At 39.4% G+C, this 144,179-nt stretch overlaps 9 protein-coding genes across 18 annotated transcripts; 4 read left to right on the forward strand and 5 right to left on the reverse strand.

Annotated features, from left to right (window-relative positions):
* Nucleotides 1-246: 246 nt before the first annotated feature.
* On the reverse strand, nucleotides 247-29,167 carry Wdr81 (WD repeat domain 81). Its single transcript, XM_034975047.2, has 19 exons — nucleotides 28,890-29,167; nucleotides 27,922-28,813; nucleotides 27,050-27,209; nucleotides 25,947-26,106; nucleotides 22,435-22,559; nucleotides 21,705-21,883; nucleotides 18,829-21,327; nucleotides 18,168-18,343; nucleotides 16,200-16,387; nucleotides 14,480-14,555; nucleotides 14,039-14,212; nucleotides 13,582-13,742; nucleotides 12,174-12,440; nucleotides 11,306-11,513; nucleotides 10,376-10,531; nucleotides 9,420-9,554; nucleotides 9,025-9,174; nucleotides 2,143-2,249; nucleotides 247-934 (listed from the first exon to the last, which is right to left on the reverse strand). Exons 1-19 carry the CDS (start codon nucleotides 29,094-29,096, stop codon nucleotides 703-705), a joined length of 6,252 nt encoding a protein of 2,083 aa, XP_034830938.1. The 5' UTR covers nucleotides 29,097-29,167; the 3' UTR covers nucleotides 247-702.
* An 843-nt stretch (nucleotides 29,168-30,010) lies between these two features.
* r-l (rudimentary-like) lies at nucleotides 30,011-34,078 on the reverse strand. Its single transcript, XM_034975045.2, has 4 exons — nucleotides 33,792-34,078; nucleotides 33,018-33,492; nucleotides 31,799-32,268; nucleotides 30,011-30,600 (listed from the first exon to the last, which is right to left on the reverse strand). The coding sequence occupies exons 1-4, from the start codon at nucleotides 33,936-33,938 to the stop codon at nucleotides 30,268-30,270; spliced, it is 1,425 nt and encodes a 474-aa protein (XP_034830936.1). The 5' UTR covers nucleotides 33,939-34,078; the 3' UTR covers nucleotides 30,011-30,267.
* Nucleotides 34,079-34,883: 805 nt separating this feature from the next.
* LOC117987958 (zinc finger protein 484-like) lies at nucleotides 34,884-75,551 on the forward strand. Its single transcript, XM_069502684.1, has 12 exons — nucleotides 34,884-35,187; nucleotides 35,384-35,498; nucleotides 35,851-36,049; nucleotides 37,452-37,618; nucleotides 38,545-38,738; nucleotides 42,890-43,076; nucleotides 69,655-69,782; nucleotides 69,887-70,046; nucleotides 70,258-70,412; nucleotides 71,595-71,775; nucleotides 72,148-72,299; nucleotides 72,913-75,551. The coding sequence occupies exons 2-12, from the start codon at nucleotides 35,474-35,476 to the stop codon at nucleotides 73,045-73,047; spliced, it is 1,683 nt and encodes a 560-aa protein (XP_069358785.1). The 5' UTR covers nucleotides 34,884-35,187; nucleotides 35,384-35,473; the 3' UTR covers nucleotides 73,048-75,551.
* LOC117987959 (uncharacterized) lies at nucleotides 75,537-84,279 on the reverse strand. Of its 3 annotated transcripts, none has more exons than XM_034975044.2 (10): nucleotides 84,038-84,279; nucleotides 82,863-83,154; nucleotides 82,051-82,245; nucleotides 81,575-81,718; nucleotides 80,879-81,072; nucleotides 80,209-80,404; nucleotides 79,590-79,686; nucleotides 78,943-79,136; nucleotides 78,125-78,228; nucleotides 75,537-77,836 (listed from the first exon to the last, which is right to left on the reverse strand). In XM_034975044.2, the coding sequence occupies exons 2-10, from the start codon at nucleotides 83,140-83,142 to the stop codon at nucleotides 77,801-77,803; spliced, it is 1,440 nt and encodes a 479-aa protein (XP_034830935.1). In that variant the 5' UTR covers nucleotides 83,143-83,154; nucleotides 84,038-84,279; the 3' UTR covers nucleotides 75,537-77,800. The 3 variants fall into 3 exon arrangements, with proteins under 3 accessions (XP_034830935.1, XP_069358797.1, XP_069358798.1); XM_069502696.1 differs by lacking the exon at nucleotides 84,038-84,279 and adding an exon at nucleotides 83,309-83,934; XM_069502697.1 differs by lacking the exon at nucleotides 84,038-84,279 and adding an exon at nucleotides 83,438-83,933.
* A 921-nt stretch (nucleotides 84,280-85,200) lies between these two features.
* On the reverse strand, nucleotides 85,201-108,243 carry LOC117987956 (uncharacterized). 8 transcript variants are annotated; one of them, XR_011237428.1, is made up of 16 exons: nucleotides 108,087-108,243; nucleotides 105,378-105,516; nucleotides 102,498-102,627; nucleotides 100,739-100,846; nucleotides 99,868-99,951; nucleotides 98,822-98,842; nucleotides 97,716-97,819; nucleotides 97,081-97,203; nucleotides 95,597-95,695; nucleotides 94,955-95,132; nucleotides 93,981-94,209; nucleotides 93,429-93,595; nucleotides 92,853-93,025; nucleotides 92,326-92,529; nucleotides 89,879-92,049; nucleotides 85,201-89,428 (listed from the first exon to the last, which is right to left on the reverse strand). XR_011237428.1 is itself a non-coding variant. In XM_034975035.2 (15 exons), exons 1-14 carry the CDS (start codon nucleotides 107,796-107,798, stop codon nucleotides 92,353-92,355), a joined length of 1,761 nt encoding a protein of 586 aa, XP_034830926.1. In that variant the 5' UTR covers nucleotides 107,799-108,032; the 3' UTR covers nucleotides 85,201-92,049; nucleotides 92,326-92,352. The 8 variants fall into 8 exon arrangements, 1 of the variants encoding a protein (XP_034830926.1); XR_011237427.1 differs by lacking the exon at nucleotides 108,087-108,243 and adding an exon at nucleotides 107,770-108,032 and having other exon boundaries at nucleotides 94,955-95,099; XR_011237425.1 differs by lacking the exon at nucleotides 108,087-108,243 and adding an exon at nucleotides 107,770-108,032.
* A 199-nt stretch (nucleotides 108,244-108,442) lies between these two features.
* LOC117987961 (uncharacterized) lies at nucleotides 108,443-109,150 on the reverse strand. Its single transcript, XM_034975046.2, has 2 exons — nucleotides 108,934-109,150; nucleotides 108,443-108,837 (listed from the first exon to the last, which is right to left on the reverse strand). Exons 1-2 carry the CDS (start codon nucleotides 109,020-109,022, stop codon nucleotides 108,537-108,539), a joined length of 390 nt encoding a protein of 129 aa, XP_034830937.1. The 5' UTR covers nucleotides 109,023-109,150; the 3' UTR covers nucleotides 108,443-108,536.
* Nucleotides 109,084-111,882, forward strand: LOC117987840 (uncharacterized). Its single transcript, XM_034974906.2, has 4 exons — nucleotides 109,084-109,464; nucleotides 109,820-109,896; nucleotides 110,443-110,626; nucleotides 111,096-111,882. Exons 2-4 carry the CDS (start codon nucleotides 109,826-109,828, stop codon nucleotides 111,471-111,473), a joined length of 633 nt encoding a protein of 210 aa, XP_034830797.2. The 5' UTR covers nucleotides 109,084-109,464; nucleotides 109,820-109,825; the 3' UTR covers nucleotides 111,474-111,882.
* Nucleotides 111,883-129,372: 17,490 nt separating this feature from the next.
* On the forward strand, nucleotides 129,373-131,336 carry LOC117987954 (actin, cytoplasmic A3a). The gene is made up of 2 exons (XM_034975031.2): nucleotides 129,373-129,508; nucleotides 129,961-131,336. The coding sequence occupies exon 2, from the start codon at nucleotides 129,972-129,974 to the stop codon at nucleotides 131,100-131,102; it is 1,131 nt and encodes a 376-aa protein (XP_034830922.1). The 5' UTR covers nucleotides 129,373-129,508; nucleotides 129,961-129,971; the 3' UTR covers nucleotides 131,103-131,336.
* LOC117987955 (actin, cytoplasmic A3a-like) lies at nucleotides 129,448-134,676 on the forward strand. Its single transcript, XM_034975034.2, has 2 exons — nucleotides 129,448-129,508; nucleotides 133,443-134,676. The coding sequence occupies exon 2, from the start codon at nucleotides 133,454-133,456 to the stop codon at nucleotides 134,453-134,455; it is 1,002 nt and encodes a 333-aa protein (XP_034830925.1). The 5' UTR covers nucleotides 129,448-129,508; nucleotides 133,443-133,453; the 3' UTR covers nucleotides 134,456-134,676.
* Nucleotides 134,677-144,179: the final 9,503 nt, after the last annotated feature.

A 144,179-nucleotide genomic window follows, 5' to 3' on the forward strand; every position in this document is an offset into this window, starting at 1 on the left:
CAAGCAGCTTGATCAAACAAAACAAATCTACGTGTTTTACGTCAAGCTGCTTGACCGTCTCGGAACCTCTTTTTTTTTAAATAAAAATGGCGAGCAAACGTGCAGGCGGGAGTACTCTTACGGAGTAACTTATAACTTGATGGCCAGGGTATGCTTGGTCTTTCTGCGTCTAAACTTTATTGTTCGGAATAGTGGTTCTGTACTTTTAGTTCAATAGTTTAATTCCACGGGGTCAACCTAATCAGCAAAACAAACTTATAGTTCCATTATCACTACCCAATAACAGTAACCTATTAAGCGGCAACACCGACATACAAGTAAGAACTCCTTTGAACGTATCCGATCGTAGCTTAGTACTGGAGAACGAGACCTCCTGGTCCAAAGATGTGTGGACTCCTATACGGTGCCCGATATTAGTTCATCGACACGGACAGACAGTGTGTATTTCTATTGCTGCTATAACAACGAATAATTCAAAACCAAAATGGCGAGTTTCAAAATGGCCGCCGTGGAAATTTAAAAAGTACATAGTGTAATATTTTCTACGATGGTACGGGTTCGACCGGTTTTCTTACCATCACAACGATTTGGCATTCTGCATACGGTTTTACGTTTTTTGTGACATTTTGGGTATTTGGCGTTCTGCGTCTAAACGTTATTGTTCGGAATAGTCATCCAATATATTTGATGGGGTCAACCTAATCAGCAAAGCAAACTTATAGTTCCATTATCACTACCCAATAACAGTAACCTATTAAGCGGCAACACCGACATACAAGTAAGGACTCCTTTGAACGTATCCGATCGTAGCTTAGTACTGGAGAACGAGGCCTCCTGGTCCAAAGAAGTGTGGACTCCTATACGGTTGTTCGTAGTTCCGGATATCAGTTCGTTGTAATACACGGACAGACAATGGACGGGTTCGGTGCTTCCTCTGTGCGAAATAATGTAATAGAAAAAAACATTAGTTGAAGTAACACTTCTTTGACGTTGAGACAGATCTTCTATAATATAAAAATGAATCACAAACCCTCTAACAAATAAACCTAGAATAGCGGTGGAATAGTTATACTCTGTTTTGTCTTTCTCTGTCATCAGTAATTTGACAATTGAAGGAAAAAGACAAAACAGAGTATAACTATTCCACCGCTATTCCAGGTTTATTTGTTAGAGGGTAAATGTGTTGCTCATCGCAAATCTCGAGAACCGCTGAACCGATTTCGCTAATTCTTTTTCTATAATATTCCTTGAAGTACGAGGATGGTTCTTACGGAGAGAAAAATTTAACCTCCCCCTCAATTTTCTAAACTCCACCCGAGCGAAGCCGGGGCGTGTCAGCTAGTATTACAATAAATCTAAATCTAAATATATAAAAGGAAAAAGTGACTGACTGACTGATCTATCAACGCACAGCTCAAACCACTGGAAGGAGTGGGTTGAAATTGGACATACAGATAGCTATTATGACGTAGGCATCCGCTAAGAAGGGATTTTTGAATATTCAACCCCTAAGGGAGTAAAATAGGGGGTTGAAACTTATGCAGTCCAAGCGGACGAAGTCGCGAGCATCAGCTAGTAAAATATAAAAAGAAAGTCCTAAGTCATCAACGCCTAGACCAAACCCTTGGACCTAGAAAGCTGAAATTTTCGGTTTCCCTTAGTAATGGGGATAACGATTATAAGGCCGGATTTTTCGAAATTGCTACGGGATAGACGTTACTGAAAATGAGTCATAGTGAGTAAATAATAGGGCTTTTAATAACACCTCAATATAAGATGGCGGCTTAAAACAGCTGTTCTGTTTGGCGACCACTTTAAATAGACTAACATAAATACAAAACTTCTATAGCTAAGTTATAAAAAATGGCATCGATTAGAATTTGATAAATATAGACCGAACCAAATTTATTTACTTTATTTAATTAGTACACCCCTTCCGCTTTCTTTAATTTGTATAATATCCTCTACCCTAAGGTTGCTTGGAAGAGATCGCTATTTTAGCGATAAGGCCGCCTATTGTACATGCTATCTATGTTATGTTTCTATTGTTCTGGTTTTGGTGTACAATAAAGCATATTTTACTTTGCTTACTTTTACCGAAGAAAATTTCAATTCAAAAAGTATTGATTAAAAAATACTCACTTGAGATGCGCAATCAGTTCTCCGTCGTCAACGCTCCATAGCGCGGTCACCTGGTCCAAGCCCGAGCTCAGAACTCTGTGGTCGTCCACTGCCGCTAGCCGTAATACCTGCGCAATAGTACAAGCATAAAGCAAGGCGAGACGTTTATCTACTCGAGCCGAAGGCAAGGGCAGATATTTAAGTCGAGGATAAAATGGATTTTATGACCGAGTTATACACTCTGCTTTTCACTTCAATTGAGAGGAAAATTAAATGAAACAATGCGACCGCGACCTGCAATCTCATACTTCACCTCTTCTGGTCATTATGTATTAATGCTTTAGCCATACATCGAATAATCACCCACTGAGCAGGTACAAGGTCAGAGGCCTTTTAACAAAACGCCAAATATGTAGACTGATATATCACCCACTGCGCAAGTTTGGTCGGAGACCTTTTAACGTGACACATCCAACTGTAGCTTAGGTACATGAATAAAGTATCAGGAGAGCATAGGAGCATAGGAGGCACTATAGATCCATATAACACTTGTGCCCAAGAGCTTAAAGGTATGATTCCGAACCACGCTGCACGCAGCAGCGCTGCCGCAACAGTGCTGTCACCAGCTGTCACAGTCCTGTCGCGGCACTATACTGGTCCCCATACAATCTCTATAAGCTTATATGACATTACATTCCGAGCTAGGCAGCAATGTCGCGGCAGCAATGTAGCGGAACATTGCTGCCTAGCTCGGAATATAATGTCATATAAGCTAATAGAGATTGTATGGGGACCAGTAGTGCCGCGACAGGACTGTGACAGCTGGTGACAGCACTGTTGCGGCAGCGCTGCTGCGTGCAGCGTGGTTCGGAATTATACCTTAAAAAGCCCTTTTAGTCCGTTCACAATGGATATAGAACTTTACGAGCATTAGAAGTGAGTGTTTAACTCGGGACTCGAGTATATCGCCGCTCCATCCTTCGAATAACGTTCTCCCGCTCACCACCTACACAAACATAGGTACCTCTCCATCGTGCGCCTTCCAGACGGCCTTGGGCGCGCCGGAGCGTGTGTCCAAGGCTGCCAGCAGGCCGCTGGAGAGCCCCACGCAGACCCACGCGCCGCCCGGACTCACGCACATACAACGAATGAACGACGTTCCCCCGCTCACCACCTACACAAACATAGCTACCTCTCCATCGTGCGCCTTCCAGACGGCCTTGGGCGCGCCGGAGCGTGTGTCCAAGGCTGCCAGCAGGCCGCTGGAGAGCCCCACGCAGACCCACGCGCCGCCCGGACTCACGCACATACAACGAATGAACGACGTTCCCCCGCTCACCACCTACACAAACATAGGTACCTCTCCATCGTGCGCCTTCCAGACGGCCTTGGGCGCGCCGGAGCGTGTGTCCAAGGCTGCCAGCAGGCCGCTGGAGAGCCCCACGCAGACCCACGCGCCGCCCGGACTCACGCACATACAACGAATGAACGACGTTCCCCGCTCACCACCTACACAAACATAGGTACCTCTCCATCGTGCGCCTTCCAGACGGCCTTGGGCGCGCCGGAGCGTGTGTCCAAGGCTGCCAGCAGGCCGCTGGAGAGCCCCACGCAGACCCACGCGCCCCCCGGACTCACGCACATACAACGAATGAACGACGTTCCCCCGCTCACCACCTACACAAACATAGCTACCTCTCCATCGTGCGCCTTCCAGACGGCCTTGGGCGCGCCGGAGCGTGTGTCCAAGGCTGCCAGCAGGCCGCTGGAGAGCCCCACGCAGACCCACGCGCCGCCCGGACTCACGCACATACAACGAATGAACGACGTTCCCCCGCTCACCACCTACACAAACATAGCTACCTCTCCATCGTGCGCCTTCCAGACGGCCTTGGGCGCGCCGGAGCGTGTGTCCAAGGCTGCCAGCAGGCCGCTGGAGAGCCCCACGCAGACCCACGCGCCCCCCGGACTCACGCACATACAACGAATGAACGACGTTCCCCCGCTCACCACCTACACAAACATAGGTACCTCTCCATCGTGCGCCTTCCAGACGGCCTTGGGCGCGCCGGAGCGTGTGTCCAAGGCTGCCAGCAGGCCGCTGGAGAGCCCCACGCAGACCCACGCGCCGCCCGGACTCACGCACATACAACGAATGAACGACGTTCCCCCGCTCACCACCTACACAAACATAGCTACCTCTCCATCGTGCGCCTTCCAGACGGCCTTGGGCGCGCCGGAGCGTGTGTCCAAGGCTGCCAGCAGGCCGCTGGAGAGCCCCACGCAGACCCACGCGCCGCCCGGACTCACGCACATACAACGAATGAACGACGTTCCTCCGCTCACCACCTACACAAACATAGGTACCTCTCCATCGTGCGCCTTCCAGACGGCCTTGGGCGCGCCGGAGCGTGTGTCCAAGGCTGCCAGCAGGCCGCTGGAGAGCCCCACGCAGACCCACGCGCCGCCCGGACTCACGCACATACAACGAATGAACGACGTTCCCCCGCTCACCACCTACACAAACATAGCTACCTCTCCATCGTGCGCCTTCCAGACGGCCTTGGGCGCGCCGGAGCGTGTGTCCAAGGCTGCCAGCAGGCCGCTGGAGAGCCCCACGCAGACCCACGCGCCCCCCGGACTCACGCACATACAACGAATGAACGACGTTCCCCCGCTCACCACCTACACAAACATAGCTACCTCTCCATCGTGCGCCTTCCAGACGGCCTTGGGCGCGCCGGAGCGTGTGTCCAAGGCTGCCAGCAGGCCGCTGGAGAGCCCCACGCAGACCCACGCGCCGCCCGGACTCACGCACATACAACGAATGAACGACGTTCCTCCGCTCACCACCTACACACACATAGCTACCTCTCCATCGTGCGCCTTCCAGACGGCCTTGGGCGCGCCGGAGCGTGTGTCCAAGGCTGCCAGCAGGCCGCTGGAGAGCCCCACGCAGACCCACGCGCCGCCCGGACTCACGCACATACAACGAATGAACGACGTTCCCCCGCTCACCACCTACACAAACATAGGTACCTCTCCATCGTGCGCCTTCCAGACGGCCTTGGGCGCGCCGGAGCGTGTGTCCAAGGCTGCCAGCAGGCCGCTGGAGAGCCCCACGCAGACCCACGCGCCGCCCGGACTCACGCACATACAACGAATGAACGACGCTCCCCCGCTCACCACCTACACAAACATAGGTACCTCTCCATCGTGCGCCTTCCAGACGGCCTTGGGCGCGCCGGAGCGTGTGTCCAAGGCTGCCAGCAGGCCGCTGGAGAGCCCCACGCAGACCCACGCGCCGCCCGGACTCACGCACATACAACGAATGAACGACGTTCCCCCGCTCACCACCTACACAAACATAGGTACCTCTCCATCGTGCGCCTTCCAGACGGCCTTGGGCGCGCCGGAGCGTGTGTCCAAGGCTGCCAGCAGGCCGCTGGAGAGCCCCACGCAGACCCACGCGCCCCCCGGACTCACGCACATACAACGAATGAACGACGTTCCCCCGCTCACCACCTACACAAACATAGGTACCTCTCCATCGTGCGCCTTCCAGACGGCCTTGGGCGCGCCGGAGCGTGTGTCCAAGGCTGCCAGCAGGCCGCTGGAGAGCCCCACGCAGACCCACGCGCCGCCCGGACTCACGCACATACAACGAATGAACGACGTTCCCCCGCTCACCACCTACACAAACATAGCTACCTCTCCATCGTGCGCCTTCCAGACGGCCTTGGGCGCGCCGGAGCGTGTGTCCAAGGCTGCCAGCAGGCCGCTGGAGAGCCCTACGCAGACCCACGCGCCGCCCGGACTCACGCACATACAACGAATGAACGACGTTCCCCCGCTCACCACCTACACAAACATAGGTACCTCTCCATCGTGCGCCTTCCAGACGGCCTTGGGCGCGCCGGAGCGTGTGTCCAAGGCTGCCAGCAGGCCGCTGGAGAGCCCCACGCAGACCCACGCGCCGCCCGGACTCACGCACATACAACGAATGAACGACGTTCCCCCGCTCACCACCTACACAAACATAGGTACCTCTCCATCGTGCGCCTTCCAGACGGCCTTGGGCGCGCCGGAGCGTGTGTCCAAGGCTGCCAGCAGGCCGCTGGAGAGCCCCACGCAGACCCACGCGCCCCCCGGACTCACGCACATACAACGAATGAACGACGTTCCCCCGCTCACCACCTACACAAACATAGCTACCTCTCCATCGTGCGCCTTCCAGACGGCCTTGGGCGCGCCGGAGCGTGTGTCCAAGGCTGCCAGCAGGCCGCTGGAGAGCCCCACGCAGACCCACGCGCCGCCCGGACTCACGCACATACAACGAATGAACGACGCTCCCCCGCTCACCACCTACACAAACATAGCTACCTCTCCATCGTGCGCCTTCCAGACGGCCTTGGGCGCGCCGGAGCGTGTGTCCAAGGCTGCCAGCAGGCCGCTGGAGAGCCCCACGCAGACCCACGCGCCGCCCGGACTCACGCACATACAACGAATGAACGACGTTCCCCCGCTCACCACCTACACAAACATAGCTACCTCTCCATCGTGCGCCTTCCAGACGGCCTTGGGCGCGCCGGAGCGTGTGTCCAAGGCTGCCAGCAGGCCGCTGGAGAGCCCCACGCAGACCCACGCGCCCCCCGGACTCACGCACATACAACGAATGAACGACGTTCCCCCGCTCACCACCTACACACACATAGCTACCTCTCCATCGTGCGCCTTCCAGACGGCCTTGGGCGCGCCGGAGCGTGTGTCCAAGGCTGCCAGCAGGCCGCTGGAGAGCCCCACGCAGACCCACGCGCCGCCCGGACTCACGCACATACAACGAATGAACGACGTTCCCCCGCTCACCACCTACACAAACATAGGTACCTCTCCATCGTGCGCCTTCCAGACGGCCTTGGGCGCGCCGGAGCGTGTGTCCAAGGCTGCCAGCAGGCCGCTGGAGAGCCCCACGCAGACCCACGCGCCCCCCGGACTCACGCACATACAACGAATGAACGACGTTCCCCCGCTCACCACCTACACAAACATAGGTACCTCTCCATCGTGCGCCTTCCAGACGGCCTTGGGCGCGCCGGAGCGTGTGTCCAAGGCTGCCAGCAGGCCGCTGGAGAGCCCCACGCAGACCCACGCGCCGCCCGGACTCACGCACATACAACGAATGAACGACGTTCCTCCGCTCACCACCTACACACACATAGCTACCTCTCCATCGTGCGCCTTCCAGACGGCCTTGGGCGCGCCGGAGCGTGTGTCCAAGGCTGCCAGCAGGCCGCTGGAGAGCCCCACGCAGACCCACGCGCCGCCCGGACTCACGCACATACAACGAATGAACGACGTTCCCCCGCTCACCACCTACACAAACATAGCTACCTCTCCATCGTGCGCCTTCCAGACGGCCTTGGGCGCGCCGGAGCGTGTGTCCAAGGCTGCCAGCAGGCCGCTGGAGAGCCCCACGCAGACCCACGCGCCGCCCGGACTCACGCACATACAACGAATGAACGACGTTCCTCCGCTCACCACCTACACACACATAGCTACCTCTCCATCGTGCGCCTTCCAGACGGCCTTGGGCGCGCCGGAGCGTGTGTCCAAGGCTGCCAGCAGGCCGCTGGAGAGCCCCACGCAGACCCACGCGCCGCCCGGACTCACGCACATACAACGAATGAACGACGTTCCTCCGCTCACCACCTACACACACATAGCTACCTCTCCATCGTGCGCCTTCCAGACGGCCTTGGGCGCGCCGGAGCGTGTGTCCAAGGCTGCCAGCAGGCCGCTGGAGAGCCCCACGCAGACCCACGCGCCGCCCGGACTCACGCACATACAACGAATGAACGACGTTCCCCCGCTCACCACCTACACACACATAGCTACCTCTCCATCGTGCGCCTTCCAGACGGCCTTGGGCGCGCCGGAGCGTGTGTCCAAGGCTGCCAGCAGGCCGCTGGAGAGCCCCACGCAGACCCACGCGCCGCCCGGACTCACGCACATACAACGAATGAACGACGTTCCCCCGCTCACCACCTACACACACATAGCTACCTCTCCATCGTGCGCCTTCCAGACGGCCTTGGGCGCGCCGGAGCGTGTGTCCAAGGCTGCCAGCAGGCCGCTGGAGAGCCCCACGCAGACCCACGCGCCGCCCGGACTCACGCACATACAACGAATGAACGACGTTCCTCCGCTCACCACCTACACACACATAGCTACCTCTCCATCGTGCGCCTTCCAGACGGCCTTGGGCGCGCCGGAGCGTGTGTCCAAGGCTGCCAGCAGGCCGCTGGAGAGCCCCACGCAGACCCACGCGCCGCCCGGACTCACGCACATACAACGAATGAACGACGTTCCCCCGCTCACCACCTACACAAACATAGCTACCTCTCCATCGTGCGCCTTCCAGACGGCCTTGGGCGCGCCGGAGCGTGTGTCCAAGGCTGCCAGCAGGCCGCTGGAGAGCCCCACGCAGACCCACGCGCCGCCCGGACTCACGCACATACAACGAATGAACGACGTTCCTCCGCTCACCACCTACACACACATAGCTACCTCTCCATCGTGCGCCTTCCAGACGGCCTTGGGCGCGCCGGAGCGTGTGTCCAAGGCTGCCAGCAGGCCGCTGGAGAGCCCCACGCAGACCCACGCGCCGCCCGGACTCACGCACATACAACGAATGAACGACGTTCCTCCGCTCACCACCTACACACACATAGCTACCTCTCCATCGTGCGCCTTCCAGACGGCCTTGGGCGCGCCGGAGCGTGTGTCCAAGGCTGCCAGCAGGCCGCTGGAGAGCCCCACGCAGACCCACGCGCCGCCCGGACTCACGCACATACAACGAATGAACGACGTTCCTCCGCTCACCACCTACACACACATAGCTACCTCTCCATCGTGCGCCTTCCAGACGGCCTTGGGCGCGCCGGAGCGTGTGTCCAAGGCTGCCAGCAGGCCGCTGGAGAGCCCCACGCAGACCCACGCGCCGCCCGGACTCACGCACATACAACGAATGAACGACGTTCCTCCGCTCACCACCTACACAAACATAACCTATGTGGTATCTATAGGTAAGTACGCGACAGGTCGACATGACAATCGGGGTATGAGGCGGGGGGAAACAACGAACACCCGCACATCACCCGCGCCGGGTAAGCGCGCGTTCCCTCCCCGATCCCCGCGTACTATAGGTAAGTGACTATAGACCATTCTATCTTTATTTGGACTTGAAAATAATTATTTGTTTCGTACATAAACTCACTCAACCGTATTATATAACATACCTTAAGCTCGTGCGAAGAATTCGGCGCCCGCGCATCAATAATCCTCAGCGTAGCGTCAGTGGTGGCGGCGACGATCACGCAAGACGGGCCGGGCAATGTCCGTACTATGCTTACAGGCGATTTCATGTTGTCTAGCTACAAAAATATTCAACATGAAAACAACAGGACCTGCAAATAGTGGCATGTGGTCAAGAAAAAGCAACCTAGAAGAAAATTGTACATTCTTTCTCAAAGAATATAAATTAATGATTTTAAGCTTATTTCGTGGTTTAACGACATATTTTAATGTATATAACGGGTACATACCACGATTAATTTTATTTTTGTCTGTCGATATTTCAACCCAATGGTCGTGGTCACACCGCAGTCCCGAAATTGGGTTGAAATATCGACAAACAAAAATAAAAAATAATCGTGGTATGTACCCGTTATATACATTAAAAAGAATATAAATGTTCACTGCTGATCACTGGTAAAATCGGAGGAAAGAGATCCGACCAGATTAGAGAAGCGGTAGACACACCCGTCTGCAATGCCTTCCGTACGGCCTCCAACAGGGAAAAATGGCGCAACATCGAGAAGGTGATATCTCGAGGAAGGCACGATCCTCAAAATTGAGGGACCGACGCGAGAAGAAAGATAAATGTTCAACCAATTTTATAGACGAGTTTTCAAACAAACAGCCTAGGCTCAGCACTAAATCATTTTAAACCTATAACTTTACTAGCTGACGCCCGCGACATTAAGTTACGATTTAGGTTTTAAAAATCCCGAGGGAACTCTTTGATTTTCCGGTATAAAAATTAGCGTATGTCACTCTCCATGCCCTTAACAACATGCTTTTTTGCATACCCATGCAAAAAATCACGTCAACTCGATGCTCCGTTGAAGGACAAACCAACAAACATAAACACTTTCGCATTTATAATATGGGTAGTGAATAGTGATATACTTACTTGTGACACCACACTCTCCATGAAAGGGTCCCAGATGTGAACTACAGAGTCAGTGGAGACGGCCAAACGAAGCGACTCTAAGAACGTCAGAGACAGTACGCCTTTCTTGTGGCCCGTGTATGTCCAGTTGCATTGTGTGGTAGCATTGCCATCGCCCTTAAAAAAGAAGATTCGAATATACTACTACGAATACGGACAACAGACGGAAACGTTTAAGTGCGAAAACCAGCCCAGAGTAAGAAGATACTACTACGAATACGGACAACAGACGGAAACGTTTAAGTGCGGAAACCAGCCCAGAGTAAGAAGATACTACTACGAATACGGACAACAGACGGAAACGTTTAAGTGCGGAAACCAGCCCAGAGTAAGAAGATACTACTACGAATACGGACAACAGACGGAAACGTTTAAGTGCGAAAACCAGCCCAGAGTAAGAAGATACTACTACGAATACGGACAACAGACGGAAACGTTTAAGTGCGGAAACCAGCCCAGAGTAAGAAGATACTACTACGAATACGGACAACAGACGGAAACGTTTAAGTGCGGAAACCAGCCCAGAATAAGAAGATACTACTACGAATACGGACAACAGACGGAAACGTTTAAGTGCGGAAACCAGCCCAGAGTAAGAAGATACTTCTACAAATGTCTTTAAACCACATGGTTTAAAGACATTTGTATATATTTTGACATTTGTATTTGTGTATTTTGACCGCGTACTGTACATACAGTACGCGGTCAAAAGTGATGTACATCGGTAACTGGATTTTTCAATTAGTTTACATTTTATGAAAACTTTGAACTTGTTGAGAGACATCTCCAATATGTTTTCTGGAAGCTTATTATTGGCCATTATGGAATGGGAAACACCAAATAATTCACTAAAAATCTTGTGGATTTACAAAATTTCGATCAAAAGCTTACCTGATTCCTTAATGACCATAGCTTCACGGTCTTATCCTTGGAACCGCTCATGAAACTGTTCTCATTGTCGAGACAGTGTATGGACTTGACGCAGTGCGTGTGTCCTGCGAAGGTCTGCAATTTGATTTGCTTGAGGTTGAACCGCGTGTGTTTGTCTGCTCGCCCGATCTCGTGCTCCCAGTAAATGAGCCAATCGCCGCGGAGATGGCTAGAGAACAAACAACAAAACAATGGGGCAATTCTAGTCTTGCAGGGAAGATCTAGTGAGAAATATTCTTGTTACTGCATTTCGCATGCGAACCGGCGTTATTTCAATTTAAACAATTTGACAGGATGAAGGAAAAAACCTGTTTCCTTCGACTTTTTAACTTCCATGACCTAGATAATCACCGCAGTGTAGATAATTGAGGGATATCTGAAAAACTTGAAAAAGCATTGCCACTCCTATCACCAGATAGCAAATTTTTTAGGGTTTCGTACCTCAAAAGGAAAAACGGAACCCTTATCCTTTCGTTGTCTGTCTGTCTATCTGTCTGTCTGTTTGTCAAGAAACCTACAGGATACTTCCCGTTGACTTAGAATCATGAAATTTGGCAGTTAGGTCTTATAGCAGACATTCGGGGAAAAATCTGAAAACCGTGAATTTAAAATGTGTTCATGAACAAATAATTAGTATTTAAACTTTCAAAGTATGATGACTATATCAAGTGGGGTATCATATCATACATTCTAAAACAGATTTTTATTTATTTTTATGCATAATAATTTTTGTTTTATCGGGCAAAATGTCGAAAAAATGTTTGCAGTACGGAACGCTCGGTGCGCGAGTTTGACTCGCATTTGGCCGGTTTTTTTCTCTTATACTTACCGATCGCTTTTAATGCCAGCGTCCATCTTATACGCCACCACGTCGAAGCCGTCCACCTGTCCGCCGCTGCCCGAACAAGCGTCGCTCGACACATCTATCCTGTTGCCCACTAAGGTGACGTTGGAACCGAAGCTATTGGAGTTGGACAGATGGTCAGCCGCTGGGTCAGGTTTGGACGGAATGATGTCTATAGTTCGTCTGCTGAGAGGTTCATCGCTTAGGGACGATTGGAAACGCTTGTCTTGGCGCGTTATGTGGAGTGGAGAGCTGGAATAATCGTGTTCATTAGGTTATACAAATGATGAAAACTTTTTTTATGTGTACCGAGTAACAGTACCAGTAAAAAAATTTTACAAAAAAAATAAAAACCGACTTCGTTACACAAACACTAAAAATTGAAAAATAATTTAATTTATTACCGATTATATTATGTATACAAGAGTTAATATAGTTCCATAATAATACTTTTTGGTGCCGGTGCCAATTAGCTTTAGCTGCGCGAATCGTCTAGACTTCATATTTTTATGGGACTCCACAATGTCACCTCATTGGCACCGACCCCAAAAAATATTATTATGGAACTATATTAACTCTTGTATACATAATATAATCGGTAATAAATTAAATTATTTTTCAATTTTTAGTGTTTGTGTAACGAAGTCGGTTTTTATTTTTTTTGTAAAAAAATTTTATTTCACAATTTTTAGTGGCCCCATGGAATTATGCTATGACTGGTTAAAAATCTACTGTTTACTAAGCTATTACACTGATCGCGAGCAATTTACTCTTATCCGTTGAGGAGTTCCAGTATCTATCTTCGAAGATGTTCATCAGATCTTCACCAAATTGAAATGGGACCAACTTTGAAGTATACCCTTTCAAACAAAAAAAGAATTATCAAAATCGGTCTAGGCGTTTTCGAGTAATCGGGGAACATACACGACGAATTGAGAACCTCCTCCTTTTTTTGAAGTCGGTTAAAAAAAGATAAGCACTGAACAGGGAAGTATTTTTCTTTATAAAAGATCTCTACCAGTTACCCTTGGCAGTGGGAAAGGTTGTAAAGGTAAGTAAACTATGAATTTTTAAAAAAAAATGTTATATAATTTTAGCTTTGCAATTTTTTTTGATGCCAATCGCTTCCGATTCGTATACGTGGAATCATGTATATCCATGGATAGTAATGTCAACTATAATTCGCGACAGGGCGACATGGCACTCGGGGTATGAGACGGTGATGTGCGGGTGTGCGGGCGTCCCCACCCTAATTGCTATGTCGACCTGTTGCGTACTATACATTGATAACGACTTTAATAATGCCTTGCGGTCTAATGGTAGAAAAGTGAGGAAAGAATCAGGTGAAAAGTCTTTGCGCACTTCTTCTATACATACTGTAAATAAAATTCACCTGATCATATGCGTCTGTCTATACTTGGAACAGAGTGATCGTATAGTTTCGCTGTTCTTCAGGCATCGCTCCAGCGTGTCGGTGCCGATGAACTTGGCGAACGTCGTGTAAGACCGGTACGCTAGCTCCTCGTCGAACACCATTAGCAGTTCCTCTTGCACCTGTCAAAAACATTTTAATGAACTGCTAAAACGAACTATAATAAACTAAAATAATGCTAAAACGAACAATCAGACTATGGCCACCGCCAAAGAAATCACAACAGTAACCAATGGGCTTTCACGTGATTTCTTTTAACCAACATTTTTGTCGTACTCAATGCTAATGACCAGTTTTGTTTGAAATATTATTGAGAAAGCACTTTTATAATACGGACAACCACACTCACAATTTTAGATGTAAAATGTAAATAAATGAAGATAAAGACTTTGAAATTGAAACTATAAAATGAACTTACGGTCAACGTGGTGACGTCACATCTGTCGTTGAAAGATGGAGGCGTGCACGCTAGTTCGGGCAAGTCGGAACGCACGACTCTACCGTCCTTTATCGCCCATTCTGCCGTACTACCGTCGCGACAGATTTCCAAAAATCCCTCTAATTTTGAATCCGCGGAATCCTGCTCGGAAGACTGAAAAAGAGAAGGTAGTTTTGAAAAACTTTTTTTAAGATATATAATATGGTAGCCGGCAGGAAATATCCTCGACCGAGCATCCACCTTTAGATAGAGAGTTCGGCTTCGTAGAGCGTTGTCTCTGTCACTCATACCTATGTGAAGTTTTGTCGGTCTGAACGACACAGACAACGCTTTACGAAACCGCTATCTCTTTCCAAAGGTCGATGTACAATATTTTCTGTCGGGTACATGTAAACTAAGGTTTTGTAACTCTCGATGTACCTTGTCAACATTATTTTCGTCCTGTTTTGGCCAGTTATCCGTTTTACCCGTTGCTTTGTCGAATGCTAAGAAAAACCTGAAAGAGAACTTTAATTAAGTTAATAGTCATAATAGTCCTAAAAATACTTTTTTAGTGCTTAAGGTAAGATTGGAGTAAGTATAGTACAGTACGCGGCCGAAAGTAATGTACATCGGCCTTTAGAATGACATTTCGGCTTTGTAGATCGTTATCTCTGTCACTCATACCAATATGACATGTTTTGTTGGACTCAACGACAGGGACAGCGCTCTACAAATCTACTTTCTCCTTGTAAAGGTCGATGTACATTACTTTCGGCCGCGTACTGTACTATCCATACTAATATTATAAATACGAAAGTGTGTCTGTCTGTCTGTCTGCTAGCTTTTCACAGCTCAACCGTTCAACCGATTTTAACGAAATTTGGTAAAGAGGTAGCTTGCAACCCGGGGAAGGACATAGGCTACTTTTTATCCCGGAAAATTTAAGAGTTCCCACAGGAATTTTAAAAACCTAAATCCACGCGTACGAAGTCGCGGGCATCAGCTAGTAACGTATAAATTACGCCGATGTACCTGCGCAGAATTCTTATTTTCGAATGGCGCGAGAAAATTTACAGCCAATCATAGCACGCGTCCGTCCACTATTGGTTGTTGCTCGCGCCATGTTTAGCACGCGCGGATTACGAGCAAGATAGCACGAGTCTCTGTTCTTGTGTTTAAAATAATAATAAATAATAAAATAAAATCATTTATTTTACCAGATACAAAATCATATTTTTGTTAGTATTGACACGTAGGTACCTTAAAACTAATTATTAAATCTTAACGTCAAGCAATAAGGTTTATATTCCATTGGTGTATATTCGGTTTTATTCAGGTAAGGTTGCGCTTTTCGGCGCAAACTTACCTGAATAAAACCGAATTTTGCCGAAGCTACTTTATAAAAATGGTAGTGCTGTAGTTAAGTTAGTTTTACTAAGCTGACTTTGGTCGCGATTACAGCTGTAAGTTTTACTCACGTAAGTTGCTTACTTAATTAATTGACAACAAACTTACTTTAATTCTTAAATAAAATACTTAAGAGAGGGTTTACATTAGTAAAGGAGTATGCCCATGGACAGTACTCTCACAAGAAGCATTGTACCTTAATTTTTTTATATATTTATTAAAGCTAAAATAAATACATAATTTCTCATTAAGTTTCATGAATATTTGTTTTAGGATTTAAAAAATCTAAAACTGACTGTTTTATTAAGCCTAAAAAGACCCTTTTTTACTTTCTCGCTGAACCTTTTTTTTTTTTTTTTCGTTCGGGGAGAAGGAAAATCCTCTTGGATGCCTCCGGCATGCCCGACTCCACAATGGCCTACGGACTAAAAACTTCCTCCGCCCCTCCGCTCTATCTTTCAGGTAAAACCTTTGCATTGCATCTGAAAGATGGCTCTCGCTGAACCTAACATCACAATATTGTCATTTTTTATGGTTAATGTTTCTGAAATGCAGAAACCATTTTCGTTATTTTTTTCTACAAATATTCTGATGATGTCATTCAATAGATAGAATTTGAATGGTGACACAAAAATCTTGAAGACAGTACATTTGTTCATACTTGAATGGGCATTGTCTTTTGTCGTAAGTTAATCATGTAAGCTTCTTACGTGAGTAGAACTTACAGGTGTACCCGCGGACTTTTTTATACCTTTGTAGAGCGGGCACACACAAGTGTTTCCTGGTCATCTCGGGCCCGATGCGCACGGCTACCACGTGCAACGCGTCTAGCAGCTTACGAGCGAGCGCACACCGCGCGGGCGCGCCGCTCGGGTACGCGCACCGAGTTGTGGACGCCAAGCGAAGCGCCGGTTGTAGGATTGTTTTTAAAAATGTATCCTTAAAAAATAAAATATGATTAAGGGTGAGATCTATAGAGCGCACTCTGACTTTGCTTAGACTTAAGACAGAGTTAAAACGAGACAGAGCTATATCTCTCACATAAATCTGTCTCGTTTTAACTCAATCTTAAGTCTGAGCAAAGTCAAAGTGCGCTCAAAAATCTCAGCCTTAGTGTACTGCATCTGAAAGAACACGTGAACAAAATGTCTGTATAATCCAGAAAGTATAAGATGTGTCAATTCTTAATTCGAGAATATAATAACCAAAATACACACGTTCATTTAATTAATCCTTTTTAAAAGAATCGGCCACAAAAAGTACCTAGTAATAATGTAGAGGCGATATACGACCTTCATGGAATGTGTCACGTGTGGTTGGCCGCAAAGAGAATATAACATTTACGTGGCTGGCTGGCTGGCTGGACATAATATTAGAATAGGCTACTTGACTCATATCTAATTTCGTCCAATAAATGATTATTTATTATAGTATTTTGCTTAAGACAACGAAATATATCAATAACAATTATTAAAAACGCAGGATGGATATATAAATCCAATTTAAAAAAATACAGTTTTTATTTTTATTTGAAACTCAGGAAACGCTGTCAGCCATGATGTGACGTCATTAAATATGTAAACAAACAAATGTCATCCCTATTGACTAACGTAGTATCCATATATATAAAATTTCAAGTCCTCCTGACTAACTTATATATCAACGCACAGCCTAAACATCTAAACAGCTGGTCCTAGATACATGAAATTTGGTGGGTGTGTTCTTTGTAGGTAAAGAGAAGGTATCCACTAGGAAAGGATTTTTTGAAATTCCACCTCTGAGTGGGTTAAATGGGGGTTTGAAATTTATGAAGTCCACGCGGGCGAAGTCACGAGCATAAGCTAGTTTTTATATATTTCTAAAAACTCATAGTAAACGTAAAAAATTATCGTTTTCTCTTTATAAATTGAATAAGTTATTAAGTAAGACTTACAACAAAGTGATCTTTGCAAAAATAAATTTGGGTTGCAGTCGTTAGTGATATAGGATCCCTTTAAGCAAGTCTTCGCGTATTACGTATATTTATTTCACTGGGCACTCTAATCCACAACTTTCCTGTGGTCTTTATCGATGCGTTTTTACATTCTCGGATGATACAATAACGATAATTACTATATTTTTCATGTAAACTAGTATAGAAGTCATGTTTATTAAACTTTGGTAGGTTATGCTGTTGTTTACAAATGCATGACGTCAGAGCACAGATAATCTATCGGCCAAACATGGCCGACAGTGTTTTCACCTGTCTAAGAAAAATATATTTTTAAATGAAAGTTTTACGGTTTTTAGGGGGCAAAAAAATATAGTGTTAATTTTTTTGATCTAATAGGACAAATATTAACCATTTAAGACCTACTTAAAAAAAGTGTCAACTAGCCTATTTGGAACCAATTCAAAAGTCCGCTAGTTCTTTGGAAGGCGAGAATAATTCATTCCCTGCTGAGGTCTAGATGACCTCAGTAGACGACAGAAAAAGAAAGAAAAGACATTTATTTACCAAACTGTGCCACACATCACATCTTAAAACTAAGAGCTGGTTAGTCCGGCGCTTCTTCCACCTGAGCATAAGCCCAACGCGCTTCAAGCAAAAGAAGCGCTGGAACAAACTGTGTGGACAGATTTCCAGTTTCATTATGTAATTAGAATCTCAATAAGACCTGGCAGTTTTGTGCAATGTTTTTAATTCGAGTCACCCACGGTCACAATAAAAATGACCTACCTGCAATTGCTCCATAACTTTGGCATCCGACATAAAGGGCAGAAGGTATTTGATGAGCTGCAAGCACGCCACCACCCCGCCCTCTAGCGGCGCGGACAGGCGACGTCGACACGACGCTATTAGCTCACCCATGTGAGGGAGGTATTGGAATATTATTAGCTGCTCGCCGTACATCGCTGGAAACGAGGCTTTAGTTTACAAAGTCAGTTGGTCATACACTAGAAATGAAACTTTAGATAACGAAGTCAGCTAAATAGACAAGATCCATGTAGTATCACGAAATGAGTGTTTTTGAGTTAACACGCTTTTGACACTGGTTGCGTTCACGCATACGAGTTATTTTGTGTGAAAAATCATCTTGGGGTTGGGAGGACTTGAGGTTAACTGTCAATTTAGAGCTTTGCAAAATATTCAAAGTCCAAGAAAAAAATGGCAAATTTTGTTTACCATAAATGCAGACACCACAGAAATTAAAACCATTAAAACTGTCTTCAGCAATTGTTGGTTTTGAAATTTGCCAAATCCTAAACAGTTTAAAGAAAATTGTAAACTTTTAAGAAAATTAAAATTACCTTATTTATATCAGAGATACACAAGGCGCAGATCAAATAAACAAATTCAAAGATAAGGAAACACATAGTACAAAGTTAAAATTACTTACCTACAATAGAAGTGAGGCACTTGATAACCTTCATCGCGTTTTTGTCGCCCACAACTTTACTGTTAACTATAGATATCTCGTCGAATTCGTCCTTTTCATCTCCCTCCCATGACGCTAAATTTTCTTTCCCGATATAACACAGAGTTAGCATCTTCAGCAAATTCCTTGTGATGTATCTACACGTCAGCACTGGACCCAATCTATGAGCCAACCAAATCAGGCTCTCAGAACTCATATCTGATATTTTATATCCACTTTTATCGTTACACGGTTGGTCAAGATCTTCTTCCTTTATTTGGAACTCCACTGTTTTGTTTTCAGCATTTCTACCTAGATCTAAACTTTTAATTTGTCGTATAGGTTCTCCATTCTTTGATTCAACAATATTGCCTTCGGAGTTTGACACTTCATGAGCGAAATGAAAGTAGCTGGTAAACATAGGTTTTGGTATATCAATAGTTGGAGACATCGCTTTATTAGAATCAGGTACCTCTTGATTTTCGTCTTTAATGATAACTACACTAGTTTCTTTCGAATTTGGTGACGAAAAGTTTGTAAAAAATCTTGAGTTACCTGGAGAGATATAATCCGCTGCTGGGGAAGGAGTTTGTAGAGTGTTAGACTCTTTGATCATAGTGTTTGAATCTACTGATCCTGATGGTGATTTGCTTCGGCTACTACAACTAGGATTTCTATCCTTATCGTTTTCAAAATGAAATAACTCATTTTCGCTTCTGTTATCCTGGTCCTTATCTTTTATTATTTCATTTACTTCTGACATACTTTTATCAATGTTTGGGGTTATGACATGTTCAGAACCGTAAGACGTATCCGGTGAGAAGATATCAGATGTTGACGTTAAGGCATTTTTAAGATTATCGTCAGAATATCTCGGTTTCTTGTTTAATATTGCACGGTTGTGGCACAAGTGACCAGGAGATCCACTTTCTGATGTCGCATCTTTGTAACCACCAACAGCTTCTACCAAATGTTGGGTGAAATTGTCTAAGAAACATTGAAGACCCAACCTAACCATCAGTTGAAGAAGGAATATGTGATGGTAGAGTTTCACATACTTCTGTTTGTTAGCTAACCCTGCGTTCGTGATAGCATCGACATCGGTCAGTTTATGCTCTGATTTGTCATAAACATAATCGTCATCTTCGTAGAGATTTAATATGTGCCTCAAAAGTTTATTATTTGTCTCAGCAGGGCCCAGCACTTTACTGATTGTATCAAACAAATGCCAAGCGGCCAGGACTGACGTATCTTTGTTTTCCAGTAGTTTTATATAATGTTGCAAGAATATATCAAGGATATTAAATTGGTTATCGTTGGTGATTTGATTTAATAGTACTCCCAAATGGGTGATACACGCTTGTATCTTTCCTTCGGCAATTTTTTGTGTGAAATACAGCTTGGTTTTGTCGACGTTTTCGTATTTCTCGCATTGAGTTCCGTCACATTCGTATGTGTACAAAATGTGTAACTCATTTCCAGTAAGATCGTATTCGTGTAAGGTGCTTAAAAGGTTGTATAAAAGGTTAAAACTTTGAGGGAAAGGTATTAAATGCTGCATTATTAAAGGTTGCAGTAACTGGTATGGAGTGGGCGGCGGTAATCCCTTTTCGGTAACAACTATTCTTTTTCTGAAATCTTCTGCACTGAGAGCCAGTTCATTGTTAGAACTCAATATGGGCGGTTTAACGTTTAAAAGAAGGCACGCGATATAGCTCGCACATTTTGGCATGGAATTAATGTTATACTTCAGTATCGTGCGACAGCTATTGTATCTTTCTACAAAATTTTCGTTAGCTAATCTTAATGGACGCATGTAGGTGTGAAGGAATATTTCGACGATAAGGCACCCAATAACCAACATATCCTGTCGTCTACTTTCAGTGACGAACTGTTTATAAATGGCTGCATCTGTCGTGTATCTAGGATTGAACATTCTGTTCTTGCGCTCCTTTAACACGGTTTCCAAATTATTGTCCTGGCTGATTTTTTTCAAATACCCCTGATCGTAGGACGCCAAGAACATGTGATTAGTGAAAGCGGTCTCTTCAACTGCATCTTTAGATCGGGTAGTTTCATTTTCCTTTGATTCTTGTTGGACGGGACAGAGATTTAAAGTAATATTATCTTTATGTTTGGCGTTATCTTCGGCGCTGCTGAAGAAGCATTTCGTTCGGAAATTGTCCAAAGTCTCCAAAGCTTGTATTGTGGCTGCAGGGTTGTATTCTTTGGGTAGATATATCACTCCTTTGCCGAGTTCTGACCGTTGTACTCTGTAATGCCTTGAGTGGGACGATGCCCTACTTTCGATGCTGGAAACATCTTCCTCTTGGCTTTTACAAAGAGATCGAGCTCTGGTACTGCTTTTGTGTCGACGCGTTCTTTGGGACGGGACGTGTAATCTAGATATATGTTGGGGAAGGCTGCTGGACTCTTCTTCTTCGTCAGATATGTCATCTGAGCTTTCGCGGACGTACCTTTCTGAAAATTCAAAAATATCACAACTGCTTTTATTGGCCATAGTTAATGTTAAGCTGCAGATTCAGGTAATATCAGAAATAAAATATGATTCATATCATTTTTCCAAAGACCTGAAGGTGGAAAAACCGATTGACGTTGGGGTACCAAGGTGCTAGAATGGCGACTAGGCACCGGAAAGCGCAGCGTTGACAGACTCTTCACTAGGTGGACAAACGACATCAAACGAGTCGCAGGGAGTCGCTGGATTCAGGCGATGTAGGATCGCGGTGTTTGAAAGTCCCTACACGAGACATGTCTAGCAGTGAACGTCTATCGGTTGACGTTGATGACGATGAAAAGGTTTTTAGGATATTAATAGAACAAATAAAAATGTTTACTGGCATCTCTAGGGGCGGTCCACCGTAGTCTGGGAGGCGCGGGCGGCGGCAACCGCATGCGTCTCGGCGGGTGCGGTGCGGTCAGCAACTGTACGGTCGCTCCCCGTCTAGTATGATTGTGCCCGTCTACCAGAGATAGGCAGACGTTCTTTGCCTTCACTGCCGCTGAACCAGAGAGCCTACGAAATAAAGACTAAATAAAATAGTTAATAATTTTATCTTACCTCGTTTTAATAGAATGTTAAACAGCACTAAAACCACTACTAGCAGGTCAGGGGCACTTTACTTTTTAGGTATTAAAGCTACAAGACAACTTCTAAGTAAATATAGCGGTAGGTTATAAAGCGCTGTGCGACCTGAATTGCCCTTTATTGTGTCGTAGCAAGAGTTGCTATTTATTTAAATGATTTTGCGGAGTGAACCTTTGTAGAGGTGCAACCTCTACCATCATCATCTGTTCCTGTACTATTCTGAGCTACTACCCCAGAACTGCCGATAGATAGCGCTAATTGATATAGGTAAATGTATATTGTAAAATTGTTTTTTTGTCGCTCGTTGTATTTTAACATTGTACTATAAGATTTATATTTATGAACTCGGATTTTTCTCCACTTTCATTTGATATCTCGACAGGATAGAAAAGAAATATCAGAGACCCCTACTTTTTTGGATGTAACATCTGTCATACTGACTTCGTTCATACGAACCGAGCAAGTGGGAGAAAACTTACTTGTAACCAAATGTGATATCAATCCAATGGTGAAGATTTTCTGACACATAAGTGCTTTCTAGAGCCTCTCTGTGCTTCGTTATGAAGTCTTCCACGCAAGTCGCCCAGGACGGAATACCTAAATCCTGAAATACAATATTTTTTAAATGGTGAGTTTGAACAAGTATACAATGAACCATAAACTTAATCTACTATAATCCGCTGAAACAGGTCGAATCTGTATGGTGCAACATGCAGCATGCGAAATGCACCACCCGCCCTCCGACTGCTAAACATGCAGGAAAAAGCAGTCAACTTTGACTAACTTTGAATGACTTTGCGACTGTGGATTGTAAGGTCTACATCTCCTGAGGATGCTCCGGTGTCGGGGCGAAACGTGCGCCGAGTGTGTTTTGGGATTTGTGTGGTTCTGCGTCGTGGTGGTGCGTATTGCTTGCCTGGTGGCTGCTTTTTCCTGCATGTTTAGCAGTGGAAGGGCGGGCCGTGCATTTCGCATGCTGCATGTTGCACCATACAGATTCAACCTGTTTCAGCGCATTATAGCAAATTAAGCTTTTGGTTCATTGTATATCATGGATTTCCGCAAAGTAACGCCTGCTTCTATACAAAATTTGAACCAGTCCAATATGTTTCGTATGAGGTTTACATCTCACTAACATTGATAGAATTCAATGACGAAACAATAACAGGGTTCAGGTGGAAACAAACTATCGGACGTGTCCGTAAGCCGCGACTGACAGCCGTGGTAGATAGGTGTGCAGTGCACAGTCGTTTAGGCCGCGACTCATCCAAACGTTTTCGGCTGACAGAAACATCGAGCGGGTCAGAATTCTATGGAACGTCCGAGCGCTCAAGGACAGCCCACATTGTATCCGCTGCTTGCGTCCGATAGTTTGCACAGCTCAGTGTACACCTAAAGGTTAATACCTAAGTCGCTGTCAGCCGTGCCAGTCGGCCGCGTCCGATAATAATATTTGTTTCCGCCTTGTTGAGATGTACAATTTTAAGATGACTACAAGTCCCTCTCGATTTTTAGGGTTCCGTACCTCAAAAGGAAAAACGGAACCCTTATAGGATCACTTTGTTGTCTGTCTGACTGTCTGTCTGTCTGTCTGTCTGTCAAGAAACCTACAGGGTACTTGCCGTTGACCTAGAATCATGAAATTTGGCAGGTAGGTAGATCTTATAGCTGACATTTGGAGAAAAATGTGAAAACCATAAATTTAGTCTTAGATCCACAAAAAAAATTAAATTGTGGTCATGAACTAATAATTAGTATTTTCAACTTTCGAAGTGAGATAACTATATCAAGTGGGGTATCATATGAAAGGTCTTCACCTGTACATTCTAAAACAGATTTTTATTTATTTTTATGCATCATAGTTTTTGAATTATCGTGCAAAATGTCGAAAAAATACGAGTGTAGTACGGAACCCTCATTGCGCGAGCCTGACTCGCACTTGGCCGGTTTTTTGACGATTGAATCTCGTGATCAAACAAAATCAAGTAAATGTGTAAGCAATAGACGATCGATTTTTTGTCGATTGCCACTATGAATCGTTTTTGTGTCACAAGTATCTAATGTGATTTTAACCTTGATATTTATAGATTGTTAACATTCGACAGTTACGATCGATAAAATCGAGTAAATCTGTACTAACTTACAGTGAGTCATATAGGTATATTACTTAGTATTGATGTAAAATTATCGTACAAATTTGCACTGGCAAAACATAATTGTATTTTTCCTTGAAGCCATACAATATGAGATAGGGGCTATCGAGTATCGAATGTCAAATACGGCGCTACAAGCGTATCAACTTCTTTTACAATAAAAACTGGTCTTCTAATTGGAATTATTATTCACGCTTCAGTAATAGGTATCTTGGGCCTACGCTCGAAACTTTTCGAGTTTTTTGTGTGAAACGAATTTACTCAGGGATCCTATTTAGATTGTAAATAAAAATAACCCATCTGCGTCATCTTTTCAAAATCCATAGGGTCACCGCTTTTGCTAATACCTACAGTACGCGGCCGAAAGTAATGTACATCGGCCTTTAGAATGAAATTTCGGCTTTGTAGAGCGTTATCTCTGTCACTCATACCTATATATTGTGACGTTTTGTCTGTCTCAACGACATGAGACAGTGCTCTACAAATTTGTTATCTCTTTCTAAAGGTCGATGTACACTACTTTCGGCCGCGTACTGTAGGTATTAGTAAAAGACGTGATACCCTAGTGGTTAAGACGTCATTTGTAGGGTCGGCGGGGTATCGATCCCAGGCACGCACCTCTAACTTTTCTAAGTTGTGGTTTTAAGCTTAATATCACTTGCTATGACGGTGAAGGAAAACGTGAGGAAACTTGCATGTCAGAGTTCTCCATAATGTTCTCAAAGGTGTGTGAAGTCTGCCACCCTGCACTTGGCCAATATGAACAATGGCCAAGCCATTCTCATTCTGAGAGGATTCCCTTGCTCGGTAGTGAGCCAGCGAAGGGTTTATGATGATGATGTATTAGCAGACAGATTATTTTCCGAATGTACTACTAAATAACTTAGAAACACAATATGGAATGGCTATTCAGTTACTTTTTTCAGGCGGATAACTACCTAATTTGAGGCATTCATCGAAGGCTGTCTAGCGAGACGGTGGTTTCACGGAATTTGTTTAAATATTCGTAATTAGATAGTTAACGTTAACATTACGGAAATTACTGGACAAGTAACATGAGGCAGCCAGCTCAAAAGTATCAAGAAACGCATTAAATGGAGAGAAAGTTATGTTTGTAGACCAAAGCCCATTTTTACGTAGTTTAAGTAATTTTACAATACTTACTGCGATTTTATTTTTCTAAATCTGTAGTTAATTAAACTGCAAACCTATCACAAGTTACAGTTATTAATTTTTAAACTTACTAGACGCCTTAACACAAGTGTCTAAAACAACTGTACCAAGTATTCACGCGCGTTTTTATCCGATTGATCGGATAAAAAATGCGCGAACGCATCGATGATGAACGCACGAACACAAACATTAATTTCTATAATCCATACTAATATTATAAATGCGATAGTTTGTCTGTCTATCTGTCTGTCTGCCTCTCTGTCCGTCTGCTAGCCTTTCACGGCCCATCCGTTCAATCGATTTTTAAAGAAATTCGGTAGAGTTAGCTTACGGAAGGACATGGGGCTACTTTTTATCCCGGAAAATCAAGAGTTAATAATAAATGTTGTCGCACTTGCGGTTGCCGCCTTTTTGAACGGAAGTCACGTGACAACTGTCGGGAAAGTATTTGCGAACGCGATCGAAGCATTATCTCGGAAAACGATCTTTGGAATGACCTGCGAGAGTTTCGCACTTTTGGCACTTTTGGCTCAGATGATAGGAGCGTGCAGACGTGTTATATCAATTTATATATATCAATTAATTCATTTGTATGGTTAGGTTATTTTACTTCTGGTATGTTTATATATTTATCGATAGAGTCGTGATATCAAATCAGCACTCACAGGCAAATCTTCGTGTATACTTTTGAACACAGTAGGGTCGGTATAGAACTCCGGCACGCACTCGTCGGGCGTCCACTCCTGCATGCGTTGTATCGATGCGGGGTACTCTGCAGGCACCCATTTGTTGCGCACATATTTACAGAGGGTGTCCTTTGGAGTCCTGCGAAAAAAACATCTTCAGAAAATGATCCAAGAGTAACACATATTTCATAAAACAGCATTATTGTACAGAAGTTTTTTGTCGAAATAGGTAGGTATATGGGAACGGTTTTCATGCTCGGGGCTCAACTGTGGGGCGATTCCGTAAGACCTGCATCAATCATTATTACAATCTCAATTGTTGTGATTGGTTGAATTTGTGCTATTCTTGTTACAACAATGCATTGTAGCCAATAGTGAGCGAGCGTCAACCAATCAGAGGTGATTGCGATCGTGACATTGTAGCTGTCATTCTACCGCAATCGCGCACTAGGTATATGACTGTAGCATATTATCTTGAAAATAAATGTAGTAGGTAGGTTACTTTTACTCTGTGAAACCAAAACCATAGGTTACCTACTAAATCATACAAAAGGTACAAACAGCATATTCAAAGAATCTAAGGCTTGCATGTGTTATCATACGAAATTCGGTCGAGCGAACACGTATACGAAAAGGCACGAACGATCCCGACCCCTCAAATACTATGGGAGTGCTTAGGCTTACACTGGATGCGAGTTAATCGTACGTAAGACCTTACATCGTTAGTACTGCCATAGTACCAACTTGAAGGAATCGTTCGTGACTTTTCGTACGATCGAATTTCGGATAAAAATGAAGGAGGAGGAGAAGGAGGAAAAAAGTTATCGGACGCGGCTGACCGTCGCGACTTATACGATTCTGGATAATAAAATGCACACTGAACTGTGTAATCTATCGGACGTAAGTAGCGGAGGTAACCTTGAACGCTCGGACGTCCGATAGATATCTCGCAAGCTGCGTCCCTGTTCAGGAGACCCGCGGTAGTGCAGGGCACTTGGCTCCGCCAGTCCCTAACGACAGAACACACCTATCTGTCAACTGCGTCCCGTAGATTGTTTCCGCCTTAAAAGTCCATTCCTTACCTGCGTGCCAAGTAAACGTAACATGTGATGTCAGATAATGCGTCCGTAACGTGATGCGGGATCTGGCCGTTAGTACTCATGACGTCATAGGTCATGTCCAGCTGACGATCGCCCTTGTTCAGACGATACTTAGACTTGGTCAAATCACGCCAATTGCGACCTGCGGAAATTATACCAATTCCTGGAAGCTGTTTATTATTCGAGTCTAAAGTCTAAACCTAAAAATAATGGCAGTACGAGTATCTTATAATCACTACCCCTATTATAAATGTGTGTTTGTTTGTTGGTTTGTTACAATACAATAATGTATTATTCCTAAGTGACATCACTACCCATATTATAAATGTGAAAGTGTGTTTGTTTGTTGGTTTGTCCCTCAATCACGTCGCAACAGAGCAACGGATCGACGTGATTTTTTGCATGGGTATAGTTTAAGATCTGGACAGTGACATAGGGTACTTTTATCCCGGAAAATCAAAGAGTTCCCACAGGATTTTTAAAAACCTAAATCCACGCGGACGAAGTCGCGGGCATCAGCTAGTAGGTTATATTTTATTTCAAAAAAAATTGAGATTTCTACGAAAATTGTAATGAGCTACCCATGCGAAGCTGGGGTGGGACGCTAGTCAGTCATAAAATCACTACTAGAATTGTTGATGCGAAAGTGTTTGTTTGTCAATTTGTCCTTCAATCAAACTGCAATTTACAGATCAATGTGATTGTTTTTATGGATATGATTAAAGATTAGGAGAATGATTTAGCCTGCTTTTTAACCCAGATTTTTTTTAAAGATTCTTAAAGATCTCAATCCATGCAGATAGTTATATATATATATATACAAGTCTCAACTAAGTAATAAGAAGTAATCTTACCACATCTGGAACTGAAATCAGTGACCCACGGAACCATAAAATGTGACTGAGGATCATGGGTGGATCTACCAGCAAGGACATTCAAATGTAGCAAATAATCCAAGTTAGATATCCGTCCTTTCACCCAGAGCATACATAACTTCTCCAGCTGTACTGCATCACTGCGCCAACACCATTCCTCACCTGTTCTAGGTGTATTTTGATTGTGAATTGGTTGATTTTGATTCGTACTCTGTTTACTACGATTCTGTTCACATATCAACGACGGATCCAGACAATGTATGTTGTTTACTATCGGTGGTATTATTTGCAGCCACAAATCCTCCGACAAATATATATCTCGTAGAGTTAAAGTTCCCAAACTAAGGCCTCGGTCACACAAAGCTTTAGCAACATTCAACAATTGATAAACAATGAGTAAACCTCTAGCATAAGTCTTATCTATTAAATGTGGACTGAAGTTAAGGCAATCTAGTAAATTATTCTCGTAATGTCCCCTGTACACTACAAAATAGTTATTGTCACTCTCTAAAACGTACATAGCTGCTAATAAATTGGCATGGGTATCGTATGACTTAGACACCTGCTTGCCAGTAACATCTTTGTACTCAGTAAATTTGCCATCAGACCTTATTCTAATTATATTACAGCCGTACAATCTTATTAGAACTTCTGTTAATAGCTGATCGTGTTCTAAAAGGTTCACTATGGTACTTTCCTTGTTGCTATCGTTTTGACAGTATTTCTTATAAGATTCCTTCCATAAGTTCCGTTGATTGCTTTGTGATACATACTGGAGTAATTGCGAGAACGTAAGAGGCGTTTCTGCATTCGTTTCATTTAATTTATATCGAGGCAAAGGTAAAACTTTCGATGTCTTTTTATCTAGCACCTAAAACAAACACTGTAAATAAATACTAGTTACTGTAATAAATATGCGATAATATACCGTTAGGACACCGTCATACCCTAATAAATATCTTTTTCCACGGATAAGGTACACTTTCACCTGGTTGCAAAGTAAAATCCAAGTTATTTACACAGTTATCAATTTCAACGTTTTTCAACCACTTCCTTAACCAAGTGTTGTGGACGACGACCGCGAACACTGTCGGTGATGAAGTCACAAAAATATTTTTACTGTTTATGTTTAGTTCTTTAGATATTTTATCCATTTCTCGTTTTGGTTTCTTTGTTTTGTTTTTTTTATTTCGAGACTCGAGTCGAGGTTATTTTTTGGACATGACATTTTTTGTGACAGATCGATTTAATAATGTTGTCAACATTATAATTTTATCTCCCACGTCTGCGTTTTCCATAAATTCAGAATATATAATATTTTTCGTTTAATAAATTTCTGATTATAGAATAAAATATTTTTAAATAGCTAAAATATTCAATTTTATCTATACAAAAGGAAAAGCTGATTATCAACTGTCTATCAACGCACAGCTCAAACTACTAGTTATATGGATCGGGTTATCTGGCAAGCAGATAGTTAACTAGATATTATAAGTTAGCCATCCGCTTAGAAAAGATTTTTGAAAATCAACCCCTAAGGGAGTAAAATAGGGGGTTGAAATTTGTCTAGTCCACGCAGACGACCACGCAGTGGTGGGCATAAGCTAGTGTATAATTAAACTTTTAGCATGCTGATAATATTTTCTACTCTTAGTGATATTAGAAAACTAAAAATGTAACAATTTTAACTATTATGAAATACCTGTTTCATATTATGTAGTAGTTTTGAATCTATACATAATTTTAATTTTGGATTGTGGATTTTATCGTTTTCTGTACCTCGTTAGTTACCCTTGATCTCGGGATTTTTCTTAAAGCTGGCAATACTGTTAACTTTTTTAATAACTGATTACGCTCTGAATTCTTGCTCTTTTGAAATTGATTTTAATTAACAATAATTATTTAGGTATTACAAGCTACATTGTTATTAATTAATTAACAAATATTGTAATTATTAATTAATAACAAAAAAAAAAAAAATTTACCTAGTTAGTCTTATTCCATTATGGAGAACTTACAAAGGTAAATTGACCACAATGGAATATTCCTTAGTATAAATTTAAAATGCTTGTTTAAATTTAATTTCTTTTATTTTAAAATATAAAAATAAACTTCTTTACGTTGAACTGGAATGTATATTAATATTTCTGTAGCAAACAGGGGGACAGTCTTAGCACCTTTTTATTTAATAAATTCTGATAAACACTTGATAAAAGCTTCTTAAACTATACAAAAACATCTCAAAAAAGCTAACTTCTCTTCAATCTCTTATTACTAGAATGTAAAGCAAAAATAATGTGAATACAAAACATGAAACATAATTCTTCATTCAATTTTGCCTGAAATTCTTTTAATATAACACTTCCACAGAGTATCTTTATAAACAACAGCTTGTAGCTCTGGATTCTTGGCTGCTACAATACCCCTTCCTACTACAATGACGTCAGCACCATTTTCTAGTACCACTTTTTCTGGGGTATTATATACTTGACCAAGTTCATCTTTCGAACTTTCCAGTTGAACGCCTGGTGTTAGTTGGATGAGGCCGGGGTCCTTGAATGTGGTTCTATTTTGACAAACAAATCCCGTTATCAATTCTGGGTATTTGGCTGCCATTTTTACTGTTGCTTCAGTGTAGTCTGGAGTGATGAGGTTTCCCTGAAAATTAAAAAATAATCATCATCTGTTCATGTTTTGCAAAGGTAGTTAAAGAAATCCAATTAGAAGACAATGGCACTGATTCTGAGCACAACCTAATTTTAGAGTATTCGCATACTGTTCTTACTAATGTAATATAAAAAGGACAGACGCAGTTTGACAGTTTAAAATTTTATTTTTAGATTGTAAAACCCGTGATTTTAGCGCACAGTCGCGAGCCTACTGTTTAAATTTGTAGCGTGCACTAAAATTTAGTCTTTGAATGCAAAGTTCATGGTCTGTCCCTTTTTAGCATTGTTAAAAAGAAAAGGATGGAGATACTCTAAATTTAGTTTAGAGAAAAACAATGGAATCAGTGCCACTGTTATATTACAAAGTTTGGACAAGAGTAGGTGACGCCAAACTCCTTGAGTGCTGATAAGTTCGCTTACACACAAAATATTATACAAAGTCTTTAACAGTGATGAATATAGGCAGAGCGAATGTGGAATGTGCAGTTTTATGCTTTGTTCCCACTTTCTGCTGATATTTGTTGATGCTAATGCAATGCAACTCATCACCACTTTAAACCATTCAAAAAGTTTGGTATCACCAGTGGCGTGCAGGTCATAGAGGCATAAATGCACTGCTTACCCCAGTTGAATAGCTCAATGCATATTTTTCATAATGACCTGCCAGTAAACAGGCTCCTACTTAACTAGTGCCTACCCTGGCTTTAAACCCTGTGCACGCCACTGGGTATCACCTATACCATAAATTTAAAAAAGCTGTGATAGCCTAGTCGTTAGGATGTCTGCATTCTAATCGGACGTCAGGGGTTCAATCCCGGGCATGCATTTTCGAAGTTATGTGCGTTTTAAGTAATTAAATATCACTTGCTTTAATAGTGAAGGAAAACATTGTGAGGAAACCTGCATGCCTGAGAGTTATCCATTATGTTCTCACAGGTGTGTGAAGCCTACCAATCTGCACATGGCCAGCGTGGTAGACTATGGCCAAAACCCTTCTCACTCTGAGAGACCCGTGTTTTATAGTGAGCCGGCGATGGGTTGATCATGATGATGATGATACCATAAATTCAGCCCATGGGAATTGTGATGATCACAATGTAATAATCATTTGATGCTGAGGTTCCTACTTTCCTAGCAATTATATCCATTATACTTTACAACATACAAGTTAATAAAAATAACCATACCTCACTACTCATTTCAGCCAACAGAAAAACTCCTTTATTGACATCTTTTGCTGAACCACTTACAGCTTTCAATATGCCTTCACCTGGCAAAGAATGTACGGTCACACAATCAGCCCATTCACCAACTTTATATAACCCTTTAGAATACTGCAATGCCACTGTATTGCCAATATCTGCATACTTTCTATCTTCTAATATTAGGAAGTTATATTTTTGAGCCAATTGTCTTAGTTGAACTATAAAGTTGTCTGTATAATCTTCTATGATGTCAATATGTGTTTTGACTAAACATACATGTTCACCGACTTTGCCTAATAAATCCAGTATTTTAGTTGACGAAGTGAGGTCTACGGATATGCATAGGTTTGTTTTCTTTGTAGCCATGATGGTGAAGAGTTGTTTTGCTATCAAATTTGATGTTAGCTCTGCTCTTTTTTCATAAGGAAGAGATGCTCTGTCTATCTCAGGAACTGAAAGTTAAAACAACACATAAATAAAGTATTTGATTGTGATGTTTTATAATTTTCACCTTTTCACTAGGTACTTTAAGCAACAGTACTACCTTACAACTTCAATTCAATTTATTGTTTTTCAACAGATATAAAAATTCAGCCCAATCTAAATATAATAACAGCTAATATATGAGGAGCTGGTGAACAAAACTGTGTACAGTACGCGGCCGAAAGTAATGTACATCAACCTTTAGAAGGAGATAGCAAATTTGTAAAGCACTGTCTCCGTCGTTGAGACCGACAAAACGTCATATAGGTATGAATGACAGAGACAACGCTCTACAAAGCCGAAATGTCATTCTAAAGACCAATGTACATTACTTTCGGCCGCATACTGTAGTTACTCTTTTGATCAAAATAACTTTTTTTAATCTGGGCGGTTTTGGCCTACCGAATATAAATCTAAACTCATTTCTAAGCAAAAGAGCCTCAAACTGTACTGCAATTGTATCCAAAGTTCAAGATTTCAATCATTGAATACAAACTTCAACTCATTTCCAAGCAAAACAGCCTAAAACTGTGCTAAAATTGGGGCCAGAGTTCATAGTTTCGGCAAAAATGGTATATTTGCAGTAAAGTTTTAACAGTTACCATTCAGTTTTTTGCTCCTTCTGTAAATTTTTATTTCATGCAATTACACCATTTTGTTTGCCAGCTCCTCTTATGAAATCTGAAGTACATTATAAGCCATAACAGTTAACACTAACCTACTACAGGTGCTTGAACATCCTTCAAATAACTAATCACATCAGCTCCCATCTGTTTACTTATCTTATTATTCTTCACAAGTATATTGATCAATTCAGTCATAGTGAACAATGATTTAATCTGTACTTTGTTCCCTTCTAGATTCTGCCTTCCACCCTGTTCCCTATCCAATATTATAACTGCATTTTCAACGTTTAAACCCTCTTTTTTCAAGTCGGTAACCGTCTCCATAACACTGGAACCAGAGGTTATAACATCTTCAATAATAAGGCACGTCTCTCCTTGTTTATAATGCCCTTCTATCGCTTTCTTAGTTCCGTATGACTTGGTTTCTTTGCGCCGCATCAACATGGATTTCTTGGTTTTAACGCTCAATAGAGTGGCGATAGGTAAAGCGGTATATGGCACACCGCAAACATGGTCGTATTTACTGTCTTTGATCGCGTAATGATACAGTAAATCGGATATCAATTCCTGGAGAGGGAAACAAATATTTGTGGTGTCAGCTAATGAAGTTATATTATTATTATAATTTTATATTCACAACAGGTGGATAGATGAAATCAAACTTGCAGGGAGTCAATGAATACAAGCGCCACAAAGCTCTACAGGAGACCCATATACTTTTTGTTCTTTTATGTCGAGCTGTGGTCATTAATCAGTTGACGATAAGCGATAACGACTCCACAACGTTCTAAAAGGTAAACATAACCTAAAAATTGTGCAGTGGTGAAATTGATATTCCATCACATAATAAATACAATAATCCTTACCATGACGTCCGGATAGCTCACTATAACCCTCAGGTCGAAGTAAACAGGTGTTTTTATTCCACTTTTGGTCATGAAATCACCAAATTTTATCGCATCTATTCGATACAAACTCAGAGCCAATTCTTCTAATTTATGATTTATATCCATCTCTAGTTCTGTTTTTCTTTAAAAATATTATTTAACTTCTTTTCTTTTGTTTTAATATTGTATCTAAATTATTTAAATAAAATAATCGAAAAATATCATAACATAAAGATTTAATACCTCAAAAAATTAAGTTGTCTAAATATGAATGATAGAATGAACGAAACTTGAAATGTTACTTGTCATGTGTCAATTTGACAACTATGAACGAATGATATTTCTATCGTTTTGAAATCCTTGCACGATGATAAACTAATGGTGCGTATACACGGTTCGTCACCCGCTGAAGTGATGGAAGGATAAACATAGTACGACAAGGATCTTTTGGCACTCGAATGACATTGACAGGGGACGTGGTTGTAGATCAAATGCTCCCAGCAAATTAAATCTCCTCAATTTTAGAGAATATGTTGAAAATGTCAAAATACCCTAATATAGTGGCACGTTATAAGTCCCGCAAATTGTTATTGCGCTGGAACCATGTCTCATTAACATCGAAATGACGTCATTTTGACGTCAACCGAAATAAAAATATACCATCAGCTCGAAACTTCAGTCTAGTGCTGACGTTACTAAAATGGCAACCACGCGCATTAGCAATTTGCGGAATTTATACCAAAAGCTTACTTGAAAGTTCCAATAAAAATTTAAACCCAGACTAGTTTAATAGGTAGTGATCTGTGACTAAACATGAACAGTTTAAAAAAGAGATTCAAGATAAGTCAAAAACTAGAGGCATGATATTTTACACTTGTACATTTTGTACACTTTCAATACAAGATTTTTTTTATAAATACTTGTGGCCGTCTAAATATTTCTTTATTTCAATTTTTGAACGGAATCTACTCCAGCAGGAATGAATGAAAATTTGGAACTGTCATGTGTCATCATCATCAACCATCACTCATTCATTCAATTTCAATCACAAAATTATTTTCAAATTGAATTTGAGGGAGCGCCGGGCGAATGACGTTTTTCCACTGTGCGTTTTTGTTTTGTTAGCTTATTAAAGTGTGATTAAACAAGGACTTTTCTATCACCTAATTTATAACCATAGTTGAAATATGCGCGTGATGTGAAAACGACGTTGCTAAGACATTTTCAACACATGAAATTGACTCTTTGTGAACTTTTTCGCGCGTAAAAACTAAGTGTACAAGTGTAAAAATATCAAGAAAACTTTCGCTTTATAAATTGTGCCAATAATCATAGAAATGTCTGTGCTAGTGAAGCTGGTTTGTTTAGAATTCAGGTAGATTTTGAATCGATGTCGTGGCAAAATTTAGCCCACCCTCCTAAACCGACTAAAGTGGGGTCCCCCGCCCTCCGTAGGGGTAGTAAGGGTAGACAAAGGGTAGTCACCCTATTCGGAGGGGAGCCTTTGGCGGTTGCGAACGGTAGGGGAAGGGATTTGCTATTTCAACTTCTTTTTTTTTACTTCAATAAAGCGCCGCGCAAGTGTGGGAAACTGTGACCTCGTAATTTTTTCGTATCTGTTTTGAGAAAGTTTTAATACTTATTTCAAATAAGTTACTTCGATGTCCCTGGAAGATCAACTAGAAGGTAATGGACATTTTAAATCATTGAAGAAATAAATTTGTACAGTCAAATAAAAGTTACAAGTACTTACTACTTAAATGTTTTTAATTTTAAATTACTTAATAGGTAAGTACTTGCTTAAATCCAATAATTGAAAGTAGTTAGAAATTATGTTAATCATTTCACTATAACTAATAGTTACCCACTTTCCAGAGAAGCTGGAAGAAATTTCTATTAAAGAGATAAGCTTCACCTTTGTTTGTTAGAAAATTACAAAAGTAACAGAAATAAATAAGTAAATAGTAAAAAAAACATATGTATTTGGTAATTGGTACTAAATAGTTTCTATAATAAAAGTCTATGTTTTTTATACTAGATTCAGACTCCATGGAGTTGATGTTAAAAAAGGCCTTAATAGCGAAGGGAAAGTTGGCAACCATAACCACCAAGGAGGGAGTGAAACAGTTCACATGTATGGAATGTTCTGCATGTTATGATGAAAAGGAGAAGCTAGAGTTGCATCTCTACTCACATTACCATACATACAGATACCTGTGTGTTGTATGTGGCACTGGGTAAGTATTATTTGATACCTACTCCCTGATGCCTGTGACTTTTTAGGGATCCATGTCTCCAGAGAAATAAAGGAACCCTTATAGGATCACCTCGTTGTCTGTCTGTCTATCAAGACCTGTCAAGGGAATCAAATGTATAAGGTACTTCTTGTTGACCTAGAATTTTGAAATTTGGTAAGTTGCAATATCTTTTAGCACAAGTACCTGAAGGAAAAATCTGAAAACTGTGAATTTGTGGTAATATCCCCAAAAAATAAAAAGTTATTTCGTATATGATGGTGTATGAGAGTCCAACTGGCACTTGACCGGTTTTTATTCTTGCTTATAATATTTAGTTAAGATGAAGAATGGTAGTGCTGCAGAGAAGTATCCTTAAATTTGATTAATTGTAATGTTAATGACAGAACAGCAGTACACTACTAAAATTCCAATCTAGCCTATCAGTGAAGCTCATCATCATCATCATCATCAACCGATAGACGTCCACTGCTGGACATAGGTCTCTTGTAGGGACTTCCACACGCCTGAAGTCAGCGGCTCCCTGGGACTCGTCTGATGTCGTCCGTCCAGCTAGTGGGGGGGTCTTCCAACACTGCGTCTTCCGGTACGAGGTCGCCATTCCAGCACCTTGGGACTCCAATGTCTATCGGTTGTAGGAACTATGTGCCCTGCCCATTGCCACTTCAGCTTCGCAACCTGTTAAACTATGTTGAGTGAAGCTAATCCATACTAATATTATAAAGGAGAGAGTGTGTCTGTCTCTTTGTCTGCTAGCTTTTCACGGCTCAACCGTTCAACCGATTTTAACGAAATTTGGTGCAGAGATAGTTTGCATCCCGGGGAGGGACATAGGTTTCTTTTTATCCCGGAAAATTGAAGAGTTCCCACAGGATTTTCAAAAACCTAAATCCATGCAGGTAGTCGCGGGTATCATCTAGTCTAGTCTAAATATATAAAAGGAAAAGGTGACTGACTGACTGACTGACTGACTGACTGACTGACTGACTGACTGACTGACTGACTGACTGACTGACTGACTGACTGACTGACTGACTGACTAAATGATTGATCTATCAATGCACAGCTCAAACTACTGGACAGATCAGGCTGAAATTTGGCATGCAGATTTGCTATTATGACATAGGCATTCGGTAAGAAAGGATTTTTGAAAATTCAACCCCTGAGGGGGTGAAATAGGGGTTTGAAATTTGTGTAGTCCACGCGGACGAAGTCGCGAGCCTAAGCTAGTAAGTAATATTATGTTAATCTAATCTTATACATGATCTTATATATACATATGTATATGTACCTAAGAATCGGTCCAAAGAATTTAGTTTATACTTAACAGTTTTTATTGGAAGAAACTTTGTTCTTGTGTTCTTGACAAGAAATTTTGTTTTAGTCTAAAACGCAAAGAGCATCTAGATAGACACATGCAGGAGCATACAGAATACCGTCCTCACATCTGCCCGGACTGTGGCAAGGCTTTCAAGAGGAAGGAGCACCTCAACATACATAGCTCAATACATAAAGGAGACAAGGCACTGTGCTGCTCACTTTGTGATAGGAGTAAGTTGCTTCCATTATTAAAACTGCTTTACGATACCTACCTACTTAATATGTTTGGATTAGTAAATCAAACACATGAGTTCACCATTAGAATATGTATTCACTGAGGAGTGCCAACATGAACTCCAACTCGTATGCAGAAACGGAAACTTGTTTACGCGTACATATTTTATTTTAAAACTACCTACATTATGTTCATAATATGCACAATGTACCTAGAATATTAGACTAAGTAGCTACTAACGACAGAGGAATGTGCAGTGCTCAGACAAGCCGCCAAGCCCTTACGAGCACGAAGAAACCAATAATGTGGTTTTTTTTTTGTGTAGAAATAAATAAATAAATAAAAAATAAATAATACTAAGACTGTCATACACTTTCGCAATCTACCCACTTACATTAACTTTATTCATCCAACAAAGAGAAGTAGGTACCTACTACCTACTCTAAACACAAACTATAATACTTTTCGCCGTCCCTACTGTATGCATAACACTACTATACTAATATTATAAATGCCAAAGTTTGTCTGTCTGTCTGTCTGCTTGCTTTTCAGGACCCATCCGTTCAACCGATTTTGATGGAATTTGGTACAGAGATATCTTGTATCCCGGGGAAAGACATAGGCTACTTTTTGTCCCGGAAATGTAAAGAGTTCCCACAGGATTTTTAAAAACCTAAATTCACGCGGACGAAGTCGCGGGCATCATCTAGTTGTCTTATAAGATAACAAATCTATTACCATTTAAGTTTAATCAATTGTAGTTATATTATGTACTTTATTACTTTCTAAGTTCCAGGCAAAAGTTAAGTTTGTCTGTCCTTTTCTTATTACATTGGTAAGAAAAAGATGTGAATACACTAAATTTTAGTTTCACTTAGAATCAGCACCATTAGTTGGTTTAATTTGGTTCTCTCCCTACCAGCATTTTACCGGAAGGATCACCTTCAGAAGCACCTTCAAACGCACAACAAGTACATCCTCCAGTACATGGACCAGAACAACATCTCCCTCAACGAACCGGAGATGGACATCAAGCAGGAGATGGAGGACTTTGACGACATCCAGCCCATCATCACCAACGTGCAAAGTGGGGTCCATTGTGACGCATCCATGGAGGTAAGTGTATCATAATCTCTCTACCAGCATTCTATCGGAAGGATCACCTTCAGAAGCACCTTCAAACGCACAACAAGTTCATCCTCCAGTACATGGACCAGAACAACATCTCCCTCACCGAACCGAATGAATTTTTTTATTCTCGTGTACCCCAGTGTGGGGTATCGTTGAATAGGTCTTTTAAATATACTGTGGGTTTGCGAACATCATTTTTCGATTTCTAGATCCGTTTGTAAAATATGACGTTTTAAAGTGTAAATTTTTATTAGAGTCAAGTGCCCCCTCCCCCCATCAGCCAAATAGTAGTGTAATATAGGAACGTGAAAAAATTCACAGCAGTAGTATATATAATCAATTTTAAAGGAAAACTATCATGGCCAAGTAGGGTTCACAGGTTAAGGAGTTATATCTGTTTTTCGAGGATTGTGACTACGGAACCCTACACTGCGCGTGGCCCGCCACGCACTTGGCTGGTTTTCCTTTTGAGGTACGGAACCCTAAAAACTACTTGATGGAGTCTGAACTCACAACAAGCCTCAAATAAATCCTCATCACATCTTCATCAAAGTATGTACATACAACTCTATTCTTAGATTGTTCTTAAATCCGCTTATCATTATTAAGGATATTTGAAAGTGACTTTCAAACAATGTCATGGCCTTTTAGTGTTGATTGGTTGACGAATATAATCTACTCAATCTACTTACTTTATTCTTAGGGCTCCGTACACGAAGGGCGCCAATGAGATGTTATTGGCGCCCTTATTAAGAATCTGATATCGTTCCGCCTGTCTCCGTATGTTTATCAGCGGGCTGTACGTATCTCATATACCAGAATAGGTAGAGTTGAAAATTTCACAACGGTACGGAACCCTTCGTGTGCGAGGCCGACGCACACTTGACAGGTTTTTTTTAAACGAATATTAGCCATGTTAAATGACTAATATTCCCTTTACCTCTCCAACTAAGCGTCAAGCTTGTGCTTGGAGTAAAGAAAGAAAGAAAGAAAGAAAAGACGTTTATTTATACCATTGTGCCACACATCACAACTTAAAGCTAAGAGCTGGTTATTCCTGGTTAGAGTAGGTACGACAATAGTTCAACGGGCGGGTTTGAACCGTCGAATATTTCGGTTTTCAGTCCACTCCTTTACCGGTTAAGCTATTGAGGCTCTAAATTCTCATTATAGTCGACACTACACAAGATTTTAGCAACCTAGTACTAAGCTGCAGATATAGACTATTGTTCTATTGTGTTCTATAATTGTAGAAATTAGCGTATCAACATATTATTATCATTGTTATGAAAGACAGGAAATAGGTACCTCGGGCAGTTCCTTTCGTGACGCTATTGTCGTCATTCTGCTTATCATCTCACTATCAACTGACAAACGTCAACTGCTGGACAAAGGTCTCTTATAGGGACTTCCACACGCCACGGTCTTGCGCCGCTTGAATCCACCGGCATGTGCTATAAGACCTACCTACCTGCCAAATTTCATGATTCTAGAATATAGATCAACGGGAACTATAGGTTTTTTTTGACAGACCCGACAGACAGACAGACAGACAACGAAATGATCCTATAAGGGTTTCATTTTTTCCTTTTGAGGTACGAAACCTTAAAAATGCGTGTTTCACAATTATTGAAAATTCAACCCCTGAGAATTAAAATAAGGAATGAAAGTTTTTGGCATTTGGGCTTTTGGTCATTAAAGAAGTGTTTCAAGGCTTTATGAAAACACGCCATCGCCGATTTTTCAAAATTCCAGCAAGCAAAGCCGGGCGGATCAACTAGCACCGTATGAAGTATAATCCTTCTAATTGTAAATGTACCCTTCCTGTTTTATCCTCCGTAAGGTTTTTTCTGGACCTTTTTATCCTGATTCGACTGGAATATGTGGAGAATTCAACCCGAACACGGGTCGGACCAAAATGGTTCCAAAGGGGGAAAGGGGGAAGACCCACCCTATCCCCTCGAGCTAGAGAAGCCTGCTGACATAGTTACCAGGTTTATATAGAATATCATACCGGCAAAGGTTTATATTATACCTAAAGGGCTTTACTTGTACATTCTAAAACAGATTTTTATTTATATTTTAAGCATTTTGTTTTTGATTTGTCGTGCGAAATGTCGAAAAAATACGATTGTAATACGGAACCCTCGCACTTGGCCGTTTTTTTAAAAGAATATTAGCCACGTTAATTATGACTAATATTCTCCTTTCCCCTCCAACTAATACGTAAACTATACGAGTAGGTACGATAATAGTGCAACGGATGGTTTGAACTACCGACTTTTCAGAATTCAGTCCGCTCCTGTCTAACCGTTGACCTATTGACCGTTGAGGCTTAAATTTACTTTCATCAAACACGTTTCCCCCAAATGACTTCTTGGGTTCTAAGACCCAAAATTTTAAGTGTTAGGTAGGTAAGATTGAATTTTGTTTATAAAGGGCTCTCGACTTCAGCGTAACTAAATTATTCGTATTTTGAGTAGGTAGTACGTGGGTAGATAGGTATTTCTCCCCCAGATGCTTCCCCCCTTCGTGCCTCGGTGAGCACGCTAAGTCTTCAATACCGGTTATTATAACTAATACGACCTGTTCTACACACGGTTTAAGTATACTGTCCAATACAGGTTGTAACCAGAACGCTAGCAAAAAATAAGCGTTATTGTTATACTACCTAAACACAATCCAATACCATTTGATTCATTTTGCAGTTTTAGTGATTTACTATTTTTCAAACCCGCAATGTTTAGCGTGCAAAACTCGGGTCACGACTCCGAGTGGCCTACTTACGCAACGTTCGTCGACCTCCAACGTCAGTCCGATGTTTTTTTTGTAATATATATTATCGTAAACTTTTACAAAATTATAGGATTTTTTGTGGTATATTATATCAGTTATTATCAGTACATCACCTGTCTACTTTTTTTTGCCAGCGTTCTGGTTACACCCTGTACATGTGGGAGGCCAGAATTGAATGCAGTTCTCATTAAGTACATCTAAGATGCAAGATTATGTAATACAGTCATACAAAATTAATTCCCTTTTGTCTGACTGGTAGGCGTTTCGGTGTAAACATAAGGACTTGGCAATTAGGTCAAAACGTAGGGTCTAGACTGTAAAAACTTAGGTTTCCCGCCATGTTTCTTAAGGTCTTCGTTACAACAGCCTGAAATATATCAAAAAAAGTAAGTTTGATATCCTGGATATCCATAACAAGACGCAAAAAAATTAAAAACTCGATTGCCCTGCCAAAAAACGAACTAAACGGTAACACATTTAATTTTTTTTCAAAAAAAATATTTAAGCCAGTGTAACTCGGGATGATTCTGAAATTCTGATGATATACCTATACAACCAAATCTGTTCAGGCATTTGAAAGTTATAATGGAACTAGCTTATGCTCGCGACACGTCCGCGTGAACTACAAAAATTTAAAACCTCTATTTCACCCCCTTAAGGGTTGAATTTTTAAAAATCCTTTCTTAGCGGATGCCTACGTCATAATAGCTATATGCATGCCAAACTTCAGCCCGATCCGTCCAGCAGTTTGAGCTGTGCGTTGGTAGATCAGGCAGTCAGTCAGTCAGTCACCTTTTCCTTTTATATATTTAGATAAAGAAACTCACATACCTACATATGTATACTTACATGAACGAGGACGGACGAAGGAGTGTAATATATACAATACTAGCTGATGCCCGCGACTTCGTCCGCGTGGAGTTAGGTTTTTGAAAATCCCGTGGGAACTCTTTGATTTTCCTGGTAAAAGTAGCTTATGCCGCTCTCCAGGTCTTTATCTATACCCATGTAAAAAATCACGTCGATCCGTTGCACCGTTGCAAAGTGATTGAAGGACAAACCAACAAACAAACACACTTTCCCATTTATAATAAGGGTACTAATTACACTCCTTTTTTGTGGGATTGTGTTGAAAAGAGCTTAGTTTTTTTTTTAAATCTTTATTTTTAAAGGGCTTTTATACACTATGTACATGACATCCCTATCGTATCTTATAATATAGATTAACTTAATTAACATATTACTAAAATCAAATTTTATATGCCTAATATTCTACCTAACTTAAGTTACCTAAAAATGTGTACTACATTCGAATCTCTTAAGGCTGTTTTATCTTCCAGATGGATGAAAGAAATGACTCCTCAACGGACTACTCCCAGGATTTTCCCAAGGATCTCGGGGTGTTCGACAGTTCGAGACCGCACATGTGCACCGAATGTGGTAAAAGTTACAAGAGGAAAGACCACCTCAAGATACACAGCTGGACGCATAAAAAGAAGGAGGTCATATGCGGGCAGTGCGGGAAAGGTGAGTCATCTTTCTCTGTCCTACGTGTTAGTCGTGTAATGGTACACTAACATGGGCAAATATTTAAGCAATTCTTCCTCGGCAACACATATGGATTGCAGTGGAAAGTTACACGTATATATATATATACTAGCGACCCGCCCCGGCTTTGCATGGGTGCAACGTAGATACTAATGTGGTGTCATTGAGGTGTCATTGCCTCGGAAACTCTCAAATGAGAGGATTTTTTCCGACCTAATTCACATTACTTCAATTTCTCTAGGGATCTCTAATTTTTTGAGAATTAAACTATAGCTATAAACCTTCCTCTTGAATTACTCTATCTATTGGTGAAAACCGCATTAAAATCCGTTGCGTAGTTTAAAAGATCTACGCGTTCATACATACATACAGACGCGGGAAGCGACTTTATTTTATACTAGCTGATCCCCGCGGCTTCGCCCGCGTAGATTTAGGTTTTTAAAGATCCCGTATAGCCTATGTCACTCAGGAATAATGTAGCTTTCTACTGGTGAAAGAATTTTTAAAATCGGTTCAGTAGTTCTAAAGATTACCCCCTACAAACAAACTTAACGACATTACCTCTTTATATAATATTACACCTTGTGTCCGAAAAACCCAAATATCTTACGGAACCCTATTTTTTTCCAAAATAAAATATAGCCTATGTTACTCGTGGATAATGTAGCTTTCGAATGGTGAAAGAATTTTTAAAATCGGTCCAGTAGTTTTTGAGCCTATTCAGTACAAACAAACAAACATACAAACAAAGTTTTCCTCTTTATAATATTAGTGTAGACTATGTAGAGAAGTAGCTCAGATATAGCCATAAGGTCGTAAGCTCACCTCGCCTGCCTGACCGTTCCCCCCATTAGGCGAGAGGCAGCGTTGCGCAAACCGGTATCAGACCCACTACTTACCTACGAGTTACGAACAAGGTCGCAAACGTTCTGCTATTCGTTTCACTTTAACATTATACTTTGATAATGTTACAATATTACAAAAAACTTATCTAATTGCCGTACAAATCATGCCTACGTGAAATGGTGCCAAGAAGGCTGCATTTCCGCGCTGGACAGCCAGGCTGGTCCTCTTTTTAAAAGATTAAAAAAACTATGCTCATACTTAATTTATTACTACTATGTAACTACAATTTTGGTACATGAAAAATAAAAATAAAATAAATAAATAAATACCTATACTATACTGAGTACCTAGGTACGAACCTATACTAAGTAGGTACGAGTAGTATTTACCACCTACTAACTGTACACAAGTAGTAACTATGTAGGTTAATAATTAAACCGGCCTTTAATTTTATTTAATTTTTATAATAGTTAGCTACCAGAAGCTTTTTCCCGCGATTTATTTATCAAAATTCTTTCTTATGCTCCGGCTACATTAACGGGAAATACAGTTGATAAACGCGTTAATGGTTGTTAACCGTAGGTGTATCCACGACCTAATGCGATAATTTTACAAAGGCAGTTTACATTACCGTTTGGCTTTAGACGATTTTAACCCCAATCCATTAGACATTAACCGTTCTAGTGTGGCCAGTCACTTTTCGCGTTGATTATCGGCGGAATAAACGCGATAATTATGGCTTTGTTGGGCATTGACGTTAACCTTAATGTGGCTCGAGCATTAGTGGGAGCTCATAGACAAAATCTACATGCAAGATATTAGGTTTCTAGACCTATCTATTTGAACTTTACTTTGATATGACTATTAACTCAGTTTCTACTTTTATATAATTTAGATATGTAACTATACGATAAGATAAACGGGCCTGATCCCGATCTTTACCATTTCCCAACGATAATACCCACCCTTACATAGTTTGTCCTTCGCTTCGTAGATATCACAAAAAACTCCCCTCCCCAAACTCGACAAAGGGGCAGAATCCTTAGCCCGCCTCGAGACATTTTTCTGGGAGAGACGTACAAAAAACTTTGTCTCAAAAACTCGCGCAAAAAAAGCTTACTAAAAATAAAGGCACCCAGTATTAGATTTTTTTTTCTTTCTAACCTTCGTTTGCCCGCGTCTTTGTATCCTTTTGGTATTTAACGACACGATCGCAAAGTGATGGTGACGCGCACCATCTATATCTATATCTTACCAGCTGATGCCCGCGACTTCGTCCGCGTGGAATTTGGTTTTTAAAAAATCCTGTGGGAACCCTTTGATTTTCCAGGATAAAAAGTAGCCTATGTCACTCTCCATTTATTTATCTATACTCGTACCCATGCAAAAAATCACGTTAATCCGTTTCACCGTTGCGACGTGATTAAAGGACAAACCAACAAACAAACACACTTTCGTATTTATAATAAGAGTACTCATATACCACTCACTAACTGATTGATTAATCACGAAATCTAAGGAACTATAAAGCTTTAAAACTTTAAAAGAAGTTAGGTTCTTTCTAGGACGTAGGTGTCAGCTAAGAAACGGTTTTTCTCCCCCTAAGAGGCCGAAAGGGGGTCGAAGGTTGTATGAAAGTCCCTCAGAACAAATACCTGGAAAGTCCTATGTTTTTGAAGTTAGATGCGTGAAAATCGACAGGGTGGTAAAATAGGGGCGAAAATTTTGTATAGAAAAGTTTTAATTATCGTTATTTTAACTTGAAACTTGAAACGTAGGTTCTTTCTAGGGGGAAAGGATCTTACGAAAATCCCCCCCTAAGAGGGTGAAATGGGGTGGAAGGTTATATGAAAGTCCTATTGTTTTCGGCAATCAGCTTACAAGCTTTAAATAATAAAAACCTGTATAAATTATTTGGAAAGTACCCCCTTAAGGGTGGTAAAATAAAATAGGGGATGAAAGTTTGTAAGGGAAATTTTTAGGGTTCCGTACCACTAAAGGAAAAACGGAACCCTTATAGGATCACTTTGTTGTCTGTCTGTCTGTCAAGAAACCTACAGGGTACTTCCCGTTGACCTAGAATCATGAAATTTGGCAGGTAGGTAGATCTTATAGCTGACATTCGGGGAAAAATCTGAAAACCGTGAATTTGTGGTTACACCACACAAAAAGAATTAAATTGTGGTCATGAACTAATAATTAGTATTTTAAATTTTCGAAGTAATATAACTATATCAAGTGGGGTATCATATGAAAGGTCTTCACGTGTGCATTCTAAAACAGATTTTTATTTATTTTTATGTATCAGTTTTTGAATTATCCTGCAAAATGTCGAAAAAATACGACTGTATTACGGAACCCTCGTTGCGCGAGCCTGACTCGCACTTGGCCGGTTTTTAATAATAATAAATAAATAAATAAATAAATATTGCTAACTTGTGGAAGGTACAAGTTTGCAATAACAGGTACATACTTATGTGCCCATAAAACGAAAATCAGTGTTGCATTACAAACCGGTATTCGAACCCGCGACATACACGCAAGGCCGCGACTCTTGCGCAGTGAGGATCAATTGGGTAACTTTGCTAAAAGTCAAAATGTCACTGTACAATTTTGTTACTAAATACGGTATTTGACAACTAGTCAAATCAGTAACTTTTTATCAAACGTCAAAACGCGCGCTTAGTATGCGAGATTCTATGAAATACCGGTGCGTGACGTCACAATCATTTGACGTGCTTTTTTTAGTTTAATCAATATTTTAAAATGGTTATTACACTTAAAACCAACAAAGGACGTGGATTTTATGTATTTTAGAAGACCCTCTATTTAATAATCACTGAGAAATAATCTATTTTGATGAAGTACATCAAAAATAAATTATTAGTCAAATACCCAATTCTGAAAGTTTATAGCAGTAATAGAAATAGTGTGGAAATTCCAACTCTGCGTTCGGTTCATGAGACGGACGGACAGCAGAGGCTAAGGAATGATTGCTTCATTGTGTGGCGTCCGTGTTGATGAGACACGGACGCCACACAGTTAAGCATATAAAATGTTCGTGATGTTTCGCGCCTCGTACGTGGCACAGCTCGCGCTCGCCACGTGTTAGCATAAATCATCCCTTAGTCCGTTGGAACTTTCGGGTACGGAATCCTAAAAATGATTATTTATCGAACATTCAAAACAACAAACAAATGATTATTTCCGTAGACTTCGTTCGTCCAAAGTTTCATATTTTCATAACCCTCGTTAAATACTATCTGTACAATAAGTAACGGTCGGGGCAGAAGACCTATAGTAATACAAATTCCAAGGTTCAGGCTGGTATCCGTAGGCCCCCCTTCCCCCTTATCCTTTGATCTCCCAAGGGATGACATTTCAGAATACCTCTTCCATAATACCATACTTACCTACTGGGTGGGTCGAGAGAAGGTCTCTAAAGGAATTTAGCGTCCTTTCACGTTTAAAGGTTAGGTACGTATAAATGTTTATACTTACGAACTATACCGTTACTTACAAGTTACGTCCAACAGCCTCTATGTAGTACTACGTGTTAGACACTTCCGCGGCATTCTTAAAAATAAATTGCAGCTTGCATGCAACCTGCAACTCGTTTTTGCTTACAACATAATGTCCAATTTTGACAGCCTCATAGACGATTTTTGTATGAAATAGCCCTTATTTTTTGTATGGTATACGCGCTTACGCGCCATTTTAGCTTCTTGAGGCTCCAACGTCTATCGGTTTTTTCGAACGCGTGAATAGCTAGAGTTATAAATAAAAGCTTCATACAATTTGCATGTTACAGAATTTTGCGGGAAAAACCACGCGCTAAAATATCGCAGTACGGGCTTGCCTAGGCCCACGAGTCAACAGGCCGGGCCCATCCCTTCCATACGACCTAGATATCGACCTACGCCTAGCCGGCTGCTCATAACTAGCTAGGCCCCTCCGGGCACACTTTAACGATCACAGTTCCGACATGGCCAATGGTTCTTTTGATACTGCAAAGTACAAACTAAGCTTGTTGATGGAAAGCGATGCCTAAGCTCCTTTGACTGCTCTACACAAAGTAAACTAACTTCTGAAACCTATAATATAACTTTATTAGCGTATACGCTAAACAACGCTAAAAAAAGAATGTGCCTAATGCATTGTTTAGTGGTCTAAACCATCTTTGCATTATTGCCTTTCTAATGAAACTGATTTGGGGTCCATCGGTTGGATGGTTTCAAAGCCTATAACGGACACAGGTAGAAACATTTTTTTGTGTTTTGTACATACAATAGATAGGGAAGGACATGAGACCCCACCCTTTATTATCCCCAACAAAACCGGCCAAGTGCGAGTCAGACTCGCGCACCGAGGGTTCCGTATTCCAGTCGTATTTTTTCGACATTTTGTACGATAAATCAAAAACATAATCTCTATATTATATAAAATATGCATGCAATCACACACTCCCACTTACACACACACACACATACACACGCACACTCACACACGCATACACACACACAAGCATACACACACTCTTGTAATTTTATTATTGTATATACCTACATTTATTCTAAATCTATTCTGTTAAAATAGTTTTAATTATAATTTTAAGTAATCTCTTTTGGCCTTCTGTTATACCTAGATTTAAATTTAAATAATAATTATGTATTTACGCTGTTGATTACTTTCAAATACACAAAAAAAAAAAAAAATGAATCGCTGAATGTGTTGCTGATCGCAAATCTTGAGAACAGCTGAACCGATTTCGCAAATTCTTTTTTCATAATATTCCTTGAAGTACGAGGATGATTCTTACGGAGGGAAAAATTTAAATCGACTGTTAGGCGGTACGAAGTTCGCCGGGGCAGCTAGTTATGCATAAAAATAAATAAAAATCTGTTTTAGAATGTACAAGTAAATCCCTTTCATATGATACCCCACTTGGTCTTAGTTATCTAATTTTGAAAATTGAAAATACCAATATTTGTTCATGAACGCATTTTAATTTATTTTTCTGTGATGTAACCACAAATTCACGGTTTTCGGATTTATGCCTTTACCTACCTACCAAACATGATTCCAGGTCAACGGGAAGTACCCTATAGGTTTTCTTGACAGACAGACAGATAACAAAGTGATCCTATAAGCGTTCCGTTTTTCCTTATGAGGTATGGAACCCTAAAAATAAAAAAACACAGTCTAATCAAAGGTTTTCAACCTCCTCCTTTTTTTGAAGTCGGTTAAAAAGTAGACTTTGGCACTCTCTAGGTCTTTAACTCATATAGGTAGTATTTTTCAGGACAAAAAGTAGCCTATGTCCATCCCCGGAATGCAGGCTTCCGTTAACGTCGGTAAAACGGATATGGGCCGTGAAAATCTAGCAGACAAACAGACAATATAGACAGACACACTTTAGCATCTATACTAATATTATAATTGCGAAAGTGTGTCTGTCTGTCTGCTAGCTTTTCACGGTTCAAACGTTTAACCGATTTTGATGAAATTTGGTAAGTACAGAGGTAGCTTACATCCCGGGGACGGACAAGGGCTACTTTTTATCCCGGAAAATTAAAGAGTTCCCATGGGATTTAAAAAAACCGTAATCCACGCGGACGAAGTCGGGGGCGTCATCTAGTTTATAATATTATTGAGTATACCCTTAGTAGTAGGAATATCCTTCGCTATTTTTGAAATCGGTTAATATTAAACCTCGTCCGTTAAAAAAGTCCCCCACCTTCTAACCGTCAACTTGAAATCCCCCTAATATAAAAATAAATTCAATCCAAGCCCTCGATCGACCCAGCCGGTCCCCTCCATTTTCCCCCACGCTGTGAGCTGCGACCCATGGGGATCGCCACAAAGTAGGGGAGGGCCTGCGAAGGTCGCCTGCTCGCCTGCTCGCTAGATATTTGAGCTGACGACCAAAATACGAGCGACTTGTATTTTATATCAATTATGTTGAACTAGCTGATGCCCGCGACTTTGCGTGGATTTAGATTATCAAAAATATTAAAAATATTTTTAAATACTATTTGGAGATGTGATTATATTATATTTTGTGTAGATGCCAAAACTGTACCTATATATATATATTTGCCAAATAAATATTTTTTTTTATTCAATTAAACTTTTACAAGTACTTTTGAATCGTCAAATGCATCTACCACTGGTTCTGAACGCCTTTCCTACCGAGAAGAACCAGCAAGAAATTCGGCGTTTGCTCTTTTCAAGGGTTTGATATACAATATTATGCCATATATGAAAAAGTAATTGCAGCCCCGCGCATTGCTGGAACGAGCTGCAGGTCAAATTCACGCTCTTTCATCATTTACATAAACTTCGATTGTGTAATATGCTTTTTTCAGGATCATACTTTTAGTATTTTTTTAAACTTATCTTAAACTGCTTTGATACTGTGATCTTTTTTGAGTATTAATTATTTATTGTAATAAAACGAATCTAAACAATTAAACATAAAAATTACAGATCGAAAATATATCATTTAAACCACCGAACGAGGCAGGGTGCCCAGAACGCTGACAGCGTTACCTCATTGAATGGCCAGACTAATATGCTGACCGAGGTAGCTGCCAGCCCTCCGGTACTACTGTGATATTATTTTATAGTTACTAGCAGTTGCCCACGACCCCGTCCGCGCAAAATTTCTGGTCTCTCATGAGATTAGAAATTTTCCCGCTGCAAAAGGGCTCATTTTACCTACTCACTCAGTTTCATTAAGGCACGGAACCCGGAATACATAAATGTCGATTTTCATTCTTACTTGAGACTTTCATATAACCTTTCAACTCCTATTTCACCCTCTTAGGAGTGGAGTTTCGCAAAATCTTTTCTTAGCTGAGAATTACTTACCTACCTAGACCTACCCCCTAAAAAGAACCTACCTTTCACAAGTTAGAAATCATTAAAACTTTTCCTTACAAACTTTCATCCCCTATTTTACCACCCTTAAGGGGATTTTCCCTACCTAAGTATCGATTTTCACGTCTGTAACTTCAAAACGTAGGACTTTCATATAACCTTCCACCCCTATTTCGCCCTCTTAGGGGAGATTTTCTGAAAACCGTTTCTTAGCTGACGCCTACGTCTTATAATGATCTAGATGATGCCCGTGACTTCGTCCGCGTGGATTTAGGTTTTTAAAAATCCCGTGGGAACTCTTTAATTTTCCGGGATCAAAAGTAGCCTATGTCTTTCCCCGGGGTGCAAGCTATCTCGGTACCAAATTTCATCAAAATCGGTTAAACGGGTGAGCCGTGAAAAGCTAGCAGACAGACAGACACACTTTCGCATTTATAATATTAAGTATGGATATGGATTAACAAATTTCAAGCTAACAATAACAATAATTAAAACTTTCCCATACAAACTTTCAACCCCTATTTTACCACTTGGCTGCATGTCTGCTGTCATGCTGGAGGAGCGGAGCGGAGCTGTGCTAATATTAACCAATAGGAATGCATAAAACACCCGCTCCGCCTCAGTGGACAAAGATTTGCGGACTAGTTTAGAAAATCATACATTTTTAACGCGGAGCGGGGCCACGCAGAGCAGAAACATAGAAAGAAAGAAAGAAAGAAAATGCATTTATTTGTTGTTGGTGTCACAGATAAAAACAAAGTACAAATGTAACATTTTCATCTGTGTCACCACCCCAAATGGGTGTACAGTTCAGCATAATGTCTTGCATCATATGCGTTGACACACATAAGATGCAGGACGCTGATTTTCAGCTGTTTTAGCATTAGTTTTAGTTTTCATAGTGTAAGGGTGGTAAATTGGGCGGAATAGAAATATACCCGGATACGGAATAATCTACCACCTTACAAAGATTAGAGGAAAAAAAAAATAATTTTAATTTACTTTACTTGATCTATCTACCTAGTAAAGAATAGAAGCTAGCCGTCGACTCCCTTGTAATGCATATGAGGTGTTATAAATGAAATTTGCTAGATGTTAGGCAAAATTGTTTTTAATGTAACTTTTACCGGGGTCGCTTAATACAGAATGATGGCTAATAATGCTTAGTTATTCTAGCTTAATGCCAAGACTTAATTTAGATACATTAGAATGACTTAGGTAGATAGTACATAAGATCTATGTTTTAAATTTAAGATGCCATTGGCATGGAATAGACAATGACACAGTAAAATTCATAAAATTGTTTCAAAATAAAAGCTCAGTAGAAAAGACAGGGTTCTTACTGTACACATACACTAAGAAGGTTCACTAAACTGTTGCAGGATACAAACATTTTGCTTACTTGTAGGTGCGAAGACTGCAAGGTAGCTGGACGGCATCGGCCAAGATCCAAAACTCAATTTATTTGATTCTTCACAACCGAAATGTTTCATTACAAAGATTTTCACCAAGTCTTATCCATAGAAATTAAGTTGCCAACGTGAATGTGCAAAAGAAATAAATACGAAAACGGAAAACTAAAACGTAAAACGTAAACGTAAAATCGTAAAATTAAAAACGTAAACGTAAACGTAAACGTAAAATACGAAAAACGTAATCCCTATTGAACTCCTGGCCACCAATGGTTTTCAGAAGTCCACCCACAACCCATTATCCTCATTTATTTGGGAAGATAAAATAACTGGAACATAACTGATGAAACATCGAAATACGTTAGGATGACTAAATTTAACTATTGTATTTTCCCAGGCGAAGCCATGGGCGAAAAGGAATGAGATTTTCCTGGAACGAAAAAAATTCGTCTTCACATGTTGACTCCAGGAAAATTCTAAATCTCAGCAATCGGTGTTGCCAGACGCAACCCGAGTGTGGCCGCTCTAGTTAGTTTGATCATAAAGCCAATTCATTTTTGAATATTTGCGGAACCTAAGGATATATTATAAGAACCGTTTTGTTAATGACTTAACAATAAACAAATGATATTATGGTTTTATTTAATTATTTTGTTTTATTTTTACGACAATTGACAACGAAGCAAACGCCATCTATTGTGGCTCGAATGAACTCTGAACATCGACCCACGCGTAGTTCTGCACCTTGATGCTAGGTGGCACCAACATACTTTGAACAAAATAGATTTTAATTAAAAGCGAGACGCCAGTTAGTAGTTCAAAATTTACAACGTCACAATACTTCCCCTCCTACGAAAAGGTTCAACAGGTTGAACCACGCTGCCCTCAGCGTCATCCAACAACTACTAACAATTTGCCTGTAACAAACAAACAAAAAAAAAAACACAGAAGTTACGCGTGAACGCACTTCTACTACTAACAAGGAAAATTGTCTAACAAAATAAATATACTGAAAACAGTGTAAGGTTTTATACATTATACTTAACTACACAACCCTAACTTCTAAAAAGAATATATACAAAAAACTTCATGGTGTCTAAGACACTTGAGTGGAAACATCTTGGCATCATTCTTCAGCTGACTGATAGAATGCGTCTAGGCCTACGGTGGTTCACTCTTTTAAACTACCATCGTAATATTTGTTACTCAACAAATACGGAAAATCTGGTTGTGAACGGGTCCATCTGATATGGCAACCGTTCTCTATCCCATTCGGAAAAATAAAACCGAATCAAAATCGGAATATGAGAAAAAAAACGAAATAACTCTCCTAGAAAATAGATCTCGGAACAGAATCGGAAAAATAACAGAAATGATCCATTATCTAGAAGGAAAACGAAAACAAAACACAAAACCCCCCCCTTTTCGTTATCCCCAAAGTACGATATTTGCATTTTTACTTTCTCAACCGGTTGGTCTACCACAAGCATTCCAATCATCACATATTCATCCCTACATACATCCACTACATTCCTCCTCAACTGAACCATGGTAATGTAACTGTTAACTCAGAACATCACTACACTCATACAAATTCCTAATTGAATATTGATAACTTAAATATTCAAACAGTTTAGACCAAACTAAGTAATGGCAAATATCTACTTCTTAATATCCTTAATATGCCAAGTGCCTATTGGGTGGTTGTCAGCTACTCTAACTAGTTCGTAAACCAAAGGTGACAAAACCTTGACAACCCTGCACTTTTCATACTTAGGTGCCAGCTTAGCTGCGAAAAAATTTGTAGCGTCGCTTTGTGGATAGGTCTTTTTCCACACTATATCCCCAACAGAATAGCTTGCAGACCTACGCCTTAAGTTGTAATGCGTTGCATACTCTGCATGAGCCTGAAACAAATTTCTCCTAACCTGACCAAATATGTCCTCCAAAGTTCCAAACTTTCCTGCGTATTCCTCCCTTGGAATTCCGGCCTCGTACTCCTTATCCGTGTCCTTATAGAAGGAACCATTTAAGACCGGTTCTCTAGCGTGGACAAGGAAGAACGGGGAGAATCCAGTGGATTCATTAACCGCACTGTTTATGGCGAACTGGACCTTGTACAGGTTTTCGTCCCAGGACCTGTGGTTATCTTTCACAAAAGCGGCTACAGCAGTCATAACAACCTTATTGTACCTCTCAACAAGGTTAACTTGCGGAGTGTACAGTGGTGTGTAGTGTAATTTCGGAATATTATAACGCTTAATGAGATTACGGAATTCAGATCCTGTAAATTGGGACCCATTGTCCACAATCACAGTCTCTGGAACACTATGGTTCAAAAATACAAAATTCTCTAGCGCTTTAACAACAGCGGCACCTGTGGCACGCCGTAACGGAAACAACATTGTATATTTCGAAAAACAACACGTCACCACAAAAAGAAATGTAAATCCTGATTTAGACCTAGGCAAAGGTCCGACTAAATCAGCCGAAATGACCTGAAAAGGTCTCTCGCAGACTTTAGGCTTCCCAAGCAGACCTGGAGTGGCTGATGTCGTGTGTTTATACGCAGAGCAAGTATCACAATTCTTAACGTACTCAACCACGTCCTTATACATACCACGCCAAAAATATCTGAGGGATAATCTGCGATGAGTTTTGAACACACCAAAATGACCTGCAGTTGCATCTGCATGGTTTTGTTGCATAATTCTAAGGATGTCGTTCTTGTGGACTACCTCTTTCCAGTCGAACTCACTGAGAAGCTGGTATTTACATTTACTGTAACGATATAGTTTATCGTTCAAAATACAAAAATTCGGAAAATTTGCTGGATTGATTTTACAGCCATTAAATGTTTTGTCATACCAGTCATCTACCAAAACTTGTTGACTAGAGTTATCATCACGATCACCAACTACATCTACGTGTATGAGTCTCGACAAGGTATCCGGAACTACATTATCACAACCCTTCCTATGTTCGATAACAAAATTATACTGTGATAATCTACAACCCCATCTGGCGAGTCGTCCTGAGGGATTTTCTAAATTTAAGAACCACTTTAGGGATGCATGGTCTGTGATAATTGTGACTGGCTTGGAACCAAAATAAGCCTGAAATTTCTCCACTGCAAAAATCACAGCTAGAGCCTCGCGTTCCGTCGCGCTGTAATTCCTTTCGTTTTTATTTAGGCTCCTACTGACATACGCAATGGGATGATCGCAACCATCGGTTTCTTGCGTTAGCATACCGCCAACACCATATGCAGAAGCATCACAATGTATTTTGAATGGTTTTTCAAAATTCGGTACCGCAAGAACAGGTGCGGTTACCAACGCATTCTTCAATGTATTAAATGCTACCTCTGCCTGTTCGCTCCACTCAAATTTAGGTGCGTTCTTTCCTTTACTCGTTAGTCTATTGAGTGGTGCAGCGATGGTTGAAAAATTCCTAATAAAGCGCCTGTACCAAGAACAAGTGCCTAGGAAAATCTTTACCTCCTGTGCAGTTTTTGGGGTCGGAAAGTTCAAAACTGCGGCAACTTTTCCAGGATCTGTGCGTAAACCAAATTCATCCACTATATACCCTAAATATTTCAAAGAGTTTCGAAAAAATTACATTTATCAAAATTTATGGATAGTTGAGCCATTTTTAGTTTATCCAGAACTCTGTTTAATAAAATTAAATGGGTTTCAAAATCAGCAGAACAAATAACAATATCATCTATATAACAAAATACTATTCCATTTTCAATATCACTACAAAAATTTTGATTAAATAACTGGTCCATTAACCTCTGCTGTCGTGCTGGTGCACCGCATAGGCCAAACGGCATGACTTTAAATTTGAATAACCCTCTACCAGGAACTGTAAAACTGGTTTTTTCCTGAGAGTCGTTAGCTAATGGAATTTGCCAGAAACTTGAACTTAAATCAATCGATGATAAAAACCTTGCCTCTTTCAAGCTATCTAGAATTTGTGGAATGTACGGTATTGAGTATGAATCCCCCTTTGTCACTGAATTTAATTTCCTGCAATCTAGGCAAAATCTCCAGTCTCCATTTGCCTTTTTCACTAAAATTGCTGGGTTATTCCAAGGGCTTTCACTCGGAGTAACTACGTCCATTTCCAGCATCCTATCTAACTCTTTACTTAAAGCTTCCTTCTTTTCGGGAGAAAGTGGATATTGTTTTATTTTTATTGGCAAGGCATCACCGGTGTCAATAACATGTTCAATTAATTTTGTTCTACCCAATCCAATTTTCTCTGAAGAAATATCTAAAAATTTATTTACTACAGACTGGGCTAATTCTTTCTGTTGAGATGATAAGTTTTCAAAAGAAGTGATGGTATGAATTTGTTTATTATCAATCGCACAAATATTGTAAAATTGAGAAGGTGCCTTAATTAATTCTAAATTATCAAAAATGCCAGGGGCTAACTGAAATGTTTTCCAAAAGTCACAGCCAAAAATAACATCCGCTATTATAGAGGGTACTACAAAAAATTTTATTATGTGAGTTACGGAATTATAAGTAATCGGAATAAACATATAACCCATGCAATCAAGTTTGTCTCCATTTGCCACTGAAAATGTGGTATCAATACTGCTATGCAATTTATAACCGAATCTCAAAAAAACCTTGTGCGCCTGGTTACCCAAAATTGACGCGCAAGCACCGGAATCTAGTAAACCTGTAATCTCAAAACCGTCAACAAAAACCTTTAAATGTGGCCTAAAGTCTCGTTTATCCACTGAATACAGAACTGTGTCAGGTAAAAGGGATGTTTTGTTGTTAATGACCAAGTTCTTTACTTGTGTCTCTGCACAGTTCTTACTAATTAGTTTTTTGAATTTTTGTCCGGAGCGGGTTTACTAGTCGCCTTTTTACTACAACTTGGACATGTCTTTACTGTAAAGTTCTGACGTCCACACGAAAAACATCTAATAAATTTCGGAACTGTCCTGCAAAATTTAAAGGAATGGTTACCCTTGCCGCACTTGTAACATAGTTGTTTATTTGTTTTCGAAAAATCAGTGCCTTTACTTGTATCAACCTTAGGTGCAGGTGTGACTGAAAGTGTGTTTATCTGTTTTGTCACTTGTTTGTAAGCAAACTCTGAACTTAAAGTTGCCTTACTGTTAGTAGGCTCAGAAAATAAGGCGGAACGCTGCCTCGCAGCCTCTAGTTTGCGACACTTTTCCTTCAACATTGCGACAGACTTAATGTCAACAAGAGCTAATTGTTCTGAGTAAAAAGGGCGAATATTATGTAATAAAATTTGTAACTTTTGTTCTTCGGAAAGTGGTGTTGACAACCTTGAAAACATGCAAAACATTACAGCGAAATAGATAGACACAGGTTCTTCAGAGCCTTGTGTTCTTGCTCGAATTTCACCTAGCAACCTGTAGTCATAATCTACTGCATCAAATTCCTCTAAAAATAAAGTTCTCAATTCTGACCAAGACGAAACTTGACATTTGTTGCCTCTGTACCATAACAATGCTCGGCCTGTAAAAAGATGAAATGCAGAAACAAATAATTTTCCATCTGAAACGCCATAAGATCTTTTATATTCCTCAACGCGTTCGATGAAACTGCGCGGATCACCCTGTCCGTTGAAATTTAACTTCCACTTGGCAACATTTTTATCACCAGTGCAGTCAACGGCGGTACTCTCGGAATCCAGTGATTCGTCGTGAGACGACTCATTGTCAGCATCTAATCTGGAAATCAAACTCTGCAACTTTGTATGTAATTCACTCTTCCTACTTATTAAGCTGAGTTCGGAACACTGTATTCTCAAAATTCTAAAGTACAAATGTGAAGCTAAAGCTTTAGACCTACAGAGGGCATGTCTATCTTTAGTGTCAGAACACTTTTTTAATAAATCTTCTAAGTCTTGAAGTTTTTTAGTAATAACCCCTAACTCACTTTCAGAAGTGAAATCCGTCTCTAAAATTGATTCAGAAGGAATTTCCTGAATTAATTGTTTTAACTGTTTCTTTAAACCTAGCACTGTAGGTGCTGGAGTTTCGGAACGAATGGATACCTCATAACACAATTCGTCCTTCAAAAGTGAATGAAACTGGGCAAAAGTCTGTTCCATTGTGTTAAGTCAAAACACATTTAACAAAATATCGAGCTTGTGTAACTGTCTATGTTTAGCCTTATACAAATTGGTTAAACACAAACACAAAAGAAGTTATTTAAACTATTAAATATACACAAGCAAAATACACAACAAAAACAATATTCTTAAGTCTATCCTAACTATTTTATCAATTATGTTCCTATTCCAAAATATTGTTAATAATACAAGCACATATTATTACTATAGTAAACAAAATATAACAAAATAAACTTCCCAAAATTGAATAAATGATTGTAAGGTGCAGTATCACCTTTATGAGTACACAGTGTGTTACAACCTTTACAATTACAAAAGTAAACAGGCAACAAAGTTGCAATGAACTCTGAATAGCATATTATCTTTCAAAAAAAACAAAGAGATTGTGCAATGGTTTGATGGCTGTTACTTTACACTTTTAACACATAACCTAAAATACAACAAAATCTGTTTCTAAATGTCACTTTAAACTACCAGCATTCAATTAAACTTAACATGTTTTGTGTGTGAAGTAGCTTTTATCATAACCTTAACACAGCTCTAAACAAAATTTCAACAAAATAATGAAGTATCAAGTCACTGAAAAAAAATTGTTCATAACTTCCTACTTGAACTTAATGTAATCTCTGAATATAGTTTATATATTTAGTTTCACAAGTTGTAACTCTTAGTATTTATAAATGTATGTGTGTAACTAGTTAACAGGACATAGCGTTTCAAAACTTTAATTATACTAAGTTACCGGAATTTTCAAACATAAGATGTACTTACTATTGAAAGCAATACCCAACAACAACTCAGTTAAGCAATGTTTATTACTAAACTGAAGGCAAACATTCACTTATACACCTCCAAGGTAAGTCAAATAACATAATTGAACGGCATAAGCACCATTTATAATGTGTTAATTAAATAAGAAAAAAAAACCATTGTTGGACTATACTCAGAAAATTACTTAAACTATCAAACAAAATTTCTAACTATTAGTTATTATTTAGTTAGTTAACCATAAAAACAGCTTAGTGCTCTTTGCAATGTGTCACTACTTAGAAAATTGTACAATCAGCGGAGTACATTTCATAAAATTCACAAAATTTCTCAAAATATACTGAAATAACTATATAAAAAAAAACGTTCGGGCGCCATTTGTAAGGGTGGTAAATTGGGCGGAATAGAAATATACCCGGATACGGAATAATCTACCACCTTACAAAGATTAGAGGAAAAAAAAAATAATTTTAATTTACTTTACTTGATCTATCTACCTAGTAAAGAATAGAAGCTAGCCGTCGACTCCCTTGTAATGCATATGAGGTGTTATAAATGAAATTTGCTAGATGTTAGGCAAAATTGTTTTTAATGTAACTTTTACCGGGGTCGCTTAATACAGAATGATGGCTAATAATGCTTAGTTATTCTAGCTTAATGCCAAGACTTAATTTAGATACATTAGAATGACTTAGGTAGATAGTACATAAGATCTATGTTTTAAATTTAAGATGCCATTGGCATGGAATAGACAATGACACAGTAAAATTCATAAAATTGTTTCAAAATAAAAGCTCAGTAGAAAAGACAGGGTTCTTACTGTACACATACACTAAGAAGGTTCACTAAACTGTTGCAGGATACAAACATTTTGCTTACTTGTAGGTGCGAAGACTGCAAGGTAGCTGGACGGCATCGGCCAAGATCCAAAACTCAATTTATTTGATTCTTCACAACCGAAATGTTTCATTACAAAGATTTTCACCAAGTCTTATCCATAGAAATTAAGTTGCCAACGTGAATGTGCAAAAGAAATAAATACGAAAACGGAAAACTAAAACGTAAAACGTAAACGTAAAATCGTAAAATTAAAAACGTAAACGTAAACGTAAACGTAAAATACGAAAAACGTAATCCCTATTGAACTCCTGGCCACCAATGGTTTTCAGAAGTCCACCCACAACCCATTATCCTCATTTATTTGGGAAGATAAAATAACTGGAACATAACTGATGAAACATCGAAATACGTTAGGATGACTAAATTTAACTATTGTATTTTCCCAGGCGAAGCCATGGGCGAAAAGGAATGAGATTTTCCTGGAACGAAAAAAATTCGTCTTCACATGTTGACTCCAGGAAAATTCTAAATCTCAGCAATCGGTGTTGCCAGACGCAACCCGAGTGTGGCCGCTCTAGTTAGTTTGATCATAAAGCCAATTCATTTTTGAATATTTGCGGAACCTAAGGATATATTATAAGAACCGTTTTGTTAATGACTTAACAATAAACAAATGATATTATGGTTTTATTTAATTATTTTGTTTTATTTTTACGACAATTGACAACGAAGCAAACGCCATCTATTGTGGCTCGAATGAACTCTGAACATCGACCCACGCGTAGTTCTGCACCTTGATGCTAGGTGGCACCAACATACTTTGAACAAAATAGATTTTAATTAAAAGCGAGACGCCAGTTAGTAGTTCAAAATTTACAACGTCACAATAGTGAGGCAGAGCGGGGAAGCGGAGCGCGAAACTAATTGCCCGCCGCCAGTCACTCAAATGACTAGTCGCGTGCTCGCAACCTAGCTCCGCTTATGGAAATATACAGTCCGCAACTCCGCTCCGCATCTTTTTCGCTCTCCTCCGCTACCTAGCTTCGCACCAGTGGACAGGCAGCCTTCAGGGGACTTCCAAAATAACTTATACATTTTGAAGCATCACTACTACGTAACTTTATTGCCAACTGGTAGGCAGCGCCGCCCACTTTGGGGAGCCCTGTTTAGATTTTACGTTTTAATTACATATTTTTCTTTTTATATTTTTGGCTGAAATTGGACAGGTGATTTTTAGTCCAAATTAATCCAATCCCACATTTTAGCGATCCCACAACTCTGACTAATGTAAAAAAATAAGATTTATAACGAGTAAGTAGCAAAAAAATGGGACTCAACAAAAACCCACCCTTCACTCCTTATAATAATAAATGCATACATATACTTAATATTGTAATGAAAAAAAAATTACCTGTCCAAAGGCTTTGTACCCTTGGAGGGTTTGAATTTGAAAAAGTTGTTTTTAGAAATTGATGTTCCCAGAAATGCGGCTTTCAAATCAAAAATAGGGGAAAGGATGGCAAAACGGACCGTGAACGAGTTTTGAAATCAATATCAGATATTTTAATGTAACTATAGTATGCGACCGGTCGAGATGGCAATCGGGGTATGAGGTGGGGGGACACCCGGATACCCGCACGTCACCCGCGCTATCCCGTACCGGGTTAATGCGGGGCTGTGCGAGTGTGCGGGGCGTCCCCACCCCGATTACCATCTAGACCTGTCGCGTACTATATCTTGAAATGTTAGGAGCAGTTTTATCATAGACTAGCTTATACACGCGACTTCATCCGCGTGGACTACACTAAATAAGTATCTACACTATCTATTTAAGTAATCTGTAAAAAATTGTAATCCTATTTGGCCTTATTTTCAGTCTGTTATTATGTAAAATTATATTGTATATATCGCTGTTGATTGCAAAAAATAAATAAAATAAAATAAATTCAAACCCCTATTTTCAGAAATCCTTTCTTAGCAATGTCCATGTCATAATAGCTATCTGTACCCGTAGTAAATGCATATTCTACTTGTTTCTTTTCGTGTAAAAGTATATAAGGCGTTCTGAAGCTTGTCCTAGCGTACGACAAATGTGTATACCTAGCTCAAGGGGTGCCACCTTTCGGATTATTCCCCCCTTTTACCGCTCAACGGTAAACGCAGTTGGGGCATCCAAAGAGTTCGTTAGTGTTCCCACGTCCCCTACATCAAATAAGAATAACATATTCCTGCCTTTTTAGGGTTCCGTACCCGAAGGGTGCCAACGGGACTCTATTACTAAGCCTCTGCGTCCATCCGTCTGTCTGTCTGTCAGCGGGCTGTCCTCCGTATCTCGTAATTATGTGAGAATGTGTATTTTTATTGCCGCTATAACAACAAATAATAAACCTCCACAAAAAATAAACCTTAGAGCCTCAATAGCTCAACCGGTAAAGGAGTGGACTGAAAACCGAAAGGTCGACGGTTCAAACCCCACCCGTTGCACTATTGTCGTACCTACTCCTAGCACAAGCCTGACGCTTAGTTGGAGAGATAATATTCCCCATATTAGTCATTTAACATGGCTAAAAATCCTTTAAAAAAATTCAAAATGGCCGCCATGAAAATTAAAAAGTGTTATATCTTGTACAATGGTACGGAACCTTTCGTGTGCGAGTCCAACTCGCACTTGATCGATTTTTTTTATCTAAAAACCTGACTAGGCTATGCTCGGGTGGAATTTCTGAAAAGAGATTTTTTGAGTCTCAAGTCTCACTATCCAAATGTGGCACACACCGCCAGAAAAATGATCGTCAAAAGAACTTTACTTTACTAAAGGCTGAAATATAATTCACATAGCAACAAAGCTACCCTAAGCTCATATTCATGTACCAGGGGCTGGGGGTTGTACAATGGGGGGTGGATAATATGCCAAGACCCTTTCGACCGAGGTTCGACCCTTTCACGGTTTAGTTATTGTAGAACATGTGTACGGCTCCGAACGTTCAATTATCGACTGCCAAGAAGGGTTCTTACTTCTTGTATGTTAAAAGGGAATATTTATTTATTTATGCCATAATTTAAAAATAAAAGCTTTTAAAAAATATACGCATCTGACTAAGAACTTTTCGGATTCGGTTCGGTCTTGCGCAGTATAAGTCCCGCAAATTGCTAATGCGCGTGGATGCCATTTTAGTGACGCCAGCACTAGACTGAAGTTTCGAGCTGATAGTATATTTTTACTTAAATATACGTCAATGACGTCATGTCGATGTTAATGATACATGGTTCCGGCGCAATAGCAATTTGCGGGACTTATAAAATGGAACAGAATTTGAGTTACGTAGCTTTAGTTTGCTAAGCTAAGCTGCTGATAGCCTAGTAGTTAGCACGTCCACCTACTAATCGGAGCTCGGGGGTTCGATCTCGGGCACGCACCTCTAACTTTTGATTCATTTCTGCAATCAGCTGTTAGCAGGGTTTTCACAGTGGAGTCTTAAAAAAGTCCTCAACCCCTCATAATTATATCCCACGGGTATCAGGCTACGAGGCTCATTATTATTTTTTTAAATTTACACATATGCATCGGTCCTAGTTACCACCCTATCGCCAAGGCCGTGCCGCCAAGCGAATTAGCTTGAACCAAAAGAGGCATGGATTTAATAAAAACTGCCATACCCCTTTCAGGTTATCCCGCTATTATCTTAGACTGCATCATCACTTACCACTAGGTAAGATTGCAGTCATGGGCTAACAGCTTGTCTCTGAATAAATAAATAAATCCTAATCTCAGCTTGCCGGGATGTACATTGTACATTATCATCAGTACAGTTAGTATAAGATTTCATAGTTTTAAAAATACCAAAGTCGAAATCGACTGTTTCCATACATCTACAGGCAGCGACACAGCGGAAATATTGCGAACTAAAGATGATCGAGTGTTTGCGAGTATAGCTTTCAACTTTACGATACCAATTACCACATAACTACGTCACCATCGAGAATGGTTTGCGTTTACCTACACCAATACCAATATCGAGTAATTTGGCAGTACGAGTCCTAAGTTTGACGTCCTAAAACTAGTAAATGACGTCATTTTCGCTTATGGATACGAGTCGATAGTCGAATTGTAACTCACCAAAAAATACTCGGTGAGAGAAGCGTGAAAGCTTATTGATAATTAAACAAAATGATGAAATTTAATAAGTGAAGTGCCTTAATTTGCCCACGGAGGCAAGGAGAATGTTTGGGAAGGTAGTCAAAGCTAACCGTCGTGATTGTGTAACTTAAATTTGGTTCAGCGGCGTAATTTGTGATGTGCGCAGTGTATCGGTCAAAGAAACAGGTTCTCACATAGCCCAAACCCTCCAGCAAGTTGAAGTGACAGTGAACAATCCATGCATGTCGTACTGGGTTGAGCATCCGTCAAAGAAACAGGTTCTCACATAGCCCAAACCCCCCCGTAAGTTGAAGTGGCAGTGAACAATCCTTGCCTGTCGTACTGGGTTGAGCATCCGTCAAAGAAACAGGTTCTCACATAGTCGAAACCCCCCAGCAAGTTGAAGTGGCAGTGAACAATCCATGCCTGTCGTACTGGGTTGAGCATCCGTCAAAGAAACAGGTTCTCACATAGTCGAAACCCCCCAACAAGTTGAAGTGGCAGTGAACAATCCATGCCTGTCGTACTGGGTTGAGCATCCGTCAAAGAAACAGGTTCTCACATAGTCGAAACCCCCCAACAAGTTGAAGTGGCAGTGAACAATCCATGCCTGTCGTACTGGGTTGAGCATCCGTCAAAGAAACAGGTTCTCACATAGTCGAAACCCCCCAGCAAGTTGAAGTGGCAGTGAACAATCCATGCCTGTCGTACTTGGTTGAGCATCCGTCAAAGAAACAGGTTCTCACATAGTCGAAACCACCCAGCAAGTTGAAGTGGCAGTGAACAATCCATGCCTGCGTTCCTACTGAGTTGAGATTTGGTACCACAGCATACCTACAAGTACCTAGTGGGGTACCGACCGATGGACCGTTCATATTATAGAGTAGGTACCTAACGTGAAGTGGCTGAATGAGGATGCCTCAAGACTGGATGTAGAAGACAGACATCCACAGGCTAAAATGATAGATAATGATAATAGTGCATCTCGGATGAATCATTTTGTGCAGCGATGACTGGATGTAGAAGACAGACATCCACAGGCTAAAATGATAGATAATGATAATAGTGCATCTCGGATGAATCATTTTGTGCAGCGATGACTGGATGTAGAAGACAGACATCCACAGGCTAAAATGATAGATAATGATAATAGTGCATCTCGGATGAATCATTTTGTGCAGCGATAGCCATCCATACATATAGCTCGCAGAATGCATTTACTTGTAGCGTTGTAAGATCGATCACAAAGAGTATGTCACACCTTGATCATTGAGGCAAAGGTAAGATATGCACAATTTATTACCTACCTATACCTAGGTACCTAATACCTACATAATATTATTCTAAGCCTTATGGGTAGGTACATCAAACGTGTGGCTCAAATTTCCTACTAAGTAGGTGCCTACTTACATTAATTTATGATTCAATTATACATATAAGTTGGTACCTACATCTGATAAAATCAACCCATTTTTTCACCAGAATAGAAACCTAGGTAGGTACCTACCTACCAGGTATATTAAGAAACATACATACAATAACAGAAAATACCTACCTACTACCTACCATTACTTGCATCCATTCACAAACAAGAAAGTAGGTACTTAATTTATCTATATATAAAAAAGGAAAAGCTGACTGACTGATCTATCTAATTGAAATTTGTGTAGTCCTCGCGGACAAAATCGCGGGCACAATCTAGTATAGAAGGGTATAAGTTAGTAAAATTTTGTATGAAATGGACCTACCTACCAAATTTAGCTAGCTTATTATATTAAGTATTTTTCTAAAATAAATTATTATTTTCAGGTTGCAGATCATCTATGGTACCTAACCTATACTTACCAGATTATGTTGCCTATCTTCCAGCTACCTAAGCTAGGGCCACTAGAACCTAACTTAATTCAAGAGTCAAGACTGCAACTAACCTGGGGGTCATCAGACTTGTAGAATACCTATATAATTTGAACTGTTTATGATGTACCTACTTAAATACACCTTATGAATTTTACAGCTGATGTAAAATACTTATACGCATACCTATATATTACTACTTATAGTATTTAATTTAAATTTAAACAAAAGAATTTAATTTGTTTTATTTCATCCTAAAAAAAGTAAGTTTTCAGATGATACTAATAATAGTTAAAAAGTATTCTGGAATTTGCCTGCCTGGATATTTCCGGGAATCTATGATCAAAACTAAATTAAAATGACAGGTTTATGTGTATTGCTGTTCCTTTCATAAGCTCCCTGCACTGCAGAAAAGGATAGCAATACATTTAGACCTCGTCTAACAGAATTAGCCACACTGTCCCCAACTGTTTGTGCACCAAGTCTCATCAAAATCGGTTCTACACTTCAAAGATTAGCTCACAATTTTTTTAATTATGAGCTTATTGAGAACGTAACAGGCAATTCTCAATTTTGTTTATTTGTATGAACATTTTGAAACGTGCAGCCTTGATGGGGGTAGCTGAGGTAAAAGGGAGGGGAGGGAAATCATTCCCTTGGAAGGAGTGATTTTCCGCCGGGGATGTATACTTTTTTAAATGATTTTTAATTTTGATAAAATTGTCATTGACTTAAAACAGCCTCGGTAGGGGGCGGCGGGGTAAGTCAACCCCTTCACTCCTTCAGCCAGAGACTCACTCACGTTTTGTATGGATGAATCCAGAGACTCCGGAACGTCCCTATCTCCTCTTCTTTTCTCCATCAAGGCGGCAAGTCTCAAAAGCTAGCCCGTTGTATGTAGGTATGAATTTAAATGCCTATAAAAGAATCTTATGGCATGACTAGCTATAAAAACACTATGTTCATAATAGAAAAGCAGAGACAAAAAACATTTTATTTACTATTAAATTTTTATATTGTTATAAAACTGTAGTTTGTTGCGCAGTGTTACTGCACTTAGATGACTTATGAGGATTCTGTAGAGTGTAGTCTTGATGCAGCAAAATCAACTTGCATTCTTCTAACAAAGTGGATTAGGCAGGTGGTGTGGTCATTCACAGGCTGTTAACATAACGTAACTAACTGGTCCACAGTTATCACTGAAAAAATAGAAATTATTGATCTTTAATTTTTTAAATTGCTAATTAGACAAGAACTATTCTTCTTATTTTACTATCTATCTTAATGAGGTCTAAGTTTTATTTATAATATTAATTAATAAGTAGATGATGCCCGTGACTTTATCCGCGCTGATTTAAAGGGTAAAAGTAGCCTATCTCCTTCTCCAGCATGTAACAAAGCTCCACACTAAATAATTTATACTCGCAACTTCATTTATCTTGTGGGAACTGTTCGATTTTCAGAGCCTAGTTTATTTAAAAATAGGCTATATCCATCCCCAGGATGAAAGATCTTTGTACCTTTTGTCAAAATTGGTTGAACGGATGAGCTGTAAAAAGCCAGCAGATAGATAGACAGATAACCTTTATACATACACTAAAATACAGCTCAAACTCAAGGTCCCGAACTTAATTACATGTCTTAAACAAAGAAAACTGAATTGATTATTAAAGAGTTGCCTTTCTGTAATAGATTACCTAGATGTTTTATTGCAACTTTAACTTCAGTGTACCACAAGATTATGTCTAAAATGTGTTGTCATTTATCAAGCGGTCAGTAGTCAAAACTGTTCTAACAAATATAATTATTAATGATGGCTCAGCCCTTTTTGAACTCATTTAATGCTAGGTACCTAGTAGACAGTAATTATTTAAGTAGGTAGGTACATATGAAGTTATGTTATGATTTAACTATACTCTTCAAACCTGGCCACTTGTCTATGTGTCCAAATTCAGATCAAGAGATTTGTATTACCTAGTAATTAGTACATTATGTGAGCGTGATCCGAAGAGAGAGAGTAAACTTACTTAAGGTCGTCAGTCCAGCGGGTTGGAGGTCGTCCCACACTGCGCTTGCTGATACGCGGTCTCCACTTCAGAACACGTCTGCCCCATCGGTTCTGCGGCAGACGTGGCCTGCCCACTGCCAGTACAGATTTCTAATTCGTTGGGCTATGTCAGTCACTCTGGTCATCCAACGGATTTCGTTGTTACGGATTTTGTCCCTCAGAGTTACCCAACATAGCCCGCTAAGCGACTTTGAACTTGTGGACAAGGCCAACTGTCAGTGTCCACGTTTCAGCACCATACGTCATCACAGGTAGGACACATTCATTAAAGACTTTCGTCTTTAGGCTTTGGGGTATCGACGAATTGAAGACTTGACGCAATTTTCCAAATGCTGCCCAGCCCAGCTTATTTTTCTGTCAGCTTCCTTGTCGAAGTTGTTTCTACAAAGTTGTATTACGTACAATAATATATACCTAATAATCAGTAAAACTTCAGTTTTCTAGTTAAAACTAAAGCGATTGTTCCGTTTGTTTCAGTCTCAACTCTCAGTTTCAGTTATGATAAAAGGTTATGTTGGTTTCGTTGGTTTGTTTTGATTTATTTTTTTACTGACAATGACAGAGTAACAGACTAGAAAGCGGTAACTTTTTTTTTAATCTGATGAAAATTTGGCTCTGGACACAAGTTTCTTGAGGTTTTTAGTGATCTTAGACAAATTACCATAGACACACACACCATAGACTAAGTGGTGGACTGTCACTTGTTTGTCATTGTCACGCTGTCAATCTGTCATTGTCAATCTGTCAAAAACGTCAATAAACGAAATAATAAATGCCAAACTCAACAAAATGGCAGCGTATATCTGTCCCCCTTTTTTTGCGAACGTGTAAGAGAGACAAATTGTGGCGAGAGTTGGACCATCACGTTTACTATTTCTTTTACTCGATGAGTCCAATACTGACTGTTATGGCCAACTCATACTGCCGGACAATACGTAAACATTGACCGTGAGGAGTAAACGAAACGATAAACGATAAATGCATTGTTCAATCTTGTACTAACTGTACAGCTAACACCTTTTACAAACGTAACGGATTAGCTAGAAAGCAAATAGCTTTCTAGAAGTGACCTAACTCCGAGCACGGGATTACTGTGCTGTTAACCTAAAAGCTCAATCAGACTCACGGAGTGAGCGCTTAGCATTCTAGGGGGAGGATTAAAGGGAGGGGGCGTACAAAGGACCAAGTGTATCCGGTTATGCGGGTCACAATAGACACGATAGATATATCGACCACTGTGAAGCCCGCGATTTCATCCGCTTGGGTGTAGGTATTTAAAAGTCCTGTGGGAACTCTTTAGTTTTCCGGGATAAATACCAACCTATTATCACTCTTCACGTCTTTAAATATATCCATGTAAAATAATCACTTCATCCGTTGCTCAGTTGTGGCGTGATAAACTAACTGACAAACACGCTTTCGCATTTAGTGATTGAGATACCTGTAAGACTGTATGTACCTACCTATTTCAATATTTTTGATAATAAAATCTCTCTGCATCGATTTTAACCTGTCCCGTATTATCGTTGATTTACGTATTGTACATTTATATGGAGCGCGCTACGAATAAACTCCTCTTAAGATGTTGGTATTCATTAGCACTTTTGTTCGCAGCATTCCATACGGAGGATCAAATGATGGTACATGTGAATCTAGTCCACATTCGCTCGCACGAGGCGGGCAGCGAAGGCATCTCTCAGCTCAAAGCTCTGCTGGGAGACCAGATCGACGTTGAAGTTGTGGTAAGTCATACCGAATAAGTTCACTTGTCCCTGCCTGACTTTAAAATACGTTGAAAAACAAAACGGTATTAAAGTCAGATTTTAAACAGTATTTAACTCGACAGACACCCATGCCCATCCTAATACCGAAGAAGTCGGACGAGAGCAGACCGCACGAGTGTCCGATTTGTCACCGCAAGTTCAAGAGGAAACAGCACTTGAAAGTGCACGCCAATGTCCACCTCAAGCAGCCGCACGCCATCTGGTGCGCCCGATGTAATGAAGGTATGTGCATTTCAATCGAGAGGATGGCTTTAAGCGAGCAAGTATGTGGAACAAGAAAAATTTCAACTCTACCTATTATGGTTCACTAGATACAGCCAGCTGACAAACAAACGGACGGACTGTGGAGGCTTAGTAATATGAGCCCGTTTATACCCTTCGGGTGCGGAACCCTAAAAATCTTCTTTTATTAACATTATGTTTACCGTTCCAGGGTTCACAACCAATGAGCAGTTCGAGATACATAGTTGCCAGTGGGTAAACAACGACACCAGCGAGAACGGCGAAAACGGCGACTACGAAGAGGCGCAACAGAGTCCACCGCCGCCAGACGCCAAGAAAGAAAATAATCCCATTGAATTTGTCGAGGTAAATATAATAACTAGAAGAATTAACAATTGGGTATTTGACTCCAATTTTTTTATTACTTTGCTATATACTAGGATAAAAATAGTGACGTAAACTGAAAAAACTAATTAAATCGATCAAATAACAAAAAAGTTATAAGCATTTAAATATTTCTGATTAGACAGAGATAGCGATATAGCATTTTGACGTCACACCTTACTAATGCCATAGTAGCTTCGTGCGGTTTCATACAAATTTTCGTTTTGCGAGAAAGGGATAGAAGACCCTCCCACTCCAAAATTAAAATGCCTGTAACTTTGTAAATCTTTGTTGGATTTTAATATTTTTTTCAGCGTACGTTGACTATTTTTATCCTAGTTTATAATAGAGTAATAATATTTATCAAATTCAAAAGTGGGAAAATACCCAATTTCGTTGTTGTTTTTCAGATTTATCAGATATAGTCGATGTGTATCCACTATATTTCTTCTTTTACATTTGTACTCTCTTGTACACAATCTCTAAACTAAACTAAATTAACAGGTCTAAATCTAGTGCTATCCTTTTCCGCAAGCAACATTATGAAAGGGATAGCAATAGATACAGACGTGCCATTTTAGTTTAGTTTAGAGATTGTCTACAAAGGAATTAGCCCCATTGATCCACTATATCCTATTTTGATTGTACCTATCTGTAAGAAATTTGATGTTTATAAATTCACTACACTGATTACATATATTTTAACAATTTCTGCGCTAAATAGACTATTTTACCTTTACTTTTGCTGATGTCTGAAATTTCTAACTTTTAGTGGTGCGGATATAGCGATCTCTTTGTCATAATCGTGTTTCAAAAATCAATTATGAAACTTATGAAATCATTTTCTTTGTGCTAATCTGGTGTCTGTTTGTCAAAATGCTTTTTAGGCTTTTATTCATTTGGTTGTTATTTGGTTTTCATGCTATGTATATCTAAAATAGCTGATGCCCGCGACTTCGTCCGCGTGGTTATATTTTTTTTTTAAATCCCGTGGGAACTTTTTGATTTTCCGGGATAAAATCTATCTCCATTCTAAATTTCAGCCAAATCTGTCCAGTAGTTTTTGCGTGAAAGAGTAACAAACAGACAAACACAAACTTTCTCCTTTATAATATTAAGTGTGAAGTGTGATTTGTTAATTCATCTGGGAATGTATTCCTTTAGGTGGTCGTAGATGAGCCAACATCTGATATATCAGTGGAATCGGAAGCCCACATACCCACGCCGCGCCGCGTGTTTGTGTGCAAGTTCTGTTCCAAGCCCTTCAAGCGGAAAGACCACTACAAGATACATCTACATGTCCACACCGGCATCAAGTCCTGCTTCTGTCCCGACTGTGGGAAAGGTGAGTGCTGTATTATGTAGGGCATATTCATTTGTAGATCATTAATATATAGCAGGAATAAAATGAGCCCGTTAAGTATTCCCTGAACAAATCCTATGACTTTTTTGGGAGTGCGTCATTTTATTCCACTAATATTATATGCAAGCTGTATATTGTGTGCAAGTTTATATGTTTGCAATTCAATCTCATTCATCTCAAATGATATCATTTCAGTTTTTTATTAAAATAAAATTAGGCAAGCAATATTTAAAATTTCCAAATCAGGTGTGACAGACGGACAGACCCATGTTTTTTTACCCAACTACGGCGAAGCCCAAAGGAGGTTATATGTTTACAATTGTTGTTGCAGTACCCTAAACTTTTGTTTTGCAGGTTTCTACCGCAAAGACCACCTGCAGAAGCACATGATAGTGCACGCGAAGTTCAAGACGCGCCCGCGGCCGCGCAAGGAGATCCCCGACCTCTTCCCCATCAACATGCTGAAAACACCCAGAAACGATGTCAAACCCGAGATCACTATACGAGTAAGTTACGCATTCCACCACGCAATACGTTTCTTACACCATCGGGTAATGCTCCGTAGTATCGTTAGCGCGATTACGGATCTATGGTTAAAGATTGAAGACCCTATGGCGTATGTTACTTCGTCGCATCGTACGATTGTTGTAGAATGCTAGAGTTTGATTAGCGTCGCCGTCATCTAAAGGGCTTCCGATACGGTCAAGCTGCTTGACGGTCGCATCAAGCTTGAACAAACAAACGGCACTTTTCTCATATCTCGAACACTGCCCGAACGTCGTGTCAAGCAAAAATTTAAAATCACATCAATCACCGTCAAACACGTAAATGCTCGACTCAAGCATTAAGCAAAACGTATTGTAAACGGTCTCTGTAGCTCTTTATGCTAGCGACTTCGTCCGCGTGGGTACAAATTTCAAACCCTTATTTCACCCTCTTGTTGAATTTTGAAAAACCTTTCTTAGCGGACGCCTTCGTCATAATAGCTATCTGCATGCCAAATTTCAGCCCGATCCGTCCAGTAGTTTGAGCTGTGTTGATAGATCAGTCAGTCAGTCACCTTTCCCTTTTTTATATTTAGATGTGGAGAATACAGCTTCAATAATTGACTTATTGCAGGCGCCGTCCAACGCGAAGCTCCGCGTCCCGTTGCAGATCAAGGTGCCCTACCAAATGGTGATGTCTCTGGGCAGCGGCGAGCGAACCGTCACCGTCGACCCGCAGGCCGCACACCAGCAGGGAATTATGCAGTAATAACTTTCAGTCGCAGCATGTACTAGAGATTTACCATACCACCACAGGTTGCAATATGACTAAAATCGGTTCCAACTTCCATCCACGTTCGACATCTCCATATCAATTTGACAAATTAAAACTATTTCTAAAAAATGTATCCTGTAGATTGGTTCGAAAGTTAAACTTCCCGGAGAGTATTGCTACTGTCCAGAAAAGTAAGTATGGAATTTCATTTCTGGACAGTAGGTATTAGTACAGCGATCCAGGAAAGTAGGTTTGAATTTGGAATAAAGTCTGTTCCTCACAATTATTTACTGTTCAGAAATGTTACTATGCTAAATTTGAATTTGGAATAATTTTTCTTCTTAATATCTTGTATATTTTTAATATTCTTTTATTTTTTAATCTGAAATAGTTTGAATTCGGAACTCTACGAATTGTGTTTTCAGCGCTCGACTCACAACACGGCACGGTTATCAGTATTGGGTTTTTTACAGCTAGGCTGTAGCGTCATTCGGAGCAAAAGTTTAATGAATTTTTTGGTCTTTATATTAAAAGGCTCGAATTGACTGTTCGTTTTAAATTATTTATTAAAAATAAGTTACCTACTAAATAAAATGAGTTCAAGTGAGGATAGTATGGAATTTAATTGCACACCTAATTTGAGAGGAGGCTGAATTAGCAAAATACATAGAAGGTACATATATACCTATTACCTATATACTTTTTTAAATAAATTACTAGTTTCTTTTTTTAGAAAAGCACTATACATGCCTCGACCGGGAGTGCCTTTCTGGCCTCGTGTTATAGACGTCCTCGCCAAGGCTCGGCCGTCTAACTCACACTCGACCTGAAAAAGCTTACTTCCCGGTCTCGTGCAGTAATGCACTATTGTTCGCGATAGGTCGCGCCAAGGCAATTTTCTAGTGAGATGACATCACGTACCTGGTAATCGATATCGATGTATTTTTTTTGGTACGATTTACGGTAAATGATCACCCACCTTATTTAAAGTAATTAATTTTGTAAACAAAAATACATTAATTATTAATCTTATTCCGTTACGAATCCGGGTAAAATATTCTTGACTAGCTTATGCTCGCGACTTCGTCCGCGTGGACTAAACAAATTTCAAACCCCTATTTCACCTCCTTAGGGGTTGAATTTTCAAAAATCCTTTCTTAGCGGATGCCTACGTCATAATAGCTATCTGCATGCCAAATTTCAGCCCGATCCGTCCAGTAGTAAGGGCTGTGCGTTGATAGATCAGTCAGTCAGTCAGTCAGTCACCTTTTCCTTTTATATATTAAAGATTACCAGTATTAATCTTATTTCGTAGCTGGTTACGAAAAAATAGTTGCCAACGTGGATGGAACTGAAAAACCACTCGCGGACATGGTTATCGACCCGAGCTAAGACACTAAAGGGTGTGCGAGCGAGAACACTTTCATCGCAGCATGTTAGAAACTTGCAATGCTGGGTCCAAATGAAATTGATAGTTATATTAATTATTATGATCTCCTAGTGTTTATGATAATAATTATTATTTAACTTAATATAATAATTGTGTTTGAAATTTGTACATATCTTAGAACAAAAGTAAGGTTTTAATATATTAAGAATTTTACGATTATCATAAAATATATTTCTCATTACTTTAATAATGTCAACGATTTTATAGTAGGTAGTTAGCTAAAATTGGTGAGGCCTGTTTCACATTTTCGTGTAGAAAATCCTTTTTTAAGCGAAATCTACTTACGGCGATTACGCGCCTACTCCTAGCACAAGCTTTTCGCTTAGTTGGAGGGAAAAGGAGAACATTAGTTATATTTAAGACGGTTAATATTCTTTAAATGAAAAACCGGCCACGTGCGAGTCAGGCTCGCGCAATGAGGGTTCCGTACTGCAGTCGTATTTTTTTGACATTTTGCACGATAATTCAAAAACTATGATGCATAAAAATAAATAAAAATCTGTTTTAGAATGTACAGGTGAAGACCTTTCATATGATACCCCACTTGATATAGTTATCTCACTTTGAAAGTTGAAAATACTAATTATTAGTTCATGACCACAATTTAATTTTTTTGTGTGATCTAACCCTAAATTCACGGTTTTCAGATTTTTCCCTAAATGTCAGCTATAAGATCTACCTACCTGCCAAATTTCATGATTCTAGGTCAACGGGAAGTACCCTGTAGGTTTATTGACAGACAGACAGACAACAAAGTGATCCTATAAGGGTTCCGTTTTTCCTTTCGAGGTACGGAACCCTAAAAAGACCGATGTACATTATTTTCTGCCATGTACTGTATTTGATATTATTACAAAGAAAATCGTGAAACATGGCCTCAAATTTCGAGATTTTGTAAATACATAATAGGTGCCATGCAATTGTACCAAAAAATTTATCTGTTTTTTATCTTCGAAGTTCCTCTTGTCTCTGCGCGATTCTTGTGATCTTATTTGTAAGTTCAAAAGTGTAACATAAAGTACAAAATAAAATGTTTTGCACCGATTTTCTCAAATGTTTTATTTAATTTCAATTTTCTCTTAATAAACAAAGCTTAGAGTAAGGAAGCACCTAGGTTTTCTATTGCATAATGTATTTTACAAAAAATATTGGAGGAAACAAATTATTTGGACGATGCAATCGACAGACTAAATATTATACCAAGTGTTTGCACGCATCAGTCAAAAGTGTGGTTTACCATACCAAACCGTGCTATTGATGACAGTTTTATAGTCCGTACAAAATGACTCTTCACGCGCCATTTTAACTCTAGGTCAACTGTCATGTCAAAAGTACGATTTACGAACTAAAATCGTACGTTTGACATGAAATTTGACACAAAGTTAAAATGGCGCGTGAGGAGTATAATTTTCTAGTGCCCAAACACACAAAGCGGGCGCAGATAAGCGAGAGGCGATTGTTGCGAAAACAATCGAATAATTGAACGATCGATAATGACGTTCGATTTATTCGTCTTCACAAAAACAATGCAATGAAAATCGACATTGATAAATGTGGTGCGCACGGTCTGGAACGAATAAATCGAAATCAATTAGCAGAAATAATGTACATGTGCCTTCTATAATATTAGTTTTTATTAAACTATGTATTTAAAATAGGTATACTGCGCAATTGCATTCGATTTTCGATTTATTCATCCCTGACCCGCGCGCTATGTTACGCGCTGTGTTGTGTACCTACCAATTGAATAATAGAAAATAATCGATTGTTTTTCGATTGTTTAATTGTTATTAGAATGAATCGTCCGGGTGCGCTTTTTCAAACATAATGATGAACACATCAATCGAATCGGGACGTGCTTGTGTTGCGTGTGTTTGGGCACTTAACCGTAAAGGTGCGTCTAATAACGTAATAACATTGTTTAAATATGGGATTTTGTACATTTTTCAATAAAATAGGCACATGTTATACAGTGTGGATGTCTTATGCCACAAAACTTATTATATTAGTCTGGACACCTTATTTTTTTAATTTTTTCCGTGATCATATTACCTATACATGGAGTTTGTTGGATTTGGATGCAACAGATTTAGAATTTATTTCTAGAACTCTTATCTCAATAATTACTCTAATCTGCATTTTTCACCTAGTGTATAAATAAACTACTACCATTAATAAGTAGGTATTCAATAACATTTTTCACAATTAAATTGTGATTTAAGTATGTACCTATACCTTAAACAGTTTTGTGTTAAACAAAGTAAGTACATACTCTAAACATTTTGTACTTCCTCATATTATAATTAATTAATATTTCCTAATTAAAAAATAACGAAGTTTTATTAATATTCCCTAAAAATTAAATAAAAGTACATTAAGTAAATAATATTTTCTAACTCTAATAATTTAATTTTTTAATAATAATAAATCTTACAAAAAACCCATCACAGACTAAATTTTAAAAACAATAAAATAAATCTATACTTTTACAAAATTTTATTATTAACATTATCACATTTTAAATTTATGCTTCCGTCGATGATAGCGATATATTATGTACAAACGCGAATCTATTTTTACATAAGTACCTAATTATTCTTCTATTAAAAATTTTGAAGCTTTCCTATCTGTAGATATTTAATAGATTTGTATCAGAATTCAACAAGATAGTGAAAATATTAATATAAAAACTGGAAAACATGATCTAACTTGTTTTAAAGTTGTCTAATGTAAAAAAAAGTACGCGACGTTCAAAAAATTCCACTGCTCTAAAAATACGAAGCTACAAAAATGTAGTTTTTTTTTTACAATATGTGCACCACGTCTATTTAGTTAAAATTTTCGAGCAACAAATTATCGTAACAAAATTTCGCATCCCACTTCTGAAATTTTCATATGAAAAATATTTGGCATATCATGGAAAATTTAGGTGGGGCGCAAAATTTTACGCGTTCTTAGTGTCCAACCGAACCTTCGGCTTCGCCCAAAAACTCACCTTACGAACGAACTTTTACGAGCGCGAGAGCATAATGGAAGAGGACATTATTTCGAAGTATTAAAGTTCTACTAGACAACTACATAAAAGGGGTATTAAAAGTCTTTAATTTCGGCTTTGGACAGAAATCTACCTTCGGTCGGACACTGATTAAATACTGATGCCATTGATTTAGCCAAAAATAAAATTAAGGGCAATAACACACCATGAAAACATTTTTCCTTAATTTAAGGGTAGACCTACTGTCAAAAAACGTCTTTAGCGGCTGCGATAAGTGTCAGCAAGTCGTTCTTTTCATCGGGTCAAGATGGTTCCAAAGCTGGGGCCGGGACAGTTTGCTGAAAACATAAAATAAAATTAATTATAAAAATAATAAAAAGCTACACGACACGACAAGGCTCTCTTGGCACTTGAATGACATTGACGGGGGGCGCTGTTGGACATCAAAGGCTTAGAATATTCAAACAAGAACAAAGGGGACACTTTACAGCAACGTTAGTTCCGATTTTCACCACGCGCCAAGATAGCCTTGTCGCGCTGTACCTGGTAAGTTTTTTTTAGGTTTTAATATTTGTTCCTTGATGCAAACTACTTATTAGCTAGATACTTCCTGAAATTAAAAATACCTGTGAAAGCGGTGGGGTGTCGGACTGCTGGGACATTTCTGCTTTGACTCTCCGCGCGATGTGCGACCGTGTGTGCTTGCGCAAATGATCCTTTCGGTAGAAGCCTGCAACAGAAAAAACTCTAAACTGGCTGAACTTTAGATAATAGTCTCGATCGTCTTCTAACTTCTAAGTACCTACTCGGCTGCTCTATTAGCTATGCGGAATAGATTCATAATGGAAACAAACAATAACTAGTTATTCCATGCTGAAAGAAACTTGCTCAACAGCATCCTCGTCAATGCGACTTGCCTTTGTTTCTAATTGCTTATTAAAGAAATCTAAAAAGGTAAAATATCCATCATAACAATGTAGCCTTCGCAGACCTGGGCGCGTTTGGAACCCTCAGCTTTAGTTTTAAGTACCTACGTATTAATTATCATCACTATATCATATCATCTTACAAATAAAAATTTATGACAATCAGGAAGCGTTTACCAATTCTGCCAATTTAACCAATTCTGAATAAATAATTTGAATTTGAGTTAGAATAACTTGATGGCCCTACTACCATGGCGTACCGTATAGAGAACTCACCTTTCCCACCCTTAAACTGTAGGTACTCTATCATCAGAAGAGGGAGCTAAAATCGAGGGCAGTTAAAAATTAAAGTTTGGCACCTATGTTTTACGGAACTTCGTACCTACTGGCTTTTCGGGACTTCTCAAAATTTGGAGACCTGAAACAAACAGCTTTATAGCTGTTGTGTCTCCAAACTTTGAAGGTCTCCCGAAGACCCTTCCTTAGTTGTGCTGATTGTTCTGTTATATCCAACTCACCTTTCCCACACTCGTTGCATATGTGTCGCTTCTCGCCCGAGTGTATGATGAAGTGCAGGGTGAGCTGCTCCTTGCGCTTGAAGGCCTTGAGGCAGACGGAGCAAACGTGCGGCCGCTCAGGGTTGTGCGACTGCTTGTGTCGCGTCAGATGGTCTTTGCGCTTGAGGGCCGCGTTGCAGATGTCGCAGATAAATCTGAAGGGTTTAAAAAGATCTCAGCTGTCATGTAAAGTTTAAATGAACTACAATCAAACATCAACGTAAAACCCCAAGGACGAAAAGATAGGAAGGATACTGTGCTTCTGGAACTACCCTTCTTGTCACTTGTTATTTGTAAAGTAAGTACCTACTTGTAAGACTACAACTTTGAAAAGATGGTAAGCATACAGTTTGGAATGTAACGGCGGAGTTATACCGAAAGTTGATTAATTATTAATTTGAGTAAGTATCATAATAACGAGGTGTTGTAGGCGGTGGGATTTGGAACTAACACATTAAAATCCTTTGAACGGCTACAAAGAACTCGCTCTTCATTAACCGACTTCCAAAAAGGAGGCGAAAAAAGGTAAGTAACTAGGTACGTTCCACATCTTGTAGTTACTTTATGTTTTGCTGGGTGTAGAAATGAAGACTAAAAGAATAACATACCTCCTCTCCATGGTGTGCCCTACGAGATGTTGGTCGAGGAGTCCTCGCTCAGGATACGCCATATGACATTCTGGACAACAGTAGAGCGTGCTTCCATCTGCAATTTGTAAATCATAAATCAAAAGAAATGAAAACATTTTCTACTGTGATGAGAGAAGTAGTAGTAGTATATAGTAGGTTTTACTTTATTTAACAACGCATTACAGTTCATTTCTCTGGAATCATGACCCTTGGGCCAGTACCTTCCCAACACAGAGAATTCAACCTCAAGAGCCTACGCATATAGGTACAAGGTTTCGCATGAAAACAAAATCATAAATTGTTGGCGTGGGACAGGGGAGAATGCTTTGTTGTGATTGGTGGACTCAAAAGTCACGTTATCAAGACAACATGCGGAATGAGGGTACCGAACAGCCGTGGGCCGAGTTTTATGCTAAGGAACTGCCTAAGCATGGCGATCGGGGGTGTCCGGCTATTAGGCGTCTATAGGTGGTGGTCTGTGCTTCCCAAACATGGAATATGAATAGTAAATAAGTAATAGTAAGTAAGCTTGCCTAATAAAAAATAAGATACCTAGATAGCGCTCAAATACTAGATATAGTAGGTACTTAAATCTTACCCAATGCAGTCGTCAGTCTAATTTCCCCCGGCTTCGGTCTCGGTTTCTTCTCTTTGAGCACTTTCTTTTTCTTTTTCTTCTTGGGCACGGCGGCGATGGTGTTCACGTTGGCAGTGGTGTTGATTGTGTTGTTCGGGGCCGGGTTCACGATCGTCGCTGTCTGTACCACCACGCTGTTCACTACGTTTGTTGGAACCTAGAAGAGCACATTCAAGTATGCGAACGTAAACCGTTTACCGGTAGGTATAGGTTGTCCTATTTCACGAAGACCGTTTTGCCATGTTTGTGTGAGTGCAGTGAACACGTATTGTTATAATTAGTGTGCGTGGCACTCAGTCTCGACCGCGACGCAAGTCACAAATCCGTTAACGTTTATTGGTATTGCCCGTTCACTATAACTTGACGCCTAACTTTATGTTAGCACCATTGCTTTGTTTCCTTTATTTCTTACAGCTTAGGGTTTATTATTGTGTGATTTGCAACGTTGCTAACATAAAAGTTATAATGAACGGACAGTACAACTAAGAATGAGCGGTCATCATGAAATATAAGTACCTACTAATAAGTTTACAGACTTGTTTAATTTAATCCTTTACAAGTTAGCTCTTGACTAGTGGTAAGACTTACAGACTTAACCAAAAACGTATTATTACTATCTTTATGGACTTACCGAAGTCAAAGTAGACATCGGTGGCAAGGAGTTGGTTGCCATAGTAACTATAGTGGGCTCGTCCCGTTTGCCGTCCGCAGATGAGGTGGAATACTTCAGCAGATGGTGGAGAGGTAGGGGTAGTGCTGAGAGGTAGTCGGCCACTCCGCCGCCCAGGGTCTGCCAGGTTGAAGTGTCGGTGACATCGCCGATACCTTGGGAGGAAGAACATTTTAAGTTCTGAATCATCATCAATAATCTGTAAAAAAACTTAGGCAAGTTAATAACCTTTGTAAGTGATAAACAGTTCCATCAGGCTGAGATGTATAGAACGTAATTTGACTTTGCTCAGACTTTTCTTGGAGTTAAAATGAGACATGTCTCTCACATTAATCCATCACGTCTTAAATCTGAGCAAAGTCAAAGTAAGTACGCTCTGCTCTATTAAATCTCTTCTCAGCCTACCTTATACTTAGTTGATTAAACTACGTAAAGTTCTTTAATGACCCAGTTGGTTAGAGCTGGTTTCATCGACAAGAATAATCGAAATAAAATTAGGAGATTGCTGAAAGCTTCTTTGCTTAGGCTTCTACTACATGTAGGTCACCTGAGAAACTTGTTGGTTACAAAACTAAATAAAATTGACAGGAATCAGTCACGGCACTTCTATTTCTACAGAGGTTCGCGTCAAATTTAGTTTTTAACTGTTGAACTTACTAATAAACTCCGCTGGTACGCTAGTCCCATCTCTTTGAATTCGGCCTTCTTGCTTTATGGCTCTCGCCAATGCTGCACCTTCTTTGGGTTCGTGTAGCACTACCAGCAACTGTTGAGTGCCTTGCTGCAGTGGTGCTTGTGTTACTGTTGAATAAATTACACCAGACTTTAAATGAAGTAGAATTTCCAATAGCCTACTTACCGTTTAAGCATCGATCAAAAAACTGCAAATATTAATGCGCGTCTTTCAACAAATATAGAAAAAATTGTTTGCGTAAAGAACCAGGACTGGTTGGAATATTAGCCATTGACCGCTATGGAAAAAGAAATCGAGAGAAAGATTAAACTCCCAAAAACTTTTACAAGTGCTTTTGAATCGCCAAGTGAATCTACCCCTGGTTGGGATTGGGAATACCCTTTCCACAGATTGTAGAGACTTCAGTGTGCTATGGGTAACTTCAAAAAAACCTGCTCACCCTGGTGCTGCTGCATCATAGATGCCATCAGATCATGGTGCAGCTCCTCCCGGTACTCTCGCTTGTCCCTCTGCTCCCCTTTAAGTACGGTCTCCTGCACGTACCCGACCTGCCCAGTGCCTCCGTAGGCGATGTTACCCACGTTAACCGTGGAGGACGTGGCGGTTATGCTTTGGTACTTTACTCCTGCGTTCACTGGAAATGATATAACAATTCAATATAAAACGGTGGTAATAGTGGTAATGAACCAGAGTACCGACATAGCTCAGCGGGTCCCGAAGCTGAAGTGGCAATGAGCAGGGCATATAGTTCGGAAAACCGATCAACGTTAGGGTCCCAAAATGCTGGAATAGCGACCGCACACCGGAAAGGGCAGCGTTGGAAAACCCCCCTAGGTGGACAGACGACGCGACGTCAAACGGGTCGCGGGGAGCCGCTGGATTTAGGAAGGCGGCGTAAGACCGTGGCATGTGGAAGTCCCTATAAGAGTTCTGTGTCCAGCAGTGGATGTCAATCAGTAAACGATGATGATGATGATGAAGGCAGAAGAACTCCAAAGTCCAAACCATATAGTTTTACTAAATTTTTTGACGGAGATATAGTGCCTATTCGTAAATTTAATGTCACATTCCAAAAATGAAGTTCTGCCTAATTTCTGAATACAGCCTTCTGAAACCTAAAATACATTTGGGACAAAAAAATGAATTTTAGGTTTCAGAAGACAGCTACAGAATTATTGTAAATAAGGTAGCTCTATATAATTATTATGTTCCTACTTACCTATTGAGAGTAGCTAAGAATATTATCCTCACCTGTATGAATAGGAGCAATCCCAGCAAGCGTAACCGTGCCCGGCTGAGCATTGCTAACCACCACCACACTCTCGGCCTGACGGAACTTGACTCCATCCACCGTCACCCCCGCAGCTGGCGCTACAGCAAACTGCACTCCACTGCCCGAAGCTTGGTACCTGGTTTCCTGAACCACACTGCCGCTACCGCTGCCTTCATACCCAAACTTGGCGGCAAACTGATGGATGGTAGGGATTGCCGTAGCTGTCGGGATATGCCCCGTGAACGGTGCAAAATTCATCGTGAATTAAATCTGTAAACATTTTAATTATAAGCTAGGTAGGTACATAGGTAAGTAATAGGTTTATTGTGGTTTTTTCATAGTTTTAGTTTATGGGTTTTCTTTTCCGCATGTTATAGTCCTTTAGTCCGCTTTGCCAAACCAATCTTATCAAGTAGGTACCTACTTGGCTTCCTCAGTGGTAGGTACATAGTAAATCTCAGGCCTCCGAAATCTGATAGCTGTTACTTAATACTTAGTTGCCAATCGACTTTTCCGAGAGCCTGAAAGTCTTTGAGCTAGCAGCTAGGTATACCTAGGACTTCCTACAGGGCATTTCCACACAGCACTATCTTCTTTCATCCCTTATTATTATAAGTGTCGCTGGTTTGGAAATCTGGGTAATCTTGAGCACCCAATTTTTAAGACTACCTATTGACTTTCATATCGGCACTTAAACCCATAAAATTTTCTGCTTTCCGTGCTACGTGGTGCTACATGATCGCACTATAAAGGGTTTCTTCCAGTTTTTATCCAATGCCACGGACACTGAGTCTTCGATGTGACCATTACGTTTGCAGTCACTACATATCCATCGAAGCATTTTTATCCCCATGATTTGGATGTTCACAAGGCCGTCTTAGCTTCACTGTTTTAAATTACTGATAGCTCAGGACTTGTTTAGTCCCCTAAGCTTTAGCGACATTTGTCGACCGCTACTAGGTAACGCGAACAAAGGGTGCGGCCCCGAAGGGCGATTCACTCAACCCCCGCCATTCTGCCTAACCCATACCCCAGTTCCGCATTTCTTAACTTATTTTTAACCGGGTTCCCACACCATCGAACACAAATCGGAGTTTTAGACCAGGAAACGGACATGAAACTTATGAATATTGAATTAAATAAGAATAGTTACCTCGTTTCTGATGCGGTAGTGGGTTTTCATAACGTTTTATTAGTTGGCCGTGGGTGAAATACGGTTTGGGATGATGCGCGGACATTTTGCGCGGGGGGTTGGTACATGCGCGGCGGTGGCCGGCAGAGCGGTAGGACGGATAGGGCCCGACGTCTCGACCCTGCCTACACGTGTTTCTCGCACCATTTTCACGTCCCCTCAGTGGGTATGGGTATTGGGAACACCATGAATCGTGTTATCCGATGAGGGGATGGGTGAAGTATGTTTAGCCCGGAACGGGAGTGTCTACTCTATTTCTTTTTGTTGTTTCATCGAGTTTTGTTTTTGGATTATTTACTATATGGACTATATGGAAACCTGTTAGACTTTGTACCTAACCTTAGAGAAAAATTAGATTCTCACGTAGGTACTTTGAACCGTTAGTAGGTAGGTAGGTACGTATTTAAATCTTTTTAAGAAGTCCAATAAGTAATAACTTATGAGTACCTAGGTATCCTGGGTTCTATTGTCAAACTGTTCGCCGTTTTGTATTGTTAACTGACTTCAAAAAGGTGGTCAATTCGTCGGAATATTTTTATTTTATTTTATTTATGTATGTTCCACGATTACTCGAAGACGCATGGCCGATTTTGAAAATTCATTTTTTGTTTGAAAGTGTAGGTATAGTACTTCCAAGGTGGGCCCATATAAATTTGGTGAAGATCTGATGAACATCTTCGAAGATATATATAACGGAACTCCTCAACGGATAAGAGTGAATTGCTTTCCATCAGTGTACCTAGTAGCTTAATGGGTGTGCGAGGCGTCCCCACCCCGATCGCCATCTCGACCTGCCGCGTACTATAAGTAGAGCAGCACAAATACCCACCTCGTTATCAAAAAAGTCCCATAAGATTCAAGTTGAATCAATTTTTGATAGACTATATTGACAGTTGCGAAATTTTCTTTTATATAAGTCCCGCAAATTGCTATTGCGCTAAAACCATGTCTCATTAGCATCGATTTAACGTATATTTATGTAAAAATATATCTACTATCAGCTCGAAACTTCAGTCGAGTGCTGACTTCACTAAAATGGCGGCCACGCGCATTAGCAATTTGCGGGACTTATATCTACTGATAGGAATATTGGCAAGATAAATAAACACAAACATAAAAAATCAGTAGGTAATTTTTTTTTTTTAATCTCATCAATCATCATTAACAAATAAGTTTTCATACAAAAAAAATACAATTCACCTCCTGAACGGAAGCTAATTCACATAATATTCTTTACAAATCATTACATTTATAATACTTGAAACTACACAGTAAAAAAATGTATAAAAATAACAATCTAACTTGGTTAACTTTATCTCTAGATTACCTACAGTCCGTACAAAATGACTCCTCACGCGCCATTTTAACTCTATGGGTCAACGGTCAGGTCAAAAGTACGGTTCACCTTTCAAATAAGGACTAAAGACAAAATCGTACTATGACATGAAATTTGACACAAAAAGTAAAAATGGCGCGAGAGGAGTTAAATTTTACGCGTTATACAAGAGAAATTCGAACATTTTTAATTTGACAGTGCATCCAGTGTAAATTTTTGAAGAAACTCATTTGGTTTTTAAAGCCTAGACATAAGTTAAGTTTTATTATACAACAAAAGTTTTCAAAAAAACACTGAGGTTTGCACGCACTACATCTTCGTAGGAGCGGACATAGGAACGGATATTTTTATGATTTCAATTCAAACATATAGATTGTATATATTTTCGAACTCTCCTTTTAAAGCCCTTATTTTGATACCCTACTCGAGGGTCTTGAAAAAAAATTTCTTTTCAGCCCGCACATTAAAATCCGCCATTTTGATTTTTTCTCTATTTTGACTCTATGACGCATCATTTTTATGAAACTCGGTTGAGCCGCATTCTAGCACCTTGGGACCTCAATGTCAGCTATTGTTTTATCGAACTATGTGCCCTGGCAATGGGGATCCACAGTGCCCACCATATATGTACCTATAGGCACTGTGGAACGGGTTATACTGAGCTTTCAAACGCCATAATAATTAAAACATCATGTATACAGTGCGACAAGGCTATCTTGGCGCGTGGTGAAAATCGGAACTAACGTTGCCGTCAAGTGTCCCCTTTGTTCTTGTTTGAATATTCTAAGCCTTTGTTCTCCAACAGCGCCCCCCTGTCAATGTCATTCAAGTGCCAAGAGAGCCTCTTCACACTACTATGAAACCTCCTGAATCACTATGAACATGAGAGCTTGCAGGGGCCGGGCCTCTTGTGGCGCCTTCTGAGATCAGTTTTGCCTGTGGGTCCCCTTCGTAACCCATTTAGATGGTTCTCCCATGGATATCCTCATCACTTTGCCTAATAAGCCGAATAAACTTTCCTTATAGTTATTACGTAGAGCGGAGCGAGACCAATAATTAATCTATGGTTATTATATTACAGCTCTTGTAGTGTATTTGCAAACCAACAATATAATAACTGTTTATTCAAAAACCTAAACCTAAATGCACTGATAAATATAAACTACAGTACCTACTTACAAAACACTACACTGACAAAATGGAAAACATTCCCGCTTATGGACTTAGTCGTAAACACAGACTACAGTAAAGACATAGATAGTCCTGGAGGACAAACGTGATCCTTAAGACCTAAAACTGAAGCAGCGTATGTAACGTGTCACTCATACACATAGTATAAATTCGCAATACGTTTAATACAATGCAAGTGATAAAATCGGCTTTGTTTCTAAAACTGCTTCTAAGGACCTGTCTATACTTTCACTTTAGTCTGTGCTCGTTAATTACTGATTACTGGTATTAGCGTCTAATTTGACTTATTGACTAAAAATGTACAATTTTCTACAAAATTCTTAAAAAAACGTTTAGAATACAACACTTTAAGAGCACCTCAATTCAATTGTTCGGATTAAAGTCTGTAATCAAACGATGCCCTAAGGCGATGTCTACACGAGTGAGCGAATAGCAACGACCACTGCAGTAGAGATATCCTAAATTATAATTATAAATAAAAATTACTTCAGTGTTTAGAGAGAATGTTAGTGTTCAAGTATTTAGTTGTGCATCTAGTACTAGTAAGCCTGTATAAAAGAACGAAAGAAATAATATTCCCAAGCGTGTCGCCGCGATTTTCTCGATCGTGTAGAGACTGCCGAACGCTTATAGCTAAGTACAAAAATATAATTCGAAATCAATTTTACATTAAATTACAACTATATTTAAAGCTGACGCGTAATATCGTCTGATGAAAAGTTGGAATTTCAAACCACTTTTTGTCATTTTTTATATTGCAATACTAGTATCCAAATGGATCAAAAAACTTTGCAGTCTGCGGACTTAATGCCTGATCGCATTACAGAGGCGCTACGCAGCGCTGCACAGCACGGCACAAAACGTCATAATATTATTTCAGTCATTTCGTATGGTGCAGTGCGTGCTAGAGCGACGACGCTGCACAGCGCGTTGCTGCGCGTTGCGTCATAGTTGCCTCCGAGAGATTATTTTGACTTGAAACGACGCGCCTAGCGCCGCTGTAAAGCGGTCCGGCCTTTAAAATCCCCTAAAGGTAGAGATACCTTAGTGTGTCCGCAGCGCATAAACACAACGAAACGCAGTAATTAGACTCAGTTCACACGACATTTTCAACGCACATTTTTGCAGGATAAATCTTACCAAACACGTAGTGGCGAATACATCGAGTAGGTATAATAAAGAACCATGCACGCGTCGATTGTAGTGCAAAAAAACGTATCTATCTGCACAGTTTTAATCGTGTGAATGGTTCTATACTCAGTGTATATGCGCCACTATTTATTCGGTAATATTAATCTTTCAACAAAAAAGGAACATAAGTCTTATCTTCGGTCCCCCTGCCCGAATTTCGGTCATGACGGCCAGTCTTAACGTGGACTAACAAACTAGTTAGTAGATGTGCAGTATAGTGATACTGGGTACGCAAACTCAGGTGCACTCTCATATTCCGATAGGACGGCAATCCGATACCGGAGAGAGATCAGGGCCGACGGCTTTAGGTGCTTTCCGGCATGGCACGGGGCCGTAATACGGCCAACTTCCAACTCAGGGTTGGTACTGAAAACCGCATACTTTTATGGCCCAACTCGGGACTCCAACCCGAGGCCTCATGATCCTCAGCCTCGAATAAGCTAGCCACTAAAGTGTAGACTTATGTAATAGTACTTGTACTAACGCAGCTTTTGACGTCGCAGTATGCGTCGGGTTCATACGACATACACACAAAGGAACTGCTACCTCTCATATCCGTTTCAAGTTCAACCTTCAGGTACAATCATGCGTCACTATATACTATCACTTGGTTATCGACATTACATCTATATATCAGTACCCTTATATAAATGCGAAAGTGTGTTTGTTTGTTGGTTTGTTAGTTTATTGGTTTGTTGGTTTGTCCTTCAATCACGTCGCAACGGTGCAACGGATTTACGTGATTTTTTGCATGGGTATAGATAAAAACCTGGAGAGTCAGCTTTTCCTTTTATTATATAACTAGCTGATGCCCGCGACTTCGTCCGCGTGGAATTAGGTTTTTTTTAAATCCCGTGGGAACTCTTTGATTTTCCGGGATAAAAAGTAGCCTATGTCACTCTCCAGGTCTTTATATATACCCATGCAAAAAATCACGTCAATCCGTTGCACCGTTGCGACGTGATTGAAGGACAAGCCAACAAACCAATAAACCAACAAACCAACAAACAAACACACTTTCGCATTTATAATAAGGGTACTGATTTTAATTTAGGAGTAGATAATATGTAAAGAAAGTAGTTAAGTAAGTGCGATAAGTGTAATGATAATAATTAATGACAAACACTACAACTGGCAGATCTATAAAAAAATATAATTAGATAAGTAGAAACTTCTAAAAGTTATTGTTTCGTATTTTTACGATTTAATCTATATACGAACTAATCACTGTACCAACACTGCTTATATTGATATGTGTATGTATGTTACGACTTACGACACTCAGCCAATGGAGATAACCATGAGTTAAATCGTTTTTATTTATATAATCAACCATCTATTTCTTTCTTTACTGGCAAGGAAAGGATAGAAGATTATTTTATTCTTAACACCCCCTACAACACACTTAACACCCCTAAAAGTTATGTTTTTAATTTTCTAAGGTCTGATTTCTAACCATTAGGAGGTATTGCCTAAACAGAAAATAAAAATGTTGGGCAGCTTTATTTAAGCTATTGAAAATAGCCCCTTATTAACTCTACAAAACCAACAAAATCATTTTTCACTGGCCGACTGTACACATAACTGAGGCCCTAGTGTGAGTTTTCACATCTAATTCGTGACACCGGAATAGGCTAGTTGACACTTTTTTTAAGTTGGTCTTAAATGGTTAATATTTGTCCTATTAGATCGAAAAAATTAACACTATATTTTTTTGCGCCCTAAAAACCGTAAAACTTTAATTTAAAAATATATTTTTCATAGACAGCTGAAAACACTGTCGGCCATGTTTGGCCTATTGATTATCTGTGCTCTGACGTCATGCATTTGTAAACAACAGCATAAACTTCCGTGACATAGGGATGACATTTCTTTGTTTACATATTTAATGACGTCACATCATGGTTGACAGCGTTTTCTGCGTTTCAAATAAAAATAAAAACTGTCTTTTTTAAAATTGGATTTATATATCCATCCTGCGTTTTTAATAATTGTTATTGATATATTTCGTTGTCTTAAGCAAAATACTATAATAAATAATCATTTATTGGACGAAATTAGATATGAGTCAAGTAGCCTATTACATTTACGGCGATTACGCACTGCACTTCCGTTATCAGAGTTCTATCCGTCATCCGTGAGAATGCCAGCGATTATCTACGACAATATTATGTCATAAGCTACCATGCAAAACAATAAAAAAAACGGCCAAGTGCGAGTCGGGCTCGCGCAATGAGGGTTCCGTACTACAGTCGTATTTTTTCGACATTTTGCATGATAATTCAAAAACTATGATGCATAAAAATAAATAAAAATCTGTTTTAGAATGTACAGGTGAGGACCTTTCATATGATACCCCACTTGTTATAGTCACTCACTTCGAAAGTTGAAAATACTAATTATTAGTTCATGACCACAATTTAATTTTTTTGTGTGATCTAACCCTAAATTCACGGTTTTCAGATTTTTCCCCAAATGTCAGCTATAAGATCTACCTACCTGCCAAGTTTCATGATTCTAGGTCAACGGGAAGTACCCTATAGGTTTCTTGACAGACAGACAGACAACAAAGTGATCCTATAAGGGTTCCGTTTTTCCTTTTGAGGTACGGAACCCTAAAAAGGAAAGTATGCTCACGGACTCTGATCGGATGCAGTGCGTAATCGCTCTTAGGGACTTGATGTAGTAAACGCTCTGGGCGCGGGACGCTATGAAGACAAAACATAACATTGTCAAAACATAGTATTGTATGGTGCATTAACTAGAGCACCATACATTTTATCTTCACTGGGTCCGAGGCGTTTGCTATATCAAGTTCCTAAGGCCTCTGATATAAAAATTCTTAGGTAAGACCGTCGCACTTATTATTTATTTCTTACTACTTAAACCAATGAATGAATGTGGAAAACCTCTATGTTCTAGGACTGATTTGTCAATCGCCAAATAAACTTTAACTGACGAATGAATTTAACATCTTTACAGATTTCCTATACAATCACTGTCGAAATATCAAATTTTAATTTATTTATCAGTAAAACATTAAGTTTGCTGTTGAAAAAAATCGGCCCCATCCTAGACCCCGTTCACACAGCATTAAACACCGCATGTTTTTTGCAGGTCTTACCGATTACGTATTGTTGGTAGTTGCGCATAGACTAGGTACAGAGCCGCTCACACCACACGATAAAAACTGTGTACGTTTTCTCGAACTACAAACGTGTTAACGATTGCACCGCTATGTATACTCTAAGTAAAAAAGTACGTCGTCTACTACTAAACTACTACTACTAAAGTAAAACTAGTACTAAAGTAAGTCGTCAATTGACGTTAAATCGTTCCAATATGCAACAGTTGTTGCAACGACAAAGCTCTTAATCTTATTAATTTTCCAATAGCTGTGCTGTACAATATTTTTCTGCAGGTCTTAACACTAAAACGTGTAAACTGCATTTTTATAAATTACGTTACGTATTTTAGTCGCTAGAAATACTTTGGCGCGACTATTTTACCGTGATTTACTTCATTTCATTCATACTTGAAAATCGAACCCACGATTTCAAAAACGCGCAAAGTAAAATACAGTATAATTGCAAATTAGAAACTTTGTGTTGCGAATTGCAATGACAGCTTGATTTAGAATCAGCTCGCACTGCGACATTTGGCCGAGCGACATTTTTCACGCGAAGATATCCTTAGTGTGCCTGCATAAATATCGTGTATTACAGAATTTCGATGAAAATATCGCACAGTTTCTTCCCAGTGTGGACTAGATTCAGTGTGGACTTATTCACTATGACGATAAAAAAATCGTGCGAAAATAATTTTGGGTTTTTTTCGCAGTGTGGGCTAGCCCTTAATTAATACGATTAAAAATCGCGCGAAAGTAATTCACACGCAGATATGTCACACTGACACAGGCTGCTGCGCCAGTATATTAAAATCGCCTTCGTATTGGCTGTGCCTGTACTATACTATACTGTACATAATATGAAATATCTAGAAAATAAAGCTTACGTAACAATGTACTCAAGTAACTAATCAAACCTTACTTTTATGATCCTTCGAACCGGATAGTCGAAATCGTGGTTAAAAAAGCCTCGATTAAGTTTATATATCACTTTTTTCAGTTGAGAATATATTTATGGAGACGTACAATACAAACACATACGTTAATAATTTATGACGCATATCTTCGTTAAGCGGAAATAAGCAACCTTACTTGATTTTCTCTCATTTTTGGAGTGTGTGTCGAAATCTGTAACAAGAAAAGCTTAAATAAATATGTTTATTTCTATACTCAGTAAGTGCACCACTACTACGTATTCGGTCAGATTTATCCTGCACAAAACGTGCGGTGTTAATGCCGTATGAACGGGTTCTTAGGCTGAGTTCACCAGTGCACGCTTGTATGGACGCGTCCGTTTGTCAGTACGCCTGTTATCACGGGTTGTAGTGAACGCCGGACGCATTTTCTGATCTTGATTCTCTATATTGTGTATAAGGTGTTAGTGGGACTTGCGACGTCACACACCTGTGAGCGCGGCCCGCACCGGTGACGTCACGTGTGCTGCGCTAGGAGCGCGTCGATCTGCGCGTGCGCGCTGAGCTGCTCGTGTGCGTCACTGTTGTCGTGCTGCACGCTGCCTGCTGCAGCCTGAGCGAGGGCGAGTGACGACATCACGTGCTGGGGGATGTTGATTTGGACGGGCACTTGGAGGCTCGAACTTGTTGGGACCTGTAAAATTAAAAAATAACTAATTAATTAGATTCACTGAAATGTGAGGATGATGGATCTAGAAATTACTGAAAAGTTTAATTCTGTGTCCCGAGTGACGGCGCACCGCGTATACGGATTGCGGAGCGGATTTTTACGCCGATTTTAATATGGGCCCTAAGATTATGGGCCGTTCAAAACTCCGGACATGTTTAATGCGCCATTGATTCTGCCTGCGCGGTACGCCATCACTCAGGACACAGACTAACATGGCTGGCAGCACATGCGGCGTTGTACTCGAACGAGTTTGTTTGTGAGGGTGGTGTTATCAGCTATGAACTCACGTGTATAGTAATCTCCGGCATCATGGTGTTGGAGCCGGTGGTGATGTTGGTGGTGACGTTGTTGTTGGTGGTCGACTGCATGGTCTTCATGTCCGCGCCGTCGCCGTGAGCGCGCGCTGTCTTGTACTCGTGCGAGCGTGTATGTTTGCGAAGGTGATCTTTGCGGTAGAAACCTGGTGACGGAAATATACGATAAGCTCCAATTCTATTAAATTTGCCGTGAAATTGCAATATGTCCTCTTTGACGAGTGATCCTTCTGTATCTGAAAGTTACTATTAAGTACTAGCTGACCCGGCGAAATTCGTACCGCCTAACAAGTCGATTTAATTTTAATACTTACAATTTTTTAAATTTTTCTCTCCGTAAGAACCATCCTCGTACTTCAAGGAATATTATAAAAAAAGAATTAGCGAAATCGGTTCAGCTGTTCTCGAGATTTGCGATGAGCAACACATTTAGTGATTCATTTTTATACATAGAGATTTTGTAATACAACTGGAATAAGTACAGTTGGATCAGTATGAGCCAAAATTCATACATTTTTATGGACAAGGTCACACTTTAGCACTCTGTACCTTTGCCACACTGTCCGCACATCTCAGTCTTGACGCCGGAGTGTATGACAGCGTGCAAGTTGAGATGCTCGCGCCTCTTGAAGCCCTTCCCGCAAACTCCGCACACGTACGGCCGCTCCGGATTGTGGCCCAATTTATGTCGCTCTAAGTGTTCTTTGCGTTTCAGTCTACAACCAAGAGAATACATTTTTTTATAATATAATGAACCAGTGCGTGTTGACATATAGATCTAAAACATGGCCTCTATGGGCGCCATAAGAAAGCTCTGACTCAGCGGGCGATGGAGAGAGCTATGTTCGGAGTTTCTCTACGTGATCAAATCAGAAATAAGGAGATCTGTAGGAGTCTGTGAGATTATGACATCACCGAAAACTAAAATGATTTCACACCCAGCGACATAGATGCCGCAAATAAACCGTCTTTCGATTATGTGGACGGAGAGGCATCTCCAGTTGTTTCTTTTTGGGGTATGCCATGTTACATTCGGGGCAAAAGATGAGTGTATCATATTCCAGGGTCACTATAAAGACTTGCCGAAGATATCACACTTACCCAGCGCCGCAGATGCCGCAAATAAACCGCCTCTCGATCTTATGGACCGAAAGATGCATCTCGAGTTGTTCCTTTTCGGGATATGCCATGTTACATTCGGGGCAGCAGAAGATGGGTGTCCCATCTGCTGCAGTGGCTATGACGACTTGTCCAGGCTTTGGTCGCGCGGGTTTCGGGGGTTTCTTCTTGTATTTCTTTTTCTTTTTGTTTTGGATTGGCATCTCATGCTCTGGAAGAGAAATTAGACTTGTTAAACTTTCAAGCTTGTATTCTGGAGGATTTAGTGGGTGCTGGCTCTTAGAAAGTTTTCTAGGTTAATCGGAGTTTGGTCCTTAGGAATTTCAGATAGTCTGTTTAAAAAAAATATCCGGGTAAATCCTTTGGTATCGAACTATACCCGCCAACGCTGGTGTGGTGTTTGACCAAATGTTGGTCCTTGGGTCCCGGTCTAATAGCCTGTGTTGCGAAATGTTTAGCTCTGGAGGTGGTGATATTGACACACGCATTTTGATCGACATCGATTTTTCAAACTAAATACATCAAAAAGTTGAGACTATTATTTTATTGTCTGATTGTGTATGGATCAATATCTTTATCAAATGCTCAAAGAACTACAATATAAAGAACCGATAGACGTTCGGGCCCCAAGTTGCTGGAATGACGACCTCGCACTGGAGAGCACAGCGTTGGTCGCCCCCCTCTCCCACCCCCACTAGGTGAACAGACACCAAATGAGTCGCAGAATCCAGGCAGCACAAGAACGCGTGTGGAAGTCCTTACATAAGAACTATATCTATAGGAATTTCATTCCGCTTCACATCGGCCAGTTTAAGGCGCAGTCGCGCACAATACATAACTTCTTATTACAAACATACCTTTGTCAATCCCCGTTTCAATAGTGACGTCGTTTCCCTTTACATCGACCTGGTTATAGCGCAGAAACTATTGTAGCGACAATGCATCTCTTTACATACCTTCGTCCATCCCCGTTTCAATAATGGTATTCTTCTTGTCGTCATCCGTCGTCATTTCCACGTCAATGGTGACGTCGTTTCGCTTCACATCGGCCGGGTTAAGGCGCAGGAACTGTTGGAGCGAGGCGGGGAGGGCTTGTGTTTGCTGTAACAACATTTGCATCACTTCTAAATTTTGCTGTAACAACAATAACAACATTTTTAATTATGCCCTAACCACATAAAATAAAGGAGTTTTTAAATCTTTTAGCTGCTGAAATTGGGATTTTCCTACTTTTGAATTTGATAAATATTATTACTTTATTATAAGCTAGGATAAAAATAATGACGTACGCTGAAAAAATATTAAAATGCGTGCGGTTTCATACAAATTTTCGTTTTGCGAGAAAGGGATAGAAGACCCTCCCACTCCAAAATTAAAATGCCTGTAACTTTGTAAATCTTTGTTGGATTTTATTAATTTTTTCAGTGTACGTCATTATTTTTATCCTAGTTTATAATAAAGTAATAATATTTATCAAATTCAAAAGTAGGCAACTACCCAATTGCACAAATACAGGTGTAGTGTGCAATCTAAACGCATTTTTCGTTCAAAAAAAAAGCAACTATAAAAAACAAAAAGCAACTCAATGTAAAACTTACTTGCGGTGGTAACGTGTTGAGATATTTGACCAGGTCCTGTGAGGAGTTGCCGAGCTGCCAAGGTATGCTCTCACTCGTTTCCGTGCCTTGAGAACTCTCCTGAAGACAACAATAACAAATCAGTGAATGTAACCTCGCAACCTTGGATTTACTTTACGTGATCAAATCAGAAATGAGGAGATCCGTAGGAGAACTAGAGTAACCGACATAGCTCAACGGGTTGCAAAGCTGAAGTGGCAATGGGCAGGTCACATAGTTCGTAAAACCGATAGACGTTGGGGTCCCAGGGTGCTAGAATGGCGACCTCGCACCGGAAGACGCAGCGTTGGAAGACACCCCACTAGGTGGACGGACGACATCAGACCTAGACTCGCAGGGAGCCGCTGGATCCAGGCTGCGCAAGACCGTGGCGTGTGGAAGTCCCTACAAGAGACCTATGTCCAGCAGTGACGTCTATTGGTTGATGATGATGAACCTCGCAAGTCGAAAATGAGTCGGCAAAAAGTTTATTCATAAGTTCCACCGACCATACGCAACCGCCGAGTTTCTTGCTGGTTCTTGTCGGTAGGAACGGCATTCCGCTAGTGGTAAATTAAAGTAGTTGACGATTCCAATGCGCTTACTTAAAGTTTACTTGAATAAAAATATATTCTATTCTATTCTAATCCATTCTATTATATTCTATTCTATTCCATTCAGTTTGTGTTCAGTTCGTTTTTTAGTAGCTATATCACCACTGCCTACGACCTACGTCACTCAATAGATCAGTCTCAATCAATCAATCAATCAAATTATTTATTGCTTATTTGGGTTTACAATGGTCCTTAGTCATAAATTGTGATGGTACAGCCAAATACCTTATATACTAAGGCATGCAATATTATATTAGAATTATTTTATGTAAGTAATTTTAATATTATTTTACATTTGCTTATTTTACAAAATTATATATATATATATATATATATATATATATAAAACCTTGTTACAATCATAAATTAGATAATACATAAATCAATTAGAACACTTAAAACCTTAAAACCTCCTAAGAACAATGTCAATATGGGCTAGAGCTGCCAAATAATTAATTACTCTCAATATTTGATGAATCAATTACATCGTGGAGTTGAGAAATATGGAAGTAGATTTAAAGAGATTGCAACAAAATAACACAACATACAATATACAACTTTATATTACTTGGACCTCACTCAAAAGTTTGGACGACTTTAAAATAATACAATAAATGCTAACATTATGGCAAAAAATATACAAAAACCGGCAATGTGCGAGTCGGACTCGCGCGTCGAGGGTTCCGTACTATAGTCGTATTTTTTCGTCATTTTGCACAATAAATAACGACAACAGAGAACGAAAAGTCAAGTGGTCCAACAAGGGACCATTTTTCCTTTTGAGGTAAGGAACCCTTAAAATGGTTTATATTGCATGCTGAAATGGATAGATGAATAAGAACAGTTACTCACATCGTCATTTTCGTCGCACTCCTCCTTAATAACGACGTTCGTAATTTCGGGGTTGTTATTGACCATCTGCCCCTTAACGTCCGGCCCGTTGATTATTATCTGATTGTTCGGTGTTATGAATACCTGCAAAATGAAAAAACATTTAAAGAACACTGCATCATCATCATTTTGCTCTTCTTCTGCCTCACAAATGAGCGATATAAAAATAAGATCCAATATAACCATTCTTGTCAAGTAATAGATCTAGACTGAACGTTCCTCCATAATATTCTCAAAGGTGTGTGCAGTCTGCCAATCCGCAATTGGCCAGTGTGGCGAACCATTCTTATTCTGAGGGGAGAGCCGTGCTCCGTAGTGGGCCGGCGATGGGTTGATCATGGTTATTTTTTTTTAATTCAGATACAAGTCAGCCCTTGACTGCAATCTCATCTGTTGGTCATCTCAAGTGATGATTCAGTCTAAGATGGAAGCAGGCTAACCTGGAAGGGGTATGGCAGTTTTTATTAAACCCATGCCCCTTTGGTTTCTACACGCCATCGTACCGGAACGCTAAATCGCTTGGCGGCCCAGTTTTGCCGGTAGGGTGGTAACTAGCCACGGCCAAAGCCTCCCACCAGACAAAATGATGACTATACCTGATGTTGTTGCAAGTTTTGCTGCACTTGCTCCTTGCTGTCCTGCGCCTGCTGCGGCTGAATGAGCTGCATCTCTTGCGGCAACGCGGACAGTATTTGCAGACCTGGACAATATATCGTTTACTGTCTCAAATGCCAAAAACACCATTTTAAGGCGCTGTCCTTGATGGAGCTGACGTTTTTTTTTATCTAAATATATAAAAGGAAAAGGTGACTGACTGACTGACCGATTTATCAATGCACAGCTCAAACTAAAAAAAGAAAGAATTTATGAAAATTCAACCCCTAATGGGGTGAAATAGGAGTTTGAAATATGTGTAGTCCACGCAGACGAAGTCGCGAGCATAAGCTAGTTGGAATATAATTAAGTTATATTGAATCTTCGCTATGTTGAAAGAATTTTAATTCAATTTTTTTTTGACGAATTTCATGAATAGCAATGGCAAATTCTCTACTAGCAACACTGTCACCTGAACAGATAAGTTGGTGGCACGTTTGTCTCTGGGGTAGAAACAACATTTATTTATAAATAAATGGATAAATTATTATTATTTTTAGGATTCCGTAGCTCAAAAGGAAAAACGGAACCCTTATAGGATCACTTTGTTGTCTGTCTGTCTGTCTGTCTGTCAAGAAACCTACGGGGTACTTCCCGTTGATCTAGAATCATGAAATTTGGCAGGTAGGTAGGTGAATATAGGGTCAGATCACACAAAAAAAATTAAATTGTTGTCATGAACTAATAATTAGTATTTTCAATTTTCGAAGTGAGATAACTATATCAAGTGGGGTATCATATGAAAGTTCTTAACTTGTGCATTCTAAAACAGATTTTTATTTATTTTTATGCATCATAGTTTTTGAATTATCGGGCAAAATATCGAAAAAATACGACTCTAGTACAGAACCCTCGTTGCGCGAGCCTGACTCGCACTTGGCCGGTTTTTTAGTCATAATGTTACCAAAATAGGTTTGAATGATGGTGGTTGGGTACAATACAACATGAAAAGTTAGATAAAAGTGCAAAACAATATGAATGACAAGTGAATAATAAATAAAGTGGCAAAATATTAGAACACAAATTATATTTAGCAAAGTCTAATCACCTGTTCGCATCCTGTATGTACCTGGACATAAATTTATTATTATTTTTGTTTAAAAATTTAAAATTATCCTTTCAGTACAATTTTTTCTATTCTTTATTAATTAATATTTGAGCCTCAATAGCTCAACGGGTACAGGAGTGGACTGAAAACCGAAAGGTCGACGGTTCAAACCCCGCCCGTTACACTATTGTCGTACCTACTCCTAGCACAAGATTTACGCTTAGTTGGAGAGGAAAGCGGAATATTAGTCATTTAACATGGCTAATATTCTTTCAAAAAAAAAAAGTATTTCCAACATTGACTTAGAGCATTTTATTTCAATGATTTCCAACTATAAACTAAACTAATTCTTTTAATCCTTAGAATACCTTGGAAACAGACATTCTTTATTCCTTTCTCTGGGGTTTTATTAATTAGTACTTTCAAACTAGCCCTATATCCAAATTAATAATAGGGTTCTCGGTTACGTGATTCTCAATACGGTATTTGACAACTACCTACTTAGTCAAATCAGTAACTTTTTATCAAACGCCAAAACGCGCACTTAGTATAGTAATACTGGAATGTGACGTCACATCATAATGAGTAATGACGTACTTTTTTAGTTTAATCGAAAATTAAAAATGGTCATTACACTTAAAACTAACAAAGGACGTGAATTTTACGTATTTTGGAATACCATCTATTTAATAATCATCAGTACCCTTATTATAAATGCAAAAGTGTGTTTGTTTGTTGGTTTGTTGGTTAATTGGTTTGTTAGTTTGTCCTTCAATCACGTCGCAGCGGTGCAACGGATTGACGTGATTTTTTGCATGGGTATAGATAAAGACCTGCAGAGTGACATAGGCTACTTTTTATCCCGGAAAGTAAGAGTTCCCACGGGATTTTTAAAAAACCTAATTCCACGCAGACGAAGTCGCGGGCATCAGCTAGTTGAGATTTTTTTTTTTTGTTGTAGACCCAATTACGTAACAAAGAGAGCCCAATATTAACTTCTCTCCGTGGGTAAAGTAGTAAAGTTAGGAGTTTAGGCAAGAACTAACCTTCAGGCAGCGAGTTTCCAATAAGCTGTATTCCACCGCCGTCATTCGCGTCAGGCGAGTATGCTAGTGTGAGAACAGCACCACCTGCAAAATGTTTCTGTTTTAAAATACTATTTTATACATGGCATAATCTTGTACCTATATCAAATATTTGAAAAGAGCAACCGCCGAGTTTCTTGCTGGTTCTTCTCGGTAGGAAAGGCATTCCGAACCAGTGGTAGATGCATCCGACCATTCGAAAGTACTTGTAAAAGTTTATTTTAATAAAAAAGATTTTTATTTTATTTTTATTTTTATTTTAGACATCAGAACTAAGCCACACTTCCCGACAGTTAGGGAACTTCTAATAAAATTTCGAGGCTTCAACGTCACTGGCAGACGTCAAATGTTAGTACATTTGACTCTAGGTAGTCCTATTTCTTTGATGAACGTCACCCATAGCCGCAATAACATCCGCGTGGACTACACAAATTTCAAACCCCTATTTTACCCTGTTAGGGGTTGAATTTTCAAAAAAAACCCTTTCTTAGCAGATGTCTATGTCGTAATAGCTGTTTGCATGCAAAATTTCAACTAAATCCGTCCAGTAGTTTGAGCTGTACGTTGATAATTGATGATAGCCGCGACTGCGTGGATTTAGGTTTTTTAAAAATCCCTTGAGAACTCTTTTATTTTCCGGGATAAAAGGTAGCCTATGTCCTTCCCCGGGATGTAAGCTACCTCTGTACCAAATTTCATCAAAATCGGTTAAACCATTGAGCGGTGAAAAGCTAGCAGACAGACAGACACATTTTCGCATTTATAATATTAGTATGGAAGTATGGATTATGGAATTAACTTAATTAGTGTAAGATCAATACCTCTTTCTTACCTTGTTGGAAGCCCTGGATGGGTATCTGCATTTGGTACTTGGGCTGTTGCTGTTGCAATGTCATGTTTGGACCCAACACTTGGATTTGCACGGTTGGCTGAGGATCTCCTGTGAAAAAAAGTTGAAACTTGCCTTTTAGTCGATTTAATTAGGTACCTACCTAATTTATCAGAAGTTTTTTTTTATAAAGTCAGATACAAGTTAGCCCTTGACTGCAATCTCACCTGATGGTAAGTGACGATGCAGTCTAAGATGGGAGCGGGCTAACCTGGAAGGAGTATGGCAGTTTTTACTAAACCCATACGCCTTTGGTTTCTACACGGCATCGTACCGGAACGCTAAATCGCTTGGCGGCACGGCTTTGCCAGTAGGGTGGTAACTAGCCACGGCCGAGGCCTCCCACCAGACCAGACCAGAAATTTAGAAATTATAAAATTCCAAATCCCTGCCAGGAATCGAACCCGGGACCTCCCACTAATAAGACCACAGCGCTTACCACTGCGCCAGGGAGGTCGTCAAAGTTGTCTGGCAGAAAACTTTTAACGATGGGGACATCAGTATTCAGTAGCGTACATCCGATTCAACAACATTCTGACAAGTAAGCTTGTCTGTGGCATCTAAAACATCCATACCAAAAAATAAAAAAACCGGCCAAGTGCGAGTCAGGCTCGCTCGCCGAGGGTTCCGTAGTACAGTCGTATTTTTTCGTCATTTTGCACGATAAATCAAAAACTATGATTCATAAAAATAAATAAAAATCTGTTTTAGAATCCACAGGTGAAGCCCTTTCATATGATACCCCACTTGATATAGTTATCTTACTTTGATAATGGAAAATACTATTTATATTTCATGACCACAATTTAATTTTTTTGTGTGGTGTAATCACAAGTTCACGGTTTTCAGATTTTTCCCCAAATGTCAGCTATAAGATCTACCTACCTGCCAAATTTCATGATTCTAGGTCAACGGGAAGTACCCTGTAGGTTTCTTGACAGACAAGCAGACAGACAGACAACAAAGTGATTCTATAAGGGTTCCGTTTTTCTTTTTTGAGGTACGGAACCCTAAAAAGGGATAAAGGTTTTTTTTTTTTTTTATTCAGATACAAGTTAGCCCTTGACTGCAATCTCACCTGGTGGTAAGTGATGATGCAGTCTAAGATGATAGCGGGCTAACCTGGAAGGGGTATGGCAGTTTTTATTAAACCCATACCCCTTTGGTTTCTACACGGCATCGTACCGGAACGCTAAATCGCTTGGCGGCACGGCTTTGCCGGTAGGGTGGTAACTAGCCACGGCCGAGGCCTCCCACCAGACCAGACCAGAAATTTAGAAATTATAAAATTCCAAATCCCTGCCAGGAATCGAACCCGGGACCTCCCACTAATAAGATCACAGCGCTTACCACTGCGCCAGGGAGGTCGTCAAAGTTGTCTGGCAGAAAACTTTTAACGATGGGGACATCAGTATTCAGTAGCGTACAATCGTACATCCGATTCAACAACATTCTGACAAGTAAGCTTGTCTGTGGCATCTAAAACATCCATACCAAAAAATAAAAAAACCGGCCAAGTGCGAGTCAGGCTCGCTCGCCGAGGGTTCCGTAGTACAGTCGTATTTTTTCGTCATTTCAACGGGAAGTACCCTGTAGGTTTCTTGACAGACAAGCAGACAGACAGACAACAAAGTGATTCTATAAGGGTTCCGTTTTTCTTTTTTGAGGTACGGAACCCTAAAAAGGGATGAAGGTTACGTACCGGGTTTGGTCCCCGGCAAGGCGATAGGAACGGATATAAGTTGCGGCGTGCCCTGCAGCGAGCTGCCGTCGATCGTGCGCAAGTACTGAACACCGTCGCCCATGTTCACTCCGCCCACCATGCCCACCACCTGTAAAGAAAATTTTAAAAATGGTTAAGGATTAGAGATAGGATTAGCCTATCTTTCGGTTTCGCCAAACTTATTAGGGATCGTCTATTGGCATCATGGGAAAGACTTCCATACTAATATTATAAATGCGAAAGTGTGTCTGTCTGTCTGTCTGTCTGCTAGCCTTTCACGGGCCATCCGTCTAACCGATTTTGACGAAATTTGGCACAGCGATAGCTTGCAACCTGGGGAAGGACAATGGCTACTATTTATCCCGATAAATCAAAGAGTTCCCACGGGATTTTTAAAAATTTAAATCCACGCGTACGAAGTTGCAGGCATCATCTAGTAAAGAATAAAGTGTAAAAATTAGTCTTTCGCCATACCTACTTATTAAAAGGTAGGCAATAAATTTAAATAAAGTGATGGACACTCCTATAATATGATGAACTAGTTACTAGACTATATAGAGGGTCAAATCGTATGGCGGCTTAAACAGGCTGTATCGGGTTGATGTATAAATCTGCTAAATAATTAAAATTGACTAGTACTATTATAGAATGGCATTACCTAATTTAAAATGCGTTGATTTTGTTTACAAATTTATACACAACTAAAAAGGTAGGTAACACTGCATATTGTGTGATTTACAGCAAACCAAAAATTCTACTAGACTAGCTGATGCCCGCGACTTCGTCCGCGTGAACTTAGGGTTTTTAAAAATCCCGTGGGACCTCTTTGATTTTCCGGGATAAAAAGTAGCCTATGTCACTCTCCAGGTCTTTATCTATACCCATGCAAAAAATCACCTCATTCCGTTGCACCGTTGCGACGTGATTGAAGGACAAACCAACAAACAAACACACTTTCGCATTTAAAATAAGGGTACTAATGATTTTAGCATTTAAACTACCGTGAGTGATTTCCATTCTAAATAATATCTGTCCCGGCTGTACTCACGTGTGTAGTCGACGTTAGCCCGACTAGTTTCGAACCCATACGGGGTCCTTTTTCACCCCTCCCCGTACGTCCGGGAACGGACTCCCTTGAAAAAGGACCTAGTATGGGTTCGAAACTAGTCGGGCTAACGTCGACTACACACGTGAGTACAGCCGGGACAGATATTATTTAGAATGGTACTAATGATGTCCCGACTCACACCATTATTTTTTCTTTTATATCTTTAAATTTATCTGTATCACGACCGATAAAGATTATAGTTTTTGGATCAACGTCACGATTCACGACAGATGGCAGTCGAACCAAATAAGGTCTGAATAGAACCCTGATAAATAAAACCCGTTCAATGGCTAGAAAAGACCCCTTTTTAAACAGCAAGGTCGTTCTACAGCTAGGAAAGGGGCGCCCCTTTAAAAATTTGCATATTTGAAAAAAACAAGACAGTCTTCACCCGCCGCTTTATCTAAATATATAAAAGGAAAAGGTGACTGACTGACTGACTGACTGATCTATCAACGCACAGCTCAAACTATTGGACGGATCGGGCTGAAATTTGGAATGCAGATAGCTATTATGACGTAGGCATCCGCTAAGAAAGGGTTTTTGGAAATTCAACCCCTAAAGGGGTGAAATAGGGGTTTGAAATTTGTGTAGTCTACGCGGACGAAGTCGCGAGCATAAGCTAGTTAAATAATAAAATATCAAAATGCATGAATTAAGATATACCTACATTTATTTTATTCATGCATTTGACTGAATTTTAGTCAGAAATTTTTAACAACAATAGGTACGATTGTTTCAGGGTTCTTATGAGAAAAATCTATAGTTGCAACTTGCGGAAGTGAAAGTTATGACCACATAGCCATATTTCTGCAATATTATTAGGTAATACAATAGTACCTGAAAGCCGCCTCCGAATGATATTTTTAGATTAACCAAATATTGGAAGTGGTTGAACTCTCACCTTTTATGAGCTCGCATGTTCTATTACTTGACAGGGAACTAAGCCTAAACGGTCTAAACTAAATTTATTTTTGTAAAATTAACTAGAGTAAGATGTTTATAATTTACTAGCTTTATGCTCGCGACTTCGTCCGCGTGGACTACACAAATTTCGAACCCCTATTTCACCCCCTTGGGGGTTGAATGTTCAAGGATCCTTTCTTAGCGCATGCCTACGTAATAATAGCTATCTGCATGCCAAATTTCAGGCCGATCCGTCCAGTAGTTTGAGCTGCGCGTTGATAGATCAGTCAGTCAGTCAACTTTTCCTTTTATATATTTAGACTAGCTCATACCCGCTACTTCGTCCGCGTGGACTACACAAATTTCAAACACCTATTTCCCCCCCTTAGGGGTTGATCTTTCAAAAATCCTTTCTTAGCGGATGCCTACGTCATAAAAGCTATCTGCATGCCAAATTTCAGCCCGATCCGTCTAGTAGTTTGAGCTGTGTGTTGATAGATCAGTCAGTCAGTCAATCAGTCAGTCAGTCAGTCAGCTTTTCCTTTTATATATTTAGACTAGCTCATACCCGCCACTTCGTCCGCGTGGACTAAACAAATTTCAAACACCTATATCCCCCCCTTAGGGGTTGATCTTTCAAAAATCCTTTCTTGGCGGATGCCTACGTTATAGCTCATAATAGCTATCTGCATGCCAAGTTTCAGCCCAATCCGTCCAGTAGTTTGAGCTGTATGTTGATAGATCAGTCAGTCCGTCCTTTTATATAATTTTAGATTATGCAACAGAGAGAGAGAGCCCTATACTAACTTCTCTCCATGGATAGAGTATAGTGAGAGGCTCATTACCTGTGATAGAGCAGTTCCATTATTGGTCATATTCTGCTGTATCTTCGTTACAGGCATCTGGCCCCCAGTTGTCACGAAGTGAGTCCCTGGACCACCGACTGCCTGGAACGCAGCAAAATTCATCTCCGAGTCTTCGTCACTGAAAACAAAGATGTCAATTTTTTATTTACTATTCGGCTACTTTTAATAAAATTATATAAAACATTAACTTAACATGTTTTAAGTAGTAAGTAAGAATATCATAGTAATTTTATAAAAATTACAATATTTTTTTATATTGCCATTTTTAAATTATATTTCTGTTTTATAAGGAAAACGGTGAATCGAATTAGATATTATATTATATACATCGGGAATATCTGTAATGAGCTCCAATCTTTATTGATTATAAACAGGAAAACTCAGTCATAGGCTCTACAAGTTATTTTGAGTCATCAATTGGTGTGTTATAACCCGTTGAGAAAGTTACAAATTCAACGGGCTGCTAACAAATGATATAGGTTGCTAGTTGTTTCCTACTTTCTTAACTACCTATTGCAATAATAATAACTATTGCAATACTATATTCATTAAGTATTATAACTAATTTGAATTACATTTATATTGAAGTGTATATTTAGTGGCTAGTTAACCCTTTAAGTTTAATTTTTTTGTGATTGGTCACCTTTGCTCAGTAAATAGCAAGTCAAAAATTTATCAGAGATTTGGAATATGTACCTATACATAACAGTTTTAAAAATTATGGAACCACTTTAGATGATCTGTTTCAATTTTTATCTTTACTCAGGGATTAAAGAGGAGCGTTCAAAAACTGTAGCAACTCAAAATTTTACTGTAAAAAATGTACTTAACTCAAAAATTTAAAAGTAACTTTCTATCATTAAATTGATGATATTTTCATAGGTAGTTAAAATTAATGTTGGTAGCTGGCACCCTATTCTATGGTAGGTATTATGGTAATTAGAATTTTCTTTTTATGCAAAGTAGGTAGGTATTCTGATTTCTGTATTAGTATTTAAAAATACTTCTATGCAGAACTTAGGTACCCACACACTTATTAGGGTTACAGCCTAGGACATATGTAAGGGAAGATAAATGTATTAATGAAAAATAATTGGTCCCCTACCAAGAGGCATCGTCTCTTGAGGGCATTTTCTGCATATCACACATTCTTCACCCACTTTTCGGCCGCAGCGGGTGAAAAGAAACCACTGTCCCACTTGAGTCACTAACCACCGTATCCCCACGCGATCCCACTACCGGCCATCGGGACTACACTGGGAACGATGGTAGGGGCCAGGGCACACCACTACCGACCACCAAGCACGAAACACTAAAATTACTTCAGCGAGCGAGATTCGCCTCTCACCGATGATCGCGACTATGAAGAAAGTGGGTTAAAGAAAGTTTTTTGTGCAGACCCGAGCCGATTCTTGACTGGTTTAGTCTGTTCGGTTGTGCGCAGATTCGAGTGTATGTTCGTATAGTTACTACTCGACTTGGTTTGATGCTCACTTTCTCTTTGCCGTACTTTCACAAGCAAGGCGAGGTGTGGTTGTGGTTCAGTTACTGTAGGAAGCCTGTTAGTTGGGTAATCGTCTTGTTACATACCAACTTTGGATTTGTATGTATGTGTTTGTGTGTCTAGAATCTCTACATATGAATAGTTTAACTTTTAATTAATCTCCGATACGTAACTCGCTGTTCGATTGTATTTTGTAATTTTAGCGATCAGTGGCGTTGGTTTAACTTTAGAATTATTGAGATGTCGCATGTTAAAATTGCGCGCCTTAACTTTTAAATTTTTAATTTAGGTATTTTCCATGGAAAATTTTGGATAGGTACCTATTGCAAATTAAACTCTGGCACCCCCAGCCAGAGTTTATTTGCAATATCTCAACTGACTTTGACAAATATTATCATTTTCATTACATGCGGTGTTTTCTAGGTGTTTTATTTTGATAAATTATGACTTGTGACGTTATTTATGTAAAAAACAAAAGTTAACTACCTACTGCACGAGTTATTAAATTAGGTACAATTTAATAACTCATGCAGTAGTTAACTTTTGTTTGTTGTATGTATCTTTAATAACTTGAGATAGATTGACAGGTTTATATTTTTCATTGCAAGACTAATCACTAACGAGATATAAATAAGTATAACAATTTGAACATTTGAACTTTGATACAAGGTCAGCCCAACTCAAAGTGACTGTAGCATAGCATGCAGCGAACGAAACAAAGAAATTCTTATTTCTTACAAATGGCCGTTTTTGTACGAGACTCAGTTACGCAATGGAGGGATTTTTCTCGTGTTTTAATTCATAAATTTTCGTTTGTTTCCGTTCGTAGGCGGAACTTACGGAAGATACAAGGTTGTTCACCCCTACCAGTTCCTTTTGCCCAGCTGAGTGTCCATACCATCACGATTCACGCGGCGCGATTCGCATCCCCACCAAGATGCGGGATCCCCTCCATATGCTTTTCGATACACCAAATCACTCCCGCTCCCGACTCCTTCCCTTCCACCACCGCCAGGAAAATCGCGAGAGGAGGGGTTGCACGGCCCTCTCGGTTCGCCCGGCACTCTCGCCACAACACTCAGGGACGGCCACGCGCCCGTCTAACGGTACAACAAAGTACCGCTTCCAAAATAAGGTCACGGATATTCACACGTTACGAGATTATTCGACATTCATTTACTCACCTCACACCGTTGATAAATTACACCCACCAAAAAGTCAAGTTTTTATAATTTACTAATAATAACTTCATATAAAATTTACGATTCATTAGAAGCGACGTAAATAAAAACGCTGCCTGTCACACAACAAATGAAATCCGCCATTACTATTTCAGCGTTTAGAAAACTTGACGCCAGGTGGCGCACTAATAAAATTGTGATTGGTCAGTGCTGACTGCTGATTATTGTAAATAATTAGTCATATTTTAAAAAAAACTTGCGTGAAGTGCAGGCTATAGGCTGCAGCTGCAGTACCTAATTAAAATTATCATCTCATAAAGTAGGTATAATGTTTATCATTAGGGCAATAAAAGAAATCATAATTTAAACACATGTAATTTATTTAATTAATAATATTAGGCTTAACAACACAGGTAGGTACCCAAACTTTTAATTACACTAACCTAAAGTTCATTAAAAAGGGAATTGCTGTCCAGATCTTTGTATCCTTTCTAAGTGCAATTCGAACAACAACTTATTTTCATAGTAATATCTGCTGTCTGATGAGTTGATTCCAGGATCATAGCTGGGTCTTCTTTCGGAATCAGATAAAGGACTTGGAGATGAGATTCCATTTTCAGTTGCTATGGCACTGTTCTGACTAGAATCTGAAGGCTGAGATATAGGACTCGTCAAGTTATTGTTGATATGCAAGTTGTTAATCCTTTTTGACAGAGGCATGAATTCACAAGCGTCCTCTTCTCGAGACCTTTTTCTGAAATGAAGAAACACAGACATTAGATAGACTGTTCAACTTACTGAAGTATACGCAAGATAAAAGGATAATTATTATTATTTGAATTGTGTGTACCTATTTCCTGTCATATTTCTAAATATAAGATGGCCATTGCATTCAATATTAGAGTTCCAGTTTAGTGTGCTGTCCTTGCCAAAAGTCATCTGTTTACAACAAATGCTGTATAGCAAGCAAGCTAATAGCAAAATCTACGAACAATTTATGAATTAAATGTTTTTGAACACGAGCTGTGAACAAGATTGAAAGATTGACACCCAGTTTGACAGAAGACAGCTGATTATTTCTTTATTTTCTTAAGTCTTCAACTGGCAATACCATTTATTACAAAAAGAAGAGAAAGAAATAGAAGAAACAAAAATTAACCAAGAAATTTAACCAGAGAAAAATAAATAACTAATTTATTCTTAGCAAGTAAACTTTAAAAATTAAGGATCTGTTATTTAGAATAGCTCTATGGTTAATAAATGTAACTGGCAACCCAAAAGAGATGTTTAGGTATAAAGGTACTAGATGGCGCTTTCCACCAAATGAAAATTACTGCTAAATGCTTTAACATTATCAATATTATTTCAATTTAAAGACTAGGTAAGTATAACTAATAAATATATATTAAAGCGCATATAAGTAATATACAATCTTTAGAAACTAATCTTACACGCAAACCTACGTACCAACTAGATGGCGTTAGCCGTTAGGTGTACAAAGTTAAACTGAAATCAATAAATTATTTTAAAGACTGAGACGGAGAGATGTCAGAGCAAAACAAAAAAAATGTTTCCTTCGCGTCAAATTCTCAATCTTTGATTTGATTCAAGTCCACCAATTGAAGCCAATTGGCAACTGGAATAGTGGCCAATTGGCAACAAATTTCTTAGTCTTAAGTTAATAGTTAACTTGAGCGGTCGTGTTTTTAAGCGAAGAACAGAATATTGTTTTATAGACAACTATGCCCACTTGCGTATTGCGATATTGTAAATCTCGGTCTGGTGGTCCTGAAGTTAACTGGAGCTTTTTTTCGTAAGTACCTATATACCTTCTATAATAATATTAAGTGATTTCTAGAACATTCTGACTGTCATTGGTTTGTGAAGTACACTCTGCTGTTTACATAGACTATTTTAAGAACTTATAACATTAGTGTAGTGATGTGCTTGTGATTCATTAAAGTATTTATCGATAATAATTCTATGAGACTAATAATGTACCTACTACATGTGCAATATGAGCAGTGATAAATTAGTGGTTAAGACGTCGGTCTCCTATTTAGGAGGTACGGGGTACCACCCCGGGCATGCACCGCTAACTTTTCAGAGTTAGGTATGTGCGTTTTAGGCAATGAAATATCTCTAGCTTTAACGGTGAAAGAAAACATTATGAGGATACCTGCCTGATATTGGAGAATTGTTTTTACGTGTTACAAAGATACCTACTTTGCATCCCGGGGACGATAGGGACGGGGATGGATAGGCTACTTTTTGTCCTGGAAAATCTAAAGTTTCCATGGCATTTATAAAAGCGTCATCTAGTGTAGGTACAATATGAACGTTTGACTTTTCATTGTAGGTTTCCCCCAGTGGGTAACAAAACACGTAAAGTATGGATACAATTTGTCCAAAAGGAACGCAGAGAAAACGATTGGCTTCCGTCCAGTGCATCCAAATTATGTTCAAAGCATTTTAGGAAGATAGATATTAAAGTTGGCAAAACGGGCCGAGCTTGCTTAGTAAAAGGATCATTACCTTGTGAAGTAAGTTGTTTGAACCTTTATTATTTGTATTTAAAGACAGCAAAATCCTAACATTGTATCTTTGTTAGCTAGATATGTGATAATGATAAATGCAATCCTTATATTATTATGGCCAACAATTAAATAGGTATAGGTACCTCGTTTCTAATTTGAACCACTATGATATGAACGCCTTTCTGGCTTTAGTTTTCTCCTCCACTTTTAATATAAGTAGTTAGGTGCCTTCAAGTCAAGAGTGAATAAGCATCTTCTAGACATCATTTCAGCCTGCATCATCGTGGGCCTGCAGGTCTCATCTTACTACAGCCAAACGCTTGTTTATGAATTTAAAAAATACATTACCCTTAGTAAGCCAGATAAGGATGAAGCGAGAGCGATAAAGAGGTGACGAATGTGTTATAATTACCAAAGTCCTTAGTTATAAGTAGGTACCTACCTACTTACAGTTATACAAAACTTTTAATTTCAGAATAAGGATAAAAAGCCCGTGGCCGTTGAATCAGAAAGCGATGATGAATCAGACTCAAAATCAGAAAGTGATGACGATTCAGACTCGAAACCACTAGCCGCTGACGTGTGCGACACAAAACCAGTGAGAGATGACATGTCAGAATCAAAACCAATACTTGATGATACTGAGGATATCTCGTTGAAAGCTCAAGTTAAAAAATTGCAAAAAGAAAAAATACGCCATCTAGACAAAATTAAAAAATTGGACCAACAAAATCAATTATTAAAACGTAAACTGTCAAAATTAAAAAACTTTGTTATAAATTTAGTAAAAAAATATGATCTTGAAATAACCGGGCAAATGCAAGTCGCGCCACGCAAGGAAAGCATTCCGTAGCCATACAAATATAATATTAGTATTAATTAAGATGTTCTTATAAATGAATCAAGGACCTCAGTTACTTATGTACTGTGTACAAGAAACACAAAAGTATTTTTACGGTCAAACTCAAAGCTTCGAATCTCAGAATTGGTACTTTTGATTATCTCAAAAGAGAGCCTTATTAGGGAAAATGTTGTGTACGTTGTCATTGAAATAAAATACATAGTTATTAATTACCTACTGAAAGCTAATTTGAATAAATGAAAGCTAGGCTAATTAATGTTTTTAATTACCAGAATAATTTCATCAATTTTCATCGCTGCCTGAATTTCCATAAAAATATAGTAGGTATTCTGTCGTGACTGAACTTTAGTCGCGATTTAGATAGATTCGAATCTATTTTATTCTAAAAAAATAGTCCTTTATCGATAAAAAGTAGCAATCCCTACTTTATAAAAACCTCACTTTTTACTCCCTTTTTAACCGACTTCAAAAAAAGGACGAGGTTCTCAATTCGCCGGAATCTTTTTGGGGTTCCGTACCTGGTGTCACGTCATCATTTTATAAAGGTGCAAGATGATAACCACGACTTTATCCGCGTGGTTTTAGTGTTTTTTAAAGGGAATTCAAAAATGCCTATGGTCCTTTCGCGGGAACTCTTTGATTTTCCAGGATAAAAGTAGAGCTATTTATGTACGTAGACCTCACCAGAATCGATTAAAGGGGGATATAAGGTAACAAGACTACAGACAGACACACTTTCGCATTTATAATACTAGTATTTTTATTTTTTTTAAATTATAGAGAAAAGACAAGCGTCAGGCAAACTCGAGAAACGTGCTTGGTCGTTCTTGAAACGCGATCGAGGTCACGGTCAGGGACGCTACTCGTAGTTTAGTTTGCTTCATGTTTGCGTTCCATTGGATAAGGTGTTGCTTCTCGTCTCATCTCACAAACTTTATACTTAGCTAATAGAGACGTTATAATAAGTATTATCATTAATTGCTTTAATTTAAGTGGTAATGACACCAAGAGTATTTTGTAAATATATGGTACTTCAAGCACAAAAACGAAAATGTAAATGTAATGTGTGTACGAAATAAATAATGAAACAGGACTAAAAAACAAGTCATTTTTGCAAGGTTCGTAGATTGACTTATAATTTAGTTAAATATAAATTAAATATTTGAAATACGATCGACTTGATTTTTAGTCTAGAACTAATAAATAGGTTAGTAGGTATCTATTACGACGTTTTAGTCAAATTTGGAATTCAGTACTTATTAAGTTATTGAAGTTTTAGTTAGGTTGGAATTTTTGTAAAATGATGACATGAATGAACTTTTTAGATCAATTTGATCATTTCCAAAAAAAAACCTACTACACCTTATAAGATGTATTTTCTTTTACAAATAGACCATCGAGTGTACCTATGTTTACAGCACACATGGATTATGGATATACTTACCTACCAAAGCAATTTCCTAGCCAAACAAGGTGATACTCTCAAGTCTGAAATGAACATGAACAAGAATGGCTATAAGACACAGCAGATGGCCTCATCTTGCGCAGCCGTATTTGTCAACTGTAGGCCGCGGGGTGCCTCACAGTAATGAATCTAATTTAAAATACATGCGTCTAATATTTGCATTGTAGGATAATTAATCTAAAAGGATAAAGACAATCCAAGAATAACTCATAAATGTCTAAATTCTATATACGTATATCATGGTATAAGTAATCCGATATAGCGGGATAGTCAGTGTCTTTTGTGCCTATATGAGGTCCACAAGTTGCTAAAGATTTTTTTTTAATCTTAGGTATCTTTCTATAACGGATTACCGTACGAATCAGCTGACGTTGCACGTTGGTAAAAATTCAAAGAGAGAGTTGGTGTTGCTACTGCCTAGTGCCTAATTAAAAATTATTAAATTAACATTATTCCGTTAGCGTCTGCTACATCACATCTCAGTTCTTTCTCACTAATGTCCAAGACACAGGGCTGGCGAATCATTTAACAATTATTCATTTCAGCGCATTTACAGTTATAAAGGATGATTTGGTTATAGTTAGTAAGTAGCACAGTGGACAGGACATAAATGACAAGGGAAAGTAATGAAAAATGGACACAGAAAATAGATGGACAAAGGACAAGAGGGAAACAATATAGGTGATGGGAAGACAACATAAGAAAACTTGAAGGACCAACATGGAAAAGGACAGCGTGTGACAGGCAAAGGTGGAAGTTGCTGGAAGAGGCCTACTTATGTGTCGAGAGGACACGCTGATAGCTAAAAGGACTAAACAAATTCTATATAGACTAAAATTCTAGATAAATTTAAAAAAATATCAACAATAAAGACTTAATAATAATAGTAACTAGGTAAGTAGCATTTGATAAGTTTCCATGACCAACTCCATCATCAGACCCTTATGATCACAATTCGCAATACCTAGGAGATACCACTGAGATGGATCAAACAGGCCAACTCAATGGACTTAGCCATAGAAGAGTCACTTCAGCTTTCTTCCATTTCCAACACCATACCATCTACTCGTGTGATACCAGTTCGATGGTACCATTTTACTGTGGTTCGTCAGAACTTCAAAAGTTTTGGTTGAAATGCGAAATTAATATAACGCCTCCTATTCGGGTGGTCGGAGGTTTGATCCCGGGCACGCATTTCTAACTTTTCGGAGTTAGGTATGTGCGTTTTAGGCAATACCCATCAAGTTTGCTTTAACGGTGAAGGAAAACATCGTGTGTGAAGTCTGCCGATCTGCACTTGGCCAGCGTGGTAGGTATACTATAACCAAACCCTTCTCATTCTGAGAGGTGAGTCGTCCTCAGTAGTGAGCTGGCGATATGGGTTTTTATTATGATGATGATGAATATAAAGCAAGTACAAATTATCAACGCCAGGTTGGTATGTTGTCAACTGCATTCGATTTTCAATTCATATTTCAAGAGCCGCGTGCTATGCAACAATTGAATAGTTGAAAACAATCGATTGTTAAATTGTTATCGAGTAATAATAACAATTGAATAGTTCGATTGTCGCTAGTGCCAGCCCTCCACACAAATCATAGGTGCGTAGTAGCCGCCTACCAAGTGCATCGGTGCGTTAAGCTGCTTATCCGCTCTGACGGCTGTCGCTCGGTGTTCACGCCAAATATGGTAGGATTCTGCTCTGATCCACTCCTTCGTCCATTGTTAGTATCAGGCCGTGGGAATGGACCGTGACCTATATATATCAATATGTAGATAATAGTTTTAATAGTTCATTCAGCTCCCAATTGGTAAATGACCCGTAAAATTTAATAGTGTACCTATTTCAGCATAGGTATATTAGTAAGATTAAGAAAACCATACACTAAACCAAAGTTATTTAAAAAAATATAAGTAGGCACCTAGTTGTGAAAACTAAAACTAAAGTTGCCGTAAATGTAAAAAATAATTGACACTACTTTTAGTTTAGTTCTTTTGTATTGTTCACAAAGACCACACGTTTGAGAACTGATACGATGTTTACATTGAGGTAAGTATTATTATCGTTATTATAATATAATTATTCAATACATTTTTACATTGATTGAATTCCGAGATGAAGATAATGCTCGCCTGAATACTTATGTATTAAAATCTGATTATATTTTCAACTATGAATAGAATTTCACAATCTGTTCAACTTTGAGCGTTTGTAGTCTAATATAATGATCATTACGATCAAGCGATTGAAATGGTACTGAGATATTCAGTCATTCGTCTAGTACCTACGATGATGCATTCTTAATTTAAACTTTCTCAGATGACTCTCATGTGTAAAGATAAAAAGTTCACTGGTAACCGCAGTAGTGCAAATAAATTGGACTGGTTAAAAATTCACACAAACTTTCAGTAGGTACCTATCTAGGTACTTGTATCATTTTCTAGGTTTCAATTTAGGTACCTACCTATGTCTGCTACTACGCAATCTATCATGTGCTATAGCCTATAGGTATTGCTTATCCTGATGATACACAAAAAAATTTACATTACCTGTTGATGATGTAAATCCCATGTTTATCTTTCAGTAAAAATCTAGCCCTTTTAGCACACTAAAATTAGTGGACTGATAGGTAGCTGATTCTTGTTGACAAAGCAAAGGATAAGCAAGCACGTATCCTGTTTCCATACTCTACACTTTTCAGTGAAAAATCGAAGATTTACCTACCTAATACCTTATCTACCTAGTACCTATCTACTCAATAGTAAATATGAATTAAAAACTCAATAACAATCTCAACATTTTAGTTTTTCTAAAACTTGTTAAGATTCTATCATAGGCTTGTAAATTGCTTAAATTTAGACAACATCCGACAATCGTTCTTAGTTTCCTCGTAATGAATTTGCCTAAACCTACCTACTTTTAATTGCTAATTTTTTAGAAATCTTTCTTTTTCGGATGTTTCCGCGTCATGGCCACGTCTCGTCTCGATAAAGAGTTTATTAAGCAAGTTCCCTAGAATATGGAAGCTGCTTTCGTATCATTCACAGTGACTATACTTTCTCTATTCATACATATTCTTTTACTTTCACGTGCGAGTCTCCGTTGAGAACCGAGATTGTTTGCAATATGGATACATTTGATGCCACATTGTTTCAAGCGCTCAGAAGAAAACTGACACGAATTCAAGTTTGTTTTATAATGTACTTTTTTCTGCATACTCACATGCAGAAAGGAGTGAATTATAATCTAGATTAAAATACGCCCTTCTCCTATTTTCCCCTAATTATTTTTCATTATTAATTTATTATTATTGAAATATATTTGAGCGCCTAATTTTAACTGGAAACAATATTCTAGTAGATAAAAAGTCTCGGAATGCAAAACATCTCATAAATAGATCGAAGAAAGAAATGATTGTTTGAAAAGTCAGCAGTTTTCAATCTGTATTTTACAATAGTTTGACGTGACAAATATTTATCTGCACTAGACGCATAATTAGGAATGCATATAGTTTCACGTAAATGACGTCAACTTTGACTGCTCAAGCGTGAACGTGATTTATTTATATTTTTATAGATCCATAAGAAGATACCTATCTTTTCATAACTGATATATATATAGTTCAATAATATTTCAATGGTCCGTCTATTATTTTGTTGATTAATGTATTTGATGACGAATGAAATAAGTAGGTTATTTCGTTCAAAAGCATCGAATTACGACTCAAAGTTCAAAAGAGGAATTTGACAAAAATCTGTTTAACAAAGTTTTAATTAGTCAATTAAACTACCCTAAAAGCAAGTATCTATTAATTAGAGTGGGAACTTTCTGTGTTTTGGGTGAAACTACCTGCAGAAGTAGCTATGAATAAACTAAATTTTGATTTTCTAATTTTAGTGGGAAAAAGACAGAGCTCAGTTTACCGGGCAGCAGTTTAGATTTACAATAGAAGTCCATTAAAATTAAATACTATTTCAACTTTTTAGTCTAAAACTATTTTTCGAGTCAATGTCGTATGAACTTATTGAACAAATACGAAATTATAGCAAATACGAAACACATCGCGTGTCTGCAGTGGCGTGTCATCTTCTAATGCACCTTCTACATAGTAAACAGTAAAAATCGGTCAGGGCGTTATTACAATTACATATTTTCTATTGTACTCCTACCTTTTTACACGTATTGATAGTTTTAGATTAGGTTGTCGTTTATATTATTAAAAGATTATTAATACCACTAAGATCAAACTCTAAGTAGCAAGAACTCTTATAGATCCAATACTCGAAGATGATATCAATATGGAATGAATTGCATAATTAAGTGAAACAGCATGTTACTCTCACAAAAATGTATTTTAGAAAAAATTGCTGGAGCTCATCTAAATATCACTAGATACTTACATTATGCAGGCACCCACTAACTTTCCTGACAAATTATTTCACTTGCAGAGCGTCTAAGATTTCACTTGAGCTGTGCTTTTTATTTGAGTCGTATATATTAGAATGAATACATTACAAATCAACAGTAGATATTTACATATAATTATTACTTACGGAATGTAAGATATACCTACTACTAAAAATAGTGAAACTATCGCCTATTTTTTATTATTTTTTACTTATTTAAAGTTTTATAAAATTGGGCATGCAATCCTACATGCATCCAAAGGTGCAATTTTACCTTATAAGTGAAAGTTACTGACTTTTACATAACACGGCAGGCAAACGACCTGAATTTTAATAATCTTATTTGGCTTGAAGTGAATTCAGAGTTCTTTTGGAACAAACATTCGCCAATATGCGGGTTTGCGGGGCGTTCTCTCCCTGATTGCCATTTCGACCTGACGCGTACTTTACATTTTTATAATTCTCGCTTCATACAAAATGTGTAAGTAAGTACTTATATAAGTACTTAATATTTCTTGAATTGCTTACTTGGGCAAACATTATTGAAAAAAAACCTTTCAAAAATTCAATTTAGTACCTAGTCACTGAAATAACCACCTGTGAAGCTGTGACAAGGGGTTCTTTCTTCCATTTTGGTAAGGAACTCTAAAGACGATATCTAAATTACTCATCACCGTATTGTATTATATCAATACCATGGTGGTTATTATATCATACCCGTAGATCATGCCCAACTTTACACGCGCCTCATGTCGTCAAAGCAATGATGTAACGGTTGACGTGCAAGCCAAGCCAATGGAACATACAAAATTCGAAACAAACGACTTTCCACAAGGTCAACGCGACGCTTCAAGAATTTTAAGACTCGATGTTTTGTTTAGTCCATCATCGCGTCATCGATTATTATACTAACATTAAAAAATTTATTCATGGAAATGAAATCAGCATAAATGCTGATTTAAAATGTTTTGTTGTATGAGCACGTGCTACTAAGGATTCTTTTGAAAATGAAAATAATATAACACAGACCCCCAGTGAGAAAGGATTTTGTGATATATCTGCGGTATCTTCATTAAAAACCTAAATCCATCGATCGTAAATCCAGGCGAACAAAGTTAAGGAACCAAGACAGTGCTATGTACCTACTTACCTACTTAGTGTCCTACTTAGTGTCAATATGATCAATCATTAAAACTATCTTGGCAGCTGACTGCAAAGTCGATGGATTCCATGCAGCGTGCATTTTACTCGATCTGTAATTTTCAAAGGTCATGTTTTAAATATGGACAAGAAGGTTCGTATACATACATGTAAGTCATTGGAAGCAATATTTTTACCTACTTATCTTGTTTATCGAGGAAATACAAAGTGGATACCTCGCAAAACTAATTTAAGTACTTACTGCTTTGTTACCATTAAAACATAATACTTAATAAGGTAGTGCCTATGTTTGTAAAAAAACTAAATTAAAATATTGAAACTAAAAATTAAGTCACGCTGACTTAATAATTAGTCAATTTTTGAGACAACTATAGGAAAAAAATAGTGCAAATAAATGTATTTTTTTACTAATTAAAAACTAAGAACTTAAATAAGAATTAAGAACTAAGAAGAAAAGTAAGATCCTTTTATTTTCCCATTCTCTATGGTACTTTACTTATATATCCCATCTATGTACGTAGGTACAGCCATTTCCTAGTTAGCGCAAAAACTCCTTCACCAAATTGGCCATGTCCGCTATCCAAAATAAAATCGTTGTGATTCGAATTTAAATTCTTAACGGACATCGAAGTTGAAACACACTCGAGGGCAAAGACATCTCGCGCATTTGTTATGGCGGCCATATTGGCTTGCTGATCGTTGATTAATATTTTATGGGTCTATCTAATGCGTCATTCTTTTAAAATGGGCCTAGTTGGTTTGCGCTTCACGGCCTGTTAACTACGTGTGGTTTTAAGCATTGTGACAAGATTAAACTTTTGCTACCTATCTGTGAAATCCTTTACAATCGACACAATTTATCTTGCCGTTGATAAGTAGGTAGGTACTTATGGACCGGAAATATAATATACTTAATATAAGTTCCGCAAATTGCTATTGCGCTGAAACTATGTCTCATTGACATCGAAAAGACTTCATTTTGACGTCAGCCGAAATAAAAATATAACATCAGCTCGAAACTTCAGTCTAGTGCTGACGTCACTAAAATGGCGGCCACGCGCTTTAGCAATTTGCGGGACTCATACTAAGCATTTAGTAGGTACAAGTAGGTACCAACTACGAGTACAATCCCAATCGATTGATGTAAGCTTAGGAGCTTAAGCTGAGGCGGTGAGGCCCAATTTATTTGATAGTGCGGATTTTATTGAAACCGGTTTTGGCACATTGGCCGAAATCGATGAGCGCAGTTCTATGGAATTCATCGGGTGTAGGAGTGTTCGTAACATTTCAATACAATTTTATAATATTAACTAAGTCAAGGACTGTAAAAATAAAATCTGTTTTAACGGTTCTTCTCACTTCTGTTTATAGTTTTTACTGCTATTCCTATTGGAAACAAACTTTGCGCAAAGGAAACTATCCAATCCCAGAAGTTGTATTATTTAAAAGGAACTGAAGGAAGTCGCATCAGCATTTCTTCAACGGGGTAGATGTGGCCGAATCTGTAACTCGTATTTTCAGTACCGAGGTAGGTGGTACCATAGTACACGACAGATCGAGATAGCAATCGGGGTGGAAACGCCCCGTAAACCCGAAATAGCGCGGGTGACGTGCGGGTGTGCGGGGCGTCCCCCCGCCTCATACCCCAATTGCCACCTCGACCTGTCGCGTACATACTAGGTATATACCTAGTATCTACTATCTACCTATTGAAAAACGCTTTACGGCTCATATGAGTCTTGCTGGGAGTCTTGGTATGGGATCACCTTCAAACTGGCTTTACGGGTATTGGCCGTCGACTGGCCATCGATGATAAATCGCTGTATTAGGTCTAATATTCTTCAGTCTAGACCTCGAACCCATTTCAATGTTACTATGGTAATTGGTATGGTCACAGTTTTAGGGGGGTTTGGTACTTATAGTAATAAAAAAGTTTAGTATCTATAGGTCCTAATATCTAGAACATCCCACATACGTACCTATTTATCGCGAAATCTTGCGAAATGTTTATGTAGGTATACTTGAGTCAAGTTTGACAGAAGTTGATTAAGTGATCGAGTCTGCACGAGTGCGTAAGCGTGGGATGGTTTAATATTTACGGAAATAACCTTGTGGTTAAACTTATTAGCCAAACAAACCTTAGAATAACATGATTGGCAGTCAATGGAGACTGCCGGCAGAAGTGAATTGCCCAGGGACGCGTAGTTTCAGCGGACTGGTTAAGAAGCTGCACTAAGTGGTTATTCCTGGAGCGTAACCTGGACGGGCCGGTTGATGATTGAATAGTGGGTGACGTCTGTCCTGTGTATGCTTTGTTCTTTCTACCGAGCTAGAGATTGCTCTTCACCAAGACCAAGACCGATCATGATGATGATGACACGTAAGAACTATATTAAAATAGACTTTGTTTACATGTAAAAAGCAACCTCAATTTACTAATTCCCAAGGTGAGAGATAAGACCATGCACTTATAAGGATGTTTCGCGAGTCTTGCGCTTCGCCTTGACACCGCAGCGTAGCGTTTCCTTCCGTCCGCTTCCAGCCAACATCTGTAAATATTTTTAAACCGTAGCAGGTTTACTGTAAAAAAAACAACGCAAACACTTCTCACGACAAAGAATAATTTAATCAAGATATTTATCCTGTTTTTTTCTCTAACCCTTTAGCTTTAGGTAGGTAAGTAGGTATTTACCTGTTTCTTCATTCGTGATATCTAAATTTAATCAAGATAAAGTTCAAAACTAAGCTCAATATTAACTCCTCTAACTTTTTAGAGCTATGTGCGTTATAAGCAATTAAAATAGGTAGTTAACAAAATATCGTGAGGAAACCTGCACCCCTGAGAGAATTCTCGTAATGTTTTCAAAGTCTGCCAATCTCATTTGTATATCACTTGACCAGCGTGGTCGACTAAGTCCTTCTCATTTTGAGAGGAGACCCGAGCTCAGTGGGCTGACGAATGCAATCATGATGAAGTAAATATCAATTTATTTATTTTTAAATTTAACTGTTATACTAAAACTTTACTAGAACTCTAAGAATAACATGAACTATGGACTATGAATAGACATGTGACACAGTCATTACCGATATCGACATTTCTCCTACTGTGGGAATGTGGGTTAGCAATTAGCGACAAAAACGCCATATAAGTACGCTTGTGACTTCTGAGATGCAATTGTTCTATTATGATTTCGCGATAGAAACTCGTATCTAGTCTTATTTAGGCATAATATAGTGCTTGAGTTAGCTGGTTACAGGCAGTCCAAGGTTTCTGTTATTACTTCCGAAAAAGGCGCGGTGGCGAATCGACGCGCCTGCGCGGCCGTACGCCTTTTAAGGTTTCTCCAGCGCCTTTAGAGGGCTAACTGCTTACGAAGGCAAACTTGAAATAGGACGACGACGCAGACGAATGGAACATTTTACTTTGTAATATAAAACGGGAGAGCGAATGGGTAATGAACGCCGGTTGAATATTAAATTATTACAGCGGATGAGATCTTCTTTGTATGCAAAACGCTTGAGATAATTATATTTCTTAGCTATCCGTTTAAGGCGTCAAGTAAAATGTTATTTTACGAAGTGAAAGGAAACCTAGCTGTACCTACACTTAAATAATTGTATTCCATAAGAATATACAACGGCAGGCCTTCTGATTTTCTCCTCCCAAATCTTTCAAAAAGAAGAACTTATCCTTTACCGATTCCGAAAACCAAATCGGAAATTTTTATTTATTTAGGTAGGTACAAGTTAGCCCTTCACTGCAATCTCGCCTGGTGGTAAGTAATGATGCAATCTGAAATGGTAGTGACCTTACCTGGAAGGAGTAGGTATGACAGTTTTTATTAAACCAATACCCCTTTGGTTTTTAGTTTCTACACGGCATCATATCAGAAGTCGGAACTGAGAAATTCTAATTCTAATTCTAATTCTGTGTGATTGAAAGACAAACCAACAAACCCATAAACCAACAAACAAACACACTTTTGCATTTATAATTTCGTATTTATTATGGATTTGGATTAACTTCCTACTGAATTCGCTTACCTAATCGTATATTTAACCTAATTACAAAGGATTTGAAGCGTGCAAAATAGTACCGAATATTACACCAATTGCGTATTAGTAGTTAATAATAATAGGTACTTAGCTAGCCATGCGTGGCGAAGTAAACTAATCATAAATGTATTACTAACTGCATTGATCAATGAACTTGGGGCACGCGTATACTTGCGTTGCGAGTGGTTCACCTCGACCTTGTAGCGTAAAGTGATATCGATACTACTACAATATACAACACCAATTTTTCGGGTTCGTACCCGAAGAGCGGTTCGCACTGCATCCGATCCGAGTCCGTGAAAATACGTTCCTTTTTGTTTTGTATGGGAGCTTATGACATATTATTATGTCATAGATAAATCGCTGGTATTCTCACGGATGACGGATAGAACTCGGATGACGGAAGTGCAGTACGTAATCGCCGGAAGGGTGCTAACGGGACCCTAATCTATAATATCTATATCTATACTAATAAATAAAATTGAAGCTGTCTATAATTTTGGAATAACTACCTCAAATGGTTCTTTGAACTTGTACCATAACTGAGTCACACGTTTTTAAATTTTTTGTCTGTATGCCTGTATGTTTGAACGGGCTAATCCACGGAACGGCTGAACCTATTTTGATGGGACTTTTACAGACAAGTAGAGGATTAATTAAACAAGTAACATAGGCTACTTTTTTAACCAACTTTCAAAAAAGTAGTGAGTCGGTGATGTGAGTCGGTATGATGATTTTTTTCAGTTCTCAACACAGATTCTCAAGAACAGTTTCGAGCTTAAGTTTTACAGACTTATTTTATTTTCACACATGTTAGGTACCTAAGTAATATTATAAGCTGCAAGTAATAAAAATATTAGATGCTCGCTGTGGGAGGTCGCTGGCCCATAAAACGGTCGGGTCTGGTGGCTGAGTGCCGTATCACACAATATTATGTATTGTGGAATCCACCCGAGTTTATTGAACTCGGATGACACGCACAAACCGCACGATTCTCCATTTACTAACGACTTTGCGAATGTCTCGACTCTCGAACTCTCCAGTCTTCATTCGAACCTTGCTCGTACAACGCCCGTTTTGTTGCTTTTAAGGGTTCCATACCCGAAGGGTGGCAACGCGACCACGGTTTTGTGCTATCTGAATCTAAATATATAAAAGGAAAAGGTGACTGACTGACTGACTGATCTATCAACGCACAGCTCAGAATACTGGACTATTAATCCGCTAAGAAAGGATTTTTGAAAATTCAACCCCTAATAGGGTGAAATAGGGGTTTGTTTGTGTAGCCCACGCGGACAAAGTCGCGAGCATACCCCGCTACGCTACGTTAGGCTCTGTAAGAAAATTACATTAAATACAAATATAACAAAACTCATGAGATGTTTAGTCTAGACTCTAGGACTGTTCTTATAAAGTTGGTACGTATAATACCTAATTATAATAGGTACCTAGGTACCTTTAGAATTTTAAGAATTAGTATCTCATTCTCTACCTACTTAAATTGATAAGAAGAATCTTTAATGACGTGTTTGTAATTTATAGGGCAAACGAAATTGAATATCTCAATAGATTATTTATTATGTTTTCGTCAATCGTCATCGATCGATGAATCATGATTACAAGAACTCGCATGTTGACTCACTATCACTAGGTACATTGCATACGCGTTTGTACAATAATAAAATTAGTAGGAATTTAAATTGTTAAGAATATTTTTTAAATACTACGGCAAATTGGTTAAACGGATGGGCCGTGAAATGCTGCAGTCAGACAGACAGACATACTTTCGCATTTATTAATAAACTTTCATAATAATACCCGGCTGAGTTTGTTTTGGACTTCATCTCAAACGGCAGACGAGGGCGCATTTGGATTTTGGAACCCTCGTAGCTTTAGTTTTTGATTTAAGTAATGAATTATTAAGTACCATTAATTACATCATTAAGTAATTATTTGTTATACTAGAAATTCAACAAAATTTGACAAACAAAAAGTGTACAATCATCATCATCATCATCATCAACCGATAGACGTCCACTGCTGGACATAGGTCTCTTGTAGGGACTTCCACACGCCATGGTCTTGCGCCGCCTGAATCCAGCGGCTCCCTGCGACTCGTCTGATGTCGTCCGTCCACCTAGTGGGGGGGGGTCTTCCAACACAACGTCTTCCGGTGCGAGGTCGTCATTCCAGCACCTTGGGACCCCAAGGTCTATCGGTTTTACGAACTATGTGCCCTGCCCATTGCCACTTCAGCTTCGCAACCCGTTGAGCTATGTCGGTTAATCTAGTTCTCCTACGGATCTCCTCATTTCTGATTTGATCACGTAGAGAAACTCCAAGCATAGCTCTCTCCATCGCCCGCTGAGTGACTCTGAGCTTTCTTATGAGGCCCATAGTTAGCAAAGCCAAGTGTACAATAGTACTTCAAAATAAATGCTTTGCTTTGTAATTTAATATTTTTAGCGGTGCAGAACGGAACTCATGTGATGGAATCGTAAATCGTTAGCAGTAGAAAGTAAGGGCGTGGGGTGACTCAGTGGGATGACGCATCAGCCGTTGCACAGGGGTGCAGGGATCAATACGCGCAGACTGCAAGCTATATTTGTGTATAGCATTACTCTAACTTACGGCAGGGTAGGATTGCCATTCTTTCAGACTATCTAGGAAGTTCCTGTTTCAACTGGATTCACGAGAATTGAAATATATTTGTTGCAAAATCTAACTATTTAACTTATTCTGTCGCGTCGTTTAACTAATAAGCCGTTAAGTGCATAAAAGAGTTTGATTTTTTTATTATTATTGAAAATGTTACAGTAAAACTTAAAGATGGTCTTATCTAATTAGTTTGAATTAAGTATAGAGGGCACGAGAGCACGTTGTTGCGTAGAAGATCGCCCATGAGATGGCCAGACCATGTGAGGGCTGCGATCCCAAGCCCCTATCTGAGTATAATGCGTGCCACAGCAATGCAGTGACGACCAAGACCGCTCTGCCAAGAAGGTAACGACAGCACAGAAAAATATCCAAATAGGACAATGATTTTACGCCTTTGATTATGGATATTTTTTTTTTAAATTAACAGCACATAGAATTAAACCGAGCCTTTTATATGCCCTAGCTTCGATCATCTAGTTCTAGGAAAATAAAGGGATCTGGAGTTTCTTTTATTTCCTAACTCTGTCCTAGCTTGTGATCTTAGATTTTATATAGGCAAACACCTATTTCATAGATTCAGTTTATAATAGATTGTTCATAAATACCTACTCGACGTAGATTTATAGGCCTGTTTTCCCTTTTCGGAGGCTTTTAAAATGCGATGACTCACGGAATATACCCATGTATGACAACAGCTGAGACGTGCCCCGCTTTATTTTAGGCCATTTGTCTAATTTGTTGCCTTCAAGTCGACATAGTCGTTAACGAAGGATTAGTCATATAATATGGACCTCCAATGATTTTGTCACAGAAGGTTTTGTAGGCATAAGGCAGGTACCTATTCAAATGTTTCATAATGTTTGGGGTTTCGTATCTCAAAACGAAAAAGGAACTCTTATAGAATCACATCGTTGTCTGTCTGTCTGTCCGTCTGTTCGTCGTGTCTGTCAAGAAAACCTATAGGGTACTTCCCGTTGACCTAGAATCATGAAATTTGGTAGGCAGGTAGGTATATTATAGCATAAGTAAAGGAATAAATCCGAAAACCGTGAATTTGTGGTTACATCATTAAAAAAATTGAAAATGTGTTCATGAACAAATACTTAATTAGAATTTTCAACTTTCAAAGCAAGATTACGGTGCGCGAGTCTGACTCGCACTTGGCCGGTTTTTCAAAAAATATTGTTTGTGTAAAATCATCAAACCCTAAAGGTTGATACCTAAGGTATCGGGGTATTTACCTTAGAGCTTGTTGATTTTGGATTTATTTACAAGCCAATCAAGTATCTCCAGAGTAAAGGCCTTCTCTGATCTCTCGTATAGTAGTTTGGTAATTATATCGATTTCAGGTTCACTACGCTTTGGTGCATTTTGGGGAATATCGATTTCAGGTTCACTACGCTTTGGTGCATTTTGGGGAATATCGATTTCAGACTTTTTCGATCGAAACTTTTTAGCAAAACTCTGAGTTATACCAGCATGTTTTGAACCTACGCGCTACGGCTTTATAACGAATCATCACAACTTTTTTACGATACACATGCGGTATACACAATTATTATAACCACGAGTAACCTTACGACGACTTTAGATGTTAGACTAGTCACATTCACTGTTTTCCCAAGAGTCAAGAAATCGATCGAAAGTAAAAGTATTTCCTTAAAGGTTTCGCTTATAAATTGCTTCCATATCCGAAACTGAAATAAAAAATACTTAAGCAAGTACCTACCTACCTACTCTTAATAACTACGTTATATCACTTATAAGAAAGTGGGTCCGCCAAATGTGATGAAAATTAACAATTTTAAAGAAGTCAAACAAGTATTTTATATAAATAAGTGCATTGTAAGAGGACGCGGCCTTTTTATAATGGACTTTCATAGCAAAGCGAAACAAGAGTAAAAAACAAAATATTGGAGAATGTAGGTAGGTAAATCCGATCAGGTAAAATATTATAATAAATTCTTTTATCCAAAACGTATCCAAAAAGATCGGTAGGTCATGAAGTTTTTATGCAAACAATAAAACAATAAACAAAGATAAAAATTACAATAAAACTATCTAGGTAAATACTAAGTCTAAGTAGATAGATAAAGGTAGAAAGGGAGTATTGGCGTCGATTCTGATGTTTTTCTCTACTAAACTAAATTTAGAGTTTCTGCATCGTTTTATTTTTAACATTGTTAAAAATATACGGAAAATTAATTTTAAATTAAAGGCACTTAGTGCTAAGTACCTACTCTAAAAAATTTAAACACTATGCTCAAGAGTGGCACCTAAAGTCGCAGTTCTAAATTAAATTAGGGTGGTGTGTAAGATAAAGATACGAATAGTCTAAAATGTAGACCACCGAGTACTATAATTGTCAGTAGGTACCATATAATATAGAAGTATGAATACACCACTTTGGTGCTCAAAGTTTAACGATAACTTATCGTAACTTTAAACACCTGTCATGCAACTGGTCCTAAAATAGATAAAGCAAAAGAAGAAGAAAACTATCAAAAAAGATAAACTTGAAAAATTCAGTCGAGTCAAATTAAAAGTGTAGTCGAGATATAGGTTAATACGATGCCGGTAATTAGATAAAAATGCGGAGTCATAGAGAAAGTGCAGTGTTTCCAAGACTGCGGTGAAATGTGTTCCGAGCGGCTTCAGACACCAATTAGCGCCTCGAAACACGGTCACACACCTGTTATTAGATGAATACTGGTAATATTTCACAAGTCATACTGATTCTCTACTGATGCAGATAGATTAAAAAAAAATTAGTGATCAATTCGACACCTCGGTACTACTTACAATAGAAAACCAGGGTTTCTTCTAAATGTAATACACGAATAGATGACGAATTAATACCATTGCCTTGTCCTTCAGACATGGACGACACACGAAGATAATTAACTAGGTAAGTAGCAAAACTCGGCCAGTTTTCGAATAACTTTATATTTGCCAGTGTCCAATACTGGGTGATAAAATTTATGCATATAGGTAGATGGATTGATGTTACGTAAATACCAAAAAAACTATCTAACAAAGTTGCAGCACAGCAAGAAATTCCGCTATTACTTACTTATGCAGATTTTGAGAATTTCAGAATCTCCGTATTAAACCATTCATGTCGAAACCACCATATAAGTAAACTGTCCGTTTTATCTAAATCACCGACGTAAATACCAAAAAAACTATCTAACAAAGTTGCAGCACAGCAAGAAATTCCGCTATTAAGTACTTACTTATGCAGATTTTGAGAATTTCAGAATCTCCGTATGTAAACCATTCATGTCGAAACCACCATATAAGTAAACTGTCCGTTTTATCTAAATCACCGACATATTTTGTTGTTCTTAACCATCAGCTTACGTATCTACCTGTGGATGAATCAGATTAAAATTTCTAACAAAATATTTTGGTAAAACAGATGGTTAATCCTGGACGTTTGAATTTTTTCTAAAATTTTTTTGTAGAAAAATCCATCATAATTTCAGCATACGTAGGTACTCATTACGGAAAGGAAGTTCTGTTATTTATTATCATCAGGAACATGGTTATCATTGATATTATCATGATTATCGACAACTTACTGGAATTCACTATAGGTAATTAATGTTTCCTCATAATCAGTCATAATGATTACTTTAATACTATTATACCTAATTACCTACTAACAAAATAAATATTTTTCTCAGCGAGAAGGAAAAATGTTATTCTTGGCCATATTTACTGTTCCATTAGTACAGTAAAATTGCTAACACGTTTCAATAAACAAAAATCGATATGAAAAAGAACGCGTGTGTAGGGTTCCTTGGCATTTTGGTATTTTCATCCAAAACTATTCGTAAATTCAATGAAACATCGCTTATTTTCTTTAAGTTGTAAACATTTGATACGCGCATCATTGAATAGGTAGTCCAGTCCATGGTAGATTACATAATTTTGCCTTATCGCACCGGTGCGACTCAGTTCGGCCTGCGCGCGTACATTCCACGAGGCTCGGCAACTCAGCCGCGTTATCATTTATCACTTCACATTTTATCAATGATAAAGTGTTATTACCACTGCTTATCAAGCCATCGCCTTAATCACATGTGGATACACTTTACCATATATGGTAACGAAATTTTTGATTGGTGAGATGTTACGCTGCCACCGATAGTACGAGCTGTGATAAGACGGTTTTATATAGTTTATGCTGCTCGATCCGTTACTCATTTTGGTTCAGAGAGCTGGACGAAGCGGCTGTCGCATTTACTTTATTTTGTAACTTAATTTAAAAGTAAGTTTAATTATTTGAATACAATTTATAATAATTTTCTTTTTATTACAATTAAGCTTCCTTATTTCATTCGGAAATTAAAAGTGATTTAATAAATTTTACGTTATCAATTTTTACTATCGTGCCTGTGCGTACGTACTGCCTATGACGTGGAGTGTTCTTTTTCGGTTATGTAATTGGGTTACGTAATTGCACAGTGAAGTGATAAATCTTGTGGGAAATTGGAATTTGAAATTAAAATCTTGTACATGTTCACGGAATTGGTGAATGTTGATTTTAATCGGTTCCGCTGGTACCGATTTTTTTAAATGAAAGTTTTCTTGCCCGTGGGATTTTTCCATCGATGTATCTTTCAAGTTTTACTGCTATAGGAACTTTTACGTGGAAACAACGTACCTTAATAGTTAGTTAGTGATCAATATTAGAATTATTGTGATAATTTTCTCTTACAGACTAACAGAAAATGTGCGACGAGGAAGTAGCCGCGCTAGTGGTGGACAACGGGTCCGGTATGTGCAAGGCCGGCTTCGCGGGCGACGACGCGCCGCGCGCCGTGTTCCCGTCCATCGTGGGCCGCCCGCGCCACCAGGGCGTGATGGTGGGCATGGGCCAGAAGGACTCGTACGTGGGCGACGAGGCCCAGAGCAAGAGAGGCATCCTCACCCTCAAGTACCCCATCGAGCACGGCATCGTCACCAACTGGGACGACATGGAGAAGATCTGGCACCACACGTTCTACAACGAGCTGCGAGTGGCACCCGAGGAGCACCCCGTGCTGCTCACCGAGGCACCGCTCAACCCCAAGGCCAACAGAGAGAAGATGACGCAGATCATGTTCGAGACGTTCAACACGCCCGCCATGTACGTGGCCATCCAGGCCGTGCTGTCGCTGTACGCGTCCGGGCGCACCACCGGCATCGTGCTGGACTCCGGCGACGGCGTGTCGCACACGGTGCCCATCTACGAGGGCTACGCGCTGCCGCACGCCATCCTGCGGCTGGACCTGGCCGGCCGCGACCTCACGGACTACCTGATGAAGATCCTCACGGAGCGCGGCTACTCGTTCACGACCACCGCCGAGAGAGAGATCGTGCGCGACATCAAGGAGAAGCTCTGCTACGTCGCGCTCGACTTCGAGCAGGAGATGGCCACCGCCGCCTCCAGCAGCTCGCTGGAGAAGTCGTACGAGCTGCCCGACGGACAGGTCATCACCATCGGCAACGAGAGGTTCCGTTGCCCGGAGGCTCTCTTCCAGCCCTCGTTCCTAGGGATGGAAGCCAATGGAATCCATGAGACCACTTACAACTCCATCATGAAGTGCGACGTTGACATTCGTAAGGACTTGTACGCCAACACGGTACTGTCCGGTGGTACCACAATGTACCCTGGAATCGCTGACCGTATGCAGAAGGAAATCACCGCCCTCGCCCCGTCCACAATGAAAATTAAGATCATTGCACCTCCGGAAAGGAAATACTCCGTATGGATCGGAGGCTCCATCCTGGCATCTCTGTCCACCTTCCAACAGATGTGGATCTCAAAGCAGGAATACGACGAGTCCGGCCCCTCAATCGTGCACAGGAAGTGCTTCTAAATTAATCTAAATGCCAAGTAAGACTAGTCCTAAAACAATATGATGCCCTACACCAACGTCCCAATCGGGTGGCTCAAATTACGCTTGTGATCTATATTTTAAGTTCAGTATTTAAATAGATTATAAGGTGTCGTAATATGCATATTACGTAATTTTGACAAAGATTTTAATTTATTTATTAAAGTAACTAACATTTTTAATAAAAAATCAATTTATATACCGGTATGAAAATAAGTGCAGCTGTTTTCTTACTTCCTCAGTTAAATTTACTAACCCTAAAAAATGAAATCCTCCATAGAATTCTTGTACTTAGAGATTAAATGATTTGTTTCAAACAACTCGGCATTAGATAGAAATACTATAGGGTATAAGGTAGTTAGGGTATCTCCATTTCCAGCTAAATTATTGTGGCATGAAGGAGTACCTAACAAACATACACACATGACACATGACTGACATGACACATACAAACTTTCGCTTTGTAATATTAGTGTGATTGCTCGAAAATTATAATACTTACTCGTAGGTCTAGTTAGTAGGTCTGTCTGATACCAGGCAGATGAATAACATTTTTCCTCAAACCCCGATACTTTGCTTATTCAGCGAATAATAATCGCGAATAAGAGTCGCTTAATTATTACTTCAGTTTAGTTAAAACGAGACAGAGCTATATCTCTCACATAAAATTGTCTCGTTTTAACTCAATCTTAAGTAACGATTAGCGACTCTGAGTGCGGCTGTAAGTAATGCAGGTACGAGATGATAAGATTTTTAACATCCATAAAATTCCTGATCTTTGAAAAAGTTACTGCAGAGTGCAGACCTCTTTATGAGTTGGCCATAAAATACTTATTAGTAGCGTTGAAGGATTTAAGATCAAAGTGCACGCCATAAAAGTGATGGCTATTGGCAGGACTCAGGAGCTAAATAGGTAAGGCTGGGCACTAAAGGCAAAAGTGCATAAACCTCATAGTCGTTCACCCCAGAACTTTGTGCCGCACCTTGAAAATGGAAATATTTACCTTCTATTAGATATTTAATTACAGCTAATTACCGTTACGTAGGTACCTAAATGCTCAATCGATTGCATATAAATTGCACATTTTTAGGGTTCCGTACCTCAAAAGAAAAAAGGAACCCTTATAGGATCACTTTGTTGTCTGTCTGTATATCTGTCTGTCGGTCGAGACTGTCAAGAAAACCTACTTGGCAGGTAGGTAGGTCATATAGCACAAGGAAAAAAAATCCGAAACCGGAATTTGTGGTTACATCACAAAAAACCGGCCAAGTGCGAGTTCGGCTCGCGCAATGAAGGTTCCGTAGTGCAGTCTTATTTTTTCGACATTTTGCACGATAATTCAAAAACTATGATACATAAAAATATATAAAAATCAATTGAAGTCCTACCATAATATGATACCCCACTTGATATAGTTATCTTACTTCGAAAATTGAAAATACTAATTATTACAATTATTTTTTTGGTGATATAGCCACAAATTCACGGTTTTCAGATTTTCCCCTTGATGTCTGCTATAAGACCTACTACCTACCTGGCAAAGTTCATGATTCTAGGTCAACGGGAAGTACCCTGTAGAATTGTGCACAGACAGACAGACAACAAAGTGATCCTAGAAGAGTTCCGTTTTTCCTTTTGAGGTACGGAACCTTAAAAACCAAATGTGTTGTGAACTAATAATTAGTAATTTCTACTTTCAAAGTAAGGTTACTATACAAAAAATATCATATGAAAGGGCTTTACCTGTAGGTACACTCTAAAAGATTTTTATTTATTTTATGTATAGCAGTTTTTGATTTATCGTCACAGCTTTTAAATACCCGCGTGGCGGTGGGGTTCGGCAACGCCGAGGGCGAACGATACGTCATTTTGGATGCTACTTTTTTATCATTCGAGTTATGAATCACGGATTTATAAAAAAAATATTTTTATTACAGTTAAAATCGTTTTTTAATATAGAAATTAAAAGTGATTTAGTAAATTTTAAGTTATCAATAATTTTTACTATCGTGCCTTTGCCTATGATGTTTAGTGTTATTTTTCGGTTATGTAATTGGGTTACGTAATTGCTCAAATGAACACAGTGAAGTGATAAATCTTGTGGGAAGTTGTAATTTGAATTTAAAATCTTGTACATGTTCACGGAATTGGTGAACATTGATTTTAATCGGTTCCGCTGGTACCGATTTTTCTAAAATGAGAGTTTTCTTGTCCGTGGGATTGGTGAAGTTTTACTGTAGGAACTTTTACGCGGTAACAACGTCCTTAAATAGTTAGTTAGTGATCGATGTTAGAATTAATGTGATAATTTTCTAATGCAGACTAACAGAAAATGTGCGACGAGGAAGTAGCCGCGTTGGTGGTGGACAACGGGTCCGGTATGTGCAAGGCCGGCTTCGCGGGCGATGACGCGCCGCGCGTCGTGTTCCCATCCATTGTGGGCCGTCTGCGCCACCAGGGCGTGACGGTGAGCATGGGCCAGAAAGACGCGTACATGGGCGATGAGCCCCAGAGCAAGAGAGGCATCCTCACCCTCAAGTACCCCATCGAGCACGGCATCGTCACCAACTGGGACGACATGGAGAAGATCTGGCATCACATATTCTACAACGAGCTGCGAGTGGCGCCCGAGGAGCACCCCGTGCTGCTCACCGAGGCGCCGCTCAACCCCAAGGCCAACAGAGAGAAGATGACGCAGATCATGTTCGAGACGTTCAACACGCCCGCCATGTACGTGGCCATCCAGGCTGTGCTGTCGCTGTACGAGTCCGGGCGCACCACCGGCATCGTGCTGGACTCCAGCGACGGCGTGTCACACACGGTGCCCATCTACGAGGGCCACGCACTGCCGCATGCAATCATGCGGCCAGCCGCAAGATGGCACCAGGAGCAGGAAATGGCTACCGCCGCCTCCAGCAGCTCGCTGGAGAAGTCGTACGAGCTGCCTGATGGACATGTCATAACTATTGGCAACGAGAGGTTCCGTTTCCCGGAGGCTCTCTTCCAGCCCTCATTCCTGAGGATGGAAGCCAATGAAATCTACAACTCCATCATGAAGTGCGATGTTGATATTCGTAAGGACTTGTACGCCAACATAGTACTGTCCGGTGGTACCACGATATACCCTGAAATCGCTGACCGTTTGCAGAAGGAAATCGTCGCTCTCGCCCCGTCCACAATGAACATTAAGATCATTGCAACTCCGACAATGAAAGACTCCGCATGGATCGGAGGCTCCATCCTGGCATCTCTGTCCACCTTCCAACAGATGTGGATCTCAAAGCAGGAATACGACGAGTCGGGCCCCTCAATAGTGCACAGAAAGTGCTTCTAAATGCCAAGTAAGACTATTCCTAAAACAATATGATGCCCTACACCAACGTCCCAATCGGGTGGCTCAAATTACGCTTATATAATCTATATTTTAAGTTCAGTATTTAAATAGATTGTAAGGTGTCGTAATATGCATATTACGTAATTTTGACAAAGATTTTCATTTATTTATGAAAGTAACATTTTTAATAAAAAAACTCGCACCATTGTTATTATTCATTACAGTTTATTATCAATCTTTAACCATCTTTATTAGCAATACTTTTATCCAAATAAACCTTTACAAGTAGGTACCTTTGAATCATCAAATGAATCTACTACTGATTCGAAACACCCTTCCTACTGAGAAGAACTAGCAAGAAACTCAGTGATTGCACTTTTCAAAGACTGAATTACAATTACCCGTTAAACTGAAACTAAAATGAACTTTAAAAAGGGAGAAATTCAATGGGTTATCACTTTGATTGTCAACAACAGAATGTCGTTCCGCTCACCGCTGTACAGCTCCGCTTTTAAATACCCGCGTGGCGGTGGGGTTCGGCAACGCCAAGGGCGAACGATGCTTCACTGTGGATGCTACTTTTTTGTCATTCGAGTTCGAATCAAGTATTAGATTATTTGCGCGGATACCATACCGGTACCTATACCGGTATAAAAAAAGTGCAGCTGTTGTCTTACTTCCTCAGTTCAATGTACAGACAGACAGACAACAAAGTGATCCTATAAGGGTTCCGTTTTTCCTTTTGAGGTACGGAACCCTAAAAACTAGCCAAGTGCGAGTCAGGCTCGCGCACCGAGGGTTCCGTACTATAGTCGAATTTTTTCAACATTTTACGACAATTCAAAATTCAAAAACTATTTTGCATAAAAATGAATAAAAATCTATTTTAGAATGCACAGGTGAAGCCCTTTCATATGATATCCCACTTGATATAGTTATCTTACTTCTAAAATTGAAAATACTGATTATGAACTTTTATGGAAACATGATGACATTCATTTTTATGATGAAATATAAATAGGTCTCTATCTGGACCATAGATAAACAGTTCCCTATATACAGTGGCTTGACTCTGAATATTACGATATTTACTACATAGGTTCTACGAGAAAAAACAAATTCATCTACAACGAAAAATTTAATAGTTTCCTAATAAAACTAAACTGTGCCATAGTTAAAAATATAACAAGGAAAATAAACAAATTTATTTTGTCCTGTATTGTGGTTGCTGTTTGTAATAATTATAGGAAAACAGAGTGCATATCTGCTGTATAGGTAGGTACCCGCGAATCCAGTAGTTTTGTCAATATTTTCCCGAAGATAAATACATAAATACACACCTATTATAATACCCTTAGAACTGATTCCAATAATTAGGTATCATAATATAATATACTGGGTTGGTTTAAAAATTAAACCTTCGTGGTTTTTTGCTGTCTAAATTGGATTTGTTAAACATTCTTTATGTTGGTAATTTAAAAAAAAAAATTGAGTAACTTTACTGTGTATATGCCCCGGCCATTTATCATTTCAGCTTCGCATTGGACAATGTCGGTGACTGGTTCTACAGTCTACCTACTATTAATAAAGTAACCAATCCTAATTTAATCTAACACCTACGTCCACTGATTAGGAACAATGGGGCCGATTCTCTTGTACACAATCTCTGAAATAAACTAAATTGACAGATCTAAATCTAGTGCTATCTTTTTCCGTAAGAAACGTCTACTTGGAGTACCTACAAAGCGAAATGGAGTGTAGATGCATATTTTTAGCTGCCCCAGTAGTAGGTAGTGGCGTAGAGGAGATTACAAATCTATAATTAGTGCGCCACACCCGCGTCTACGTTTCGTCTACACGCGTGACGTCACAGTGCATCTCTATTTCAGGAAGCTGTAAGTTGTTTAACAAATGAGCCAACAGTTTCGTTGGGAACTCCCTGCCTTGGAAACGAAAGTCTGATAGTCTGGGCGGTGCGGCGCGCGCGGCGGCACGGCAGTGCAGCGGTGCAGTGGTGCGGCGGCTTGCGGCAGTTAGAAAATATTCTAACATAGGTAACACTAATATATTATACATATGTATGTATGTATATTCTTTATTGCACCACAAAATACAAATGATATAGGTATGGTTTCCTCATGATGTTTTCCTTCACCGTTAAAGCAAGTGATATTTAGGTACCTCGTTAACTCCGAAAAGTTAGATCGAACCCCTAACCCTATAAGAGGCTGACGTCTTAACCACTAGGCTATCACCGCTTTACCTGACGGTCTGCATGCCTGAGAACTCCATTGTTCTCAAAGGTGTGTGAAGTCTGCCAATTCACACTTGGCCAGCGTGGTAGACTGCGGCCAAACCCTTCTCATACTGAGAGAAGGCCCGTGGTCAGTAGTGAGCCGTCGACGGGTTGATGATGAGGATAGGTATGTCATCGAATTCATGTTATTTCGTAGCTTACTGTTTCCAATTTAATGTGGCTAATTCTGTTTTACATAACCTCTGAATGTATTGCATTATGCATAGCTTTCATAATGAAAGAATTAGGGACTAGGGATCACTGTAGTTATAAATGCATATTGCTCTCCGCAGAAAATAGCACTTCTGATTTAGTCCTGTCAATTTAATTTAGTTTAGAGACGTCAACAGAATAATACCCACAAATGTTTTCTAGGTCTAGGATTTTTGCATAAAATAAGAAAGGTAATTAATTTTGCTCATTAAAATTACGTTTAAGTAGGTAGGTGGTATCTACCTACACATTCAGAAAAAACCGGCCAAGTGCGAGTCAGGCTCGCGCAATGAGGGTTCCGTACTACAGTCGTATTTTTTCATGATTCTAGGTCAACGTGAAGTACCTTGTACGTTTCTTGACAGACAGACAGACAGACAGACAGACAGACAACAAAGTGATCCTATAAGGGTTCCGTTTTTCCTTTTGAGGTACGGAACCCTAAAAATGGTAAGATTTAGTTTGTACCTAGTTAAAATTCAAAAAGTTTCAAAATTCAACGATTTGGAATGCAGGTTTTATCATAAAGCAGACTAGGGGCTACCTCTTACGGTTCCGTACCTCAAAAGGAAAAAATGAACCCTTATAGGAACACTTCGTTAGCTGTCTGTCTTTCCGTCTGTACCATCGTACAAGATATAGGTATAGTTACCAATACTTTAGTATTGTCGACATCACAGGAGACCGAAGAGCTGGCAGCTACCTCGGACAAAGAATTAGCCTAGCTATTCAAAGGGGGAACGCTGCCAGTATCTTCGGAACCTTGCCTAAAGGGACTCCTTTTAATAATATATTTTAGTTATTATATTATATTTTTTTAAGGTTTTAGTTTTAGTTTAAATTTTTAAGAGGTTTAAAGTAATGTGAAGTTGAAGTACCTAGTACTAATTAATTATGTAAAGACAGATTAAATGAAAACTTTAGTATTTAGGAAACTAATTATTTTTTCGTGAAAAAATTCGATTCAAGAACAACATTTTCATCTAGATAGATGCTTTAGGTAGAATCCGGGATATCAATCCGTCCGTCAATCTGTTTAGCAGTTACCTAGCTACGCCTATAAGGTTTCTAGGTATGAAGGTAGGTACCTAGTTTTTTATTTTATTTTAATTCATTATATAGGTAAACGTTTGACCACAATCACACCTGATGGAAAGTGACGATGTGGCCTAAGATGGGACGCGTTTACCTAGAAGATGGATGTCTGAATCAGATGGATGACAGACATGGTTAGTCTGATGGTCTCTGAATTTTGATTGGAATCTATGTGTCTCTATGTGTATCTATGAATTTTGTGTGGTGCTACGTGGTGGTGGTGCGTATTGCTTGCCTGGTGGCTGCTTCTTCCTGCATGTTTAGCAGTGGGAGGGCGGGCGGTGCATTTCGCATGCTGCATGTTGCACTATACAGATTCGACCTGTTTCTACTGAGCAAATTAAGCTTTTGGTTCATTGTATATCATGGACTTCCGCAAAGTAACGCCTATTCTATACAACATTTGGAATCTAGATGTTCAGGTAGACAGTTCGTCTTAAAATAGCTCCAGCATTCACCTACATGCAAGGATGATCCCGCGGCGCGGCGTAGCGTGCGAGGGTCAAGGGCGGGGCGATCGATGTCTCGCGCTCCCGTCCCGGCTAGACTGAGCCGACCCCGCCTTACTCGCCCGAGGCGAACTAACATTACCAGCGAAGAAATGTGTTTGGGCTCTTTGGCTTTCAATGAATTAAATTTTAAGCTGTAGTGCCCACGAGTAAAGTAGGTACCTAGTAGACTGTAGAGGTGTAAACTATGGTTCTAGATTCGTAGGTAGGTAGGTATATCATAGTAATTAACGTTTGTTACAGAAAAATATTTAATATTTTTTACGTTATAAAGATACAAAAAAATTTTAGGTAGGTACAATAATGTTCGTTGTTAGATTCGGTTTTATTAACTAGGTAGGTATTCTAATTTTCAGGTATCTAAGTAGCTGCTTAGTTAGGTATTTTCTTTTCATTGACAATTTTTTTTAATAAAATTAAATACTTAGGTAACTACCTAGGTACTTAGGTATCATAAAACAGTCGCATTTGTACGTGTTTGGCTGAGAAATCGCTAATTAATAACTTTTTCGCTTCTTGATTCTTGGCGGATTTAATGCAGTTTTTCATTATTTATTACAAATTTTCTTAAAGAAAGTTTAGTTTATTTACCTACCTAAATGTATAAAGGTAACACTTTCACATTTAGATAAGCCAACCCGTGCGAAACAAAGGGTCAGCGTACATAGTTAAGAAAAAATTGGTTGGTAGGTAGCGAGATATAAAACCTGAATTTTATTGAAATCTATAGATAGGTATCTATCTACCTTCTACTGCATTAAAAGTAGTTTACGAAAAAAACCTTTTTATTCCATACGTTCCGCAAAAGGTTCAATAAGTAGCCCTTCTAGTTCTAGTGATGACGCGATGGGTTCCTTATTTTATGAACGGCTTTTGAACAGCAATTTTTTCCGAGTTTCGGAGATGACACAAAACATACCCTCATCATAACGGCGTATTGGCATTTTGCATCATAGTCGAAGATTCCCCCTCTATAGAGGCATATAGGTAAATTAGCTTTGTCCTAATGAAAAAGATAATACGAGCGTAATTTGTAGTTATAGCCACTGACCATAGTCTTATAGCCAGCGTAGTAGACTATGGGCAAAAACCCTCTCTGAGAGGAGACCCGTGCTCTGTAGTGAGCCGACGATGGTTGATCATGATGATGATGAATTATTTGAACTTTAGGATTAATAATCTAAGTATTTTATTTTATATTTTGTAAATTTTGAACCTACAATCTTAGACCTTACATACTTTTGTTTCGCTGGAATCCATCTAGAATCACATAAAATACAAAGATTATTGTTATATTTAAAAAATCATAATGTACAGCTACCTAACTCGTGAATTAATTAAAATTTATTACATTAAATTAAATCTTAGCACACTTAAATCTTAGTAGGTTATTATTTTTGTAAAAATTTATTTAGTAGCTACCTACTTTCTAGAGTTTTAATTAAATTTTTATTTTTATTTAATAAAAATAATTTAACTATGAACAGATTTAAATTCTGCCCACAATATAAAGATTTAGTGATGGATCTACCTATTCAAATCCACAAAATTAGAACCGTGGAACTAATTGAGATGAAAGTTTGACTACTTAAGACATCAAAGTTGTAAAACTGTGAGATAGGTAGACCGGTAACTTTTTATTAAATGTAAAATTATGGTACAGTATAATATCTAATTAATAGTGTTTAAAACATACTTACTTATTTTTTTTTTTACAAATTAGCCTTCGACTGCGACCTCACTTAGTGGTAAGTAACGATGCAAGATGGAAGTGGTCTGGCATGGAAAGGGTAAATCAATCATCATCCACGTCCACGACGTCCACTGCTGGACATAGGTCTCTTGTAGGGACTTCCACAGGCCACGGTCTTCACGCCTGAATCCAGCGGCTCCCTGCGACTCGTCTGATGTCGTCCGTCCACCTAGTGGGGGTTTTCCAACACTGCGTCTTCCGGTCACCGTGGGACCCCAACGTCTATAGGTACCTACCTACTTCTTAATTATTGGTTTTAGCACGTGCACAATTGCAAAGACTTTGCAATTGACGTTAAGTGTGTTCTAGACTATTTGTGTGGTTTTGTGTACTGTGTACTGCTTGCTTTTCCTACTTATTTAGTAGTGTGCAAGTGGTGCATATCGCATACTACTTACACGTTGTACTTGTCTAGTGTCTACCTAATACCTATACCTAGTACCTACCATACTGATATGTCTGTTTTGGCGGAATATAGCGAATTAAGCTTTTGGTTCCTTGTAGAACAGGGACTCTCGCAAAGTAACGTCTGTTTCTATCCAAAGGCATCGAAGATAATACTAAGAATTAAGAAATAAATTACTACTGTGGAAGAGGAAATAATACGTCATTCAAGGCTCTGCAAACATTAAAAACACAATATGATAATGAGTCATTCCAATACACGATACGGTGATATGTATTCCTGACGTATACCGAGTATTGGAGGTACTAATATACTTTAGTATTTGCAATTCAATGTAGCACGTACTCACATCCTTCTGATAGATATGTATGCTTACTCATGGGATTACTAAAAAAACCGGCCAAGTGCGTGGCGGGCCACGCGCAGTGTAGGGTTCCGTAGTCACAATCCTCGAAAAACAGATATATCTCCTTAACCTGTGAACCCTACTTAGCCATGCTAGTTTTCCTTTAAAATTGATTATATATACTACTGCTGTGAATTTTTTCACGTTCCTATATACTACTGATAGAGGGGGTACGGACACTTGAGTCTAATAAAAATTAGCACTTTAGAACATCATATTTTACAAACGGATCTAGAAATCGAAAAATGATGTTCCCACACCCACAGTATTTTTAAAAGACCTATTCAACGATACCCCACGCTATGGGGTAGACGAGAAAAAAAAATTCATCCCCACTTTACATGTAGGGGAGCTACCCTAAAAAAATACCTATTTATCAAAATTTTATTTCACCACTTTGTCGGCGTGATTAATACCCATGCCACATTACAGACTTCTAGCACTTTATAGTCTCTGAGATTAACCGAGGACGGACGGACGGACGGACGGACAGACAGACGGACGGACATGGCGAAACTGGGTTCCTTGTTTACTACGGAACCCTAAAAAGGAAATAAAATAATAAATTTATTTTCCTTAAAATATTTATTTTTAACCTCCAATAGACTGATGAAGCTTTATATTATAACTAGCTTATGCCCGCGACTTCGTCCGCGTGAATTCAGGTTTTTTAAAATGCCGTGGGAACTGTTTAATTTTCCGGGATAAAAAGTAGCCTATCTCCTTTCCCGGGATGCAAGCTATCCCTGTACCAAATTTCGTCAAAATGGGTTAAAAGGATGAGCCGTGAAAAGCTAGCAGACAGACTGAGAGGCACACGTTCGCATTTATAACATAAAATATTAGTATGGATTTTTACACACTATGTACCTACCACTAGCTATAAAGGTATTAGGTACCTACTTATTCTAGTTATTTTATTATAGGTACTTACTTATTCATACTTTTATACATTTTATGAACGGATGCGTTACGGAGCTGTTTCTATAATGATTGTATGTTTAGAATGTGCATTCAGACAAGTGCGAGTCGGCCTCCGAGTCGAGTTCCGTACCATCGTACAAGAAATACTTACATAGACACTTTTTTTATTTTGTACTAGGAAAATATTACAATAAAACTTAAAGCTAGCCTCATCTAATTACTATACAAATCATGCCCGCGTGGAATGGTGCCAAGAATACTGGCTGCATTTCCGCGTAGGACAGCCAGGCTGATCCATTGCGCAAAAAATGAGCCAGCCCTTCTGTCACAAGATGAGGTGACAGAAGGTGAATAAGGTCTTCTCTATTAATCGCGGTGAAATGTCTCGTAAATTTTTTTTAGCACTAAGACTCCATGGCCCCAGGGTCTCCACGGCAAACGGAACAAAAATGTAACTCTCGATAAGCGAGGCATTTTGCGCCGCTTGCCTTTTTAATTTTCATTGAGGCCATTTTGAAATTTTTATTGTTTGTTGTTATACCTACCCAGCCGCCATAGAATATAGAAATACTTCTGTGAAATACAGTCCGCTGGCAGATAGACGGGCGGACGGATAGAATAGGCTTAGTAATAGGGTTCCATTGGCACCCTTCGGGTACGGAACCCTAAAAATTATGTAAACAACTTTGAAACGTGAACGATCGGATGTCTCTAGCGTCCGTAACGCCTAGTTCACACAGCCATGCCTAGACACTAGATAGAAAGGTAAGCTGTATTGTGGCTGTACCTAGCACAACAGTACAGAGCACGGGTTTCCTCTCAGTAACAGAAGGGTTTGGCCATAGTCCACCACGCTGGCCAAGTGCGGATTGGCAGACTACACACGCCTTTGAGAAAATAATTTATGAAGTACTCCCTGGTATCGAGGTTTCCTCACGATGTTTAATTTCAAAAACGCAGATATTATTATAACCCTGAGAAGATAGAGGTGCGTGCCCAGGATCGAACCCCTGACCTCCCGAATAGAAGGCGGACGTCGTAACCACTAGTCCATCACGACTCGTACATAAGTCCCGCAAATTACCATTTAACATCGAAATGACGTCATTTTGACATGATTTGACGTAATATAATATTTAAGTAAAATATACCATCAGCTCGAAACGTCACTAAAATGGCGGCCACGCGCATTAGCAATTTTCGGGACTTATCCCTATCATATCGGATAAGTAAAATGAAATGATGTCCTTGACCGTCCAATTATGAGCTATGACTCCGCACCGAGGGGCAACTCCGAAGCGAGGGTTGACTCAGCGTCGTAGTATACGCATGCGCCATTCCACACTGACTCACTCAATGACTGACAGTAGATATAGGCACCTACTATAGTTAGCTGTATCTGTAGTTTCTACAGATCATAGGTTAAAATCGTTGAATAGTACACTTACCTAGGTCTCTAGCTCGTCGAGAAGTCGCAGTACCTAATCGATTGTCATTATTGTCATAAACAGACACTACAAAACACTACTTGTCTCCTCTCAGAGTGAGAAGGTCTTTGGCCCTAGTCTACCACGCTGGCCATGTGCGGATTGGTAGACTTCACACACCTTTGAGAACATTATGGAGAACTCTCAGGCATGCAGGGTTCCTCACGATGTTTTCCTTCACCGTTAAAGCAAGTGATATTTAATTACTTAAAACGCACATAACTCCGAAAAGTTAGAGGTCGTGCCCGGTATTGAACCCCCGACCTCCGATTAGAAGGCGGACGTCCTAACCACTAGGCTATCACAGATAGTCTATTATTAATTTCGGCCGTTGGAAGTTAGAATAGAACATATCCCAGATAGCTGGACTCTACGTTTGGTGGTCAAAATTAGATACCTACTCATGTACCTACCTACCTATGTAAGTAACTAAGAATCTAATGAAGGTGGCTGATCACTGAAATCAATGTTTAAGATTTGATTGCATACCAGAGAGCACATGCAATGTGCTGCATCATTCGGGGCTTAATCTACCTACTCATGCAGCTCCAGGTATGCGGGGAACAGTCACGTGATTACGATCAGTTGCAGATAAGGCACGCGTCGAGATATATAACCTGACTGAAACCGATACA

Source organism: Maniola hyperantus, chromosome 13 (assembly GCF_902806685.2).
Source record: "Maniola hyperantus chromosome 13, iAphHyp1.2, whole genome shotgun sequence".
In the NCBI taxonomy this organism is placed as follows: Eukaryota; Metazoa; Arthropoda; class Insecta; order Lepidoptera; family Nymphalidae; genus Maniola; species Maniola hyperantus.

Coding starts and splice junctions, on each gene's coding strand:
- Wdr81 (XM_034975047.2), bottom strand. CDS start 29,096: ATGGATAAAATATCTAAAGAACTAAACATAAACAGTAAAAATATTTTT. Junction 22,560..25,946: donor GTATACACGAAGATTTGCCT/GTGAGTGCTGAT, acceptor ATTGTATTTCAG/GATTTAGGTATTCCGTCCTG. Junction 14,556..16,199: donor TGTGTGCCCGCTCTACAAAG/GTATAAAAAAGT, acceptor GTTCTCTTTCAG/GTTTTTCTTAGCATTCGACA.
- r-l (XM_034975045.2), bottom strand. CDS start 33,938: ATGGATATAAATCATAAATTAGAAGAATTGGCTCTGAGTTTGTATCGA. Junction 33,493..33,791: donor TGAGCTATCCGGACGTCATG/GTAAGGATTATT, acceptor TTCCCTCTCCAG/GAATTGATATCCGATTTACT. Junction 30,601..31,798: donor TGGCTGAAATGAGTAGTGAG/GTATGGTTATTT, acceptor TTTAATTTTCAG/GGAAACCTCATCACTCCAGA.
- LOC117987958 (XM_069502684.1), top strand. CDS start 35,474: ATGTCCCTGGAAGATCAACTAGAAG. Junction 37,619..38,544: donor CTGCTCACTTTGTGATAGGA/GTAAGTTGCTTC, acceptor TCTCCCTACCAG/CATTTTACCGGAAGGATCAC. Junction 69,783..69,886: donor AGATCGACGTTGAAGTTGTG/GTAAGTCATACC, acceptor TTAACTCGACAG/ACACCCATGCCCATCCTAAT.
- LOC117987959 (XM_034975044.2), bottom strand. CDS start 83,142: ATGAATTTTGCACCGTTCACGGGGCATATCCCGACAGCTACGGCAATC. Junction 79,137..79,589: donor GGGCACACCATGGAGAGGAG/GTATGTTATTCT, acceptor TAAACCCTTCAG/ATTTATCTGCGACATCTGCA. Junction 78,229..78,942: donor ATGCAACGAGTGTGGGAAAG/GTGAGTTGGATA, acceptor TTTCTGTTGCAG/GCTTCTACCGAAAGGATCAT.
- LOC117987956 (XM_034975035.2), bottom strand. CDS start 107,798: ATGGACACTCAGCTGGGCAAAAGGAACTG. Junction 105,517..107,769: donor CAGCTGGGCAAAAGGAACTG/GTAGGGGTGAAC, acceptor CTTTGTTTTCAG/TGACGAAGACTCGGAGATGA. Junction 98,843..99,867: donor TGGAAACTCGCTGCCTGAAG/GTTAGTTCTTGC, acceptor ATTTATGTCCAG/GTACATACAGGATGCGAACA.
- LOC117987961 (XM_034975046.2), bottom strand. CDS start 109,022: ATGACTTTTGGCAAGGACAGCACACTAAACTGGAACTCTAATATTGAA. Junction 108,838..108,933: donor AGAAATATGACAGGAAATAG/GTACACACAATT, acceptor TCTTCATTTCAG/AAAAAGGTCTCGAGAAGAGG.
- LOC117987840 (XM_034974906.2), top strand. CDS start 109,826: ATGCCCACTTGCGTATTGCGATATTGTAAATCTCGGTCTGGTGGTCCT. Junction 109,897..110,442: donor GTTAACTGGAGCTTTTTTTC/GTAAGTACCTAT, acceptor TTTTCATTGTAG/GTTTCCCCCAGTGGGTAACA. Junction 110,627..111,095: donor AAGGATCATTACCTTGTGAA/GTAAGTTGTTTG, acceptor TTTTAATTTCAG/AATAAGGATAAAAAGCCCGT.
- LOC117987954 (XM_034975031.2), top strand. CDS start 129,972: ATGTGCGACGAGGAAGTAGCCGCGCTAGTGGTGGACAACGGGTCCGGT.
- LOC117987955 (XM_034975034.2), top strand. CDS start 133,454: ATGTGCGACGAGGAAGTAGCCGCGTTGGTGGTGGACAACGGGTCCGGT.